The 144,179-nt window shown below is 35.7% G+C and overlaps 2 protein-coding genes across 5 annotated transcripts; one reads left to right on the top strand and one right to left on the bottom strand.

Annotated features, from left to right (window-relative positions):
* Nucleotides 1-64,331: 64,331 nt before the first annotated feature.
* On the top strand, nt 64,332-98,305 carry HSF2 (heat shock transcription factor 2). Of its 4 annotated transcripts, none has more exons than XM_057489305.1 (13): nt 64,333-64,548; nt 79,444-79,552; nt 79,713-79,840; nt 80,665-80,789; nt 82,769-82,844; nt 85,852-85,913; nt 86,822-86,909; nt 88,506-88,654; nt 89,000-89,233; nt 89,839-89,944; nt 94,057-94,110; nt 96,779-96,863; nt 97,314-98,305. In XM_057489305.1, the coding sequence occupies exons 1-13, from the start codon at nt 64,456-64,458 to the stop codon at nt 97,604-97,606; spliced, it is 1,602 nt and encodes a 533-aa protein (XP_057345288.1). In that variant the 5' UTR covers nt 64,333-64,455; the 3' UTR covers nt 97,607-98,305. The 4 variants fall into 4 exon arrangements, with proteins under 4 accessions (XP_057345289.1, XP_036759822.2, XP_057345288.1 ...); XM_036903926.2 differs by having other exon boundaries at nt 88,994-89,233; XM_057489306.1 differs by lacking the exon at nt 94,057-94,110 and having other exon boundaries at nt 64,332-64,548.
* A 4,503-nt stretch (nt 98,306-102,808) lies between these two features.
* SERINC1 (serine incorporator 1) lies at nt 102,809-142,341 on the bottom strand. Its single transcript, XM_036903925.2, has 10 exons — nt 142,182-142,341; nt 128,843-129,004; nt 119,651-119,820; nt 110,497-110,576; nt 110,148-110,285; nt 108,300-108,469; nt 108,109-108,199; nt 106,595-106,739; nt 106,255-106,485; nt 102,809-104,376 (listed from the first exon to the last, which is right to left on the bottom strand). Exons 1-10 carry the CDS (start codon nt 142,218-142,220, stop codon nt 104,241-104,243), a joined length of 1,362 nt encoding a protein of 453 aa, XP_036759820.1. The 5' UTR covers nt 142,221-142,341; the 3' UTR covers nt 102,809-104,240.
* Nucleotides 142,342-144,179: the final 1,838 nt, after the last annotated feature.

Raw genomic sequence — 144,179 nt, 5'->3', positions numbered from 1 at the left:
AAAGGGGTCAGTCCAACAAGAGGATATAATAATTATAAATATCCATGCACCCAACATGGAAACACCTACATATATAAAGCATATACTAACAGGCCTAAAAGGAGAAATAGACAGCAACACAATAATATTAGGTGATTTTAACACACCAATTACATCAGTGGATAGATCAAACAGACAGAAAAAAAAAAAAATAAGGAAACAGTGGCACTGAATGACACATTAAGCCAGATGAACTTAACAGATATATACGGAATATTCCACCCAAAAGCAGCAGAATACACATTTTTATCAAGTATACATGGAACATTCTCCACAATAGATCACATATTAATTAGGACACAAAAAAAGCTTCAATAGATTTTTAAAAAACTGAAATTGTATAAAGGATCTTTTCATACCACAGTGGTATGAAACTAGAAATTAATTACATGAGTAAAAAAATCACAAACACATGGGGATTAAACAACATGTTTCTAAATAACCAATAGCTCAATAAACAAATAAAAGAGGAAATCAAACAATATATGGAGACAAATGAAAATAGCAACACAAAAATTCAAAATATGTGAGATACAACAAAAGTGGTTCTAAAAAGGAAATGCATAGCAATACAGGCCTACCTCAGAAATGTGAATAATCCTAAATAAACAGTCTAAGTTGACAACTAAACAAATTTTAAAAATAATAACAAACAAATCCCAAAGTTAGTGGAAGGAAGGCTGTAATAAAGCTCAGAACAGAAATTTAAAAAATAGAGAAAAAGAAAATAATAGAAAAAAATGAAACCAAAAGCTGATTCTTTGAGAAGATAAACAAAATAGATAAAGCACTAACCAGACTTATCAAGAAAAAAAGAGAACAGAAATAAGCAAAATCAGAAATATAAAAGAAGTTACAACTAATACCACAAAAATTCAAATAATTATAAGAGAATTCTGTAAAAAATTATATGCCAATAAACTGGACAACTTAGAAGAAATGGATAAATTCCTAGTAAATCTGAGACTGACCCAGGAAGAAACAGAAAATCTGAACAGACCAATTACCAGTAATGAAATTGAATTGGTAATCAAAAAACTCACAAGAAACAAAAGTCCAGGACCAGAAAGCTTCACAGGTAAATCCTACTAAATATTTAAAGATGAGCTAGCACCCATCCTTCTTAAAGTATTCTAAAAAGGAAAAGAGAATACTTCCAAACTCAGTCAATGAAGCCAACATCACTTTAATACCAAAGCCAGAAAAAGACAATAGAAAGAGAAAGAAAATGACAGAGTAATAACCCTGATGACAGAGATGTAAAAATCTTCAACAAAATATTAGCAAACTGAATTCAAAAATACATCAAAAGGATCATTAATCATGACCAAGTGAGATTTACTCCAGAGATGCAAGGATGGTGCAATATTCATTAATCAATCAATATGATACATCACATTAACAAAAGGAAGGATAAAAACCATATGATCATCTCAATAGATGCCAAAAGAGCATTTGACAAAATTCAATATCATTCATGATAAAAACTCTCAACAAAATGGATATAGAGGGAACATAGCTCAATGTAATAAAGGCCATATATTACAAACCTACTAATATCATACTCAATGATGAAATGCTAAAAGCTTTTCCTCTAAGCTCAGGAACAAGACAAGGATGCTCATTCTCACAACTTTTATTCAACATAGCATTGGAAGTCCTAGCCAGGGCAACCCAGACAAAAAAAAAAAAAAAAAGAAATAAAAGGCAACCAAATTGGTAAGGAAGAAGTTAAACTGTCACTATTTGTAGATGACATGGTATTATATGTAGAAAACCCTAAAGACTCCACCAAAAAACTATTAGAGTAACTGGATTCAGCAAAGTTACAAGATACAAAATCAATATACAAAAGTTTGTTGCATTAGTATATACCAAAAATGAACTAGCAGAAAGAGAAATCAAGAAAACAATACCATTTTCAGTTGCACCAAAAAGGATAAAATACCTAAGAATGAACCTAACCAAGGAGGTGAAAGACCTGTACTCTGAAAATTATAAGACCCTGATGAACGAAATTGAAGACACAAATAAATGGAAATATATCCCATGCTTATAGCTAGGAAGAATTACTATTGTAAAAAATGGCCATCCCACCCAAAGCATGACAGATTCAATGCAATCTCTATTGAAACACCAATAGCATTTCTCAATGAACTAGAGCAATGAATCCTAAAATTTATGTGGTACCACAAAAAAACATGAATAGCCCAAATAATCTTGAGAAAGAACAAAGCCTGGAGTCTCATGCTCCCTGACATCAAGCTACATTATGAAGCTACACTAAGCAAAACAGTATGGTACTGATACAAGAACAGACACATAGATCAGTGGAGCAGAAGAGAAACCCCAGATATAAACCCATGCATATATGGTCATTTGGAATATGACAAAGAAGGCGAAAATATACAATGGGGAAAAGGCAGTCTCTTCAGTAAATGATGCTGGAAAACTGGACAGCTACATGCAAGAGAATGAAACTGGATTACTGTCTAACTCCATACATAAAAGTTAGCTCAAAGTGAACCAAAGACCTAAATGTAAGACATGAAACTATAAAACTCTTAGAAGAAAAAATAGGCAAAAATCTCTTGAACATAAGCAGGAGCAATATTTTTCTGGATAGATCTCCCTAGATAAGGGAAACAAAGGCAAAAACAAACAAGTGGGACTATATCAAACTAAAAAGCTTAGGTACAACAAAGAAAACTATCAAGAAAACAAAAAGTCAAACTGTAGTATGGGAGAATATATTTGTAAATGATTTATCTGATAAGTGGTAGCATCCAAAATATATAAACTACACATACAACTCAATATCAAAAAAATAAATAACTGAATTGTAAAATGAGCAGAGGACTTGAATAGACATTTTTCCAAAGACATACAGATGGCCAACAAGTACATGAAAGGATGCTCCAAATCATTAGTTGAATGTGTTTTTCATGCAAATCAAAACCACAATGAGATATCAGCTCATAACAGTCAGAATGGCAACTATTCAAAAGACAAAAAATAACAAGTGTTGGTAAGGATGTGGAGAAAATGGAATCCTCCCACTGTTGGTGGGAATGTAAATTGGTACAGCCACTGTGGAAAGCAATATGGAATTTCCTCAGAAACCTAAAAATATAAATACCATATGAACAACTAATTTCACTTCTAGGAACTTACCTGAAGAAAACAAAATCTCTGATTTGAAAAGATATATCCACCCCTATGTTTATTGCCACATTACTTACAATAGCCAAGATACATAAGTGACCAAAGTGTCCATCAATGGATGAATCGATAAAGAAGATGTATATATACATATATACAAAGGAATATTATTCAACCATAGAAAGAAAGGAATCCTACCATTTGCAGCAACATGGATGGACCTAGAACGTTTTATTCTAAGTGAAATAAATCAGGTGGAGAAAGACAGATACCATATAATATGATTTCACTTATATGTGGAATGTAAAAAACAAAACCACAAAAGGCTCTTGACACTTAGAAGTGACTGGTAGCTACCATGGTGGGAGGGGTTAGAGTGGATGGATGAAATATGTGAAGGGGATAGAGGCACAAAATCTCAATCATAATAGAAATTAGTCACAGGAATGAAAGTACAGCATAGAGAATATAGTCAATAATTCTATAACATCTTTCTATGTTGACATATAGTAACTACACTAGTTGTGGTGAGCATTTAATAATATAGATAACTGATGAATCACTATGTTGTATAATTGAAACAAAAAAAGTTAACCCTTATTCAAATTGTCAGAAGGATGAAAGCAACATACAGAATTAATCAAGTGCTGTTTATTCAGCCCTTACTCTAGTAAAAGTCAGCTAGTTGTGGTAGATGGGAAGAGGGTTGAAAGGAGATTGGATTTTATAGAGTGAAAGGAGAAAATCTTAAAGTCTTTGATTGGTCACTGTTCTGTTAAGGTAGCATTTTCTACTAGGGTGAGGTTTTTGGGAAGTAGTATGCAGGAGACTTCTGATTGGCTTTTGGCAGCCTTAGATTGGTTTACTTTCTACTGGTGCATAACTTAAAGCTTTCCAGGCTAGCTAAGGTGATATGAGCTTTCCCATTTTGATAAAAGACTATTTGGTCCTCTGCTTTATGGTTTAAGTTTTGAAAACAGTTGATGAACATAAGTAATTTTTTCAATAAAAACACTTTTAATGATTTTTCATTTACCTTTATTGTCTAATACAGCCCATATCACACAAGCTTTTATAAAAATAGAGGTTCTTTCCATTGTACAGAAACTCCTAGTCAAGCACTTTATAGAAAGTTTGCATACAAAGTGCCACAAAATAAATGCACAATTTTTTAAGTGCAATAAAATAATAGCTTTTGGTTTCATTGTATTATAGATGAATAAAGCCACACTAATGTTATAAAAAACATTTTTATAAGACCTTCATAAAAGATTTTTTTTAATCTGTTTCAGACCATGGAAACACAAAAGACCTCAAATAGCCAAAGCAATCCTGAGAAGGAAGAATTAAGCTGGGGGGATTAGTCTTCCCAACTTCAAACTCTACAACAAAGCTACAGTAAACAAGACAACTTGGTACTAGCACAAGAACAGAACAATAGACCAATGGAACAAACTAGAGAGCCCACATATAAACCCAACCATATATGGTCAATCAATATGATAAAGGAGCCATGGACATACAATGGGGAAAAGACAGCCTCTTCAACAACTGGTGTTGGCAAAACTGGACAGCTACATGCAAGAGAATGAAACTGAGTTCTTGTTTAACCCCATACACAAAACTAAACTCAACATGGATCAAAGACCTGAATGTAAGTCATGAAACCATAAAACTCTTAGAAGACAACATAGGCAAAAATCTCCTGAATATAAACACGAACAACTTCTTCCTGAATGCATCTCCTCAAGCAAGGAAAACAAAAGCAAAAATGAACAAGTGGGACTATATCAAACTAAAAACTTCTGTATAGCAAAGAACACTATCAGTAGAACAAAAAGGCATCCTACAGTATGGTAAATATATTCATAAATGACACACCTAATAATGGGTTGACATCCAAAATATACGAAGAGCTCACACACCTCAACAAACAAAAAGCAAATAACTGAATTTAAAAATGGGCAGAGGATCTGAACAGACACTTCTCCAAAGAAAAAATTTAGATGGCTAACAGACACATGAAGAGAAGTACAAATTAAAACCACAATGAGATATCACCTCTCACCAGTAAGGATCACCACCATCCAAAAGACAAACAACAACAAATGTTGGTGAAGATGTGGAGAAAGGGGAACCCTCCTACACTGCAGGTGATAATGTAAATTAGTTCAACCATTGTGGAAAGCAGTATGGAAGTTCCTTAAAAAATTCAAAATAGAAATACCATTTGACCCAGGAATTCCACTTCTAAGAATGCAAGAGCCCAGTTTGAAAAAAACATATGCACCCCTATGTTTATTACAGCACTATTTACAATAGCCAAGAAATGGAAGCAACCTAAGTGTCCATCAGTAGATGAATGGATAAAGAAGATGTGCTACATATACACAATGGAATATTATTCAGCCATAAGAAGAAAACAAATCCTACCATTTGCAACAGCATGAATGGAGCTAGAGGGTATTATGCTCAGTGAAATAAGCCAGGCGGAGAAAGACAAGTATCAAATGATTTCTCTCATCTGTGGAGTATAAGAACAAAGAAAAAACTGAAGGAACAAAACCAGCAGACTCACAGAACCCAAGAATGGACTGATAGTTATGGAAGGAAAAGGGACTGGGGAGGATGGGTGGGAAGGGAGGGATAAGAGGAAAAAAGGGTATTATGATTAGCACACATAACGTAGTGGGGCAGAGCACAGGAAAGGCAGTATAGCACAGAAAGACAAGTAGTGAGTCTGCAAAATCTTACTATGCTGATGGACAGTGACTGTAATGGGGTATGTGGTGGGGACTTGATAATGGGGGGAATCTAGTAACCACAATATTGCTCATGTAATTGTATATTAATGATACCAAAATAAAATAAAATAAAAATAATAAAATAAATAAATAAATAAGTAAATAATAAGTCAACTTGAAATGGATCAAAGACCTGAATGTAAGTCATGAAACCATAAAGCTCTTAGAAGACAACAGAGGTAAAAATCTCCTGAATATGAACATGAGCAACTTCTTCCTGAATACATCTCCTCAAGCAAGGGAAACAAAAGCAAAAATGAACACATGGGACTACATCAAACTAAAAAACTTCTCTACAGCAAGACACCATCAACAGAACAAAAAGGAATCCTACAGTATGGGAGAATATATTTGGAAATGACATATCCAACAAGGGGTTAACATCCAAAATTATAAGAACTTACATGCCTCAACACCCAAAAAGCAAATAACCTAATTAAAAAATGGGCAGAGAATATGAAGAGACAATTCTCCAAAGAAGAAATTCAGATGGCCAACAGACACATGAAAAGGTGCTCCACATCACTAATCATCAGGGAAATGCAAATTAAAACCACAATGAGATATCACCTCTCACCAGTAAGGATCACCACCATCCAAAAGACTAAGAGCAACAAATGCTGGTGAGGATGCAGAGAAAGGGGAACCCTCCTACACTGCTGGTGGGAATGTAAAATAGTTCAACCATTGTGGAAAGCAATATGGAGGTTCCTCAAAAAACTTAAAATAGAAATACCATTTGACCCAGAATCCCACTCCTTATAATTTACCCAAAGAATGCAATTTCTCATATTTAAAAAGACATATGCACCCTTATGTTTATCACAGCACTATTTACAGTAGGTAAGATATAGAAGCAACATAAGTGTCCATCAGTAGATGAATGGATAAAGGAGATGTGGTACATATACACAATGGAATACTATTCAGCCAAAAGAAAGAAACAAATCCTACCATTTGCAACAACATGGATGTAGCTGGAGGATATTATGCTCAGTGAAATAAGCCAGGTGGAGAAAGACAAGTGCCAAATGATTTCCCTCATTTCTGGAGTATAACAACAAAGCAAAACTGAAGGAACAAAAGAGTAGCAGACTCACAGACTCCAAGAAGGGACTAGGGGTTACCATAGGGGAGGGGTGGGGGAGGGTGGGTGGGGAGGAAGGGAGAAGGGAATTGAGGGGCATTATGTTTAGTACACATCATGTGAGAGGTCACGGGGAAGACAGTGTAGCGCAGAGAAGGCAAATAGTGAATCTGTAGCCTCTTACTACACTGATGGACAGTGACTGCAATGGGGTATGGATGGGGACTTGATAATATGGGTAAATGTAGTAACCACATTGTTTTTCCATCTGAAACTTTCATAAGAGTGTATATCAATAATACCTTAATAAAAAATATATATTTCAGACCAAATGCATGTCATTTGAAAAATAATAATCCCTGGATCTGGATATCTGTGATCCGATGATCTCTTGTCTTTACCAAGTCCTTAATAATTGGTTGTTTCTTTGCTCCTTAGAGACAAAGTTCCCTGATTATTTTTTTCATTTATCAACAAAGAACAAGGAAACAGCTTTTCTTTTTTTTTTGCTCTTGTAGAAATGGTGTTTTAGTAACTTTTTAAAATTAGTGCTCCTTTCAACATGTCAGGATGACCAGTAGATTTCCCTGCCATTAATTAAGAAGACTGCTGCCATCTCCCTTTCCTGTCTTTGGCTGCATCAGATATTCTAATTGTCTCAGTCTGCATTTTGGTCATCAATGTCATCTCTATGCCCTTCAGCTATATCTCTTCCCATGACCACTAAACCGTTTAACTTTTTATAGTTCTAATTGCTGAATTTTTCCTGCCTTTCATCATAGACAACTCCTCCTAGACTCCTCAATTATCCCCAGACTCCTACTTTGAACATTTCCCAATATGGCACAAAAGTAATAAAGTTGGTCCAGATTTGCTTGTTAATACTAACAAAGACACCCACTTAGTATGTCTGTTCCCCCGATGAGGCCCTTTGCTTAGTACTTCCCATGCATCTTCTCATCCAATCATCCCAGTAATTCTATGAGGTACAAACTTACTAATAAAGAAACTAAGACTTGGTAACTTGGAACTAGGAACTTTCACATGATGACATGACAGTGACTACAGAACCAGTACCTCGTCAATCTGATCCAAAGCTGACCACCCAGAAATACAGGCTCCTGAGCCTGTGCTAGACCTTTGAATTAGTATCTCTGAGGAAAACAAAGAGAAAGATACATTTTTAGTAAGCTCCCAAAAAGATCCTTAGGCACACTAAAGTCTTAGAATCACTAAATCGCAAGCCCACATTTACGTCTTGTTCTCTGTGTCTCCATCGCCAAGCACCGCATCTGGCTAAAGAATAGTGCTTGGTGAACTGAAATCAACCAAGCCTACCCTAAGGTATTGATACAGTGCCTTTGGCTCTTTAGAAAAAGGTTCCATAAAAACACTGGAGGAATTTGGTATTTTTACATCAAAGTTGCACTCTTAACCCTGGAATTGTGCCAACTTTATGAGAGCCACCCACATTTGGCACAAAGCATAATAATGGGGAGCATAGTTGGAAGACTGATAGACTATCTCGAGACTATGATTTGAGATGATGTAAGCCTCAGATTTTAGAAAATTCTCTCATTAGAGCTATCCTGTTATATTTAATGATAATGGTTGCTTAAAACTAACATCCAGCAACCTGTAGTAAACCTGGTAAGGTGTGGACTCCATGGTATTGGGCACTTTGCCGCTGTTCCTCTTTAACTTTCTGACTTATGTGGAAACAAGAAGTCCTAAATCAACTGCCAAGATAATGGTAAAATCTTTTCTAGGCAATTAGTATTGCTAGAAAAAGTCAAAGCAATGGAACTCTCAAAATTCCAGCTCTGTTTATTCACTCAGTATCCTGCTGTCTAGGATTTCGAGATGGGTGGGAAATTGGGAGATATATATCGATCATCTTTCCACTGCCTTTTTCCTACATTAGGGCAAAGATAGGAGATGACAGAGACAGAGCTAAAGGAGGTTTCATACTCAGGGTAATGACCTTTGGGTAAGAAGCAGCCTCAGTAAAAGCAGGACTTACTCAGCCTCTTCCGGGGAAATCACAGTCTTAGTCCTCAAGTTAAAGGCCGTCTATTAGGCAGCCACCGATAATCAGTGTTACTCCCTCCAAAGGAATTTCTTCCTTTAGATGTTATTCTGTGCCAGTTAAGCTTCTACACCTCCTTACTTGTGCATGTAGGGACAACAAAGCGTTGAGCCCTCTCTCTTTACCTCCTTTTTATGAGCAGAGTATATCAGATGATCATTTATGCAAGTCTCATTCCAAATTATTACCCAAAATGCAATTCTACCTGGAATTGAAATGGTCTAACTTTTCATCTCACATCTAAATTGACCACAATAATCATATAACTTGCTAAATAACTCTCAGAGTTTATACTGCATTAAAGGTTTAGAGAGCTCTGACTTATCTGAAGCCCTCTTAATCAGTGAAGACAATTATACTCATTCACTTGAATTTTCATAAGTTTCATGCTCACAGAACTCTTAAGGTTTCTGTGGATGCTGCCCCATTGTCTCTACTTCCTATGTTAGTCATAAGCCATAAGTGGTTCTAAGAGTTCTTTTCCCCATTACTTCCTCACAGATGGCTCAGAGGCTGCGAGTAATTCTTGCCTACTCCTCTGAGCCTGTCTCTGGTTTCCTCTTTTTGTGCTATAATCACAAGCAGCTGCTTGCTGATTCCTTTCTTTATTTTAATAGCCAAGAATTCTCTAGGTCCTAATGCTTGACCATAGTATTACTGGTATTAGTGTTTTTAGAAAGTTGTATAAAATATTTCAGACATGCATACATAATTTTATGAATAAAAATGTAAAGGACAAACATCAAACACACTAGATTTATTGAGTATGTGGGGATAGGAGAAGAGCATAGAAATAAAAGAGAATGAATACACTACAAAAATAAACTGTTCTAATAAAGGCATAAAGAAAGTGGCTTTCTTCAACCATTAGCAAGTATATCCCAGGCTTGATTGAGGCAAACTAAATTGTAATTTTAAGCCTGTTTGTATGTTTGGGTTCCACTGTTTACTTTTGGAAGGTTAATATCTACTTTTTTAAAGTTAAGTTTGTAAACTTTACATAATGAAACAAAAGACAATGCCATACTCCATTTATAGATTTCCAGACTGGTTTCTGCCACAAAATTTTCATCTCCTCCTACCTCTATAGTTAATTTTAAGCCACAGTTGATCTGCTTATGGTATTCAGCCTAATAGATCCACCTCAAAAGAATTACCAAAAACTTACCTAAAATGCTGTTATTATTTTTATACAGATTTGTTTTTATACATATTTAAATCTTACAGTTTACCAACTCTAAATGTTCATATAATTGTCACTACATTTAACCTGAGGGACATCTGTACCTATGGGAATTATTTCAGAATATTACAGGTTAATTGGTCTGTATAGATAGCATAGAAACAAAAATGAAGGAAAATAAGCATCATTTCATTTTAAGAGGAGCACTGTCTCTCTTATTGCTTTCTTCCTAGGGATAAGTACCTCAGAATGTCCCCAGCTTACAGAAGAATGAATAATGCCTACCTGGCAAGTTATAAAAGGTTCTAGCAGTTTTGTTTAACAATCACAACTTTAAAGTTACACATTTGATGGTAGAATAAACATAAGATCATGATAATGCCCTTTGAAAAAGTTTAAAATTCATCAGATCTAAACATGTGTCTGTGTTCCAGGATTTACAATTCTCTTTTATCTTTATTAATATTACTTTTCCTCCCTGAGCCAAAACTCCCTAGAAAGGAGTCTCATGAAAAAACAGTATCATAAAACTATGCCATAAAGAAGTACTGAGAGAAATAGGACATTTTGAATGTCAGTCAGCCTACTGCCTTACTTCTCAATCATCCCACACTTCATTTGGACCCTGGATCATCATACTAATCTTCACAGTCTTTCCAAAAACATGTTTGACTATGTAAACTAAGAGTCCAAATCAGTGAACATTGAACTGCAGAGTTTGATAGGAATCTGTGTTGTACACAAATTAGGAAAGTAGCTGATCATGTTTGACATTCAAACAATACAAAAGTTAAAAATAAAGCAATAAACTATTTAGAAACTGAATACTATTTTACAGTAGTACTAAATTTATCCAGAATAATTTATGCCAGGTAAGAAGTAAAGAATATTGATTTTATTCTTTTTTTCCCCAGGATAATATGGTCTGGTTAATTAGTATTTGTTGAAAAAACTATCTTAGAGATTGTCTTAGATACTGCTTTTTGATACCACATGCTATTTTACTATCATTTTCTCCATGAAAAAAAATATTTCCGGGACTTACATATATGTCTTTTCTCTTTTGTCCATTTAGCTTCAGCGAATACCTTCTAAATATAATCCCTTTTGTGTAAATCAAACTAAGAAAATACTTTTTTAATCATTTAGCTGCTCTCTGTTGTCTACAGGATAAAGTCCAAGTTATTTCACTCTTCCATTTAAGGTTCTGCACTTCACTTTCTTCTGTTTTTCTACATATCTTTTCACTCATGTAAAATGTCTCACTCATTAGACTTTCCATCCTACTCACATTCAGATCTGGTTCATCTTCCAATAGGAAATTATGGCAGCAGTCCAAGTGTACACTGATGAAATGAAAGGTAGGAATAAAACAGGACAAAAAGGTCATTCTGAAGGTAGAAAGTAGTCAAGTTTCTTCTTGAGAAAAGCTAAGTAATAGAGACAAAGAATATGAGGAAAGGAGAAGGAAAACTGAAAAACGATAATTAGCTGTCTTACACTATTTGAATGCTATTCAGTATTATATATATTGTATTATTTGAATGCTTCAGTATTATATATATTGTAATTCCCTTAGAATGAGAACATTTTTTATACTTTTCTTTATATGCTTACATACTTGTCATAGTTATAGACACCCAGAAGGCGTTCAATAAGTGTTTGATGAATGAATAAACAACATCAGTTTTTCCTGATTGCCATTTTATTACTATATCCTTTGGTTTAAAAATTGTCTATGAATGTTCACATTTACATTAAAATATTTTACTTATGACAACTTGAGAAGCAAGTGTTGGAGAGGATTAGGGTCAACTATAACACTATATAATATAAAGAAAGGACAAATTGGAAAAAGCATGTGCATATCCTGTAACAGAATTTCTACTTCTAGAGAAATTCTTACATGTACTCTAGAGAAACTCTTGTACATGACGACTCACAGTAGCAATATTTTTAATAATAAAATAGAGAAAAAGCCAAGTGGTCTTCTAAAAGGAAATAGTTGAATAAATTATGCTGTGTTCATACATGGAATAATACAACAATATAAATGAGTGAACTACAACTTGTAACAACATCGATGTCTCTTACACATCAAATTAGATAGAAAAAGCAAGCATCAGAGGGATACTTAGAGTGTGACACAAATTTTGTAGTGCAAAAATAAGCAAAAGTAATACTATATTATTTAGGCATATATATACTTATTTTTTTTACTTAAGGCAAGAAATCTCTGTTGCTTCTCAGGATAAAGGAGGAAATCAGAGGATAAGAGAATAAGTGATCATCCAGTTTAGATGTAAAATATTGCTAACATTTTTTAATACAGTGATGGCTTCCTTTGTGAGCATTATATAATTATACTTTAGAACTTACATAAATGTTACATAATTCTTGTTCTGTAGCAGGAAATATATGTTTAACTGATAATAAAGGGAAAATGTTCAAAAAATGGAAGACTGGAAAAATCTCTTCTCAGAAAAAAAATGGGCATAGTCATATATGAACATGACATCTAAGTCTTATCCTAGAGAAATGCCAATGTAATAACTAATAGCAACATATGACAGTGGAAGATTCAGGATTATAATGAGTATACTGGAATCATTACTTGTTTTTACTTCATTAACTTGTTTGCCCCATCAAAGTACTCTAAACAATAAACTTAGTTTGTCCAACATATGGGAAGAATTAGACAGAAAATCTTTTATTTCACATTGTCATGACCGAAACAATCTCTTTGTTTAACTGGCTTTGTCCTCAAATTTACCAGGGACAAGTAGGAGGGGGAAAATTATGACAAACACCAATTCAAGTGTTTTTCTTTAATTTTTCTATGTATTTTTGCCCCAATTTCTTCACAGAGAGCTATCCCAGAGCCGCATGTTGTCTGATTATAAAATAAGACCTTTACTCTTTCATTTAATGTGAAGGTCATTAGCGACTGTAACGAACTTAGAAAATCTTGAGGCTGTTATTTCCCATGTCCTTCCAATAGATTGTATCACTATTTCCCTCATTCCTTGGGTATACTACCATACTACCATCATACCTGCCAATGTCTGTCTGAGGCAACATGTATCCCTTAGGAAATCATTCTATTCCAGATGTAATGTTTGCACTATTATGTCACATCAAAAGTAAAGCATGTCTTGAATAACAATACAATACTTGTAATGACAGTGATCCTTACGTCTATGAATGTTAAACATCCATTTTTCCATTACAAGGGTAAATTTTGTGTCTCATGTTTTGAGGGATATCTCTTAAGTTTTTTCTACTCCTAAAGTGATATGAGTGAATAGTTGAACAAAATGTTTTCCAGAAAATCAAATCTATGATGATTACTATGAGTTAAAGGAAACCCATAGAAAAGTCTGCTCCATTAGCATCTCTAAATTTTTTATTTATTCATTGGAGGAGAGAAATCAATAAGAAAATTGTGTAGAAATTTAGCAACTAGGAGTTAACTAGAAATTCTTGAGTATCTTAAATGACTCAAGATACCGTCCTCACATGTTTTTCACTGGATAGCTAAAGAGCCAACTTTAATAGTCTAAATGATATCATGGCTTTCACTTAAAAAGAATAGAAAATATTTGAGTGAAGGTTTTTCCCTGAGCTACTTCATTTTCAAGCTATGTGTTGTATAGACGTTTCAAGGGGTGTCTATGTAGAAGTCCATGATTCTGAATATGACAATATAGTAAACTTTACATTACTAACTCAGCAACTGGATATAAAAAAACACTCAATTGTTTTGCTGGTTAAGAACAAGATTTACTACTCAAACTAATCGCCTAGAGTCTGGCTTTAAATGTGACATTTTGTTGTTTTATAGTGTTCAAAAATGTATCACCATTCCTGCTTAAAACAATAATTGACCTATAATAACCCATAAAATGATGTTTTTGTTAGTATTTTCTTCCTCATGGTATTTAAAGAGAGCTTTGTCACATTTACCACCAAATAAGCTTAAATGTCAGCGTAATAACTTCTCCATAATTCTAAATTAGTTAGAGTTTTGGTTGGAAAGAATCCGTACAAGTACTGAAATTGAAAGCATCAGGAATTAGGCTTCTTACATGAATTTTTAACTTCCCAGAGATTTGGGGGTGATAGCGGAGGTGTGGGAGATGGAGAACAGCAGTAAAATTCAAGCATTCGGGTATTGCATATGCCTAAACAAATGAAGTTGCACCATGCTGCAGTTCAACAAAGGAAATTACCTAAGCATGGATGCACACCCTATTTGGGGTAAAATCTCTCCTTAGCAAGCATTGAAATAGCTGCAGAATGTGATTGAAACATCACAAAACCTGGATGACCTTCATCTATTCAGATATAGTGGCTTCTTTCTTATGCATTAATCAGTGACCTAAGTGCACGAGCAGGTTACTTCCAGGGGCCAGCAGTTACAAAGCCCCGTTGTCTCATGCTTCACATTGGTTTAGAACAAGATTTACTACTCAAACTAATTGCCTAGAGTCTGGCTTTAAATGTTCTCAATGTGAAGCATGAGACAACCGGGCTTGTAACACTGTCTGCTCCCACCTCCCACTGGGAATGGAGATCAGAGGAAACAAGCACATGGGGAGATCAGGGTAAGAAGAGCATCAAGGGAGGCCTTAAAGCAAAAGAAAATCAGGGAAGGGCTCCAGGATAGGAATAAAATAGATAGCATGGTGTGGGGCACTCATCAGACCAGTCTGTAATTTCAAACAACATAAACCAATCAAACAACATAAACTGACTGCGATTTTGGTAAAAAGAGAGTCTATTGAAAAGTGAAAGGGTTGCTTACAATCTCTAAGTCGGAGCACAGATGGGAATGAAGGCAAGGAACCATGGCCAACCCGTTCTATGAAATCAGTCCAGAAAAGTCTATACAACACATAGCTGCTTCTGGCACTGGACATGAAAAGCCATTGCTGGTCCCAGAAGCTTGGTCTTACCGCCACCACCCTCACCAGCATGGGTTGTCTCTAGTGCCTGCTTTTTTGAATCAGTAACTTTTTTACTTCTTTTTTTTATTGAAGTATCATTGATATAGAATCTTATGTTGGTTTCAGATGTACAACATAGTGGTTCAACAGTTACCCATATTATTAAATCCTCACCCCCTCTAGTGTGATTACTATCTGTCAATGTAGGGAATCAATAACTTCTTATTCAAAGGTGGAGAAGGGTACTTTCATCTGGTTGGTGGAACATAGGTCATGTGCTCACATCCTACATGAGAGGAACCCTGGGATAGCCAATACCAGGCATTCTCAGCCTTTATATTCCATAAGGTGGACTCTGCCTCTCACAAGACTGACTACACTGGGGATTCCAAGAATATAAGAAGGGACTTCAGATGTCAGTCAGCCCTTCAACCCCTCAAAAGAAAAAAAAAAAGGCAAATGTCCATTACAAGCAACTTGAACTGACTGAAAGGGAGAATGGAATTCAGTGGGTGTCCATGCCATTCAACCCTGAAGTCTTTTAGAATAGCAGAAGCCAGAAAGACTCTTTCTACTTTCCCACTGACTACCTCTGAGTCACTACTGCTACTCGGTTCAAGAACATCAGTGATACCAGTGGGTCAACCCCAGAGATAAGTCTGTAAAAAGTATAATAAAATGTAATATCAAAATATACTATCAAATGTGGGCTTTCTAAAAATTGGCATCAAAAATATTTTTTTCATGCACAAATTAAAATTAAATAAATAGCTTTCTGGTAAGAAATAATAAAAATAGATTATTGATTAATTATAACACTATCTTAACCATTCAGTCTTGCTTCATTAATTCTCTTCGTTTAACAATGTATATGAATATATCTAACCAGAACTGAACTCTTACTATGTGCCAAGCACTGTGCTAATTACTTACAAAACTGTTCTATTCCATCTCTATATCCAATGTTCTGAAGAGAGAGGCTGTGATGATTCCATTTTAAAGGTGAATTAACTGAAACTTGCTGCAGCAACAGATTTGCCAAGGTTCACAAAAAATAGCAGAGCTAAGGTTCCATCCCACTTATGTGTTCCTGTCAAGTTCCAACTCTAAGTACAAAGCCCAACTCTGATTTGAAAGTACTGTGGAGGAAGTTCAGCAAAGTCTACCTTTCCCATTTTTTGTTTGATTCATCATCCTCTTTTCAGTGTCAAAACGAACCATATCAAACTTCAGCAACAAATCTGAAATTGCAATTAAAAGTACTTAACACAACAGGGGACTGCTCTAGGGTGTGTGCGGCTCTGGGAAAAATATTTTTGCAAAGCATTTATGAAAAATATTTTTGCAAAGCATCTGTCTATATGGTCAAATTGATTTAAAATACATTACAACTAGCCTGGGCCCTTGTGAAGATGATTTAAGTTATTGAAGATTTAGAACAATTGGCAGAAAAGAGGTACTTATTTGTTTACTGTCCAATCAATTTTGTGAAGATTCTTCATAATATCCAGATGCCATCTTTTCCTATCCAGATTTAGAAACCATCTCTTTGTGTTCTTTATTGTCAAATATGTTAATATCATACCTCCCACTGTGAGACTATTATGACAATGCCATAGTTCTTTAGAGCCCATTTGTACTTAAGCAACATATATCTGTTTGCCTGTGCAGTTCCCTAACAACATTTACTTAATGCTAGTTATATCATTACGTATAAGGCCAAATTATCTCTCATGCTGCCTGTGGATACTGGCTTCCAATGATTCTCTCAAAGCTTACTGATCTTCTCAAAGACTGATGATGATGATCATGAATGGACTCTAATCCAGAGTAGGCAGGAAATGTGAACAACAATTTCTTAGTTATGGTAAATGTAGTATTCAGCATTTTATAGCAAAATACAGAACACACCTCACAATGATGTTGCTTAAACTCCTGCTTTCTACTCACTGCCTCATCGAGAAGGCAAAAGAGCCATGTGCAAAGCAAGAATGTTCCCATTTCTAAAAAGCATGTGCATCCCTTATTTGCATGGCTCCTTGAGAACACATGATAAGGAGCCTGTGAGGAGTTGGGGTGGCCACCTGGGTGCCAGCACATGGGATGGGAAGGCACACAGAGCAAAGGATGCCTGCAATCCCACTCTGTACAAGCCTCCAGCTGCACTATATGCAACATGCTTGATTTCTTAGATGTTTTGCTTTTTGTTACCTAATTCATTATCCCTGACTTAAAATAAATTCTCTGGAGAGAATTATATGTGTCAGGAGTCCTAGAAATCACAAATTCTCTATTATAATAAATCTATTTGAATTTTTGTTAATTTGAGGATATCACATCAACATATTTCATCAGTTCTCTTCATCCCCAGTTTAAATATCCTGCTTCTCCTCCTAAATTGTGTTTAAGATAGTAGTTGACTAATATCTTACAGTGGTCAATATTTTGACAAAGGCCTGTATGACGCTGCCTCAACAGTAAATTATTAGTTAAACAAATAACTGAATCAAAAGCAAAAATCAAGAAAAACAATCTATTAAGTATTTGCTGAGTAATCTTGCCTGTGGCTGGACAAATACATATGCCAGATGACATCTGCTTAACTCTATCCTCCTAGATGTAAATTAGTAGCTTTGACCTCATATTTTTGTGCTGCTAGTAACTGTAATCAAAACATCCTATAACAAATTGTACCAGCTCGTTGGAGAAAATGATGTCTGATGGAGACTAGTTATATCAAGTCATGGAGGGGAAAGTCCTATTTATTTTGAGTGTAAATTTGTGATATTGAAGGGTTTTTACATTCCTGAGTTCATTACATCTACAGCAAAAACAATATATGTTAAACACAATATACTGAATTTTGTTATTTTTTATTATTTTATGTTGCCTTTTTTCCTACAGAACAAAACAGTTAATGCTTTGTCAGAAATTAATCATTAGTCTTTTCAACATGTGATTTAATTTTTTCCTCCTTAAATAACAGAATTTTAACTAGCCAAGTGTCATCTCTACTTCAACAATGAAAATAATAAGAAAAATATAGCAGGATTCACTTAACAAAAAGTTGGACAGCAAAGTTTTCTATTCCATTAAGGGAAGAGTGTGTAAATGGCTCTGTGTAGCTTAAACTGTAAGATACCTTCTCTAGTTAAGTAAATGTTTATTTATACACCATGTACAGAAAACTGAAGCATGTGAAGAAAGAATTAGAAGTACTCCCAACAGAAATTCCTTTAATTTTTGATACAGTCCAAGTTATTCAACTTTGAAAAATAGTTTATATAGAGAAGTGTCCTAAATTCTTCTAACAGTGCACTTCCTAGCTGCTCCAAGTAATACATCTTGTTCTTGTACGTGAGAAAGTGTTTAGTAAAACCAGATGGCCAACTGTTTTCCTGTCCTGAAGCACTTAAAACTGGCAAGATATATTTAAGGTCAAAAACTTTACAGATCCCAATAACATGAACAGACACTTGAAAACTCTAGTTCATCCATAATTAGATTATTTCAGTTATTCTCCACCCAACTCTTGCTAAGTCACAGTTTGTTATCTGAAAAATATTATTCTAACACACATAGAACTCAAATCTCCTCCATCCCTACTTTTATGAAAGTCTGTCCAAGATCTATGTTGTCATTTAAAGCACTAAGGAACCAAGGGGAAACAAAACTGAATTTCAACCCAGCATCTAGTCAAACCCTTCTTTATTACTGGATATTCTGACTGTCACCCCTGAATACTCAACTCATAGAGATACACTCATGCACCAGGACCCAGTTCAACCATGGAGATCACCTAGTGCTTAGGAGTTCAGAGAAGAGTAATTAGTCAAGGAGACTAGGGTAGGGAAGCTTTATGGGAAATGTGAGAGATAAATTCTAAAAGTTGTATAGAGATTAGGTAGGTGAATGATGTAGGAATTATATTCCAAGAAAAGAGAATTAACATAAGCAAATGTGCAAGGGTAGAAATGTTTAAGCATAGGAGATGAGGAGGTCAGTGAATACACTTATTAGAGAGATGAGCAGAGTTCATATGAAGTTCCTGAATGCCAAACTAAAAAAGAATTTAGTTCTGTTTATAGGTGGTGGAAGGCACTGAGGTTACAGGGGGGGTGACATGACTAGGATGATGCCACTTCCCACTTTGACTGGAACAGTTCCAGTCTATACCTCATTATCCATGCATGATTGTAATAATTATCAATATGCTCCTTTTCACTGTTCAAAGTGATCTCAGCTTGAACAATAAATTATATAATTATATAGTTTTTCTAGACATAATGGAATTAGTATTTCACTCAAGTGCATTAGAACAGTGGTGTGCAGCCTGTGGCCCCAGGATGCATGGTCCACAAATGGAGGATTATAGAGGACGCTGAAAAAGCATATTTGCTTCCTGTGGTTATGCCAGTCATTACATGTGGATCAAATTTTACTGTAATTACATATGATATATCTTGGATTTATAGAATAAGTATAATATAATAAGTACCATGCCAGCTTATAACTGCAGTTAATTTTATCATTAGAACTTTTCCAAACATAAATTTCAGAGTGAGAAAATAATAAAGGAATGTGTGGAAGTGGGCAGTGAATTGGAATATGAACAATAAGTTAAGAAGGCAATGGCAGCCTGGGCAGTATGGGTAAGGAGTTGATCAGGATGGCAACAGACATGAAAACACAAGTTAGATTTTAAATGGAGAACATTTTAGATGGAGAATCAACAAGCACAGAAACTATCTGGTTACACAAGGCCATAGAGATGAAAAGGTAAAGGATGATTTGTGAGTTTCAAGCTTGGATGCCTGAAAGAAATAAGAGACACAAGAGGGACTGTAGAGTAGGAGAGAGGGGAGTTCAGAAGATGCATTGATGGCATAATCTTCAAGTGGATATATCCAGTGGGTATTTCAACTTACCTTTTTGTATAGGAATTGCATCCTTCCCTTTCATTTTTCATTTGTAATAGTCATATCTATATTGTCTATTATCTCATTTAACTTTACACTCAAAGAAAGGAAAACCCTATAGAAATTAATCCTTCTATATTTGTGGCAATGCCAGATTTCTAGTTTATTTTCCCAGTTTCAGAGATGTGGAGGTTCAGAACATGTATGGGATTAACTTGACAGTGCTGATTAAAAATTAAGTTCCTCATCATCACCAAGAAAATGATCAATTTAAGTTATGGCTCACACTTTGTGACCTCAACTATCAAGCCATGCTCAAATTCAACTTATAAGAAAGCAATGTTCATTAAAAATCATAAGTGAAAGAAAAGACCTGTTTGATTTACCTATGTAAGGATTAGTCTGCCTTCTTGTTTACCTAGTTCCAGTTTACATGAGTGATATATTCCTGCTTTACTTTATCTTCTTTCAATTCCTAAGTCGGACATAAATGGGGCTTGTTACTGGCTCAACAGGAAGTGTATAAGGGATTGGGGGAGACAAAGAGTTACTGCAAATATTTAAGTTTTCTTGGAGCTAGTGCCTTAAATCTGCCTTTCTGTTCACTTGCCCTATGCTATGGCTCTGGTCAGTCTCCTAAGTGCAGACAGCTCAGCCTTTAATCCTCTGGCCTACCTTGTCCTTGGTCAGGACTTGTCCTGAGTCGTTCTAGGGTATCTAACTTCCATATTCAAGTAAACCCTGACTCTTTTTTCCCATTGTAGTCTCTAATAGCATTTCAAACTAAATCTTTTGTCCTACAGGTACTCCTGGGCTCCTTATAACCAGGTAGTTTGATGATATTTATATCCAACCCAAATCATAATGTTAAAGTAGGAAAAAAATCCTATGGAGCGCTCAGTAACTTTACAGATGAGGAAACCGAACCGAGATAAGATTAATTAGAATCATATAGCAAATTTGTGACCAACTTAAGACTAGAAGCTAAATGTTATGTCTTCTAGTTCAAGGCTTTGTTCACAGGTTTCCTTATTCCTTAGCTGCAGAGACCAGATTTAACAGTAATTGCATTTTGATTTTTAGTATATACATCATCCATCATTTATATCCTTTCACTAATCATTTTATCCTATTACTAAGCTCATTTATAAGACACAGGCAATTCGTTTTCACCTGTAAAACTGAGATACTCCTAGGGAGAAATACAATAGCTACTGAAGCAGTTCACTAAAAACCAAATTAAATTCAAGCAACAAAAAAAACATATTACCAATTTGAAAGGACATGGGGAATCTAAATGATGCTGAGTAACTATCAAAACGAAAAAGTAATATGGCTCAAATACATTGTCACCTTAGTAATGATCATCAAGGAGAATTTTCAGGGGGTTTTTATAAGAAGTGAGAATTTAAATTTCCCAGGAGCACAGAACTAATTAGGTTGTAAAGTACTGATTCAGTACTATTTCTAAATTATAATTCCACATCCTAAATCACCAGCATTGAAGCTCTAACAAGTTGAAGATTCATTTGCATAAAGACTTCAATTCTTTTTGAAGACAAATTAAACAAACAACAACACAAATGCAGTTCCCAACCCTGACAGTTGCTGCAAAAAAATGAAAAAAAAAAGGATAAAAATCATAGCAGAATTACAGAGTTTCAAATGTACATCTTGTTCCAGCAATAACCCACATGAATTTTGTCCTTCCCCACTGAAAACCAAAACACTAATTTAAGTGCTTCAGAGCTAGAATGGTTTTTGTGCAAACACTTATTGGATGCTTGACGTGGAAATAAATCAAGAGATGGTGAAAAAAAATGTTCTGCACGAAAGAATGAGGATTCAGAATCCAGGCCAATGTATTCTTTTCCTCTCCTTTTTCTGTTTTCCATAGCAAGTCCCAGAGGAGAAGACAGGCACAAAGAATGAGACAGAAAAATAAAAATTGAAACATGTAACTTCTTAATCCCTCATTTGAAATGTATCAATAGAAAGGAAAGATAAAAGCTGAGGCTTGCTTGGTCTCTCAGATACACTGAGTGGGTACTCCTTTTTGCTTAAATCTCTATTGTATGTGCATCTTTAAACAAAGTAAATAGTGATTTTAAAAAAACAGTTTCTTACAAAATGTCTTTAGAAAATTCACAGATGGGATTTCTAATCAGAAGACTTCATAGTTTGTTTTACTTTGAGAAAAGTAGATACAGATTTCTGAACTAATGAAAGGTAAGAAAATATTTCACATTTATGTTCAGCATTAACATTAGAAATTACTATGTCTCTGTCAGATGTTTTCTCCATCAGTAAGTAATAGTGGGACAGCTGATCTTTTTTCTTAGTTTTAATCTCACATTTCTTACAATTTAATCTCAAATGTTCATGGTAATGGCAAAAAGCCCAGTCATAGGTTGAACCCTATTGCTACACTTCTGAAAACGCAGGAGGAAAAGTAACCCAATTCACTGAGCTACTGTGTTCCTGTTTTGATGCGGAGGGCATTAAATACCTTTACAAACCTTAGGAAGTAGATATTATTGACCTTTTTAACAGAGGAGACTATCATAGCTCAGACAGGGAGCAAATGGGGGAATGGGAATTTACACCTAAATTTTTCAGATTCCACACCCATTTTCTCTCCATAGCACTGTGCTGTCTCTATTAACTGCAGGTGATCAACCAAATGTGGGAACTAGACAATGATTTACTGTGTTTATTAAATAAACTATATAAGCTTCATGTAACTGCATTTACTGATAGCTAGAGAGAAAATACTTGGATAATTATTTGAAGAGTTAGGCTATCCTGTGAAAAACACTGTGATTATTTTTTTATTAAAACATCAGTGATGCACATATAACTAATATGCTCCTCTAAGTAATTTAGAAAAATCCCCAAACTATTCAGTGTATCTTATTTCTCAATATGTATTTAATTGCGTTATTTTCCCCTGCATTTCTACTAGAAGGGAGAGTTAGTGATAAGATGGTTTCACATATGAAATTCAAAAAAACTGTTGCAAGATGAAACCTCAGATGGATTTCTATTAATACATGTGTTTCCTCCAAACTTCAGTCTAGAACAAGTGTAAAAGGAATGACTAACCAGAGTTGAATACAGCCTATGGCCAAGGAACAGTGTGTGTTTCTGTATAACACTAACTAGCACATAGAGAGAGCTAAGTGATATTGACCTCATCGAAATCAATCTGTCATAAAGTGAACTATCTCTGGCTTGAATAATCTATGGACTTCTGATGGCTCTTCCAAAAACCCAAGAGTTAGCTTTATATATTAGTAACTAATATAGTCATATACTCAGTCACACATGAAATGTTAGGAAAAGCCTTCAAATCGACTTTAAATCCAGAATACTTTCTGATATACATATAGTAAGAAAATGCAAGTGTTGATTGCTTTATCATACTGAGACAGCAATAATCCACACAACAGTCAATGATCAGAAGAAGCCTCTTAAAATGAAATATTCACTCTTTTAAGACTCTAAACTTTGCTTTACTTTGGAAAGAAGTATTTAGTATTTGGTTCATCTCCCTCAAAGCCACCTTACTGCTGAGTGAAATAACAAAACTAGCTTGTTTAAGCATAGCAGCACTCTAGGAAGCACATTTTTGAGTGGTTATCATAGACCATACCTTAGGTGACTGTTGTAAGGCCCCAGGCCACAAACAAAGTGATTCACAAGAACTGCGTAAAACAACTGGAAATGATTTTGTTTGGATTTCATATTACTATTAGGAAATGGAATTAATATAGACTAATTAAAAAAATCTGCTACATACTAAACTCTAACTGTACCTTCCGTTCATGTTCACAACAGCCTTTGGTTTCAAATGTGCCGTAGGATAACAACCATATATAAAATTCTTTGACTTTAAACAGAAATGCTGGAGCTTGTCCTGGTTTCTGGCTACTCTACCAAGTAAATCATCTATGGATGCCAAGAACATTGTCAGAGTCACCCACCCAACAAGGCAAAAAGACTATGTGTACAGTGGGGTACAGAAAGGGAAAGTTTGTTTTATACATTCAGAAGAAAAATGTCAGCCTCAGGGAACTTTTAGAGAAGGTTAATAACCAATTTTCAACAGGTAATTTTGAGTTATTTGTTTGGATAGCTCAAGAGAAGATTTAATTAGTGTCATATAACTGTACATGTCACCAAGGACTTCAGCTTTCTGCCCACTCTACCTGGAATTTAGTAAACTTCAAAAAAAGAAAAAAAGCTTAGTTACAGACCAAAAAGAAAATAAATAATAATAGCTACCATTTAATGAGTACATATTATGTGCCAGGAATTTAGCATTCATTACCTCATTAAGTCACAGTGTTGCCAGGCAGCCACAACTGGGGAGGTCTGCCTTGAGCACTAGGTGAAACCTCAGACAGGACAAGGGAGGGCTTTTAACTCTAATCCCGATAGAATTTGCAATCAGGTCAAACAAATGCCAGCAAGAAAGGAATTCATTAAAGCAAGAGTAGTAGTGAATGTCAGCAGCCATGCAAGCAGTAGAGAGCAGGGAAGAACAAGGGAAAAAAGGAAGTTCATTGAGCTCCCCATCACCGAAGGGCAAATCTCATGCCAGCTCCTGTAGCCAGGGTCACCTGGCAGCCAACGTCTACTTGATCTGCACAGTGCTGGAATTATATCCCTACCACCCCAGAATTTGGGGAAGCTGTGGAGCATTGGAGAGAGTGAGATTATGTTCTGAGAATTTTCACTTCTCTACTGTCTGAAATAAAACACAGAAAGGAAAAAAAGGATTGCATGTAAGACTAGAAAGCTGAATGAAATAGCAAAGTGGCAAAGACACTTTCGCTAAAGGTGGAGACCATCGAGTTCTTGTCTTTATTATGAAAAAGAGTTCAGAGATGAAGTACAATAAGCTTATGCAGCAAGAACTTTTATTTGATAAGACAGTACATACTCAGATGGGAGTCCAGGCAACCTCAGAGAGGAGGCTTGCTTAAGGGTTTAGGGTTTAGACTTTTATATGGCCTTTTGGATTGGAGTAAGTGTAAGGCATGATGTATACAGGTGATTAATTATTCCTTTGAAGTTTTATCTTAAGAACAGGATGATTCAGGGGCGGAGCCAACATGGCAGTGTGAGTAGGACAGTGGGAATCTCCTCCCAAAAACATGTATACTTCTGAAAATACAACAAACACAACTAGCCCTAAAAGAGAGACCAGAAGACACAGGACAGTGGCCAGACTACAGCTACACCAGCGAGAACCCAGCGACTGGTGAAAGGGGTAAGATACAAGCCCCGGCCCGGCGGGACCCGAGCGCCCCTCCCCCCAGCTCCCGGCGGGAGAAGAATAGGCAGAGCGGGAGGGAGACGGAGCCCAGGACTGCTGAACACCCAGCCCCAGCCACCCGCAACAGAGCACAGACACAGTGCGTGGGTGGGGGGCCCTGGATACTGGGGAAACAGGGCAACAAGACCTCTGAGCAGGTGCCAAAGCTGATGCCCCTGTGACAAAGAAAAGCGGGGGCTTTTTGAAAGTCTTAAAGGGACAGGGACTTAACAGCTTGATGGAAACAACACAGGTCATAGTCCAGCAGCTGGAAATTACAGGGAAAACCGGGCGCACTAACCCCCTGGGCAAAAGCTCTTAGACCCCTCATGGAGGTAAACAGCCAAACAGCCCCCCCATCCATTACCCCTCCGGGCGCTGCGAAAGCAGAGAAGCAGCCTGAGACAAACTCCGCCCACGGAAAGGGAAATTCCTCCCTTCCGGCCAGGCAAGACACAAAGACCCAGTCTACACGCAATTACCCAACAGAAGCCACTAGGGGTCGCAGTTGTCCCAGTAAAGAAAGGCCAGTAGCAAGTGAAAATTTTGGCCCTCCCAGCTGACAGTCAATAGCACCTGTCAACATGAAAAGGCAAAAAAATATGATCCAGACAAGACTAACCCAGACAGCTTCAGCATCTGCTACATCTTCCCCTGAGAAGGAACCTGGGAAGATAGATTTAGCCAGTCTTCCTGAAAAAGAATTCAAAACAAAAGTCATAACCTTGCTGATGGACTTGCAGAGAAATATGCAAGAACTAAGGAAGGAGAATACAGAAATAAAACAAGCTCCAGAAGGACTTCAAAACAGAATGGACGAGATGCAAGAGACCATTAATGGACTAGAAAACAGAGAACAGGAACGCAGAGAAGCTGATGCAGAGAGAGAGAAAAGGATCTCCAGGAATGAAAGAATTTTAAGAGAGCTGAGTGACCAATTAAAAAGGAACAATATACGAATTATAGATATACCAGAAGAAGTAGAGAGAGAGTAAAAGGGATAGAAAATGTCTTTGAAGAAATAATTGCCGAAAACTTCCCCAAACCAGGGGAAGAAATGGCCTCTCAGACCACAGAGGTACACAGAACTCCCATGACAAGGGATCCAAGGAGGGCAACACCAAGACACATAATAATTAAAATGGCAAAGATCAAAGACAAGGACAAAGTATTAAAGGCAGCCAGAGAGAAAAAAAGTTACCTACAAAGGAAAACCCATCAGGCTATCATCAGACTTCTCAACAGAAACCCTACAGGCCAGAAGAGAATGGCATGATATACTTAATGCAATGAAACAGAAGGGCCTCGAAACAAGACTACTGTATCCAGCACGAATATCATCTAAATATGAAGGAGGTATTAAACAATTCCCAGATAAGCAAAAGTTGAGGGAATTTGCCTCCCACAACCACCTCTACAGGGCATCCTACAGGGACTGCTCTAGATGGGAGCACTCCTAAAAAGAGCACATAACAAAACACCCAACATATGAAGAAGGGAGGAGGAGGAATAAGAAGGGAGAGAAATAAAGAATCCTCAGACCGCGTTTATAATAGCTCAACAAGTAAGTTAAGTTAGACAGTAAGATAGTAAAGAAGCTAACCCTAAACCTTTGGTAACCACAAACTTAAAGCCTGCAATGGCAATAAATTCATACCTTTCAATAATCACCCTAAATGTAAATGGACTGAATGAACCAATCAAAAGACACAGAGTAATAGAATGGATAAAAAAGCAAGATCCATCCATATGCTGCTTACAAGAGACTCACCTCAAACCCAAAGACATGCACAGACTTAAAGTCAAGGGATGGAAAAAGATATTTCAAGCAAACAACAGAGAGAAGAAAGGAGGTGTTGCAATTCTGGTATCAGACAAAACAGACTTCAAAATAAAGAAAGTAACAAAAGACAAAGAAGGACATTACATAATGATAAAGGGCTCAGTCCATCAAGAGGATATAACCATCATAAATATATATGCACCCAATGCAGGAGCACCAACATACCTGAAACAAATATTAACAGAATTAAAGGAGGAAATAGAATGCAATGCATTCATTCTAGGAGACTTCAACACAATACTCACTCCAAAGGACAGATCCACCAGACAGAAAATAAGTAAGGACACAGAGGCACTGAACAACACACTAGAACAGATGGACCTAATAGACATCTACAGAACTCTACACCCAAAAGCAACAGGATACACATTCTTCTCAAGTGCACATGAAACATTCTCCAGAATAGACTACATACTAGGCCACAAAAAGAGCCTCAGTAAATTCCAAAAGATTGAAATCCTACCAACCAACTTTTCAGACCACAAAGGCATTAAACTAGAAATAAACTGTTCAAAGAAAGCAAAGAGGCTCACAAACACATGGAGGCTTAACAACACACTCCTAAATAATCAATGGATCAATGACCAAATCAAAATGGAGATCCAGCAATATATGGAAACAAATGACAACAACAACACTAAGCCCCAACTTCTGTGGGACACAGCAAAAGCAGTCTTAAGAGGAAAGTATATAGCAATCCAAGCATATTTTAAAAAGGAAGAACAAACCCAAATGAACGGTCTAATGTCACAATTATCGAAATTGGAAAAAGAAGAACAAATGAGGCCTAAGGTGAGCAGAAGAAGGGACATAATAAAGATCAGAGAAGAAATAAATAAAATTGAGAAGAATAAAACAATAGCAAAAATCAATGAAACCAAGAGCTGGTTCTTCGAGAAAATAAAGAAAATAGATAAGCCTCTAGCCAGACTTATTAAGAGGAAAAGAGAGTCAACACAAATCAACAGTATCAGAAACGAGAAAGGAAAAATCACGACGGACTCCGCAGAAATACAAAGAATTATTAGAGAATACTATGAAAACCTTTATGCTAACAAGCTGGGAAACCTAGGAGAAATGGACAACTTCCTAGAAAAATACAACCTTCCAAGACTGACCCAAAAAGAAACAGAAAATTTAAACAAACCAATTACCAGCAACGAAATTCAAGCGGTAATCAAAAAACTACCAAAGAACAAAACCTCCGGGCCAGATGGATTTACCTCGGAATTTTATCAGACATACAGGGAAGACATAATACCCATTCTCCTTAAAGTTTTCAAAAAAATGGAAGAGGAGGGGATACTCCCAAACTCATTCTATGAAACTAACATCAACATAATACCAAAACCAGGCAAAGACACCACCAAAAAAGAAAACTACAGACCAATATCCCTGATGAACGTAGACGCAAAAATACTCAACAAAATTTTAGCAAACCGAATTCAAAAATACATCAAAAGGATCGTACACCATGACAAAGTAGGATTCATCCCAGGGATGCAAGGATGGCACAACATTCAAAAGTCCAACAAAATCATCCACCACATCAACAAAAAGAAAGACAAAAACCACATGATCATCTCCATAGATGCTGAAAAAGCATTTGACAAAGTTCAACATTCATTCATGATAAAAACTCTCAGCAAAATGGGAATAGAGGGCAAGTACCTCAGCATAATAAAGGCCATCTATAAAAAACCCACAGCCAACATTATATTGAACAGCGAGAAGCTGAAAGCATTTCTGCTGAGATCAGGAACTAGACAGGGATGCCCACTCTCCCCACTGTTATTTAACATAGTACTGGAGGTCCTAGCCACGGCAATCAGACAAAACAAAGAAATACAAGGAATCCAGATTGGTAAAGAAGAAGTTAAACTGTCACTATTTGCAGATGACATGATACTGTAATTAAAACCCTAAAGACTCCACCCCAGAACTACTAGAACTGATATCGGAATACAGCAAAGTTGCAGGATACAATATCAACACACAGAAACCTGTCACTTTCCTATACACCAACAATGAACCACCAGAAAGAGAAATCAGGAAAACAACTCCATTCACAATTGCATCAAAAAAAATAAAATACCTAGGAATAAACCTAACCAAAGAAGTGAAAGACTTATACTCTGAAAACTACAAGTCACTCTTAAAAGAAATTAAAGGGGACACTAACAGATGGAAATGCATCCCATGCTCATGGCTAGGAAGAAATAATATCGTCAAAATGGCCATCCTGCCCAAAGCAATATACAGATTTGATGCAATCCCTATGAAACTACCAGCAACATTCTTCAATGAACTGGAACAAATAATTCAAAAATTCATATGGAACCACCAAAGACCACGAATAGCCAAAGCAATCCTGAGAAAGAAGAATAAAGTAGGGGGGATCTCACTCCCCAACTTCAAGCTCTACTATAAAGCCATAGAAATCAACACAATTTGGTACTGGCACAAGAACAGAGCCACAGACCAATGGAACAGACTAGACAATCCAGACATTAACCCAGACATATATGGTCAATTAATATTTGATAAAGGAGCCATGGACATACAATGGCGAAATGACAGTCTCTTCAACAGATGGTGCTGGCAAAACTGGACAGCTACATGTAGGAGAATGAAACTGGACCATTTTCTAACCCCATATGCAAAAGTAAACTCAAAATGGATCAAAGATCTGAATGCAAGTCACGAAACCATAAAACTCTTGGAAGAAAACATAGGCAAAAATCTCTTAGACATAAACATGAGTGACCTCTTCTTGAACATATCTCCCCGGGCAAGGAAAACAACAGCAAAAATGAACAAGTGGGACTATATTAAGCTGAAAAGCTTCTGTACAGCAAAAGACACCATCAATAGAACAAAAATGAACCCTACAGTATGGGAGAATATATTTGAAAATGACACATCCGATAAAGGCTTGACGTCTGGAATATATAAAGAGCTCACATGCCTCAACAAACAAAAAATCAAATAACCCAATTAAAAAATGGGTAGAGGAACTGAACAGACGGTTCTCCAAAAAAGGAATACAGATGGCCAACAGACACATGAAAAGATGCTCCACATCGCTAATTATCAGAGAAATGCAAATTAAAACTATAATGAGGTATCACCTCACACCAGTAAGGATGGCTGCCATCCAAAAGACAAACAACAACAAATTTTGGCGAGGCTGTGGAGAAAGGGGAACCCTCCTACACTGCTGGTGGGAATGTAAATTAGTTCAACCATTGTGGAAAGCAGTATGGAGGTACGTCAAAATGCTCAAAACAGACCTACCATTTGACCCAGGAATTGCACTCCTAGGAATTTACCCTAAGAATGCAGCAATCAAGTATGAGAAAGACCAATGTACCCCTATGTGTATCGCAGCACTATTTACAATAGCCAAGAATTGGAAGCAACCTAAATGTCCATCTATAGATGAATGGATAAAGAAGATGTGGTACATATACACAATGGAATACTACTCAGCCATAAGAAAAGGGCAAATCCTACCATTTGCAGCAACATGGATGGAGCTGGAGGGTATTATGCTCAGTGAAACAAGCCAAGCGGAGAAAGAGAAATACCAAATGATTTCACTCATCTGTGGAGTATAAGAACAAAGGAAAAACTGAAGGAACAAAACAGCAGCAGAATCACAAAACTCAAGAATGGACTAATAGGTACCGAAGGGAAAGGGACTGGGGAGGATGGGTGGGTAGGGAGGGATAAGCGGGGGGAGAAAAGGGGGGGTATTAAGATTAGCATGCATGGGGGGATGGGAGAAAGAGGAGGGCTGTACAACACAGAGAAGACAAGTAGTGATTCTACAACATTTTGCTACGCTGTTGGACAGTGACTGTAAAGGAGTATACAGGGGGGACCTGGTATAGGGGAGAGCCTAGTAAACAAAGTATTCGTCATGTAAGTGTAGATTAATGATAAAAAAAAAAAAAGCAGTTCCTGTATGGTGACCCCCAGTGAGTTCTACACAATGATATAAAGGGCATATAAAAGTGTAGGCAAAGGGTCTGTTTGTGTTTATACAGAGGATCAAAGCCTAATTGGGATACCCCGAAAATGAACTAAGATACGATATGAAAAAGAACTTCCAACATCAGCACTCTCGGGAAGACTCATGCCAGAAGATGATCAGCAAAGAAAACACCAACAAAGATCCACGCACTGCCACAGGTGTAGATGCACTCTTCCCACCAATTCCTGGACTTGCCATGGGAATGAAGGAGATATCTAAGCTGGCCTGTGCATACAGTAAAACAACAAATTTGACTGGATCTATACTGTTGGAACTCAACCAAGAATTAGGAGAAGTGCAAATTGTAGCACTCCAAAATCTTACAACCACAGACTATTTACTGTTAAAAGAACATATGGGATGTGAACAGTCCCCAGGAATGGGTTGTTTTAATTTATCTGAATTCTCTCAGACTGTTCAAGTTCAGTTGGACAATATCCACCATATCATAGATAAGTTTTCACAAATGCCTAAGGTGCCTAACTGGTTTTCTTGGTTTCACTGGAGATGGATGGTAATTACAGGTATGCTTTGGTTACATAACTGTACTCCTATTATGTTAATGTGTGCGCACAATTTAATTAGTAGTTTAAAACCTATCCATGCTGAAGTTACTCTACAAGAAGATATGTCAAAGAAATAATCAATCTTCCCAGGTTTTCTTCCACCTGCTACTTCTGTAGCTTTTCTTCTTCCTACCTAATTTCAACCCTTAAATAGAATTCGTGCCACATGTCGAATTTACCAAGTATCATAATTCTTCCAAGTGGTAAAGACACCTCAAGACAAATGCTGGGCATAGAAGCCGCAGGGCATAAATATGCAAAGAAGTAAAAAGCTAACCTTTTCAAACAATAAGGCTTCTCTCTCACTTACCAACTTAACATTTCCCTGTATGGCCCCGGAAGATGACTGGTTAGCCAGAGACGGGTAAGATTCCTCAAGGGAGGAACAACCTAAGACAGGCACAGTCGCAGGGGGGCCATCAGGTGAGAAAATGGGGATAAGCAGAGGTGAGGCTTAGAACCTCCCCCCTCCTGTTCTGAGAGAAATCTTCTGCATACGTGGATGTTTTATTGCCCTTGTCTAGCTCGGATTAACACATAGTCTACAGGCACACACCTGATCATCTACATTTGCTCTCTTACAACACTAAACTATGTTTTCTACCTTTATCTTGTATCTACCTACCACTTCAGCATTTTATTAAAAATAATAATAATAAAGAGAGAAATGTGGTATCCACATATAAATCAAGTATAAAAATCAAATGAATATTCATATTTGAACTGACTGTTTAAAGTTCATAATGCATGAACAAAACCAAAAGCTTCTGTGATGACTGCCCTTGTAATGTTCACCATGTAACTTATTCACTATGTAAGAATTTGTACTCCATGTAAGAACTTGTTCATTATGCATCAGAAGATTGGAGACTGACGAAAATTAGGCTTGGGGTGGATTAATGATTGTGCATGGAGTATTGACCCCCCTATACAGAATTTTATTGTTGTTAACAACCTTTTGATCAATAAATATGACAGATGCCCTCACAAAAAAAAAAATATATATATATACACATATAGATATATATATATATATATATATATATATAAACACACTTCCAATTGTAAAATAAATAAGTAACCGGGATGTAATGTATAGCATATGGAATATAGTCAAAATATTGTAACAACTTGGTATGGTGATAGCTGGTACCTAGAATTATCATGTATATAAATGTTGAATCACTGTGTTGTACACCTGAAACTAATGTAATACTGTGTGTTAACTACCCTTCAATAAAAAATAATTATCCAGGAAAAGAAAAAAAAAAAAAAAGAACAGGATGATTCAGGTGATGGTGTCAATCTGGATCTCAGCATTCTTTATCTGCAAAGGTGCATTTGCTCTCTGGAGGTCTGTCGTTTATCCTGGGTACAAAGTTACTTAAGTGATTACGGGTCTGAAAGAAAAGGAAGAACAGAATATAGATTAATTTAGAGAATAAGCTGGGCCTTTTTCACAGGTTAAGTAGATTTTACAATGCCATGACTCTTGTTTCATTTCTCTGCTTTATCTCAACAATACTCCTATTTTAGGAAAATTCCATTTTGGAGATAAGGGAACTAGAGTTCAGAGATTAAATAATGTCTTCATCCACTTGAATATTATTTCCAGCAGGGCAGTCTTAGTACAATTCACTAATGTAGCCTCAGTTCCTAAAACAGTGCAAGGCATACAGTAGATTGTTAGTAATTGTTAGTGGATGGTTTGAACAATTCCAAAGTTGAAAACACTTCTCCCTGTGCCATGTTACTTCTCCAGAGATGTGGGGAAGACATGTTAAAATGGAAAGAAGGAAGGAAGGAAGAGGGAAAGGAGAAAAAAAGAAAAGGAAAGGAAAGTATTATTTTCTTAGAAGAAAAATATCTTCTCTATTTTTGAGGGCTTAAAACCAATGGGCAATCATTTGAATTCAACAACTTAGATGAAAAGGATAAATTCGTTGAAAAAATATAAACCTCCAGAGCTCACTCAAGAAGTAATTGATAACCTGATTAACACTTTATCTATTAAAAAAATCAAAATTAACATTTCCACAAAGAAAAATGGATTCCATTGTTACTATCTTCCTCCCCTCATATCTAAGCAATAACCCATGCTTACCAGTTTTTCTTTAATATCTCTCCTGTGTCAATCCCTGTTGTCCACTACCATCTGGCCAAAAGCCTTTTATAACTTTTTCCTGAATTAGTGTAACAGGTTATAAACTGTTGCTGCTTTCTTTCTTTCCTGGTAAAATCTCTATATTATTTAAAGCACTTCTTTTATTCACTGCTTAAAACAATTTTATGATGCCCCTTTGTCTACAGAGGCAAGCTCAACTCTGTTGGGAGTCAGTTTTCCACAGGTCTATCACATTTCACTCATCCTTTGAAAGAAAGCACTGGTTATCCTTTGAAAGAAAGCACTGGTTATCCTTTGTTTCAGATTGTCTTCTCAAGGATGTTTATACAGAAGATAGAGATGTGGCTCCCCCTTGGAGCAAAGATAGGCATGCTACTTTCCAGTATAAATATTCAAGACCGCTAAACTCATGTATCATCTCTTATAACAAAACCTATGTCATCTGTTACTTAGCCTTCGTATCACCCTGAGGGAATTAAGGCTCAAGGAATCAGCACAAAAGATGCTGATACTCTGGCTACTGATATTCCTGTGAGTAATAAACTGGCCTTCATCTCTGACTAAGGGATTTCATGTTTTTATACCAGCATCCTTGAAACTGCGGTAGACTAACTTTTTAGCTAACAAGTAAAGCCCCTTCCCAGTTCTTGGTAGTTAGTCCCCTTGGAGACATTTTAAAGCACCGGTGTCCAGTCCCTGCCATATCAATTAACTCAGAAGCTCTGGAAGTAAGCCCTAGGCATTGTTTTTTTTTAAGCTCCCCACATAATTCTAGTATGCAACCCTATTACTGCAATCTATAGGATAGAGTTTACATTCAAGGTTCTTTAAAATCTAACTCAAATTTGCCTTTTCAAACTCATTTTCCAGGTAGATAAACATACACAAATAAAGGAGACTAATCTGAAGGAAGAGAGACATCTTCACAAGAGAAAACTGAAATATAGAAAAAAGGGTAGACAAATACAATTGATAAAATGAGATTCTGAAGGTCAGAATAAAAACACAGAAAAAAGGAAAAAGAGATGCATCTAATTGTTTGGTATTAAAGAAGGCATTAGAAAAGGAAGAGACATCTAATAGCCAGGACCCAATAACGTCTAAGAAAGGAGAAACAGATAATATCTCAGAAAACAGAAAGGAATGATCCTCCCAAGGAGGCCAGGTTCCTGGAAATTATTAAAAGGTGGCTTAAGATGCAAATATAGAGTCCATTGTAAAAGTAGTTGGGGACCAACTCAAGTTTGGGACAGGAATACTAAGTTGTTAAAGATGATAAAAATCTGCATACATTTGAGGGGAGAGAGTCAAGATCATTATACTAAAACACTCCAAAAATTACTAGATGAGTTTCAGAACAATACAGTGCCCTGAAAGTACATGCCAGATATGTGGGTGAAATGAGGACTGTAAGGGGACAAAAAGGGATGGCAAAACAAGTATGTGGCTATTAGCATAGAGTCAGGCAGGACTAAAGCAGATGAAGTTTGAGGTAGGTGTTGGTATGATGTAAGAATATCTCCTGGTAGGATTATCCAACTCAAAACATATTAATTGGTTAAGATACACTTGACAAGCAAAGGTCTGACATCCCAGAATCATAATCTCCCAATATCAGCATCTACACATAATCTGGAGGAACAGGGTACAGATACAAAGAATAAATGAAAGGAAAAAAACAGAAGAAAGAAAACCATTAGACCAAGCAAACAGTGCTAGAGAAGAAAAGGAAACAATTTAAGAACCTGATTAAAAATTCAATTGAGTTTCTCTGAAGAGGCAATAGAACAGTAGGGAGAAGAGAAACTAAAAGCAAATACCCTACAGCTACAGAAAAAAGATGAGGAAGAAAATGTTACTCAGACCTGGAACATTTAAAAGCTAAATGCAGTGTTTTAGACAGCAGGCCCTGCAGGGGTACAAGTTTCAGAATTATAAAAAAGGAACTTCAGTTCAGAATTATATTTGGAGTGATTTTACCTTAAGCAATAGGGGAAAACTTCACTAGCCTCACATTCTGGGAGTTAGGCAATTCACACTGAAAGGAAAGAACAGTACAGAGCTGATACCTGCTCACAAGATAATGGATGACTTTATCTCTAGACAGAGTCCACCCTCATTAAGTTCTAGAGTTCCAGGAGCACAAGATTCAAAGGAAAAAGTGAACATTGAAAGGGTTTAAATATGCAGAAGGAAAAGAAAAATATCTCACAGGAAACCATGGGACAAAGTTGCGACCATCATAATTTCTAAACTTGGGGGAAGAAATACAGAACACTTGGATAGTTCTCTTCCCCAATTCTGGTCATTGGCTAGTGCCAAAATTAACTCGTTCTAGAAGAGATCTCGGGTTTTCAAGTTCCCTGGACATGGATTTGAAGGATCTGTAATCATGGACAGAAATCAAAGCAAGTCTAAACGGAGAAAAATGTCTGCACCGAACTTCCTCTCTCAAATACCCCTCAGAGTGCAAGGTCACAGGAGCACACCTCTGATAGGGATCACTGCTCTACGAGACAGGAATTGGCCCTTTTTCTAAATGGGGGGAGTATGGGCTTGGTGAACAGATTATTTTTTGTTCTATTAACTTTTTGGACACCTGTTTTTTTAAAAGCAAAGATATGAAAGATTTAAGTGATGTAACTGAAGGAACTTACTGTATTTTTGTGAAAAACTCTGGCCACAGGTTAAAAAAAGCTTGACTTTACCCAGGCATGGGAAAGAATTAGAAATTGTAGAAGACTTTGATCTAAGTCCGTTGATTTAAATTTAATTTAAGTGACATAATTTTATTTGAGACTTTAAATTGTTGCATGCTCCCTGGAAATGTTTAATTACGAGGCATTTATATTCAAATTCGGGATATCTCCGTGTTGAGGGCAGTTTAATATCAGAATATCTTAATGTTTGCATTCAGTCTTACTGCCGAACTCTGACAAGAGATTTGGGGCACTGTGATCGGCTTGGTTACTAGATGTTAGTTTAATTGGTACACTGCTCTGACTTATTTCCGTGCCTTCTGGGTGCTAAATCTACACTGACAACTGGTGGCGGTAGAAGGCTCAGAATTGCTAGGAGGGGAGTAGCCTCACGAAGAGGGAAGCTGTCTCAGCAAGTCCACCTCTTCCCCAAAAAGGGGACGCCACACTCCTGACTGGCCACAGGCATCGTGGTTAAACCCAATGGGTTAAAAAACAAAAACAATAACTCCCTGGAATGTTGCAAGTAGTGGTAGCAGGAAACTCAGTTGTATTCAGTAACAAATTTGGGAACAGTAACCACAGAAGCTCTGCTGAGACCCTTCCCCACTCCACCCTTTGTGAGAATTTGCCAGCAAAGAATACATACTATCCCCTATCTTTAACACAACTGAAACGTTACAACTCTGCCCTGGGGGAGGAGACCTGCCAGGACCCAGACAGAGCTGTGGGTGGAAAAGTCTGTCTACATACGGGATTCAGTGTTCATTTATGAGCTCAGTATGTTTGCCACATACCCAAGATGAGTGTCCCGAACAGATCGGGCAATAACAAAACCAATGTTTAGATCTTCCCCAGCTAGATTTCTTTGTCTATCTCAACTGAATTAGAATTGAGGAAAGATTCAGATTAACATTATGTACCGCTCCTCTCCAAACCCCAAATCTTTCTAGTTCTAAAAGCCCAACCAACTGTATTGCCCCCTGCTGGACAGCTCTGTTATGCACCTGACCCAAGGAGATACTTGAATGTGACCCCGGGAACAGCGTAATCATAGCTGGAGTAAAGGAAAGTTCATTGAGTAAGCATGGATGGGATTGGGTGAGAGATCAGTTCCAGACTGGTAAAAGGAGGAAACCTCATGGATGATACCAAACATTTCTTTTTGAAGGATGACGGAAGAACCTGAAAAATGGTGACACTGCTGTTAAAAGAAACGATAAAGCAGAGCTCAGCCTGATGTCACCACTCTCAGGTTCTACAAACATTTGCTTAGTACCTACTATGTGCCAGGCACTATGTTATGAGTTAATGGGACACAGATGACGGGCATAGAGGAAGCTCTTTGCCAATTGTCTCGCTGCCTCCTGCCTGGTTGCGTAAACAGCACCAGTAGCACATGACACAAAGCAGAATCTCAGCTTCCTGACCCAAATCCTTTACTCACGTTCATCAAGGAACATGAAAAGGAAAGTCAAGTGCATGGTCCACAATAACAAAGAAGAATCCCTTTCTTCTCAATTCTCTTGCTCCCTCCAGGTTTACAGAAACAATCAGACAACAAACCAAACAACCCCCAGGTTCTTAATCCAGAGATATTTTTTGCTGCCTCATCTTGCTCCTGGTTCTTCTCTCACCATTTTCCTTGGCTCCTGATGTTCCTGAACCTTCCTCATGGAACATGACTTCCTGAGGGAGTTCTCTGCAATGTCCATGACTTCTCTCCCTACGAATCAGCCCACTGACTTTATCTTTTCCATATCTCCAGCCTGTTCTCCTCACTCGGCATCACAAACAAACTAATATACTTTCTGGAATCCTCTTCAGGGAAAATTAGAGGGGTAGGACTGAAAACATGCATACAACTTGGTCTGATCATAATTTTAGTAAGAAACATAATAATTAAAATATTGTGTGTTTACTACATGCAAGGACCTATGCTGAGCATTCTTACAGGAACTGTTTCATTTGATGCACCAGTTATTAGAGATAACTATAATTATTATTTCTGTTTTAGACAGAAGGGTGCTCTTGCTTAGGAGTTACACATTGCCCAAGGTCACAAAGCTAGAAAAAAGAGATGTCAGAGTTAGAGCCTGGGCCTGCCTTACTTGGGTCCCCTTAACTTTCTAATATCTTGTTTAATCCATGACAACCAGTCTTATCCTTTTCTTATCATCACCCTCCCAAATAATTTCAAGCATTTTCAACATTTTTTAGTGCAAAATACCAGGAGTCATAGAGTACTTAGAGCATCACGGTATAGAAAAGCATGTATACAGTGCCAGCACATTGTCAGAGCTCAAGTAAAATTTGTTCATTTGATTTATAATAGCGAAAAAAATTTCTCCACCCATTCCTCTGCATCCATATTAGTTTCTCCAAGTTTTCTTTCTTTTATAAAGTATATCATTTCACACACACACACACACACACACACACACACACACACACAGCTCATGACCTCAATCTATAGTCTAGTTACTGTCTTTCACAGAATCTGTTCAGTCAGTATCTCCTGTTGATTCTTTTTTAAAAATGTCCCTCTCATCAGTCTTTCTAGGACTACTCGCAGGCCTGGCCTAGGACCTCATCATTTTAGACCTTGAAGCACCACAGTAACATCTTAAGTGAATTCCTATCTGTAGTTTACCAATGACAAGAAGACTTGACACATTCATATTAAATTCACGCAAACCCTTCAACCGTTCACCACTGTCTTTAGACTACATTCCACATTCTTTTGTCACAGTCTGACCCCTACATCTCTAGTCTCCAGGTCAGAGACTCAGCTCCAGATGAACATCATATAAGTGACATACCAACAACCAATAATATATAAAGGTGGGGTCATCCTCATTTACAATTAACATTAATTCAAAGAATGAAACACAATTTTTAATTCAGCAAATAAGCAAAGCCCAAATTTAAAGACTGATAACATTCAGTGTTAATAAGCATGTGGGAAAATAGATACTCTAATTCCCTGACGACAAAAATTACTTCAGTGTTTGGAGGGCTATTTCTACAAAAAATTCAAAAGGTATCCTTTCTAATTCTAAGAACTTGTGCTCTAGAGACTTCAACACAAGAAGGCGTATATATATATACAAATTTATTTTTTAAACATTGTGCTATTAAAAATAATACCTAGGAACAGCTCAAATGTCAAAAAACAAATAAGTAACCATATAAATAAATTATGATGCATCCAAACAGTGGCATACTGTGTTTTTGTAAATATGTGTGTGTGTGTGTGTTTGTGTATGTATATGTGTGTGTGTGTGTGTGTGTGTATATATATGTATGTATGTATGTATGATTGATCTATATTACTAACAGAAAGGTATTTATGATATTGTAAGTGCAAAGAATAAATTGCTGCAATAACTTCAATAAATCTCAAGGGAATTTTTTTTATTAAGGTATTTTTTGTATAGACTCTTATGAAGGTTTCACATGAATAAAACAATGTGGTTACTACATTTACCCATATTATCAATTCCCCACCCTTACCCCACTTCAGTCACTATCAGTCAGTTTAGTAAGATGCCACAGATTCACTATTTGCATTCTCTGTGCTACACTGTCTTCCCCATAACCCCTCACACCAAGCACACTAAACATAATGCCCCTCAATCCCCTTCTCCCTCCCTCCCAACTACCCTCTCACATCCCTCCCGTTTGGTAACCTCTAGTCCCTTCTTGGAGTCTGTGAGTCTACAGCTGCTTTGTTCCTTCAGTTTTGCTTCACTGTTATACTCCACCAATGAGGGAAATCATTTGGCACTTGTCTTTCTTGGTCTGGCTTATTTCACTGAACATAATATCCTCCAGCTCCATCCATGTTGTTGCAAATGGTAGGATTTGTTTCTTTCTTTTGGCTGAATAGTATTCCATTGTGTATATGTACCACATCTCCTTTATCCATTCATCTACTGATGGACACTTACATTGCTTCTATATCTTACCTACTGTAAATAGTGCTGCGATAAACATAGGGGTGCATATGTCTTTTTGAATCTGAGAACTTGTATTCTTTGGGTAAATTCGAAGAAGAGGGATTCCCCAGTCAAATGGTACTTCTATTTTTAGTTTTTTGAGGAACCTCCATACTGCTTTCCACAATGGTTGAACTAGCTTACATTCCCACCAGCAGCGTAGGAGGGTTCCCCTTTCTCCACATCCTCACCAGCAGTTGTTGTTTTTAGTCTTTTCAATTCTGGTCATCCTTACTGGTGTGAGCTGATATCTCATTGTAGTTTTAATTTGCATTTCCCTGATGATTAATGATGTGGAGCATCTTTTTATGTGTCTATTGGCCATCTGAATTTCTTCTTTGAAGAATTGTCTCTTCATATGCTCTGCCCATTTTTTAATAGGGTTATTTGCTTTTCGGGTGTTGAGGCATGTGAGTTCTTTATATATTTTGGATGTTAACTCCTTGTCAGATATGTCATTTACAATTATATTCTTCCATACTGTAGGATGCCTTTTTGTTCTGCTGATGGTGTCCTTTGCTGTACAGAAGCTTTTCAGTTTGATGTAGTTCCATGTGTTCATTTTTACTTTTGTTTCCTTTGTGTTCAGGAGATGCATTCAGGAAGAAGTTGCCAATGTTTATATTCAGGAGATTTTTGCCTATGTTGTCTTCTAAGAGTTTCATGGTTTCATGATTTACATTCAGGTCTTTGATCCATTTCAGATTTACTTTTGTGTATGGGCTTAAACAATAATCCAGTTTCATTCTCTTGCATGTAGCTGTCCAGTTTTGCCAACACCTGTTGTTGAAGAGGCTGTCATTTCCCCTTTGTATGTCCATGGTTCCTTTATCATACATTAATTGATCATATATGGTTGGGTTTATGTCTGGGCTCTCTAGTCTGTTCCATTAGTCTATTTTTCTGTTCTTGTGCCAGTACCAAATTGTCTTGATTACTGTGGCTTTGTAGTAGAGCTTGAAGTTGGGGAGAGTAATTCCCCCAGCTTTATTCTTCCTTCTCAGCATTGCTTTGGCTATTCAGGGTCTTTGGGGTTCATATGAATTTTAGAACAATTTGTTCTAGTTCGTTGAAGAATGCTATTGGTATTTTGATAGGAATTGCATTGAATCTGTTGATTGCTTTAGGCAGGATGGACATTTTAACAATATTAATCCTTCCTATCCATGAGTATGGGATGTGTTTCCATTTATAGGTATCTTCTTTAAATTCTTTCATGAGTGTCTTGAATTTTTGAGAGTATTAGGTCTTTCATTTCCTTTGTTATGTTTATTCCTAGATATTTTATTCTTTTTGGTGCAATTATGAATAGAATTGTTTTTCTGATTTCTCTTTCTGCTAGTTCATCATTAGTGTGTAGGAATGCCACAAATTTCTGTGTATTAATTTTGTATCCTGCAACTTTGCTGAATTCAGATATTAGATCCAGTAGTTTTGGAGTGGATTCTTTAGTGTTTTTTATGTACAATATCATGTCATCTGCAAACAGGGACAGTTTATCTTCTTCCTTACCAATCTGGATGCCCTTTATTTCTTTGTGTTGTCTAATTGCTTTGATGAGGACCTCCAGAACTATGTTGAATAAAAGTGTGAAGAGTGGGCATCCTAGTCTTGTTCCCAATCTTAAAGGAAAGGCTGTTAGCTTCTTGCTGTTATGTATGATGTTGTCTGTGGGTTTGTCATATATGGCCTTTATTATGTTAAGGTACTTGCCCTCTATACCCATTTTGTTGAGAGTTTCTATCATGAATGGATGTTGAATTTTGTCAAATGTTTTTTGGCATCTATGGACATGATCATGTGGTTTTTATCCTTCTTTTTGTTGATGTGGTGGATGATGTTGATGGATTTTTGGATTTTGTACCATCCTGGCATCCCTGGCATAAATCCTACTTGATCATGATGAATGATCTTTTTCATGTATCTTTGAATTCAGTTTGCTAATATTTGGTTGAGTACTTTTGCATCTGTGTTCATCAGGGATATTTGTCTGTAATTTTCTTTGTTTGTAGAGTCTTTGCCTGGTTTTGGTATTAGAGTGATGCTGGCCTCATAGAATGAGTTTGGAAGTATTCCCCTCTTCTACATTTTTGAAAACTTTAAGGAGGATGGGTATTAGGTATTCACTAACTGTTTGATAATATTCAGTGGTGAAGTCATCTAGTCCAGAGGTTTTGTTCTGAGGTAAGTTTTTGATTACCAATTCAATTTCCTTGCTGGTATTTGGTCTGTTTAGATTTTCTGTTTCTTTTTGGGTCAGCCTTGGAAGGTTGTACTTTTCTAGAAAGTTGTCCATTTCTTCTATGTTATCCAGTTTGTTAGCATACAATTTTTCATAGTATTCTCTAATAATTAATTCTTATTTATTTCTGTGGTGTTCATAGTGACTTTTCTGTTCTCATTTCTGATTCTGTTTATGTGTGTAGACTCTTTTTTTTATTGATAAGTCTGGCTAGGGGTTTATCTATTTTTTTTTCTTGATGAACTGCTCTTTCTTTCATTGATTTCTTCTATTGTTTTATTCTTCTCGATTTTATTTATTTATGCTCTAATCTTTATTATGTCTCTCCTTCTACTTACTTTGGGTCTCATTTGTTCTTCTTTTCCTAGTTCCATTAATTGTGAGTTTAGAGTGTTCATATGGGATTGTTCTTCTTCCCTGAGTTTGGCCTGTACTGCAGCATACTTTCCTCTTAGCACAGCCTTCACTGCATCCCACAGATTTTGCAGTGTTGAATTATTCTTGTCATTTGTCTCCATATATTGCCTGATCTCTGTTTTTGTTTGGTCATTGACCCATTAGTTATTTAGGAGCATGTTGTGAAGCCTCCATGTGTTTGTAGGATTTTTCATTTTCTTTGCTTAACTTATTTCTAGTTTCATACCTTTGTAGTCTGAGAAATTGGTTGGTACAATTTCAATCTTTTTGAATTTACCAAGGCTCATTTTGTGGCCTAGTATATGATCTATTCTTGAAAATGTTCCAGGTGCATTTGGGAATGTGTATCTGCTGCTTTTGGGTGTAGAGTGCTGTAGATGTCTGTTAGGTCCTTCTGTTCTAATGTGTTGTTCATTGCCTCTGTCTCCTTACTTATTTTCTGTCTGAAATCTCAAGGGAATTATCCTGAGTTGTAAAAAGGCAATTTTAATGTATCATTCCATTATACAGCATTATGAAATCAAAAAGTTATAGATATGAAGAACAGGTTAGTGATTTCTAGGAGTTAAGAATTGAGGGTGCAGCTGTAAAGGGGAAGCACAAGGGAGCCCTGTGGTCATGACATAGTGCCATATCCTATGTGTGGTACCTACTGGAAGCTACACATGTGATAAATTGCACTGAAGTACACACATACACACACTCACCTGTATGCACAAATGGCTGCTTATATATATATATATATATATATATATATATATATATATATATGTTAAAATCTGAATAAGATCTGTGGATTACCAATGTCAGTCTCCTGGGTTTGATATTGTGCTATAGATATGAACAGTGGGGAGGGACATGTGAAGGGTGCATGGGACCTCCCTGTACATATCTTTGCCACTTTCTGTGAATACATAATTATTTCAAAATAAAAAGTGTTCTACAGGTACTCTTTCTGTTCACAGGAAAAACAGTAGTGAATGTAGAGACTGTGCATGTGTTACTAAAATAAAAGACTAAATATTGTAAGTACTTTAAGATGGGTGCAGATGTTGTATCAAGAGGATTAGAATTGTTAAAATAAGATTATCTTATAATCTTTTTTTCTTATTTAGGAAATAGGTCATTGCAAATGTAATTAAGGGTCTTGAGATCTTGAGAAATCTTCTTGGATTATTGTGGTGGGCCCTAAATCCAGTGACAACTGTCCTTAAGAAGCAGAAACAGACAAGACACAGGGAGAAGAGGAGAAGGCCATGCGAAGACAGAGACAGAGGCTGGTGGGAAGCAGCCCCAGGGAATGATGGGAGTCAACAGAATCTGGCAAACACAAGGAAAGACTTCCTCAGAGCCCCCAGAGCTCTTAAGAAATCTTTTTTTAAACAGTAAAAAAAAATTAAAGAACAAGCTGCAGAATAGATATATGGTTATATTATGTTGGTGTAAAGTATATAAATACTTCTGGATTGAAATATCTGTATGTCTACACCTAATTGTTATTAATGGCTACATTCTGGGGAATTGTATTATGGGGAGCTGAGGACAAAGAGGGGGGATTTTATTTTTTACATTATATGTTTTTGAATTTTTATCTTTTCTTTTGTATTAACATGTATTTCTTTATAATATAAATTTAATCAGGAGAATACTAAGGAGGAAAAAACTGAAGGGGAAAAGAAAGGAAAAGATGGAATTTCCTTCTGAGCCTTTGCTCATCCCATTCCTTCAAGGCCCATTTTAAGCCTTTCTTTCCTACAGGTCTCAACAGACTTTAAACTACAAAGGGATTTTACTAATTATCTACACTATGAATTTTGGGAGTTAGCAAAGTTTTCATGAGACCATAGCAGGAGTCTCAAGAAACGTTTATCATGGTGGTACTAATACTTTGTATTTGTTAAAAATGGATTGTTTATAAAATATTTACACATGATCTATCATTACAAAGAGAAGAATAAGATGCTAATTTGAGAAATATAGACCTTAATTAAGTAGCATAGTCCTAAACTTCTGGGTCAATTATTTAGAAGAAAAAGAATGCAATCATAAATAATTATTCAGATTTTTATAAAGAAGACTTTAGGATTATTTGAACATAGCTATTTCTCTTTTAAAAGTAACCTAGGTCTTAAAAATTATTAAAACTCTTATTAACATCTAAAAAGTGATTCTGTCCAGCCCTGCCAGTCCAGTGATCATCAACCCACTACCATACCATTGCCTGCAAAGAGCCTGCCCTGCACCCTGTGGCAGCTTCTGTCTTATGCAACAAACATAGGATAAAGATAATTCAAACTGCGTATGATACTGCACTCAGATTTCCTGTCTCTCTCTTTATTATTATAAATATTTTTAATATTCATACTCTGTTATTTTTAATATTATCTTATTTTATTTTATTTTTTATTTCCTGTCTCTTTTATTAATGGTAGGGAAGAGATAGTACTTTTTAATGTCCATGATGGCATGGCAGTGGTATACAGCTTCAAGATCTAACCTGAAGTACTTGAACGTAGACTCATTTTCCGTTTTACACAGAGTGGTGTAGTCAGTGATGGTCTTGGATTTTGAATATTTATCATTCACTTGAAACAACTAAAATAAATGGATATGATATGCCAAAATTTTCTTCATTGAGGGCTAAAATTTAATTTTATAATAATACCAAGAAAAATTATACCTGCATTTTTCTATACTTAAAATTTACATATTACTAAAATTTAAGTAATTTTGCATACATGCTAGTATCGCAAAACTATGACGTGATGTCATCTCAACTATCAAATCACAGTAGATAGATAGAAGAGATTTGGTTTTATTCAAATGCAGAGTAAACTACAGAAAGGCTTTAAGGGATTGCCTGTTGATTTTCCAACATAACTGTGCCTTGCGCACCACCTAGAGGAAAAACGTAAAATTTGCATTGAACAGAGGCATTTGTACAGGTTGAACAATCTTATTGTGAGAGCTGTAAAACAGAAACTGTTTTCATCTGCCTGAGGTGATTTTCGTGTAGTCCCACTGGAATATGACCGTCCAATCTTATCTAAATGAAGTCAGATACCAATTGGAATCTAGCATGAATGCTTGCAACTCCTTAAAAGTTATCTTGAATAAAATTGAAACTCTAATTTCCCTTAGTAAATTAGAAAGCCTACAGCTAGATTTTCTTTTAACATTAAGCCAAAGTCTACTTATTTGAAATTCAAAGTAACACTTGTGTTACTAACAAATAATTTAAACAATAAGGAAAAAACTCTCTTTTTTCTGCATACAAAAAGAAAATGTTTTTTTCCTGTCCTGTATTACACACAGGAAAAATGAATGCAGATTATAACAACTTTTAATCCTAAATATTTTATTACCAAAAAACAGAAGGGAAAGAATTGAACTTTATCACCAGACATTTTTACTAAATATCTTTCTGAGTCTCCTAACATTTGTGTAGCAAAGTGGTTTAAATTAATCGTTTTACTACCTTCTATGAGTAAATATTTTTCATATGTAATTCTGTATTTATGGCTTATAGTTAACCTATTTTCTAAAATTAATTATAACTATTAGTTAAAACCACAATTTTTTAAAAATGAGAAGTTCCTTGCTCTTGTTAGGTTGTATTAAAAGCATTTAATTAGGACTAGAACTCTATGCCTTCATTTCTTCTGACTATTGATGTCTCTTCCAAATTAGTTTCACTCCAAAATAAAGTCTCATTGATAATTATATGCCATTGACTTCAAGTAATATCTATAATACTGATCTCAGGTCGATATATTCAGAAGCCAATTTGGCATCTCTATCTGTATGTCTCAAGTGCATTTCAACTTAACATGTATTTTCCCCCGAAACTTGCCTCTCTTGTAGCTCTCTTTGTTCAGGCTATTACAAAACTTGAAAATCATCCTTGAAAACAGCCTCTCCCACTCTTTACAAATCTAATCCATCATCCAGATGACTGATTCAGCTTCTGAATGAAGAGTCAAATCTGCTCCCTCCTGTCTGTCTCTGCTTCTGCCACCCTAATTCAAATAGCCATTTGTCACCGCTTTCATACTCATTTCCCTTCCTCAATAATGCCTATGCTCAGTTCGTCGTTTTTAAACTGCTCCCACCCCCGGGTCCTCTTATAATCCGTCATTGGCTTCCCCGTGCTTCTAGAGATCAACGCTGTAGTCCTGAATCTACCTAAGAAGGCCCCGTTTTACCAGCTCATCTAGCCAGCGAGGAGCCTCCTTCACCAGTCTCAGGTCACATTGCTCTTCCCTTTGTCCTCCTGGGTGTAGCCATCAGAATTCTTTCAGTTCCTATAAACTCTATTCTCTTTTTTCAAGCCTGGGATTTTGTTGTGTCCAAGAACACTCTTCTTCCCACCCCATTTTAATCTAGTTTTCTCGTTCTCAGTTATCCCTTAGATATCAATTCAGGTTCACTTTCTCAGGGAAACTGCATCGCTTTAGCATCACCGTGAGCATAGAAACACTCTGTTTTTGCTTATCACTATATTTTTAGCATATGACATACAGTTGGTAAGCACTTAATAAATACTGCTTTCATGAACCAATAACTATATGAATGACAATGGTCATTTTTTACTTCACTCAAAGAAAAAAATTAAAATGAAAAACAAAGTTACTATATTCATCTCCCCTCTTTCCACACACTCAGTGAAAATGATAGTAGAGAATACACAAAAATATAAACCAACAATGAGAAAAAGAACAGACAGCAGAACAATCAGCAAATGTGGGGAAGACTTAGAGCAGATGATGAGCTAGTAAAGTAAGGTAAAGGAGGACGCTATAAAACACACACACAAAGGATTGCGGTAGGAAACTAATCTGCCCATTGGAATCCAGAACTCCGAGAACTCTGGGAAGTCAACTACAGTGAAGACTGGAAGTGAGGCATGGGCTGAAAATGGAGGGATTCATTGAAAGATTTCAGACAGAATGTTATCTCCCCCACACCCATCTCTCTCACCCAACATCATGCTCAGAATGTTTGACCATCCTAGCGTTTATCTTCATCCTTCATTGCATTTAACCTCCTACGTTAAAGAAAGAAAGAAACAGAAAAAGAGAGCAAGAGTGTGGGGAGAAAAGGAAAGCGGGGCGGGGGTGTGGGGAGGAGGGAGAAAGAAAGGAAGCAAAAAATAAAGAAAGTAAGTAAGGAAAGAAGGGAGGGATGGAGAAAGGGCTGCCATTCTGCTCTATAAAGACTGAATACACTGTTTGGGAAGTAGGACAGTTGTGTGGAAATTGGAATTCTGACATCTAGTGATCCCAAATTATAATGTTCAGCTCTCCACCCACACACCCTAAAACAGAGCTTGAGAGTGCAATAATTACCTTTGACAGAAATTCACTCAACTTTTCTATCACCTCTTTATTAAATATAAATAGACAAGCAAGGACCACCAAAAATCTGAGTAAAAAAAAAGCCTGCAATATGAATGAGAAAGATCAAATATGCAAAAATGACTAAGAAAAACAGAGGTGATACATCAAATAAGGGACCTTAAAAAAATACTTCTTATTGCATCCTCAGAGATATTCATGAAGACACTACATCTATTGATGCTATTAAAATTAAGAATCAGAAATCAAATGTGTTAAATTAAAATATGTGCCAAATAAAAAATGAATACTAAAAGTCTTTCAGAATAACAACTAAAAAATAAGGAAAAAATATGTGAGAAAAGGGAGACATGGAAAACTACTCTTAAGATATCCAAAATTAGAAAAAGAGAGCAGAAATATAAAAGGGAAGTGATAATAATAATTACCATAGAAGAAATCTACTGCTGAAATACTTCAGTGAAAGTCTACAGAATGAAAAAGCCTGTGATGTGTCTGGCTCAGTGAATAAAAGAAAGATACACTGGGCTATATCATTGTAAAACCTCTAAACAATAAATAAAGAGAACATCTTTAAATTTTCCAGTATGGAAATAAAAACAAATTCTTTAAAAAGGAGCAAAATGCAGACTATCATCTTCATTAGCAGCAGTTCTAGGTGATAGAAAACAGTGGAAGAATGTTTTCAAAATTCTGAGGGAAAATGATTTTCCACCTGGAAATCTGTACACAGCAAAACCACCCATCCACTGTGAGGGCAGAAAAAAAGAAATATTCTCAGACACTCTGCTACCTCAGAAAGCTTTGCTACCATGGTGCTTTCTGATGAAATTCCTTTAGGATATATTCCAGCAAAAAGAAGAAATAAGCCAAAAAAGAGGAGAGTGCCAGGAAACAGCTCACTGTACTCAGAAATGTGGTGGGAATGAGTCCCAGGATGAGAACAGAGAGTCAGACAGAATAGCAGGAGGAAGGACAGCTCCAAGCGGGAGAACTTGGCAGGGAAAAGGTCCATCATGAGTGTATGATAGAAAGTTTGAACAAAATGGAACACATAATAGATGATGCAAGAGAAAAAGAAACTAATCACAAAATCTACAAGAAACAAGCAACTCTAAAAGAAAGGAAATATAAATAACATAAATATAATATTCTACTTGACTTTCTAGGGAACAATATTTACACTATCATAATAACATTAACAATATGATTGAATTTCATATTTTAGTATCAACTTACATACAAAGTATAAAAGTCTTGTGGTTATAGAGTAGAAGGTAAGTGGTGTGAACTTCAATGAAAGCAAAAGTAGAGCGACAAAGGTAACAGGTGGAAGGGAAAGTAGAATTAAAGAACGGGCAGGACTACTGCCTGTGTTTTACAAATTGAAGACAGAAAGTACTTTCTCTAGTTGGAGAAACAGGAACTCGTGATAGTAAAAAAATTATACTACCTAAACTAAATTAGAGCTATAGCACAGAAGATGAAATTTTTGAATAAAAATATATTGGGAGTCAGGAGAATGTTGATAAGTATGGTAAAAATGAGTTAAATCCTCATCTCTCAAAGCAAGAAGTCAATAAAGAATATCTAAAACTGATCAATCTAGAATCGATTATAAGCACAAAAGATTAGTATGAGTGCAACTAAGCCAAATTCTGGTCCTTCTTTGATCTTCCAGGAAAAAAATGTGTGGCGCTCTACTCTTTGCTATATATACTGATTGTTCTTTTTTTCTCTCCTTCACTTTCTTTCATTCCTCACCCCTTCCCATCCCTTTTTCTCCTTCGTTGTTTTCTCCCCCTATGTACCAGTTGCCCTGACTAAGCTTTAGGAAGTTAGTGGCCTGTCTAACAATGCTTGCTTACCCCTGTTGGGGATATTTAACACTCAGTGGATTGGTGGCCATGGAAATAGATATTTCAAAAATTAAAATGTATTGCTCTCTATTACATAGTCATTATTTTAATACATATAATAAATGCAAGTTATTCAATATTATAAATATATTATAATGCTGGAATGATTTCCTAAGATCTCAGAAATGACCACACTTTTTAAATTTAGAAAAATAACTTAAAAAATATGTTTAAATAAGTATGAACCATATTTTAAGAGTTTTCCAAAACTCTATTGTCCTAATGAATCATTGAAATAAATCAGAGAAAGTATGAGCCTTTAACTTTTTAAGAAAACCAGTCCTGCCAGTAGAAACACTTGCTCTGCATACATGTATTATAAATTAAAATAAAACTGATATTAATCAAGGAAAGAAAATCTGATCTCAGGGAATACAACTCTCTGAAGCATATTCAGCAATACAGTTTTGCTAAAAATGAGCAATTTTGATGCTGGGAGAGGGGAACTTAGGAAACTAATGATATTAAACACAATTTTGAGACTTCTTAAGGTGAGAGTCAAGTTTCTTTAATAACCATTTTTTTCTTGTAAGTGGTATTTTTCAGCTGTATTATTTTTAATTCAACAGCCAAAAATAACGCATGCCTTTACAGGTCGCAGCAGTAACACATCATGAACACCAGAGGGAGCTAGAGGCACAGGCCAGACGTTGAATATCAATGAGGCTAGTATTTCACTACAGCTTCACCGCGATTGAACTGACAGGCATGCATATGCAAAACTACACACCATAAGGGCGTGCAAAGCATATTGATGGAAACAATTAGGAGATTTCTTTACTCCCAAAAGTAATATGCAATTGTAAAAATATTCTCAATGGAGTCCGTTCTTCCCTAATACTTTTTGAACAAATATAATTAGGATAATATTTTATTGCCAATTCATTTTAAAAATACTTTGGACATACCATTTCAACTTTCAGTACTTCTGTGATTCCTGTCATGAGTAACATCAGTCAGTGCAGAGTCTGAGTTTCTTATATGAAGACTCTCCTCCTTGGAGTGAAGGGTTAAGACAAAACAAATCTGGTTCATGTCTTCTGCTAAGAAGGACTTGCTAGGGCAGTGCAGGAAGAGATTTATTCCCACAAATGAAGCATTTTTTAATTCTTATTCACTAGTCCCTTCTCTGTTGTCTCATGTTTTTATCACTTTCTTTTTATGTATTTCCTTTCCTTTGTTTTTTACCATTTTTCCTTTTTTTTTTTGATTTCCAAAACTTTTTCTCCAAATTTATCTTATTCTTTTCTATTTTTATTTCACCTTTTTTCCAATCACATTTTACTTCAACCCCTGCTTTTCTATTGCTTTTAATGTCTTTTAAATAATTTCTCCCTTTTTCTCATGCATGTTTTTTCTTTCTTCTACCCATAAGTTTCCCTTTTTCTAGAATCTTAACTCTGATCTCAAAAATTTTCCTTTGCTCTTTCTTTTTTCACATTTACTGAAAAAGCTACTACTTTTCCACTTCTGTGAAGTGATAATAACATTATCTGCAGCTGTATTTTCTCATTAACTTATTTTATAAATGCTTAACGCATGCGTACAATATGTAAGGCACACACTAAGGCACCAGGTTGGGGGTAGCCATAATGAATGAGGAAGATAAAAATGAAAGACATGATTTCTTCCCTCTGTTGCTCATAATATAATAAAAAATAGTCACAAATAAATATCAAGGTGTATAATATCAGTACCATCAGAAAAATATAACATTTTTCTCTGGTGATATGGGATTAACATGAAAATCCTTCATAAGGAGACAGCCTCTGAGGGATGGAAGAAAATCAGTGAGTGTAAACAGACAGACCAAATGAGTAATAACATGAAGTGACCAGGGAACAGTTTAACCATGTTAAAGCATAGAGTACATGAGAAAAAATAACTTGGAATCTTGTATATTAGTTAATTACTTGTCAGACAATAAGGATGATCTTTCTGTAATAGTCATAATAAGGTGCCCTTTGGTACACCTCTCCCACCTTCTTGCAGACTTGGTGGGAGAGACCAAATATCACAACTACTAATCCTCATCCTTTATTTGCTTGCCTCTTTCCTCCTTTGTAAAATGGGATTAAAAAGTACTTAATTCACAGGGATTTTGTGAGAATTAAATGAGTTAATAAATGTAAAGTACTTGTAACTGTTCCTGGAACATATGAAGTGCTGTAAAAGTGTTTCCTATTGTTGGTGTTTTTATTATACTAAGGGTTAACTGAGGCCAATTCAAATACTCTATATGCTTTCCAGGAAGTTTTTCCTAGTCTCTCCAACTCACTCTGATCTTTCATTTCACTGTACTCCTAATTAGTGTTACCCAGTTAATAGTTAATTATTCTCTAATTATTTTGTGTATTTTCATTTTGTATCTTCATTAGATCATAAGACCTTTGACAGATACCACAAAATATTGTATACTTGCTTGATTTGCAGGCCTAATAAGATTGAGGACACCAGCTAGGCACTCAAAGAAATACTAGCTAAACTAATCAATGCATTCCATACCTTAGAAGTGAGTAAGTGACTAGTATAGAATGTAAGCCTGCACATTCATTAGTAGAAAGTAAAAATTATGAATAAGCTCAGAATACATCTGAGAAGAACTGCTCAAATAAATGAACAGTATTTTACTGTTTCAGAGTTATTTGACCTATCAGGGAACATTTATTGGACATTTACTACTATGTATCCATATATTCACAATAAATTCATTATTTAATTAAATTTTCACAGCAATGTTGTGAGATTCTGAAAATGAGTGAGGCTCAGAGAGGTCCACACTCACACTGTCATTCATAATGACAGAGCTAGGGTTCAAATCCATCTACCAAACTCCAAGTATGTGCTCTTTCTTTTATAACATCTTTGATTAATAGAGGTAAGACAAATTGGAGAAATGATTTTCATTTTTGGACTAAACAGGCATATTAAATAGGCAAACAATTATGGAAATATAAATAAAGTAAGAATAAAAAGTCAAAATTTGTATTTCTAGAGTTATACAAGGAAATCTAGAAAGAACTATCAAACATCAAAAATTAACTGATTTAAAAGGTTAGAATTTCTGAATATAAAGTCTCAAAACATCAATATTGAAAAATTTCAATGGTGAAACAAATGGGGTTTTTTTTACATGTGGTATGGAAAATCTTGGACACATATTTATTGATGGAACAAGGTTCGTAATAACAACAAAGAACTTTGATTTTTATTTCATATTTTTGAAGATCAGTCCAAATTCTTTCTTGACCCCCATAAGCAGGGGGGTCATTTCTTTGGCAATTTGGAGCAGAATTAAAGGCATCATTAAATAAAGCCTGCCCTTATGTCAAGTCCTTTAGCCAGCTCTGGTTATTAACTTAGTTGATAGAGTGTTACCTAAAAATCTGCTCTTCTCATACATTCACGTAGCCAGGCAATACTCTAGAATCTTAGGATACATCAGCGGAAAACAAAGGTCCCTCCCTTGCAGAAAATATAAAAAAGGATGAAGGGTATATGGAGGGGTTGTGGTGAGAATAGTTGCAATTTTAAATAGGTGGTCAGGATAAGCCTTAGAAAAGGTGGCATTTGAGCAAAGACTTAGAAGAGAAGGAGAATTAGCTCGAAGGATATCTAGGAAAAACGCATCCCAGGCAGAGGGAGCTGTTAGTGCAGAGGCTCAAAGGCAAAGTGTTCCTGACATATTTAAAGAACAATAAGGAGTCTAGTACATCTGGAAAGAAATGAGATTACGAGAGATGAGTTCAGAGATGACTGCTTTGTGGGTTTTCACTCAGAAGGAGACAGGAAGCCTTTGCAGAAGTTTGAGCACAGGAATGACATGTTTGGGCATATATTTACAGTTAAAATAAATAGCATAGCCTATGTAATGACTTACTAAAATATATTAAGTAGTGGGCTAGCAAAGGGGAAAAAATGATTTGACTATCCAAAATATTGATGGTCAACTTTTTTCTTGGCAAGTATCAAGTATTACATAATCATTAAAACTTTTTCTAGTTAATGACAAATATCACAGAGTAAACCTTAATTTTAATATAGAGAAGTAATTCTCTATTCACCTAGGCTTAGAATCATGCCCTAATATGTCATCATAAACTTTTGATTACTAAAATAAAATAAAAAATATAAATATAAATAACCATTCAAATATGTTTATCAGTTTATCCAGTCATTATAAATCAACTAAGTTGGTAAATATTTTTATTAAACTTACTTTAATATGCACAGTGGTTGGAGTTTTTGGTTGACCTGTGTGGTTCTGGTGTAATGGAAGGTCACAGACTTCCGGCAGAGCACCTTAACAGTCTCTGCTGCATGGCTTCCAGAAATGCCAGGGAACCAGGGAGGAAGGTTGAATAGGTAGAACCAGGGCAGGAGAGGGTGCCTGGCTGCAGGCCAGATGGCAGTGAATGGCTTGCATATCTGATTACAGTTTTCAATGCATACAGTGCACTTCCTCCCTACCTGGGCCAGTGCTGATGCCCATGTAGTGGAAGCCAAGGAATAGCTGGGCTGCTGCAATGCTCGCCGAGGGTATTCATTTGCTAAGGCTGCCATAACAAAATACCACAGATGAGGTGTCTTAAACAAGAGAAATTTATTTTCTCACAGTCCTGGAAGCTGTTGCACACACACCACAGAATAGCATGGAGTCCAAGATCAATGTGTGGGGAGGTGTGTTCCTTCTGAGGCCTCTCTCCTTTGGGTTGTAGACGACCACCTTCCTACTATGTCCCCAAATGCTCACCCTCCTTCTGTGTGTTGTCTGTGTCTTAATCTTCTCTTCTTATAAGGACACCAGTCATACTGGATTAGGGCCCATCCGTAGGATCTCATTCAGTACCTGTTTAAGGACCCTTTCTCCAGTCACATTCTGAATTACTAGGAGTTAGGATTTCAACATGAGAATTTGGTGGGGACCTGGGGAGTGGCACACAATCCAACCCACAACACCTAGCATCAAAATCTGAACAATCTATTTGGCTGAAGCAAGAGCAGGGTCAGAGCACCCATTACCTAATTAAGCCCTGGGCGAAGCAGGAGAACCAAGCATGTATAGCATGTATTTTTTGCATTTGTTTGTAGTTTTTGTTTATTGCAGATTTTTATATTTTCCAAAAGCATCAAAGCAGTCATCATGGAAAATGCAGAACTTTGTAACAATTTCTTACACTTATGATAGAGTCTTGTTAATCTGCTTCTAAAGGTCTTAGCCAGCCTGTGGCCACCCTGGCTGAGGGCTAAATGAGAAGCCCAGCCATGTAGGTGGCCATTCAAGGCGGGCGTCTGGACTTAGCATGGGAATTGGAGTGCAAATCACAAAACTGCCTGAATCCCAGTTCTAGGGTTCAGAGAAGTAAAGACAGTCAGTTATGAATTGGGAAGGTCAAGCACTCATTCCAGGCACAAGGCTTGGGATGTCTTGGGTTTGATTTTGATTCTTTTAGGGTCCTCAGAAGGTAGATCCTAAATAAAGTGATGGAAAAACAGAGGCTTTAAAATGGAAAAGTTCCAAATCAAAACACTAAACATGTATATCATACTGTGATCAAATCTCTCTGGGTCTCAACTTCAATAAATACTCCTGTAACACCAGTTCCTTTATTTTTATTATCTTTTCACACAACTGAGTAAGACTGGAGGAGATAATTATTGACAACTTTAAGTTGAATCCAGTGAAAAGTAAACCAGAGCTAAACAGGGCCAGAAGCCACTTGGGCTATATCTTCAGTCGTGAGTGTTAGCGTTATTCATAACAGCCAAAGGTGGAAGCATTTAAAATTTGAAATCTATTAATAATAATTTATATTTAATTATAAATGTTATTCCATAAATTCATAAATTCATTCACATGTATTAATATCTAGTTTCCTGGCTTTGCATTAATGTGTTATGAAAATACCACAAAATAAAGGTATCACCTTAAATTTTTAGTAGTTAAAACTCCCCTGAGCACCAAATATTAGATTCTTCTCTATCAAGCTTAAGCATTCGCTATTGCCTTAGAAGTGTGATGTTGACATTTCTGGTTGCTAGGAACATCATAGTGTTGGATACCTACACAATAGCATTCTGTCAGCTCAAATGTGGGGCTCTTTAATCAACAGGACTTTCTTTTCATATACTGGTATGACAATGGAAAGTGTGGATTTACCATGCAAATTTCATGTGAAAATCTGAATTCACTAATCTGTAGAAATAAAAGCAGCAGTATTTAAGGACTTTAATGTTTAAGGATATTTTTTGCAGTATCTTTCAGAGAGAAAGAAAGAAAGAGAGAGAGAGAAAGAGGGAGGGAGGGAGGAAGAAAGAGAAGGAAGGAAGGAAGGAAGAAAGAAAGAAAGAAAGAAAGAAAGAAAGAAAGAAAGAAAGAAAGAAAGAAAGAAAGAAAGAAAGAAAGAAAGAAAGAAAGAAAGAAAGAAAGAAAGAAAGAAGAGAGAGAGAGAGAGAGAGAGAGAGAGAGAGAGAGAGAGAGAGAGAGAGGAAGGAAGGAAGGAAGGAAGGAACGAACGAACGAACGAACGAACGAACGAACGAAGGAAGGAAGGAAGGAAAAGAATGATGCCTTGAAATAAAGCAGATGCCCACCAGTAAGTAGCAGAATGGCTGAATATATTGTGTTGTAAAAAAAAAAACACCCACACCACAGAATAGCACGGAGCCTTAAAAGAAGTAAATTATAGCTATGCCAGTTGACTTGAAACAATTTCCACCATGTGTTCTCAAGCAAGAAAAGCCAAGTCCATAAAATTACCTCTATACAACAATGTGCATAACAGCATTATTCACAACAGCCAAAAGGTGGAAGCATTTAAAATTTGTAATGTATTAATTATAATTAATATTTAATTTTAAAATTTATTCCACAATTCTTAATGTTTTGTGACTTAAAAAGATAATATAACTTTAATTTTTCAATGTTTTATTTTTATTTTAAACAAGATTTCACAAAATATATTCAAATTTGGGCTTTAAATACATTTGTGCTTTGACTGCAATTACATTTTTAATACTTTGATCATTACCATCAATAGAACACAAGCTATGGAAAATCTTGATGATGATTTAACTAATTACTGAAATACAGACAAAAAACAATTTTATAGAATACACATAAAATGATTTATGAATTACATGTCCTTACTTTTTAAGTTTTCTTAAACACCACTTCCCAATCAACGGAGCACCAGACAATAATAATTAAACGTGGTCTTCTGGATATTTTGCTGACTTAATGTCTTATAAAATTATAGCTTTACACATACCTTTCAAATTTGGTATGATGAAGATATGCTTGTGAAGGCAGAAGTAGAACATATTTTATTTAGCAGTTTGTTAATTTGATTTATGGTCTTTCAATATTCTAAAATATGTATGTGGGCCTCCATTTTCAATTTGACCAGGACTAGGGTGTCTCCTGGACTGGCGTGGAAAGAGCTCTCTGAATACAGGACTGTTGAGAATCCTAAGGTTAGGGCACTACAGAAAGGCATAGGCTGCTGGCTCCAGGTATCTCTAAACCCGGGTTAGTCATGAGTGAAGAAAGCCAATACACTGCTTCTAGTCAATACACATATCCTGAACTTCATTCATTTCACCCAGGAAAAATCTTTTCCACATTCATTATCCTAGTTAACAAAACTTTTGGTGTTGATTTAAAAAATAATAAAGTTAAAATAAAGTTTTCGGAAAGCAGGCTTTTGATTAGCCTTTCAAGTGCTAACTAACCACCACTGGAGTATGCATTCTTAATTAGGGTATTTCAGATGTTAACTAACCGCCACTAGGGTGTAAATTACAATGAACTATCACACAATAGACCACTGTTTAAATAGCAGTATTTTAAAGTAAATTATAGCAAATGTAATAATCACCATATATAAGGGCTTTATAAATCAAGAGTTCTGCCATGCATTAGCATTTCTTTAAATGTGTTCTTACAAGTCCTTGATTACAAACTTTTCTCTGAAAATCTGTAAGTCATTCAATTCTATTCTAACAGCACTGTGAGTGCACCGGCTTCAGGCCATCTTTTCCAGCTTGGTCATTTGTTGCTGACAGTACCCGGCTAAACTTCAAAGACGTTAGACGTGTTTCATTAATTGACACCTCTCTCCCTACTCACCTTTCAACAATGGCACACGTCTACAACAGTGGCTACCTCCTCACAAAGCTGGTTTCTCGCATTTAGTCTTGTGTTCAAGGCATGGGTAGATTTCTGTACTAAAGCCATATAACCCAAGTGATTTAATCTTTGAGGGAGTTCAGATCTTCATCATCAAATGATTTGAATGAAATGATCATTTAAACCCCACTACCTAGAAAGACAAAGCCCAAACACCTTCTGTCTTGGTCACCACCTCCACTTGGAGCAAGACCAGTCAGGGGGGGAATGGAAACTGGAGCCCTAGCATGACGCTAGTCTAGTGAAAATGATGGGAGACTCATATCACAGTCTATGTTGCTAATCTACTACATTTTTCTAATGCTTCCAGTCCTTTTAAATTTTGTGGCCCTGAGGTTTTGTTTTTGTTTTTTTTTTTCTTGTCTACATCTCTGCCTGGGTTTGGGCCTCCAACAGGATATTGATTTGTGGGGTACACAGATTCCTTCTGTTTATCAGCTAGTGGTTGGGATGCCTGTGAAAAAGTACCTCTAACCTGCTTCCAGAAAAACTAAGAACTACATCAAAATTTTAGATTCCTCAGCTGCATTTGTTGCTGTAAGAGTTACTTGGCTTAACTTGATGAGTCCCTGCTTCCTGTCCAACATCAATAAGTGGAAGGGCTAGAGTCAGGATAATATATCATTCTGGTTTGCCTGGGTCTGGGACATAAGACTTTCAGTACTAAAAAGGGAAAGTACTGTGCAAATCTGGGCTTGTTTGTCATCCTTGTTTGGTGACTAGTTAGATTGTAGCAAATGCTACATTAAATGAAAATTCCATGTAGAGCAGGCCCAGCTCTGGGATAAGTGGTACTAATACATTTCCTACTTAAAAAGCTCCTTTAGCATGTGCTTTTGGCACCCAGGTCACAGACTTAGTAAAAAGAAAATTCTTTGACCATCTTGACATTTTTAAGAAATTAACTTCCACAATCTTCTAGTTCTCTACTTATTCAAAAGACAGCTAGAGGATCTTTAAGCATTTTGCCACTATCACCAGAGCTGTTTCAAAGACAAATGACCTCAAACCTGGGACTCTATGGCATTCCATTAACATCTGATATTTCCAGGACTTTGATATTTCCCCTACTAATAGCTCCTCAATCATATGCATCTCAGTTGAGTTATGACTAAACTCTCATTTTCTTCTTTTATAAACTAAAAAGTTTATACGGATTGAGGCTTAATAAGTTACAAGGAGTTTCCTTCTTAATAGGCAGAGTATATTTTATCTAAAGGGTTTCAAAAACTAAAATTGTTCATTCAACAAGTATTTATTGAGCAGTTCCTAAATTATGAGCAGTGTGTTTACTGTTTAGGATACAAGAGTAAGCAAAGCAAGCTCAGTCTGCCAGGCCAGTGAGGGTTGATGTGAAGTACATGAGCAATAATAATGTGGTAAATACCAAGAAAGTCAAGTTCCACACACTGTGGGGCCCATCTGGGAAGAACAACTAATCTAAGTTTGGGGGTCATAGAAGAGTAAATGGTTAGCATTCATCTGTTTCTGTATTCATTAATTAATTCAACAAAGATTTATTGAGTAATTTGTACCAAGCACTGTGATAGATATTGGAGATCAGAATGAATGTAAAGAGGACAGAGTCCTTACTGAAAGAGTTTCATAGTCTAGTATGAAAAAAGTAAATAATTATTATAAAATGATATAATAAGTGCTATAATAAAGGTCTCTAGGGAGAGTTTCATAAAAGTGGTGCCTTCTCAATGGACTTGTGCTTGACCTTGAAGGTTAAGGAGGAACTTGAGGGATGATGGGGAAGAGGAAGGGCTCTCTACTCAGAGGCAGCATCTTGTGGAAATACATCGAGGTCTGAGAGAACATGGCCAGGGAAGGTAACCTCAAGCAATTGGATGTGGCTAAGGGTAAGGTGCTGTGAAGAGTGGCAGACAATAATTGGGATAATTGGAATTGGGGCATCAGGTCACAGAAGGTCTCATGCCATCTTAAAGGGTTTGGATTTATTCTGAAAATTATGGGAAGCCACTGAGTGGCTGTTAAATCAAGAAGTGACCTTTCCAGATTTGTGTCTTAGAAAGATATCTGTAAAGATTGTGAGGGTGGACTGAAGGAAGAATCAATTTATCTGATCCTCAAAACCACTTGGTGAAGTAAGTATAACAGGTATTTTCACTCACATTTTGTATATTCTGGGACTTGGAGGTGTCAAGTAATTCGCCTAAGGCCTCCAGGTCGTTCTAAAACTGAAGAAAATCAACACTTTTTCCAGATAGGAATGTAGATGGAAACCTCTGTGTAGTTGACCTTTGGATTTGGTCATGCTGTCCTTGAAAATAATCTTTAAAAGCTAGTTCTGGTTGAACTGCTGATTCCATCTGGTTTTGTGTAGTTGATTAGATATAATTTGTATAATCTGAATCAGATTCTTTGAAACATCAAAGTGCTCCACAATATGCTTTTCTATGTCTTAGGCAAAGGCCTGGGTCACTCAGTTTCTAAGTGTTATTTTAAATCTTATAATTTGACACTCTAGGTTGCAAATGAACTATGAAAAAATGCCAACTTTTTAAATTTGTAGTCAACAGGAGACAGTTAACTTTAAGCAAGTGACATTTTTTCCTCATATTGTAAACATTTCTAAGTTGTTGACATTGACTCAGATCTTTGTGGGATATTGTAGGTGGCAAATAATTGTGAATTAGCTTGATTTGTTTTTTTCCCTTCTTCAGTTCTATAAATAAGTACAAAAAAGTCAATAATGCTTTTCTCTTCCCCAAAGTGTCTCCAGTCAGTACTTAAAGTTTTCAAAAGTTTATTAATTACAATAAATATTAAAGCTTAAGTTAATAGAAAAAGAAAGCACCGTGGTTTAAATTATTCCTGACATGTCTGGATTTTAAGAGGTGAAGGGTGAGTAACAAGTCTGTACATGTTAGCAAGGGAAGGTCAGATATTAATTTTTCGGTTTAACAGAAGTTCTCAAAATGTAGCCCCAGGGCTAGCAAGCATCTGCATCACCTGGGAACTTGTTAGAAATACAAATTCTTAGCCTGAACCCCAGACCTACTGAGGGGAGGATGGTGGGAGAAGCAGCAAGCAGTGTTTTTTCAGGAGCTCTTCAGGCGATTCTGAAGTAGGCTAAAGTTTGAGGCACACTGGTATAAAGGAAAAAAAGCATGTCAGGCTACAAAAAACACCGTTGCAATTCCACCAACAGCTTTGTGACTTCAGACATTTCATTTACTTCCTCACCAGGTTACCTAGTTCATAACTTAGTCCCTTAGCTGGCTTCATGAGTATTATAAATATTGTCTGGCAAGGGTTACTTGTTCACTTGTTAGATGTGATAGCAGTTTCCCTCCTCCAAGTGATTTGGATGCATGGTTAAATTTAAGAAACACTGGTCTATAAAATGTGATATATTGGAAGCAGATCAGCTACATAATTTGGGGAGCCCAATGAAAAATGAAAATGCAGGGTCCCTTGCATTTTGAAAATGCAAAAGTAAAGAATTACAAGATGGCAACAGCACAGTGTAAACCAACTACAGCTCTCTACTAGGCACAGGCCTATGACTGCACAGGTGAATTGCTGAAGAGGAGTTTCTGGTGGTCTCTAACCACACCTTTTTTTTTTCTTAGAAGGAAATAATACGACTAATCTTACCTTTTGAGTTGTCAGTCTCCAAAGATAGACCATGCTCCTTAGCCTCCTGACGTTGCTTACTGTTCTCTTCCTCTTAGTACCTATCCAAATGCATTTGTACTTCAAGACCCAATTTAAGATACTCATCCTCCATGAAGTCTTCCCTTACTACTTTCACTCAGCTCTGTCCTTCTAACCTTTTCTAGAACTTGTTCTATGCTGTGAACTTAGCTCTTATTAATGTGAAAGATTGCATATCATTATGTTCATCTTGTTTCTTGAATTAGAGTATAAGCATCTTACCCATTGAGATTATACCATCATCATAACATGGGCACAGGCTTTTGAGTTCAATAAAGCCTATGTCCAAATATCTTTTCTCATTTACTAGCTGTGATATGTTAAGTTACTTCACTTTTTAAGCCTCAGAATCTTCATTGGAAAAATGGGATAGTAAGACCCCATTTTATTGGATTGTTGTGAGGATTAAATGAGGTAGTATTTTTAGAGCCCTGGACAAACGTTAAGTAATCATCACATTAGTTCCTTTATCAGGTGTATCCTACCATACATCTGATTTTGCTTCAGCAAACAGATGAGTGCTTAACACAGTCAGTATTCAATATATATTTGCTCGTTGGAGAGTTTTTTGTTTTAAAGTATCATTTTGGATGTATATAGGAAGTAAACCAATCATATGTTGAAGTTTGTATGAAGTGTTATTACCTGACTTGCTTGTAAATTCTTATATCCACATTCTGACTTTTGCAAAAGAAGTTTAATTTTGTACACTTTCTTTCAAACCATTTTCACATTTATGATGTTATTAATGTTATCTACTGGGTGAAGAGAAACATTCTTAATGCGAGATAGGGAAGACTGGCATTGACAGGGTAATTGATTACTCTAATTTATACAGAACCCATGTAATTTAATATCCACTAAACTGTCATTGAAGCTAGGGAGGGCTAAACTCAGAAAAGGTGACTCGTTATCCAGTATTTTTTCCTACTCTACCAAACTATCTCTGGCAAACAGGAATATATGCGTAAAGTAACGCAGGAGCAATTTTATTTAACTGACTAAAATGGTGTTAAATGAGACTATTTTTATGCTGGCCTTATAGTAGGCATTCAATGTTTGAATTAAAAACAGCATGTAAGGTGCCTATTACAGTTACCGGTTCACAGTAGTACATGCTTACTAAAGAGTGAGTTATTACTTAAATTCCTCTTTTTTATGAGCCTATTTTAAAGGCACCGTTTTCTCCTAATGAAAATTTAAGGACAAGGTTCATTATTTTTAAGACAGTTTCAATTTGGGGCCTAGCATGTCACGTTTGAAAGCCTTTTTTCTATGTGAATTATTATTCACCTTCCTCCTTACTGGCGCAAACCACACACACTTTGCCTGCCAAACCTATGACTCAAAAGCTACTGAGGACTCCTTGCAAGTCTCCCAGCCACAGCCCACGAACCCAAATCCGTCTCCACGTGAAAGAAGCAAACACGGCTCCCTACGCCGGAGATCCACTACAGCAAGGGCTGCCGTATAAAAGCCGAAGAAGAAGGCGGTGCCCCCTTCTGCTCCCACCCACTCCAGGTCCGCAGCACCCAATCATTTTTCTGTGTCGTGCGGTCGGCGCCTGGGATTGGTTGGAAACAGGACCGGTGCGGCCCCCCTGCGTACCGGCCGAGCGCGGAGACTTGTCCGTCACGTGCGGCCGCCGGCCTCCCAGTTCGCTGCTCACTTGGCGGGGCCGGGGGGCGGGGCCGGGGGGCTGCTGCGCCTGCGTTGTGGGAGTTCTCGGGGAGCAGCTACCACCGCCGCTGCCGCAGCCGCCGTTACCGCCGCGTTCGGGTGTAGAATTTGGGAGTCCCTGCGCTTCGTTAACAATGAAGCAGAGTTCGAATGTGCCGGCTTTCCTTAGCAAGCTGTGGACGCTGGTGGAGGAAACCCACACCAACGAATTCATCACCTGGAGCCAGGTACGGGTGAGGGCAGGGCGGCCTCCAAACCCCCTGCCCAACCGCTGCCTCTCTCTCTCTCCCGCGGGGTTGCTTCTCGCGGCCTGCGGCTCGACGCCCTCTGCGAGGCAGGCGACGCGGGGTGGCTTGAGCCACGGGCGCGGGCCTCGGCGTTTAGCCTCGCGACGGACCCCTTGTATTGTTCGCGCGGGGAGCCGCGGGGGTCCCGGCCGGCGCCGGGGACACAGGCCGCGGTGGGGGAGGGGCGGCCCGCACTGACCGCCGCGACCCCGGACGCCCCGTAACGGTCCGGCCGGGTCGGCGCTCGGACCCGGCCCGGCAGCGCCAGGGCGGCGCGCGAGCCGCGGGCGCGGGAGCACGTTAGTGCACACTCATTCCGCGTCCGCCGCGCGTCGCGGGCTCCGATGGCTGAGGGCGCGCGCAGCCCGCGCCGGGATCGTCAGCGCGGGGGTTTATACGAGGAAATCTTCACCTCAGCGACCTGATTCTCTCCCCCCCCCCCCCAAAAAAAAAAACGCTGCTTGGCATCTGGGATCTTTATGAGGAGAGCAGTCAGGGAAGTAGGCAAATGTTCAAACGCAGGTTACTGCATAGCGGTAGGTTTTAAAATATAGAAAATGGTACGTTATATTTTGGAGATTCTGAGCCATGCTTATAAACGCATTTTTGTGATTATTTAAATAAAAATGCTTAGAGGTGTTAGGTAACTTAGGAGCTAATGTGAATTACTAAATTTCTTAAAAGAGTTGCTGGCAGAATGGTATGTGGATGTCTTGAAGATCGGTTTGATCTCTATTCTGCCACTGAACAGGGATGACCTTAGCTAATCTCCTTGTCTGGCCTGAGTTTCATGTCTCTAAGATGAATGGGTTGCCTTGGTGATCCAAAGATTCCCCTTCTAGGTCCAAATACTAAGATTCTAAGCAGAATGATTATTACATAAACACTGCGCTAGCGTTAGAATCCATTCTTAGTCTTTTGGAATCATTTAGGGACAGTAGTGGATTTCTCTTGTAAATTATCATTTGTTGGGGATATTTTCTTGTTTAGAGGTTTTAAGAAGTCTAAGTGAAACTACCTGCACAGTGCCTGACACCTGCTAAGTTCTAGGTAAATGTTATCCCCTTTCTTTCTCCATTTCTTTTCTGTTCCTTTCCTATTATAAGAACTCTTGAGTTTTACTTTTATCTTAAGAGGGAGCATTATGTGGAGTACATGAAATTTTGACGACTGTTACACCATATTCTGTCTTGTATTACTATGATTGTTCATTTTTATATCTCCCTTCTAGAACTTAATTTTCTTGAATGTTAGTTTCAGCTGGGTTGTGTGTATTAAGCATTTGATGAGTTTGTTCAATTGTATAGGGAAAGGGGAAAATAAGGAAGCCAGCCGCCAGCATACACTTAAAAATAAATACGTCTCATGCTTTTCATCAGTCAGAAGGATTAAAAGTTGACAGGGATAGATCAGCACAGACTGCTGTTAACTCAGCCTTAGGTTCATGTCAGAGATTGGGCTGAGTTTTCCCCTACACCCAAGCTGACTTTTATCTACCTTTTGGCTATTTTTATTTATCCTTTTATTAAGTCTAAGCTTATGTCTTATTACTCATTTTCTAATATGTAATGGGACAACTGAAGTATAAATTCAGTGAGGCCAGGCACAACTTCTGTGCTAGGGACACAGAAGGTAATTAGTGTCTGATGAATCAGTGAAGTCCTTGGAATAAGTAATGAAAGTGGTAGGAACGGTGAAGATAGAATTATGCCTGAAAAGAATTTCGGAAAATCCTTATCATTATATAGATAAGGATTTGAGGCTTAGGTTATATTATCCATAATTACAAAGCTAGCCTTGATTGGAGGTGGGATACTAACATAGGTTTCCGACCTCCCAGATCCATCTTGAATCAGCAACACTAATACAGGTTGCACAGTATTTAGTTTCACATCAAAATGCTACCCTCCGCAAGTTGGTGTGGACAATTCTGCATTAATACTGCCTGGAGCTAAGTTTAGTTGCAAAAGTGTCTCTCTTACTCCCACAGATTTTTCCAAGTGCAGTGTTACAATAAAAAGCACAACTTAAATATGTTAGATGGAAAAGCCAAAGTAAGTTGCGCTCAGATTTTTAAAGTTACTGTTTATAGTTGTCTCTGGTTTCTTTCAAACTTGTTTTGTTAAACTTCTGTTGAGATAATTTAGCATTTATACTATCTGAGTGAAAATCATATTAAGACCTTTTAGAAGCAGCAGGTGTTTTGAAAACCAGGCAATCTTTTGTGCTGTTTTTTTTTCACTTGTGGGAAATAATTTACTATTCTAGCTTGAGTGTGAAAAGCAAGGGAAAAAAACCTCTTACCAGTGGCAGTTTGAAAAGCTTGGCTTAATATTCCTGAAGATACATACTTTTATTTTTCCTTGAAACTTATGACAAAAATGAAAAATGAGTAATACCTCCATTCTCATCACTAATTATAAAAATACAATATTCTGAGCAATCAAAATTATACTAAATGTGCTATTGAGTCACATAATAGAAGTCTTTAAATCCAGAGTGCCTTTAAAATATATTGTACATATTGTATATTTTCCCATATTCCTTCCTTAGAAATTTCTTTTTCCTTTTTTTTTTTTTTCAGAGTTCTTTTAACTTCAGAATTATATATAGCTGTTTTAGCTTTGATAGGCAGTCTATTGCCAGAATCAAGGTCAGAGATAGTGCTGTTGGACAATCTAAAGCTGTTCTAAGTGCAAAAGTCCTAAACAGAGATTGCAGGTTTAACTTGGAAGCAACTGGGGAAACTTGATATGCAGGGACAAGAGGCTGTGGCAGTTGAATGTAAGTTCTTCCCATTGGTAGCAGGGAACAGCCTTTACTGTTACTGAAATTTGATGCTTGATGTATGTTAAAGTGAAGCAGTATAAAAGAATGAAAGAACTGGAAAGTCATTGTTTTGCCAGTGTTACTCCCTTTGTCTCTGATCTTCAGACTACTTGAGGAGACCAAGTGATTTCCACTAAAGATATCATACGCATCTGTTCCACCTTTCTGTGCCCTTTGGCATTTTCTACTTCCCTATCCCTCTCAAATCAGACGAATCAGGAAATAGAAGGGAAAGGTAGTATAACAGAGTTTGTCCAGTGTTTTCTGTTGTGGATGAATTTGAGCAGCAAGTCCTTTGACTACCCAATGTTCTGGTATCTTTTTAACTTCCCAGTAACCATTGCATTGTTACAGTGCTCCCAAGTGAAAACAGGAAAGATCACAGTGTGGCAGAATAAGAGGAAAATCCACCTTAGATGGGCCTACAGAAAAGTTGAAAGATTCATTGGCAAGTGTTTTTTATTTGTGTAAGTTAAGAGAGAGTGAACTAGAGACTCAGAAGGAATTGGGGAACATTAAGAAGTTACAGATTGTTAAAAAGGAAAAAGTGTTACAAATTTCTGTTCTGAAAAGTACTTTAAAGTAATAGGGCTGAAGTAAATTGTTAAGAATATTTTAGATGTTTTTAATCAAGAGTACCAATTGAGCAGTAACAACTGTTAACTACTCTTTGGATGCTTGCCAACATTTATGGGTAAGGCCTAAAAAAAAACTACCCAACTCTCCCAGTCCACTCAGTAGCAGCTTTTTGCCCCTTGTAAAATGTGTAGGGAGAGTTCTGTGTTATATTACTTGAATCTAACAAGTTTAAATGGCAGTAAGGTAGAATTTTGTACTCAGGTTATTAATGAATTTTAGAGTGGAGACTAAAGAAATATCATAAGCAGAGACGCAGCCTGTGAGTTAATGAGGGTTGTGTGACAGAGAAGGACAGATCTAAGCAGGAGGCATTCATCTCTTCATTTGGTATAATTTGAGAGTTGAAATTTTAAAAATATAATTTATAATTTGGTCCACTGTGGCCAATGATTCATTTATTCAGTCACTCACAAATATTTGTTGTGAATCTGTTAGGACCCAGCAGTATGCTAGGTACTGAGAATTTATTCAGTAATGAACAAAATAGCTATTTTCATAGAGCTTACTTGCAGTGCAGAATACTAATAATTACTAATAATTGAAAAGCAAACACAAATAATGTATCAGCTAATAAGTACCATAAAGAAAATAAAGCAGGGTAAAGAGAGAATCAGTTACTGTCAATTAGGAGACAGAAGTCAGTATTCTGAACAGAGAAAGTTTAATTGAATTACTATTTCAGGGAAATTGGAGTAAAGAAAATTCTAAAGAATATAGCAATAGCTGTTGAAAAGAAGCACCTCATTGCTAAAGATAAGATAGATAGAGTGCTGAGGTAAGAACTCTTTCTCGCAAGTCTAAGATACTGACCTTGTTGAAGAGCTCAGGACCATGACTCAATGGCAAAGAAGTCACTGGTGCCACACGGGTGGAACTTACTGGAAATCATCCTTCACTACTTGCTGGAAAGTATGCCCTCTGGGGCAGGGGTTGGCAGACTGACCCATGGGCCAGCCACCTGTTTTGTAAAAAAGGTTTTATCAGAACATAGCCATGCTCAATCTGTTTACATATTGTCTATAGCTGCATCCTTGCTACAAAGGCAGTGTTAATGACCATACTATCTACAAGTCTAAAATATTTAATGTCTAGCCTTTAAAAAAAGTCTTTATCAGTTCTTGCTCTAGAATATCTTAGAAAGCTGTTCATGGGGGAGATGTCTTGCCAGATTTACTCTAGTTTACTTCAAAGAGAGAGGGAAGTTGCTCACCTTGGGGTGCTGCTGACCTCCATGCACTGTAAGTGCTAGTTGCTGGAGAACCTTCCTGGACTGCAGGAACCTGCCAGTGCTGAACCGGGAACCAGGAAAGAGAACCTCTTCCTTTTGTAAAACCTTTCTAGTATCTATTGACAAAAGTTAACACCATACCAGGTAGAAAGGAAAGATATTTAAGGGACCCAGGTTCATGTTTTCAGAGCAGATAATGAAGAATGAATTTGGAGCAAAGAATTGGTAACTAGCATGGAAAATGACTGGGATTTGTGGGTATTTTGGGTAGAGTGATGAGGAAAGCCTCTCTGAATAGGTGACCTGAGCTATTAGAAAGGATGGGCCAGACAAAGGGAATGTCAAATGTAAAGGCCTTGAAATGGCATGTTCATGGATTGGAGAAGGCCCGTGTAGTGTATTTTTAAGAGAGAGAATATGAGTGTGAGGTCAGGAAAGTAGGCAGCAGCAAATAGTATAGGGCCTTACAACTATAAGGAGATTGGAAATGAAGGAACTAGTTATAAGACTATCACAGTTTTCCACTATGGTATTGAAAATAGTGTGGCTGAAAGTAGGGTGGTAGCAATGGAGGTGATGAGAAGATGTTGAATTAGATACCTACTTTGAAGACAAAGCCACAGGCAGAACTTACTGATAAATTGGCTGCAGTGGGAGGAGGGACAGAGAAGAATTAAGAATGACTCATAGATTTGGCCTGAGTAACAGGATGAATAATGGTACCATTTACTGAGATGGGGGAAAACCCAGAGAAATGCAAATGGGGATGCTGGTTGGCCATATTAACTTTGAGACTACAAATGGATCACTAGTATTGAAAATTGTTTCATTTGGCTTGCATTTCATAGAACACACTTAGTCATGTGGTCATACTTAATTTTAAAGGAGGTGTGGGAGAAGTTTAGTGCAAGGAAGGAGAACCAGAATATTTTTGAACAGCCTGGATAACTACTACACTCCAAGACTTGCAAGTAGAAATATTGAATAGGATGTTTGAACATAAGACTGGCGTTCAGGGTGCAGTTTGCAGCTTGTGAGTGGTAAAGCGTGGGACTCATTGAGATCCTCCAGGGAGACAACTGACGACAGAAGAACTGAAAGATAGGGTATCCCCACTTTCAGAGAGTATGAAGAGTATGAAGACATGAAAAAGCCAGCAAAGGAGATTGAGAAGAAAGAGTGTGGAAAGAGGAAAAACAAGGGAATGAGGTCATAGAAATTAATGGAAGAAAATGGTTCTAGAAAGAAAAGATCAACGGTGTCAAATGCTGTTGTGAATATTCTTAAATATCTTTCCTGGTGTATATAAGAAAAAATGTAAGGCGCACACACACACACACACACTCACTCACTCACTCACTCACTCACTTACATTGAAGAGTAGAATTGCTGGAAAATAAGAAAAGAAATGTTCAACCTTAAAATAGTTCAGACTTTTCCAGAGAGATCAGTCCAGCCTGTGCTCCTGTTAGGCATTCATGAGATTTTCCATTAATCTGTATCATCTATAAAACTTGGTATTATTCTTAATTTTTACCAATCTAGTGAATGTAAAGTGTTACCTTAATGAGATCTTATATTTTATATGTTATATATATTATATATATGTTATAAATACGTATATTTTCCTGATTACTAATGAGTTAACACCTTTTCATGTTTATTGGCCACTTGTGTTTACTATTCTACAAACCTAGTAAAATTTGTGTTTACTATTCTATACTCTTCTATAAACCAACTATTGGGTAATTTATCTTTTATTATTTATAGGAATTCCTTGTTTTGTGTATTTTTTTGGGTATATGTGTTGCTTCTACCTTCTCCCAGTTTGTGGCTTATTTTTTTACTTTCTTTTGATGAGTAGAAATTCTTAATTTTAGTATAATTTATCAGTCTTTTTTATGGTTCATGCTTTTTGTTTCTTCAGAATGTTTCCCCTTGCCCAGAGAGAAAACACTTTTCCATCTCTTCTTTTCTTCTGAAAGTTTTAAAGGTTCTCCTTTTATATCTGAGTCTTCAATTCACTTGGAATTAATTTTTGTGTGTGGGTCTGAGGGATCCAGTTTTATTGTTTTCCATGTAAATATTTAGTTGTCTTAGGTCTTTTATTGAATAGTTCCTTCTTTCCCCAGTGATAGGAATTACTACCTCTGTCTTACAGCATAATTATGTTGTTTTGTTTCTATGTTCTCTATTCTTGTTCCACTGGACAGTTTATCCTTGTGCCCATATCACATGCCTTAATTAATGCAGCTTTATAAAAAGTCCTGCTTTTGGGAGGGCAACTTATTTTTCTGGAGTGCCTTGGCTATTTTTGGTTTTTGCTCTACCACGTATATTTTAAAACCAAGTGTCATTTAAAAAAAATAAAACAACCTATTGGAATTTTTGTTGGAATTGCATTGAAACTGTAAATCAGATTTGAGAAAATGGACATTACAAATTGAGTATTCCCATAAACTAGGCATGTTTGTAAATCATTTTGTTGTTTCAATAAAGTTTTGGTTTGGAATTAGGTCTTGCAGATTTGTTAGATTTCTTCCTAGGTATCTTACAGATGTTGTAAGGGGTATCATTTAGTTAAAAATACACTTCTAGCTGTTGCTGCTAATTAGAAATAAAAGGAACATTTATATATTGATAAAAAACCAAGGTGCTAATCATTTTACTGATTAGGGTTCTCAAGTGTACATTCATACATCTGTGAATGACAGTTTTGTTCTTCCTTTCAGAACCTTATACCTTCAGTTGTTTTCTTTTTTGCAATGGCTAAGACCTCGGGGTATCAAGTAGAAGCAGTTGGAATCCATTTTTCTTATTTTTAAGGGGAATGTTTTTAATATTTCTTTAACTACTAGCTGTTAAATGGGGAGTTCTTATTTTTGTTTTTGTTGTCAAACTGAATTGGATAACTTAGATAGGAGTGGGGTGTCCAGGATGGAGGACAGGAAAAAGTTAACTTTGGGGGAGTAGGAGGATCGATTTGAAATAGATAATAGCTTGAGATCATAGTAAAATCGAAAATTCAAGTGTGATATCTGGGATGATTAGGAGCAGAGGTGTAGATATGATAATTATCGTATATAAAGTCAGTAATTAGATACACAGGTATGGATGAGATTGCCTAAGGAAAGAGTGTAAAAGGTGTCAGTGATCAAGGCTGGAATCCTTAAAAGCACACTACGTCTTCATAGGTAGAAGACAACTGAAAGGAAATATGAGAGATAAGAGACCCAATAGTGTATGATTTCAAAGCCAAAAGAGTAGAGCATTTAAGGAGGGGATTGGCAGTAGTGCCAAATGAAGTGCCACAGAGAGGTATGTATAGGAAGGTAGGGAATGAAAAGGGCACTGAATTTGGCATTTGACATTTTAGGAAGACAGTTTCAGTAGAGGGAAACTGAGACCAATTTTTAGCAAGAATAAGTAGATGGTCCTGAATTAGAGAAAGTGGCTCTGAAGTACTTGTTAAATTTGCAGTGAAGGAAAAGACAAATGGGGCAGGTAGATTAAGAGGGAAGTAGGTTAGAGGGAAGACCCTTTTATGATAGGAAAAAATCTATGCATTTTTAATTTTAATAGTTATCGAATAACCAATACTGATTAATGCCCAACTTTAAGTTTTGCCAATCTGATAAGTGAAAATCATTATTTGTTTTGCTCTACATTTAATTATGATTGAGATCAGGCCTCTTCTAAATTTCACATTGGTTTTTCATCTTAATTGATAAGTTATAAATTTATGCAGTTAACACTTTGCCATAAATGTTTAACATATTTTCAGTATAAATCTTTCAACTTTATTAAATTTTTTAATAATTCTGTTACCTGGTTTTCGTTCAGACAGAAGTAATAGAAATCCAGACAACAATGGCTTAAACAAAACAGAAAACTTTCTTTTATGTCTGAAGATAGCCAGTCACCTTTTGATCTTTTTAGCCATACTTAGTTCTTCTACCTCAGTGGTAGAGCTGGAGCTCTAGCCATTAGCTCCAAGTTCCAAGCAGGGATAGGGGATGTAGTGGATATGACACTTTGAATCTGTCTCTTTTTAGAAACTTACGGAAGCCCCCTCAATACATTCTGCTTGTTTCTTATTTGACACCTGTGTTATTTGGCCACCTCTGTTTGTAAGGGTGACTGAGAAATGTAGTTCCAGCATCAAACAAAATTGTGATTCTGTTAATAAAATAGAGGATCGTCCATGTTGTTGGAAATGGAGGATCTATGTTTTAAGGCTGAATAATATTGCCCTGTATATACATACACGTATATGTGTGTGTGTATATATGTATATTACAGTTTCTTTATTCTGTCATAGAAAATTAGATTGTTTCCATAGCTTGGCTGTTGTGAATCATGCTGCAATGAACACAGGAGTGCAGACATCTTTTCGATATACAGATTTCATTTCCCTTGGTTATATACCCAGATGAGGGTAGCTGGATCATATTGTAGTTCTATTTATAAGTTTTCGAGGAACCTTCATTCAGTTTCCAGTAATGGCTGTACCCGTTTACATTTCCACAAACACTATACAAGGGTTCCCTTTTTCCACATCCTTACCAATACTTACCTTTTGTGTTTTTGATAATGGTCATCCAAACATATATGAGGTGATTTGTATTTCTTTAATGATTAGTGATATGGATCACTTCTCATGTACTTGTTGGCCATTTAGCTTCTCTGGAAAAGTATCTATTCAGGTCCTTTGCTCACTTTTTAAATTGGTTTGTGTTTTTTTTGCTGTTGAATGTAGGAGTTGCTTACATACTTCAGATATTAACCCCTTATCAGTTGTATTGTTTACAAATATTTTCTCTCATTTCATTAGGTTGTCTTTTCATTTTGTTGATTGCTTCCTTTGCTGTGCATAAGCTTTTTAGTTTGATGTAGATGATATGTTAATTAGTTTGACTGTGGTAGCCATTTCACTGTGTGTGTGTATAACAAATCATCATGTATGCCTTAAATATATACAATTATAGTTTTAAAAATTAAGAAAGGAATTTGGGAGATAGTGTAGGCAGATAGCATTCTCCATGAATAAATTTATTATTTTTACCTGTATGGCTTTTGGGTTTATATCATGCTTCTAAAAGTTGGGTTATAAAGAGTGCGATAACACTGAATTAGCATTGAATTTTTGTTTCTTCCTTCAAAATGAAAAGTTTATTAAATAATCCTTTTCCCTCCTTTTCCCCACCATTTAAATATACCCTTACTTATTAACTATTAAATTCTCAAATAGATTGCTGCTTTTTGTGTAGATTCCTTTATTGTCTGTCCATTCATCTATTTGACTACCCCATTTTTGGTCCCAAACTCTTAGAAACACCATAATTGTATCACCTGTTAGGATTAGGATTAGGATAGGTTTATACCCCCCTCCCCACTGTTTTCAATATTTTCTTATCTATTGTTACATATAGGCATACCCCAGGGGTGGTATTTGTTCAGCTCCAGACCACTGCAGTAACATGATTATGACAATAAAGTAAGTCAGATGAATTTTTTGGTTTCTCAGGTGCATATAGAAGTTGTGTTTAATCTATAGTCAAGTGTACAATAGCATTATGTATACAGACACAGTATACATGCCTTAATTAACTCTTTATTGCTAAAAAATGCTAATCATTATCTGCACTTTCAGTAATCTTTTTGGTGGTGAAGGGCCTTGCCTCAGAGTTGGTAGATGCTGACTGATCAGGGTGGTTGTTGCTGAAGGTTGGGGTGGCTGTGACAACTTTTTAAAATAAGACAACAGTGAAGTTTGCCACATTAATTGACTCTTCCTTTCATGAACTATTTCTCTATAGCGTACCATGCTGTTTGATATCATTTTACCCACAATACAACTTCTATCAATATTGAAGTCAGCCCTCTCAAACCTTGCTGCTGCTTTCTCAACTGAGTTGATGTAATATTCTAAAACTGTTGTTTTCATTTCAACAATCTTTGTACTATCTTCACCATGAGTAGATTCCTTCTCAAGAAACTATTTTCTTTGCTCATCTGTAAGAAGCAACTCCTCTTTGGTTCAAGTTTTTATCATGAGATTGCAGCAGTTGAGTCACATCTTCTGGCTTTGCTTCTAATTCTAGTTCTTGAGCTGTTTTCTCAACATCTTCAGTTAACTTCCTCCACTTAAGTCGTCCGTGAGGGTTGGAGTCAACTTCCAAACTCCTGGTAATAATGATATTTTGACCACTTCCCATGAATCACAAATGTTCTAGAATGGTGAATCCTTTCCAGAATGCCTTACCAAATGTATTTCTTAAATTATAAGACTTGAAAGGTTAAATGACTCCTTGATCCAAGAGCCTAAGGATGGATGTTGTGTCAACAAGAAAACAGCATGACTCTCATTGTACATTTCCATTGGGACTCTTGGGTGACCAGGTGCATTGTCAATGAGCAGTAGTATTTTGAAAGGAGTCTCTTTTTCTCTGAGCATTAGATCTCAACAGTGGGTTTAAAACATTTGGTAAACCTGTTGTCAACAAATGTGCCGCCATCCAGGCTCTGTTTATAGAGCACAGACATAATGCTTAAGGGTCCTAGGATTTTTGGAATAGTAAATGAGCATTAGCTTCAACTTAAAGTTATCAGCTGCATTAACCCTTAACGAGAGTCAGCCTGTCTTTTTGAAGCTTTGAAGGCAAGACTTCTCTCTAACTATGAAAGTCCCAGATGGCATCTTCTTCCAATATAAAGCTTCTTGATCTACATTGGAAATCTGTGTTCAGTATAGCTACCTTCATGATTTATCTTAGCTAGATTTCCTGGATAATTTGATATAGCTTCTACATTAGTACTTGCTACTTCACCTTGCACTTTTATGTTATAGAGATGGCTTCTTTCCTTAAACCTCATGATTCAACCTCTGCTACCTTCAGATGTCTCCCTGGCAGCTTCCTTAATCTCTCTAGCCTTTGTAGAATTGAAGAGTTAGGGCCTTGTTCCGGATTAGGCTTTGTCTTAAGGGAATGTTGTGGCTTGTTTGATCTATCCAGACCACCAAAATTTTCTCCATATCAGCAGTAAGGCTCTTCTGCTTTCTTATCATTCATGTGTTCACTGTAGTAACACTTCTAACTTCCTTCAAGACCTTTCCTTTTGCATTTACAACTTCACTGGTTTTTGGTGCAAGATGCCTACCTTTCAGTCTCTCTTAGCTTTTGACATGACTTTCTTACTAAGCTTAATCATATCTAGCTTTTGATTTAAACAGACATGAGACACACTCTTTCACTTGAATACGAAGAAGCCATTTTAAGGTTATTATTGGCCTAATTTCAATATTGTTGTGTCTCAGACAATAGTGAGGTCTGAGGAGAAGAAGAGAGATGGGGAACAGCCAGTCAGTGGAGCTTTCAGAACATAGTATTGATTAGGTTCATCGTATTATATGGGCATAGATTGTGCTGCCCCAAAACAATTACAGTAGTAACATCAAATATTGCTGATCACAGTTTACTATAACAAATAGAATAATAATGAAAAGTTTGAAATATTGTGAGAATTAGTAAAATGTCAGAGACACAAAGTGAACAAATGCTATTGGAAAAATGGCACCAATAGTCTTGCTCGACACAGGGTTACCACAAACTCATTTGTAGAAAATGCAGTATCTGCAAAGTACAATAAGGCAAAGTGCAGTAAAATGAAATTTGCCTGTAATTATTTTTACAGATGCATTTTAGTAGCTAATACTTGGTTGTGTTAGCATCTGTTCACCTCATCTCCAAAAACATTTTTTTCCCTAAGTAAAAGAATTTAATGTATTGGTTAATTTAGGGAGAACTGATAGCTTTATAACACTGTTCCTCTGGGAGTTTAATATTTTCTTAAAGATCTTGTATATTTTAAAAATATTTCTAGATAGTTGACATTTTGTAATCATTGGAATCTTATATCCCATTAGTTTTAAATTTTTGTTTTGGTAAAATACACATAACACCAAATTAACTGCTTTAACTATTTTTAACTGTACAGTTAGTGGCATTAGGTACATTCACATTCTTGTGCAACCATCATCTCCAGAATGTTTTTCATCTTCCTAAGCTGAAGCTCATTAAACAATAACTTCCAGTTCCTTCCTCCTATCTCCTGGTAACCATTATACTTCCTATCTCCATGAATATGACTGTAGTCATATTCATGGAGATAGGAAGTATAATGATACTCATATAAGATACCCATATAAGTAGAATCATATAGTATTTGTTGTTTTGCAACTGGTTTACTTTACTTAGCATAAGCATAATGTTTCCAAGGTTCATCCATGTAGCGGTGTCAGAATTTCCTTTTTTAAATATTTCACTGTATGTATATACCACATATTGTTTATTCATCTGTTAGTGCATATTTTGGTTGCTTTCACTTCTTACTGTTGTAAATAATGTTACTAAAAAATGGGTGTACAAATATCTGTTCAAATCCCTGCTTTCAGTTCTTCTGGGTATATACAGTTGATCCTTGAACAACAGAGGTTTGACCTGTGTGTGTCCACTTATATTTTTTTCAATAAATATACTGGATTTTTTTCAGTAAATATATTGGAAAAGTTTTTGGAGATTTGCAACAATTCAAAGAAACATTTTTTCCTCTAGCTTCTTTATTGTAAGAATACAGTATATAATACATACAACATACAAAATTGTGTTAAGTGACTGTTTATGTTATCAGTAAGGCTTCCAAGCAGCAGTAGTCTATAATAGTTGAGTATTTGGGGAGTCAAAAATTATATATGAATTTTCTACTGCACAGGGAGTCAACACCTCTACCCCTGCATGGTTCAGTGGTAAAAAGTAGAACTGTGGGATCATGTAATTGTTTCATTCTTTTTAGAAGCCACCATACTGTTTTCCATAGCAACTGCACTATTTTACATTTCCACTGGCAGTGATCAAAGGTTCTAGTTTCTCTGCATCTTTGCCAACACTTTTCTGTTTGTTTTTTTTAAATAATTGCCATCCAGATGGGTGTGAAGTGGTATCTCATTGTGGTTTTTGTTTTTGTTTCCCTAATGATTAGGGAATGTTGCTAAGCATCTTTTCATGTATTTAATAGCCATTTATATATCTTCTTTGGAAAAATGTCTATTCAAGTCCTTTGCCCATTTCTAATTAGGTTGTTTGTTGTGGAGTTGTAAGAATTCTTTATATATTATGGATATTAACACTTTATCAGATGTACAATTTGCAAATATTTTCTCTAATACCATGGATTGCCTTTCACTCTATTGATAGTGTTCTTTGCACATACATGTTTAAGTTTGAGGTAGGTCCATTTGCCTATTTTTGGTTTCATTGTTTTTAGTGTTACCAAGAAGTCATCCCCAAATCCAATGTTATGAAGATTTTACCCCTTGTGTGTTCTTCTAAGATTTTTATACTTTTAGCTTTTTAATTTTGGGTCTTTGATCCATCTTGAGTTAACTTTTGCATCTAACATAAGGGGTCGAAACTCATTCTTATGCATATGAGTATCTAGTTTTTCCATGATTTCTTGAAATGTCCTTTTCCCAATGAGTATTTGGCATCCTTATAAAAAATCCTTGGACCTTATATGTCAGGGTTATTTCTAGATCCTCTGTTGCATTCCATTAGCCTGTCTTTATGTTAGTAACTTGCTGTTTTGATTACTGTATTTTGGGAGTGAATTTCAAATTGTTTATTTTTATATATACTAGTGATATCATTAATTAGTAGCCAGATATCTTACTGAATTCTCTTCAGTTTTTTAATTATACAAGGATAAATCACTTCTATTGGAAATGATAAAATACTGCTGCTCAAATTTTACTGTCTAATTACATTGGCTTTAAAACATTGTTAAATAATTATGTTGGTTACATACTGTATTTCTTTTATCTTGTTTAATGGAAATTCTAATACTTCACCATAAAGTATAATACAGCTTTTGGTTTAAGACATACTCCTAAACTTTTTTGAGGTTGACATCAAAAACTTAATTGTAGTTTGGCACTAATTGCAGTTTGTTCCCTTCCTGCTTTAACAGAAGAAGTAGAATATTGGTCTGAAGGTATCATGGAAGGGCTGCCTAGTTTTGGAGTTCATATGTATCACCTACTGTCAAAGGACTGTAAATAACTGACTTTTTCTCTTTTTCAGAATGGCCAAAGTTTTTTGGTTTTGGATGAGCAAAGATTTGCAAAAGAAATTCTTCCCAAATACTTCAAGCACAATAACATGGCAAGTTTTGTGAGGCAACTGAATATGTGTAAGTAATGAACAGCAGTTTACGTGGAGTACTGTCATCAGCCACTGATCAAACCATTTTTTTCCCCATTAGGTTGATAAAGGAAAGTGCATTCCATAGAACTACCATTAATTGTTTACTTTTATCTGTTTCAGTCATGTGAATTTTTAATCTTTTTCAGATGGTTTCCGTAAAGTAGTCCATATTGACTCTGGAATTGTAAAGCAGGAACGAGATGGTCCTGTTGAATTTCAGCATCCTTATTTCAAACAAGGCCAGGATGACTTATTGGAGAACATTAAAAGGAAGGTGAGTTAATGTTAAAATAATTTAATTTGGGTGTTCTTACATTTTAGCTGTGGAGATTAAGGATGTACAGAAATACACAGGTGTTCCTTGTTGGGATGACTTAGACTAGTAAAGCTTTAATATTTGCCCTCTATTTCATATTTTTTCCCCTGTACTCAACTCTCTTGAGGACTCAAGTCTTCAAACACCTTTTAGAGGGGAGAAAAATATTTACATTCTGACTGAAAGTAAGTAGTAATCCATATTGGAATGGCTCACTTCTAATTCAGCCTAAAAATATAAACTCCTGCTAGAATGTCAGCTCCATGGAGGGTTTTTCTGTAGTTCGCTGCTAATAATCAATGCCCAGAAAAAGTCCCTTGCATATAGCAGGTATTTAATAATACATTTTTGAAGGAATGGTATCTTTTGCTGAAATAGATATTTTTCCTAAATCCACCAAAGGGGATATAAAAGGGTAGTGGACTATGAAAGTAAATGGCCTACCATGCAGCTGTTACTGCATAAATTTAATTAAATGTGGAATGTGATAAGAGGCTTGGGGAAATTACAGTGAGTTTGGCAGAAGGAAATGAAAAAAAAAAAAAGCCTCTAATATTTTCCTGCTTGTGGAAATTTCTCTACATTAAAAAAAAATTGATTATTCCTTATTCTCCCTCTTTGGCAGTGAATTTTTTTCTTTTTCTAGAATCCTATCCTGGGCTTTTTAGAACTAGATTCCATTTCCTGAACAGGCTATAAAAATAGAAATGCTAATAATAGGAAAACTTTGAATTACAGTCATGGTGTTTAATATTTGATTTCCTAAATTTTCTTTTTGAAAGGTTTCATCTTCAAAACCAGAAGAAAATAAAATTCGTCAGGAAGATTTAACAAAAATTATAAGTAGTGCTCAGAAGGTTCAAATAAAACAAGAGACTATTGAGTCCAGGCTTTCTGAATTAAAAAGGTTAAGTATTATTTTCAAATACAATCCTATGGGGAGTGTGTGTGTGTGTGTGTGCGTGCGTGCGTGCGTGCGTGTGTGTGTTTTAGGGGTTGAGGTTGTTGCTTTAAGTACTTATATCAAGTTGGTGAAACCAAGATTAAAGGTTATTTTTCTGTAAGTACTTGTTCCCTCTTATTTTTGATTTATGGCCATAGGCTTTAACCCAATATTATATTTTCTAGAAGGTGATTGAAAGAATATATAAACCAGGGTAATAAAAACAATTTGATTTACAAGTCTTACTGATGAAACAGTAGATCTTTAAGTTGGTGTAGGAAGTATTATTCTACTTAGGTTTGCTTTCATATGATGTTCACACATATAAGGGCAGACAAAGCATTAAAAAATGCTACATGTGTTACTCATTCTTTTATGGTGGTTTCTTAACACTTCTCTTTGTAGACTATCTCTGAGGGAAAAAAAGGACCCCAAAAACAGGGAGAAAAGGGCACCTGAGATTTGCTCTACTTGAAACTTACTTTACATAGATGTGAGAAAGTGTTATTCAAACCTTTTATCTAAAGAAAGATGCTTTATTTTGTTTTACTACAGTTCTTGGGACCATTATCCTACCTTGCCTAAGTAAGAGCTTGTATAGAGAGTAGATATGTACTTTTCCTTGCTAGTAGTTCAGATTTTCTCTTATCCTAATAGGTGCTAAGGTATTGAGAGTAGTTATTTTATGTGTTCTCTCTTCCATTTCAAATGTGGGACATAAGTTTGGCTATCTTAACTCAAGTATCTTCATTAAAAGAGTAGCCTTGGACTTTTATTTTCTTTTTGAATAAAACAATTTTAAGCTTTCCAGGTTTACATATTTCATTTAACCTTTTTACTGGCTTACTCTGTGTACCTTGTATCTTACTAAGGTACCCTTTGATCCAAATCCTTGAGTCTCTGGTTTAGCCCTAAAGGAATAGGATCCCAAATTGATTCTATAAGTCTCAGAGGTAACTGTTTTCCTACTTATCTTTAGTAGACAGATGACAGTATTATAAAATACCTGCGTCAGAAAACTACCATAGTTATTCAGTAAGTATTAAAGTCTCATTTTCAATATCCTTTATTCACAAATCCAATCCCTTTTGTAATAGGTTAGATTGAGGAACTTCAATTTTTGTGGAAGTTAACTAAAGAACAAAAAATTAAGCACTTAATAGGTGGATTATCTTTCATGTTGTCAGCATTATCATTACTGCTAACATTTAATAACAGTGCAATTTTAGTAAAGAATAGTGAATGTGGGAAAAGAAACATTACTGGGAAAGTTTGCAGTTTATCATATGTTTAGATATGCTTAAAACATTTTTTTGTATTTTCATATGCTTGTGTTTGAGATAGATCTTAAGATTGACAGTTCTCAAGTTTGATGGACTTTAGTGCAACAGTGCAACTTCAGTACTTGCCAAATGATCCCGGGCAAGTCCTCTCAATTCTTTATTTTAGTGGCATCATCTGTAAAGATGATAATTCTTTCTTGACGGTTTTTAGAGAAGTTTAAATAAGTAATTCATAAAATACTTACTATAGTGCCTGGAGCATAGCAAGTGCTGGATAAACATCACTTCCCTTCAAGAATTGCTTCCTAAGCACAAGTCCTGAATTCACTTGGTAGCCACAGTTGAAGGGTTAGGTTATTTTTTGAACAAGAAAATATGAGCCAGATTGTCAGAGTAAATTTCACTGTATGGATGTAGATGTGAGTCTTAAATTTTTGTGTATATATTGCCATAAATAGAAAATACTTTAATTAAGAAGGAATGATTCTGGAGTTGTGTCTAGATAGTTACATTTCTTGTCATTGTACCAAAGTTTTTCTAATCTCATAAAAATCTGTAGTAAAACTAGTTAAGTTCTTTGGTATTCTTAATTAAAAACACTGAGGTCTGGCTTCCTGACTGAGTTTTTTTGGTTTTATTTTTTCATAAATATTAACATAGTGAGAATGAGTCCCTTTGGAAGGAAGTGTCAGAATTACGAGCAAAACATGCACAACAGCAACAAGTTATTCGAAAGGTAAGCTTTTTTCCCCATGCCCATAATCTGCGTTTGTTTAATGAGGACCATTTCTGAACCAAAAAAGTCTCTCTTTGAATAGTCAGTGATTGAACTTAACATCTTACATATTGGGTGCACAGACAGAGCAAAACTATGAATTCAAATTAAGCCAAATGTTATATATCCTTGTAATAAAAAAAACATTTCTCTTTAGCTAAATACAGTCATTCCATACTCCCAGCTTTTCATAAATGTTCTTTTGTCTGATAAACCAACTTTAAAGATTCTTTATTAAGAATATAATGAATACATTACCAATTTCTTAACTGTTTTTACTGTGAAAGATATAACCTTACTCTGGGGGGATTTTTGTTGTTGTTTTTACAGTTTACTCTAGAAGGCATAGATACCAGTTTAAGAAGAATGACTAATATTTTCAAATCAGTAGACCACATTATTAGTTCAAAAAGATGAGTTGTCAGTGTATGGCATTACTCGTCTGTGCAGAAAAGCAGTTAATGTAGTGTTGTAAAATAAATCCTAGATTGTAGTATCTGAACTGATAATCTGAGATTCTCAGTGAGGGCATTGAAAATCTCTGTTGCATTGTGTTCTTGTGATTTAATCTTTTCATATCAGCTTTCATATATTAATAAGAGGTGAGACATAAAAGTAATTCAGGCAGCTATTTTTTGCCCATGAGTAAACTGGACTCTAAGCAACAGGTTTTTTTAGGGAGGGAGGATGAGAGAGCTTCGGCTTGTTAATAAGTTCAGAGGACTTTAGCTAAAAATAGGGTTATGCCTGACAGGATCTGGGCCTAGTGAAGTAGGCTTAGAACAACAGATGAATGGTAGTTGTAACCTTTGGCCTATGGTCAAATAGATGTCTTTTCAAAATCAGTATGCAAGTGAAGGTTGAATGTATAATTCAGTTCTAAGGGTTTCATCCAAGCACATATATTTTCACAAGTTCCATAGCCGAGTCCAACATGGAGAACTATTAAGAATATCTGATTTAAAATGATAATTGTACCTTAACCTGTACTTTATTTTAAAATCTCTCAGTCTTTTTCAGGGAACAATATTTTTCTAGGAAATAATGTTTTTATATATGTATATTAACTTATAATACTACATAATTTGTTGGGTATGTTTTTCCTAAAAGAGGGTTGGTAAAATACTTAATGTAATGTAACATTTCAGTTTTTTCTTGAAAGCTAACATTAAGTCTGCTCAAATTTTAGTTTGAATCTATGTGTTTTGGTGAGTTTAAGGACTTTACATAATACATGAGGATAGCTGATAATTTTTTCTCTATTCCTAGAATTGGTTCCTAACTGCCATTTACTCTTTGGCCTTGGACTAATTGGAATAGTATATGTGAGGTACCTGTTGTGGGACTTGTCAGGTATAGAAGTTAGATGGTGTAAACATTAGATTCCTTATCTTCTCCTTCAGGAAACAAGTTTTCTACAACGTGATGCAAAAGTGTCAAAAGAGAACTGAGATGTAGAACAATTTCAGGAGAAATTTAGCCAGTGATTCATGATCTTATAAACTCAATCAATAATGTTTTCAGAACTTTGCCCTAACACTTTTTAATAAATTAACAAAAATAATTGAAGTTGAATTACATATCTTTAAGCTTAAATGTTGTCTTTTTATCAGCTGTCAGCAGTTTCATTTGAATAAGCAATTTAGTGGCTACCCTATCATATACTTTCATCCTAATTCTTCAATTAAAATGTCTATATTTTTCTCCATGGAAAAGTTCATACAGATCTGTCAGGCAAACTATTTAGTAGTCTCTTTTGGGGAAGAACATTCAGTAGAAAGTTATATGGTATGTATTTTTAGTTGACAGTTCTCTGTTTTAATTACATAGATTTCACAAGCCTTAAAGAAAATTCTTCTGCAGAGTCTAAATAGTCCTCCAATCACTTCTGACCTTTATTCATATCCTTTCAGTGATAACACTGCTTTTCATAGTTCATCATGTGATCCTCACTGTTTTAACTCCTTTAGGAAGTTCACAGTAAATTTCAAAGCATACCCTACGCCACTAGTTCTCACTCACTTCAGTATCCCCTGGAGGTCCTGCTATAAATACACATATTACTGGATCCCCATCCCCAGAATTTCAACTTCAGCACTTCTAGAATGGGGCTGAGATTTTGGACATCTAACAAGTTCCTGGGCCAGTGCTGCTGGTTCATGGACCACTTTAAGAAACAGTGTTATAAAATATGAAGGATTGTTTTCATATATTGATCTATTTAATAGGTTTTCCCCTAAATTTAATCAGACTTTGAAGATTAAACCAGCTTCTCTTGATGGTCACAGAATGTGTATCACAGATGTTTAAGAGGAAACAATCTGAAGAAATTCTTTATTTGAAAACATGTATATTCCAACTTCAAAATTGTGATTTATTTTTAGATAACGTCCAACTACTTTTGGGCAATTTCTCTTGCTGCATAATTAGCTACTTCATGGCAATATCTTTCATTAAACAATTCTAGAATTATCCAGTAAACTTTCTCTAACTTGAACATTGTATGATCTATTCTGAGAGAAATCACAGTTTGTTTCCTTCCAATTGTATTAACTGGTATGAGAAAAATGTTGCTTGTCAAACATGCTTTTTTGTATCATGATTTTGAAAGAATCTTAAGTAAAAAGTTCATATCTATATCCAGGCATGCTTGGTACTTATCAACAAAGGACATAACCGATTATTGGATAGATAAATGGATGGGTGGATGGATGGATGGATGTCTTAGACTCTTAGACATTTCTATGTCCTAAGTAGCCAGCAACTTTATCATAGGTTGTTATTCTGCCTAGAAGCTGGTATGTTTGTTTAGATAGGAGTTTTAAGATGCATCCAAATTTTGGATATGTTAAATGTGATACATTATGTAACTTAGAATAGAGGACACATAGTACCTAAATTAATTTTATAGGTTTGTAATGTGAAATAAATAATTTTAAGTGTATGATGGAAACTTTTTTCTTTTTAGATTGTCCAGTTTATTGTTACATTGGTTCAGAATAACCAGCTTGTAAGTTTAAAGCGTAAAAGGTAAGTTTTTTATGATAAAATATTTTGACCTATTCATAGACAACCAGACATTTTAGCGTTTAACCACGAATGGCTTATATTTCCTGGATGTGTGTCTGTTGTCCCAAATGAATGGTTCCTACCCTGTTAAATTAAACTTTCAACATTTAAAGGTTGTTTTTATTTTTGAGCTGTCATCCTGCTGATGTTTTTGAGAAATAAGGATAGCCTAAATGGTCACTTTACAGATATACATGGAGTTAATAAAGAATCCCTTTTCATTCAGATTACAGTTTAGTGTGGTATTAGAATATCTGAGTGAAGGAAAATCTAAAAGAGAGGACTTATGTTGGAAAAAAACATGAAATTTTTTTTTTACTTGATCTTGTTTAATCCATTCATAAGGGTCTTAAAAACCTGTATATCACAGGTTGTGATATCTATATATGTCGGTAACTACAGTTGTCATAACTAAACCATAAGAAGAAAAGTAGTGGACAAAGGAATAGTTGGAAGAGAAAAAAATTACCTTGTGATGCTCACAGCTTATACTGTGACTTGACTCTAGTTCCACTAACTAGTTTTTATGATACTACCTATTTAAGTTTCCTATGTAAGTAGAGTTCATAAAGAGTTACATAGTCAGCAACAAAATATTTCTGGAGAGAGTAATTTGTTATATGTAGTATAACAAAAATAGTACAGCAGAATGGAGAAATAAAAGTTCCAGAAACACTCATCCCCCAGTTTTTATTCCCAAGATATAATTATTTTTAAGAATTCCTTGTGTATTTTTAGTGAAATTTTTTATTCATTATTACAGTCAGTGTGTTTGTGTATGGGTAAATTATTAGCAGTTTAAGTTCCTTGTATGTTTGCTTCATGAATATATTCTTCATGAACTTCATGAATTATCTAATGATTTTTAGGCCTCTACTTCTGAACACAAATGGAGCCCAAAAGAAGAACCTGTTTCAGCACATAGTCAAAGAACCAGCTGATAATCACCATCATAAAGTAATTTTTTAAATTCTATTTTGTATTTATTATCTCAGACTAAATGTTATAGCATTATTTAATGCATTCATAGTTTAGCAAATAATAATCTTAAGTGCTCATCCTCTAGATTTCTTAAATCATGACTTTTTTCATTATTTACTTCAAATTATTTTAAGAAATATAAACTATTGCAAGTATAGTTGTCTCAATTGCCTATTCCCAAGTTCATTTCTCTCCCTCTCACCAGTCTCCTCTGATATAGAAATAATCACTATCTTGAATTAGTATTTATCATTCTCATGCCATTTTATATGTGTGAGTCCATGAACAATATTTGTTCAATATTTGAACAGTATCTGTTTCAGCATCATCAAAAAACCAACTGAAAATCATCATAAAGTAATTTATGAATAATATCTTGTATTCATATATCTGAACACAGAAATAACATTTTGTACATATTTCACATTGTGGTTTTTTTCACTTGTTCTCTCTTTTGAAATTCATTAAACAGACTTAGCTCATCTCATATATTAGGTGCTGTTAGTTGAGTATTATGATAATATAAATGTGCATTCATCTATTGGTTATTTTGTTTCCAACTTACAAATATGCATAGACTAGACTGTTCTTTACTGTAATGATTTCAAAACATATTTTGTTTGCCTTCGCTTTTATCATAGGCTTTCTGGATAATTTGTCAAGCTTACACCCACTGGCAAATTAGTCCATCCCAGAGTCTAAACTTTTTTTAATACCTGATTATTATTGTTACTTTCAAATCTTAGAATTCTAAATACTGTTTCAGATTTATTAAAGTTTTGAGATTTTTGTTTTTAGGCAAATCAGAGTTAACCTAACATCTGGTTCCACTTTCCACCACTCTTTTCTAAATAATCAAGCATACCTAAACTATTTTGTTTTTAAAATTAAAGACTCAGTTTAGATGAATGAAAATTTTTAATTTAACTGAATTTATGTTTAAAGTACTTTGTAACTTTTGTCTCTGTATTATCCAGTGTTGAGATTTAGATTTTTGCATTACAGTATTGACTTTGCTTTAGAGAATTGAATTTTTTAAATTAATGTACCTATGGTCTGAATATATCTGTAGTTGAATACAAAAAATTCATTGCTAAAAGACATTTAACTATGAAATATTTGAAATGTTTTTTTCCTCTAGTATTGAAAGCATTTAATGAGTAAGAATAAAATGGATGAAATAATCTCCATCAGCACAGGACCCATCTAGTTATGCTTGAAATTTCTGGTGAAGTCTTAATGTTTTTACCCTTTGGGTATAAAAAATACTTCAAAATTTACAGAATTTTCTGTAGAAACAGTCTGAGGCATGTCATATTTATACAAGGCCCCTTATAATAGAAGAAATAGAATGCAGATAAAACACTTCATACCTCTATAAAGTGGCAATACTAATGCCAGAAAGCATGTAATTACCATAAGGGCAGAGAACATACCTGGTTTGCTTGCCCTTGTGTCCCTAACATTTAGTAAATAAATAGTAGGTGCCCATTTAGCATTTTTTTGATGGCATATTATTTGGTAGTCAGTATAATTTCAGTTTTTTGAATATTTTCTCCCCTTACTTTTTAGGTTCCACACAGTAGGACTGAAGGTTTAAAGCCAAGGGAGAGGATTTCAGATGATATCATTATTTATGACGTTACTGATGATAATACAGATGAAGAAAGTATCCCAGTTATTCCAGAAACTAATGAAGATGTTATATCTGATCCCTCCAAGTAAGGAGATTGTGAAACAAAATTTATGAAATATTGGTTACTTTTCTTATCAAAGAGCTGAATTCAAAGCCACTTTATTTTGTGATAAATTAATAACTAACTCATATTTAGATTATTAAACTGGAAAACTAAGACAATTCTAATTTTTTAATTTTGAAGTTAAACACGTTTTGTGGTCTCATATTACATGAAATACCAATATTTGTAATTAGGCTACTCACCCAAGAAATTTAAGCCTTTTGATACATGGTTTCAAGAGAGTTTTCATGGAGAAAATGGACAGAATGAATTCATTGAATTGGTCTGAAAGTGTAATTGATTCTTATATTGCTGATGTACCTGTAGCCAGTACCCTGATATTGTCATTGTTGAAGATGACAATGAAGATGAGTATGCACCTGTCATTCAGAGTGGAGATCAGAACGAACCAGCCATAGAATCCCCAAGTTCAGCTAGCGATGGCAGCAGCCCTCTCATGTCTAGTGCCGTCCAGCTAAATGGCTCGTCTAGTCTGACCACAGAAGATCCCGTGACCATGATGGATTCCATTCTAAATGATAACATCAATCTTTTGGGAAAGTGAGTGCTCATCTAGATGTCTAAATGTATTTGCTTTCTTTGTTTATTTCACAGACTGTTTATCTTAGGAGAGTGATCTTCCTTTCAGATTAAGAACTCTTGTAGTATACCTTTCTCTGTTTTGGTCAGGACTGAGCTCTGTAAATGGTGTTCTGAGAAGGCTTTAATCATTCTAAGAGCAGCCTTGTGGTTTTCCTGGTAATTCCTTAGATTTCTTCAATAACATACGTGTTTTGAATGTCCATGCAGTGTGTCTGATTGTATGTATTTTTTTATCAGGACTGTGGAATAACATAATCTCTATTAAGGCACTTACTAAACAGCATAAGAAAACCAGAAATTAGTAGCAATAGCCAAGAATAAATGGTTAAATATTTTATAATTTATAGAATAGAGGAAAAAGATAAATCTGTTGTTGCAGAACATTTTTTCTATAAATACTAAAGTTTTGTGTAAAGGCTGTGAGTTCTCAGTTAAACAAATATCTAGGAATCCCAAATACTGCATAGGATTTATTAAAATTAAGAATTTTGCACTGTGATTTTTTAAACATTAAAAGCAATAAAACCTAATATTTAATTTTTTAAAAAATCTTCTTTCCTTAGGGTTGAGCTGTTGGATTATCTTGACAGTATCGACTGCAGTTTAGAGGACTTCCAAGCCATGCTGTCAGGAAGACAGTTTAGCATAGACCCAGATCTCCTGGTTGATGTAAGTACTTTGAATAATCTTTGCTGTACTGGCAGTTTGTGTATTTGTTTATATTATTTACAAATCAATACACCATTTTGTTGTATTCTACACTGTTTTTGCCTTTTTTTTTTTTTTAATGAATGGTTTTGTTTATCAGAAAGAATGAACACATGGGTTCAAGACAGTGAATGAGGGTGATCACTACCCATATCTCAGTAGAAGTTCAGTTAATCCCTCTGTTAACAATATAACCAGCTCTGTTCAACAGTGCTCTGCTGTGTTATGTTTTGCTTTAGAACAAATTGTCACTAAATAGAAATTGGTGGAAATAAACAATAGAGATACTTAGCCAGGAAACAATATGGTGGCACTTCCTAATACTTTGGGACTTATTAATGTTTCCCACTCAAATATGTATTTTATTATACTTGGTATATATATATATTTTTAAATTATGTCCTGAGTCCTGTGGTTCCTCTGCTCCAGTCCCTACCACCACCTGTGCAAACTTGGCTCCAATGTTGTCTGGACTATGAATTCTAATTTACCATTTCTGGCACTAACCACCTTTCTCACTCTCTCTTCTCTCTTCTCTCTTGTTCCTGCTACTTCTTCCTCCCTTACCTAAAGGTTCCTACTGCCCTGAGTCCATCCACCTGAATCTTTTCTCCCTATTTCTGTTTCTGTTGTGAACATGTTTCTTTATCCTGAAAAGTTTTGTTGCTTCTTTTTTGCGTTTCTTTACTTAAAAAGCAGCTTCTGTCACACCAAAGTAGTCTATAGTCTTGCCTTCTCAGTGAAGCTTAAAGGAATTAATGCTTTCTTCCTCTTCAATCCTAATAATTTACTACCTTACTTCCCTGCTTCTCATCAGTCTTTGTCAATGCCACATGACTTTATCATCCTTCCCAAAGCATCAGTGCTTTATAGGATGGATTTCACTTTCTTTGAATATTTCCTTTCCATGCTGACTTATGTTACCATCTTAAGTGAATTATGTTCACGTTAATGATGTACTTCAGCTTACAGTAAGTAACTTGACAGCCCTTCTTGATTCTATCAGTTCTTTGTCTGTACTATGAATCATGGATCATGGGCCTTTTAGAATACCTGTCCCTTATATCACTAAGACAGAAATATTCTGATTGTCTACAAATGCTTGCAGTCTTGAACTAGATCATTTTAATTCAACTTTGGAACATTTTTGACACAAGACTTCAGCCAGCCAGCTCTTCCTATTCACAGAGGGTAAGTCATCATGCTCTGGTCGTCTCATAAGCTGTGGAATCTCATGTTTTTCCTTCATAGTGGAAGTACTTACTTCCTCTGTAAAGCCACTTTGTACACCTGCCCCTTTGCCTGTTTTTCTCTATCTTGATCTTTCCCACCTGCCTTCATAGGTACAGATTTTCCCCATATTAGAAAACATTTTGATGTGTTGTTCTGATCATTTATCATTCTACTTCTCTAATTCTTTAACTACAAACCTTTGGAAATCAGTGGCTATATTTGTACTTTGTTTTTACTCTGTATTTCTTTTGAAGCCCCATACTGTCTTATTTATTCAAGGCCTGTGCTGTCTTGGCTTATCCATAGTAAGTTGGCTGCATTTTTTTTTTCCCATATTAGGCCACTGGGCTAGTAGAAGGAGGTTTGTTTTGAATCAGATTTGGGTTCCATTTTGAATGGCTTATCTTATTAGGTATGTCATTAACCTTGACAAAGTTAACTTCTCTTGCCGAATTTCCCCATCTCTGAAGTGTGGCTAATGTCTAACATGAAGGGTTGTTCTAAGAATTACAGATAATTAACACTGTTATTATTAACACTTCATTTTCTATAGCAGAACTTTCTCTCTTGATTTTAGAGGCACTGGACTTCTTTTTTTCCCTTCCTGTCTCCTTAACCATTCTCTATTTCTGCTACTTGTGGGTGTTCCCCAGAATACCCATTCTTGTATCCTCTTTTGTTTTTCCTACCTCTCTTTTTTTTTAATCCTCCTTCTGTGAAGGGCTTATGGCTTGCTTGTAGGATTGCCCTCAGATGTGTATTTCCAGCTCTTAATATTTCTTAAAGGAAACTTTGCTTGTGTTCTAATTCAATGTCTTGGGATCATCAGTTTCATCTTGCATTGATTATTTGTGTTTAACACCAAACTTTTCTTTATTTGCTAAAGAGCTACCCTTTTCACTGTCTTATTTTCTATTGTGGTATCAGACTTATTCTCTTTACTTAGGGTAGTACTAACAGCAAGTCATCTTGCCTTATCTTTATCTCTTCATTTACCAAAGCTGTGTATTTTCCAAAATCACTTTCACAAGATGTCCTCACTTTTTGTTTCCACTTTTGCCTTCTCACCCAGGACCTTCATTATTTCACCCTTGACGTAAGTTGCCTTGTTCTCTGAATTGGCAAAGATGGTAAGGACATAAATAGGAATGCTGAAGAGTTCATAGGTTTTCTCTTCAGAGCTCAGTACTCAGTGACCCAGTGTGGAGTCAGCAGGAGAGGCCTGGCCTTAGAATTCAACCAACTTGTTAGCTCCTTTTATGAACCTACATTTGTCTACTTTAACACCATGTGTCTGCTGGGAATACAGGAGGTATCCTGAGTCAGGAGAGGGGAAGTGGGGGCAAAGGAGGAGTGAGGAGCTTACACTGCTGGCCCTCCTGAGAAACCACTCTCAGTAGGACAAAATCTGGTTGGCCTCTGAGGCAGTGACAAGTCGCACTGGCAGAGATTGGCAGTCTCATGTTCATGAATAACTACTCTTAAGGAACTGAGATTTTTTCTCTTCACGGATCAGTTATGTGAAAAGGTGAAACATTAATAAAAGGAAAGGAAGAGTTGGGGATATACTTAGTGCTTCTGTGAATATCTTACTTTAAGGAGAGGTACCACTGTCTAGAGAGGGTGGAGAAGATTTAACTGCCTCTCTGCATTTAGTCTTATCTGTGAATGATTTGGTGTGTTTATTCTCCTAAAATGCTTTAATCACTATATTTCATTGCTCAGGCCATTCCCAAGGCTCTTACTGCTGACAGAATGTGGACTTGTCCACTGACTGGCCTTGCTCTGCTTTTGAACATGACATGTACAACTTACTGTTCAACTCAAAACTTCTACATCATTTAAAATGGTCATCTTACAGTTTCTAGAACTTACCCTACAAACATTCCTTTTCTGTTGTTGCTATTGCTATAACAATACACTTTTTCTCCATCCTCTCCTGTGCAAGTCCTGCTATTCTCTAGGGACTGATACATGTTGTATAGCTTCATGAAGACTTTTTTTCATCCTTCATGTGTGTAAGTGTATGTGTGTGTCTGTGTTCCTCTCTCAATTCTCTTAACTCCTTAGTACTTTTGATCCCCACCATCCGTCATTATAATACGGGGTTATATTTGATCATATGTTGCTGTTTGATGATGTTCTTCTCTATTTAGATTGTAAGCTCCTGGAGAGCAGGAATTCTGTCTTCATCTTGTTTTATTCATGTCAGTTATTTCTTAGATGTTTAATAAATCCCTGTGAAACGAATGACTTTGAAGCCTATGGCTTAAACAAAAATTACCTCTGTAAACTAGCTGGCCTGAGGAATGCAGTGAGCAGTGGTCTTAGCATTTATGGTTTTTCTTATGAGGTGAGGTGAAAGAATCCCCCAGGAGGCATGCCGTTTGGTCCAAGGGCTCCATCCGAGGTGTGACTGAGGGGCTGTCACAGAAGAGATCCTGTCAATGTATCACGTAGTGAGCAGGAAGTCAGTGAACGCTTAATGTCATGGCAGGAAACAGCCCTGCATGCCATTTAGAGCTAAAGCCATTTAGGGAGAAAAAAAAGAAATGAAGGAGAGGGGAAGTGGGGAAAACTGCTAATTGTCTCAAGTGATTTACCCCACCGTTTTATAGAAAAGTTATTATAATATATAATGCATGGGCTAGCTTGCTCTGCCTTTTTTTTTTTCCTTTCTGCTTTCTAGCCTTTCTCTTCCAAACTTGTTTTACTGTATGAAAACTTCTAGTGCAGCTGCTACATCTCTTCACCCAACATGGCTGTATAAAAATTTTGAACACACAGTTAATTTTTAAAATATTTTTTAAACTTATCATCTTTCTTGTTTGGTCTTTCAGCTTTTCACTAGTTCTGTGCAGATGAATCCCACAGATTACATCAATAATACAAAAGTAAGTTTTAATTCATCTTGCTCAGGACCCATAGCTGTAAGAATCTGAATAAAGCCCTACTAAGTAGAGAGCAATATCACACCCAGTTGCAAAAAGCATTTTATATTCTTACCTAATGTGTGTGATCAAGGTAGTAAAATTCTGGATGAAAAAATAGCTTTTGGTTATGGGGTGAATCATTGTCCAATTCTGTTGGCACTTCTACAATTAATTACTGGGAGATCATCTGACTAAACTTGGCATTTTTGGGTATATCACTGAAATAAATTATTAAAATATGATTCCTTCATGTTTTATGTGCATCATTTTATTCTTATTTATCCCTTCTATAAATAACTTCTCAGCATTTTTATTGAAAATTTACTAATACCCATTAGTATTAGTAAAATTTACTAATACCCATTAGTAATACGAATGTAAGTAAGTTTCTTCATTTTATTAGCATACAGTAAAAGGGACTTGTACTAATTTAAGGTGAGGTGAGTTGAAACAGTGTATGGATTTTGGAATTCTTTTTTTAAGTATGGTTTTTGTTATTTTCTTAAATGTATGGGAATTCCAGTTGGGAATATTGACAAGAGATTCTTGAGAAGTGGTTTTTAATGAGTAATAAGGATGATTTGAAGTTGTTAGAGCAGACATTTAGAGATTGTTCTGTTACTTTGTACAGTGTTTTGTCTTGAATAGGTATATACTCTGTTTATCTTGTATTTATACCAAATTGTTTAGTAATCCTTGTTTTTCATCAAATACAAAAATAAATTAAGTCCTGACATTCTGTACAAACTCTGGATGAGTGGAATCAAAATTTTATTTTGATTCTTGGTCTTAGTAGTCTCAAATAACAAACACATATCAAATAAATATGAGTGACTAGAGTTGGGGGTGAGGGGTGGTATAGTTTTCTGACTAATGTCATGTGTCAGGATAGCCTGACCAGATTTTCTGCATTTTCAGTTATGGCTTGGGTAACTTATAGTCAAAAGAATTTGTGAATTTTTGAACTAGAAAGTTGATTATATATTCAGTATTTGGATGATTTATATCAGGGTGGCATACTGTAATGGCCAGTTAATATTTTCAGTTTTGTAGGCCATATGTTCTCTGTCACAACTACTCAGCTCTGCAGTTGTAGTGCAAAAGCAGCCACAAACAGTGCATAGGAGAATGAGTGTGGCTGTGCTCTAGTAAAACCTTATTTACAAAAGCAGGTAGGCAGCATGCTGAATTTGGCATGTGACCCATAGTTTGCCTGGATTTTTATTATAATATTACATGGACCATCTCAACACTGTTTTTCAGTAAATACAGTATTATTCAATGTTAGACCTCAAGTTGAATGAATCAGTACCACAATGTTCATTTACTGAATGTGCTGTATGTACTGTTTATTGCTTAACATTGAGTCTTATTCCAAAAGTCAATAGTTTAAATATTTTCCAGAAATAAGTTAACCAGCAATCGCATATTGCTCTATAGTACTATAGGAAATTTATAGAGTGATTTTTCATTATAATTCTTTAATCTAATGTTTTCAGATAGTTGGCTCATCAGCTGTCATTCCCTTGCTCATGATACGTATTACAGTTCTTTGCTAATAAATCAGGATGTCTTTAAACTCTTCAGTACAGCGATCTGGGTGGCCACTACTAATGAACAAGAATTTGCATGGGAGATGAAACCCATTTGTCATCCTGGTTCTCATAGGCTGTTTTAGAAAAACAGCAGTGGCATTCTTGGAAAATATTTATTTTAGGAAGTATAAAAATAAAGTTGGTGTTACTGCTATAGCAGTAATGTTTATTGTGAATTTTAAGTGAGAAATGTAAATTGTGGGGAAGGTTTATACTTTATCATATCTTGGAGCCATTATTCTCTCTGAATCCTGGAAGCCAGTACTTCTTCATTTTATGAGTATCAGGGAAATTAGTATGTTTGTTACACCATATATACTTAACTAGTATGTGGATATCTGGGAGTTAAAGCTATTCAGGAAAAATTGTGACCTCTGCACCACAGTTTGAACATCATTGAAAAAAGCACTGAAGAACTTAACCCCCTTACAGTCAGATGAAAGGAGAGAAGACAGTGGTTGAAAGAAGCAATTTAAATGACAGAAAAGAACTGAAAGAGTCACAGGAAATGAAGAACCATCAGCTCAACTTTAAGGCTTACAGATATAGGGATAAATAGCTTTAAGGATGTCAGCGTGTCATCCTGAGCTACTCTAAGTATGTTCACTTATACTAAATACTGAGTGAAGAGAAATGTGTAGTACATTTTAATCAAAACTGTTTAAAATGAGTTTAAAGAATTATCTCCTTTAACTAGCAGTTTAAAATGAGCCATTTTTGCTTCATTACTATCTTTTACCCTTGACAAATTCCATCTATTCTGTTGAAAATACCCCTTCTTTTCATACTTCTTATCATCCTAGTTTTCAGGTTGTTTCATCTACTTGATGACAGCAGTAGTTTCTTTACCCAGTCTTATTACCTCTACTCATTTCTTTTTCTCTCTCTAGTCCATCTTGCCTGATGTTCCCCCTTCCCAGGTATTTTAGATAATATACCATTATTCACATACTGTATGAGTTATTTGTTTTTTCTGTTTTTAGAAACATACAAAATATGAAACTAATATTTTTATATTGTTTGTTCTCTTTTAGTCTGAGAATAAAGGATTAGAAACTACCAAGAACAATGTAGTTCAGCCAGTTTCAGAAGAGGGAAGAAAATCTAAACCCAAAACAGGTAGGTACAAATGTGATGTTAGTGTCCATCATAAAAGAGTTTTTTAATTGAGTCCTACCTACATGGAAACTGATGCAAGCCAAGAAGAGTATTGCTATACGTTAAGAATTGGACCAGAATGTTACCGGTTCTGTGCATAATGTATCAAGGTTCCGGCACATACAAAAAATTGAGCTGGTGAGGTAATTCTTCTTAAAGCTTAAGTCATGTTTATTTGTTTTCCCTTTTTAATTTTGGGAGAACTGAAAGGATCCTCATCTTAATTGTTGAGTAAAAGAGTAACTTTTTTGACTTGCACATTTTAAAGTTACTGACATAAAGTGTGATATTGCTTGCTTGACTGTGCAAGGGTAATGATTACATATATGCCTATCTGTTTCGTTTTTTTTCTACCTTTGGCTTACACAAAGAGCTAGTGATAAAAGAGCATTTTTCTGATCTTTATAACAGATAAGCAGCTTGTCCAGTACACGGCCTTTCCTCTTCTTGCATTCCTCGATGGAAACCCTGCTTCAGCTGTTGAGCAGGGAGACACAGCATCATCAGAAGTTATGTCTTCTGTAGATAAACCCATAGAGGTTGATGAGCTTCTGGACAGCAGCCTGGACCCAGAACCAACCCAAAGCAAGCTTGTTCGCCTGGAGCCACTGACTGAAGCTGAAGCTAGTGAAGCCACACTGTTTTATTTATGTGAACTTGCTCCTGCACCTCTGGATAGTGATATGCCACTTTTAGATAGCTAAATCCCCAAGAAGTGGACTCTAAATGTATATATTCATCAAAATGATGAACTATTTATTTTAAAGTATCATTTGGTACTTTTTTTTGTAAATGTTTTGTTTAATCCGATATTATGGAATCAAAAGCACCTTTTTGCTTTTCTCACTAACCACACACTCTTAACAAAGCTTTCAGATGTTACTCAGCTACGTAGGTACACAAGATTTAATGCACATTATTGGCATATCTTTAAGTTGGACTCATGGCCATTTTTCTCCAGTTGTAGTAAATTGGATTTCTTTTTTACATATTATGCCCATTAACCCCAGTTAAACTTCTGTTTTACTTGTTTGACGCTGTCTGTTTGCATTCAGTGTGTAAGTCACTAGAACTAATCGTAGAACTCCTAAAGCTTTCTCTGTTTCAGTTACTTTTATTATTTTTCACTTGGCTCATTTTTAGAACTGGAAACATAAAGTGCCTGTATCTTGTAAAACTTCACTTGTCTCTTTCGGTTCAGAGAAGTTCATTCATGTTCAACAAGAAAGGCAAAGTATACGCGAACGCTTGCTGATTCGGTTCCAGCTCCATGTAAGTAGACGGGGATGGGGGTGGTGCCAGCCCTATCTACTTGTTGGACTAGTTTTAAGTAAAAGTTTTCTGGCTTGTTTGTGTTCATTTGAACCATACTATTTAGTAAAATAAATAGTGAATGTTGTGTACTAGTGTCTGTTAAGTGTCTTCTTTGGAGGTGACACCCATGTGTAACAGTTTCTCCTTTTCAAAGGAAGTGGATGAGAGTTCAACTAAACTGCCTCTCTCCACTAGGCTTAACTTGAGTTTACACCAAGATTTTGGTGTCTTCTCACAGAAGGTAGACTGTGTAATGGAACAAGGAAGAAATACAATGCCTTTAAATTCAATGTGTTTTAAAGTTTTTTATTTAAAAAATTATACTGCCTAGTTTTCTGTTTGTAATAACAAAGAACTGAGAGATGTATGCCTCTCATGGTCCCAAATGATGTAAGATTATCACTTGATGCCACCAAAAGGGTTTGCAGTGTTTGCCCTCGAGAGAAGAATGAGAGAAACAGTTCTATCACTTCCTCCCTTTGGAACACTTGCTCAGGAGTATTACACAGACTTAAAGCAAGGCTAGGGGACTTCTTTTATCAACTTGAAGAACTCCACCTTCAGGTCCAGAGGGCGGAAGCAGTGCAGTTAATATCTGAATGTTTTATTAGGGCTACTTGATGAGGCATCACGATTGCTTTTCCTATTGGCCATATTCTTTGGATATCTTGGAATTTGTTACAATGATGTAAAAATTCAAAGTACAAAGGGATAGGAAACCCTAAACAGATCCTTAGCAGATCCAGAAACACTTGGCTCTGACAATTGGATCTTGCTGTGAAGACTCCAGAACAGTTCTGTGCATATGCTGTAGAACTCACTTTCCTAGAGGTTAGGAGTTGAGAAACCGAGAAAAGAACTTGAGACTTTTTCACTTGCCTTTCTCCCTCGGGGGTATGATTAGATTTCTCCCTGGGGACATTTTGCTCCTCTAGAAGTATTCTAAAAATAATTTTGAAAAACTTGGGACCCCTTAGTATTTTCTGTTTGACATTTAAAACTTCTCATTTTAAGTTTAAATAGTTGGAAGGAAATTAGGACATTAATACTAATGTTTAAAATAGTTGTTACATGCTTCTCTTAAATACCTAAAACTAAATGCCATAGTGATTTGATACTTGATGCCCATCATCTATTCCACTTGCCTCAAATAATTTTATCCCACTTTCATTATGCTTGAAAGTCATACATTGAAGGTAGTAGCATCATACTTCTCTGGTATTAATTTGAAATTGTTCCCTGTAACTTTAAAATTCTAAGCATTGTTTATCTAATTAGAAATATGCAATTGATCAAAACCATGAATGTGGCATAAATTAGCTGATTGCCAAACATTTCTTGTCATGCAGTTAGATTTTCACCTTTGTAAACAAGGTAGCCATATAACTGAGTTCTAATAAATCCCAAATTTATGTACAGAACTTTCAAGTCTGGGTTTATGAAAACTCCCCTGTGCAATCCTCACCCTTTAGCCCTCTGCTAGACTGACACAGAGCAGTATGGCCTTTTGAGTACACACTCAAGGAAGAAATGTGGCTTCCTAAGTCACTGCTTAGAGGAAAGCCACCCATCAATTCAGGACAGCCTTCTAGGCTAGGCTTTAGATGAGGGATGAGCAGAGCATTTTTTTTTTTTTTAGTTGAACTGTTAAGTTTTCAGCATAGTAAAATGTAATACAAATTCAGTAATACAATGTAGTCCAAATATTGAACTGATTGAACATAAAAAGTAAAATCTTGTCATAAATATACCTACTGGGATGATCAGGTCTTGGGGATTTTTCTCTTTTTGTATCTGGGGGTAAATATTGTCAGTATAATGAGTTAGCCTCAATTTTATTCCTATTTGTTTTTATAGATGTAAAGTCCTAAGAAACTGTTTATAATACAAAAAAATAAATGAGAATGGACAGAATTTTGTTGCAGTGTCATTCAATTCTTTGAATTCCTTCAGAATTATATACCAGAGCTCACTGTTTTAATTTTTTTATGATTAAAACAAAAAGCTGGTGACTTAATTAGATCATCCTTCAATTTCACTGAAAGCAGAAAAACCACAGGAATTGCAAAAGAATTTTTTACCCAGTGTCATTTTCTCTCACCAATATTAAAATAGTCTCTACCGGGTGTTTAGAGACCCTTGGTAAGATTCAGAATGGATTAAGAGGTGTAACTGTTTTGTCAAATGTGAAAATAGTAAATTAAGAGTCATCTTTTCAGGCAAATCAACTTTAGGAAATAGCACACTTGGAAATTGAAGATCCTTTAAAAATAATCTAGCTCATATTTACTGGAGGAAGTGTCTGTACTATCTGAAAATTAAGTATTATGGTATGAAAACAGTTTATTTAAAGCACCCCCTATCCTCATCCACCACCAACTTTCTTTGCCTCAGGGAGAGAAGAAGGGCCATAGGTAGGAATTGCCTGTAACTTGCAGAGCTAAATGTTCTTTTAGGTTGTATCACTATGTGTTTCACAGGAATGGTATACTCAGGAATTTAGAGGCTTAAGTGTGAGAACAAAGGGTCTGCAGACTGGGAAAATGACCAAATGACACTCGTGCTGAACATAGAAGAATGCTACATTTAAGAATCGGAGCCTGGGCTTTGAAGTATACATGATAAAGATAATTGGTTTCATATTAGGACATAAAGCAAATCAACAAATTTCAAGGAATTGGTACCGAACAGTCTAACTACCATACAAATAAGCTAGATCTTGACAATTTCAGTTAACTTAGACCTAGTAGATCGCATTGTTAAAAGGAACTCCTGTGAGCCCAAAGGTCCTGTATTTCCCAACTACCCAAGCAGTCCAGGCATCACTGCCTACACGCATGTCTACGTTTGTCTATTGGTGCAAAACATATTTTCAACTTGTCAACCTCATAATCAGCCAATTACTTAAAATAATTTTCTATATATACACATATCCTACTGAATCCTTATACACTCATTAAAAAGGGAACAGAAGTTCTCTGCATTCTCTATCTTAAAACCACAGAAAATCAAGGGTGTAGGAACAGAAGTTCTTTGGCCCAATAAATGGGGATGGTTTCAGAGCTGTCACGGGATGGGTGGTATTAAAAAGGGTAAAGCTCACCAAAATGAAAAATCAAACCAAAGGACAAGAAGTCAAATAAACATATAAGGCCTTTTAAAAACTGATAAACTGATACTAATCAAAATGAAACAACTTTTGTTCTGTAAAAGACCTTGTTAAGAGGATGTGAAAGGATACAGGATATGAGAAAATATTTGCCAATTACATACCTGATAAAGGACATGTATCAGGAATATATGAAGAACTCTCAAAAGCCAACAGTAAAAAAAGATAAAATAAATCCAAGAAAATGACCAGAAGGCAGACATTTCACCGAAGACAACACAAATGGCAAATAAGCACGTGAAAAAAATCACTATTTGGAAAAAGTAAATTCAACCACGAGTATCATTCTTATCAGAATGGCTAAAATTAAAAATAGTGACATCAAGTGCTGGTGAGGACACAAAGAAACAGTTGTCCTGCATGGATGGTGTGAATGTGAAATGGCACCATTGCTCTGGAAGTTTCTTAGAAAACTAATATTCAACCCACCCACAAAGATCCCTCTCCTTCCAATTCCAGGCAGCTACTATCTTCTCCATTTCTATAATTGTATTACTGCAAGCATGTTATAATTAGAATGACACTCTGACCTTTGGGATTGGCTTTTTAACCCAGCAAATTCTTTCAAGTTGTTGTGTGGACCACCAGTTTAGTACTCCGTGATATGGATGTGCTACTGTGTTTAAACATTCACCCATTAAAGGACATTTGCGTTGTTTCCAGTTTGGTCTACTATAAATAAAGCTGCTATAAACATTCATTTTGTATGGATGTATATTTATTTCTCCGGATAAATGTCCAAGAGTTTTATGGATATTGTTTTGCCTATAATAATGAATTCATTTGACATATTACTGAAATAATCTGTACCAAAATTACTCATGGGATAGGGGATTTTATTACAACTATATTCCTTTTTTTTGGTAAAGGACTTTAAGTGTCAGAGAAGGAAACAACTGGCAACTTTGAAAAAATGTCTACAGAACACAGCACTGTAGAATATCTACCAGATGAATAAAACTATTCTCCAAATAGCCTAGGTCCACCCATAGGCGAGCCAACAGCCCCACTTAACTCCTGGCCAGCAGCCAGGCCCAACTTGTAGACGTGTGAATGAGGCCTGTTTGTACCTTCCAACCATTGCCATACCCTGTAGTACCACAGCAGAAGAAACCCCACATCAACCCAGAACTGTGAAGGATAATAAACAGTTGGATTAAAAAACAAAACAAAACTGTCTACCTACTCAGAGTTCTTTAGGAGAGCATCCCTTTTAATTACTTTTGAGCTTACTAACAGAGAACAAACAGAAATACTAACAGAGGACCAAAGGGTGAACATCACCTTTAAAACAATTCAGTTTTTCAGACACAAAATTAACATTTACCCTTCAGTGCCAGGTTTTTTTATTCACAGAAGGACAGTAGGTCCGAGTATTATAGCCACCTAGATTTGAGCTGCTAAATGGAATTAATACACCACACACTTTCTCTGAATTCATTTATTTATAGATAGAATACAGCCATTCAAAATCATGGAATACAATACCAAGACACAACAAAGTTGGGGGATTAAGTTGAATTGTTATATTTCACTTACATTAATAAATATCTGAAAAGCAAATGTAGACTAAGATTCTTTAAAACAAAGACACATACACACAACTAAGAGTATCTAAGTGAGTTATACTGCTTGATTTTTAGGTTGAAAGATTGTAACATATTACAATTAGATGGCAACAAACACAAAAGCATTTTAAACATCTTTTGAACTGTATAGTGTACTATAAGCAGGAGTCTACAGCATTTTATCATTCTCCTGGCCTCAGTTTATGGGTAGAAAGCATGCTGGACACCAGCAATCCACATCACACAAATCATCCACCACTAATGAAGTGTAAAATGTATTTTGAATAGAAATTATTTTTGAATGCCAGAAAAAATGCTTGCTATTCTTGGCAGACTTGGGATTTCCCAACTCTGCCAGTGAGTAGCTATCTGAGCTGTTTTAAGTCCATGCTTCAGTTTCTTCATTTTTAAAGTGAGGACTGGATTAGATTTACCTAAGTATCTATTGAAGCTTACAGTATTTTGCAGTTTATTCCCGTCCTGTCAAAAGTTTACCACCTGGGTTTTCAAAACAAACTTCTAAATGTTTTCAACAACTTCCTTCCAACCCATGATTATGCTTTCCAAAATCTTTGTCTAAATCCTTCAGAATTCCTAACATCTGTACTGAACCCATACTTTTGCACATGTTTACAATGACCAAAACAAATTCACTATGTTGGCATGGAGGGTGATCTAGCCTATACAGGGAAGATTACAACCTAACTGGGTATTCAGTTTAGTACCCACCACCACTCATCTGACTTTTGTTTACCAAACACTCCCTACCTATATATAAAAAGGTCCTTATTTTTGTATCAAGGGAAAAACCTGAAAAGACTTTTTCAAACAACTGGCATTTAAGTGGCTTGTTCATACAATTTCAGAATAGCCACATTCTTTGTAGTCTCCTGTAGGACAAGACATCAAATAGTTTAAAAGGAAGCCATACATTTCCTTTTATGCTTTCTAAAACAGCTTAAGTTTTAACAATTAAAAAATAAAACTGTCAAGCAATTTTGTTTTTACTCTTATTTTCACAGGTATAGAGCAAAGATAAACCTAACAATATCTACTTTTCCTAACTCACCATCATACCATAAAAATCTCCCTTTCTGATTCATTCTACATACATATCAATGCACTTGGCAAGAATATAATAAAATGGCAAGCAGTAAAATCTAATTCATGCCAGAACACTGGATAAGTTACATGGGAAGCACATACATACACTTTACAGAAGTTGGGAATACTGTTGATTTCAAATAAGCAATGATAAAAGTGGGACTTTCATGCCAGAAGTTCCATTCAGTCAAAATCACGATTTGTGAGAACAAGTGGGGCCACCAGTGTCCAAACGTACAGTACGATGCCAATCCAACTAGAAGAGATTTTCACCCAGACAGCTGTCCACTGACTTCTCATCTCACGAGAAGGCTCATACCTAAATTTTAGGGCAAACAAAAGGCAAGGGGTTGGATTACCAGGCATTAAGCTAGCCAGCTTCCTTACTTTACAAGTGTTCTTTGTATCCAATTTGTGTTAAATATATAGTTGCTGGACTGTTCTGTTGCCTCACTTGCATACTGCTTCAATAGCTAATGTGAAGGTAAAAATCAATAATTTTCTTTAAAGGAGTAAAGGACAAAGGCCCCTGAAGTAGCTCGTTTACATAATACTCAGAGGTTCTTTATGTACAGTTATTCATTCCCTGGTTTCCAAAATTTCCCATTTGGCCATTTCACTTTTATGAAAGACCTACATTTGTGCTTGTTTATAGAAACAAAGAAACCTAAAGAGGATTTTTGCTTTTACTAAAAAAAACTATTACCTTAGTAATGTAGGTCTTTTGTAAAAGCAAAGTACATAACTCAAACTTTCAGAAAGCAGGGTATATACTCTTCAGTTGAATCAACATTTTGGCTTACGAAAGGTTTCACAGGAATGATCTACTTTTGCACAGTACAGGAAACCTGTATTTTTAGTACTTATGAGATAACAGAGGACCATTTTTCTGTTAAGTTAGATGTTATTGTAACATAAAAGATTTATCATCCTATCCAGTAAAAAGAATATAAGCTCCCCACCCCTCTGCCTTCTCAGATTTAAGAGACGCAGAAGGAAATAGATCCCAAATTTAGCTGATTTTTTGTGTTAATCAAATACATCAAGAATATTTTTGATCTAAAGTCAAAAACAGTCTTTCTTGTGTTTGTCTTGTCTGTCTTGACCTGACAGCCAAAACTGAATTACTGAGAACACTTTGGATTCTTATAGCTACTACAGCAGTGCAGGCATTTATAAAAAGTTTTTATTTTTCGGGAACAAATGCCAAGAAAGGCTGCTCTCAAAGAAACAACATTTAAAGAATAATCTTTTTTCTACATATTTTGCTGGTATTTAAAGTTGTCTTACAAGTTGTTGAGGGTGTAATGCATTAAAAGTCATTAAAAATTGCCCAAACCATATAGTTCAACTTTAATCTTAAATTGAATCTTTTAGTAATCACTTGGGCAGTTAGAATTTTAATAAGTAAAATAGTAATGGCTACCTTTTTCTTTACCACAAAGAGATGCATTGTTTATTTCAGAAGTGATTTAAAAAAAAGTGTAAATTAGTTTCAAAAGCTCTAAGGATTCATCCACACTAACATATTTGCACCTCAACTCTGAAACCCTTAGTGTCTTTTTAACAACAAAGTTTGAATAGAACAGAAGAGCTGTCTTTTATTGCACTATGTTGTCACTTGGTTACAGTATTAGAAAAATAAAAAATTACCATTGGATCAATCATCAACATATATTTCTGTAAAAAATGGGTGGTGTCACAAAACTTTATATTTTAATCTCCTCAAGATCTAAAAATCTTGCAATGTTTTTTACTGCTAAAGCAAGGAACATCAATTTCTGCTTTCCATACACTGATCTCACTATACACTTAGCTATCAATTTAGAAATACATTAAAGGATAAGAAGTACTCAGTATCATTTCACTTACATGTGGAATCTAGACAACACAGCAAACACACAAAACAGAAAAAAGACTCACAGACAGAACATTCTGGCAGTTATCACAGAGGGGGGCAGCAGATGGGTAAAACAGGTAAAGGGGGTAAAGAAAATTTGAATGTTCGTTACCTTGATCTGGATGACAGTTATACGAACATATACCCATGTCAAAATTCACTGAGCTGAATGCTAAGATTTGAGCATTTTATTGTATGTACCTCAATTTTAAAAAGTACTCAAACCACATTTTGCAATGGAATCATGAAGAAGCCAACGGAATTTACATATGCAGAGTTCTCATGAAATGTAAGTACCTGTACCAGTTGGTGAGGGTCATCATGATATAAAGTGAAGCCAGGAAAAGCATAAAGTGAAAGAAGGAATAACTATAAGTCACACCATCCCTTTCATTATCCACAGCCCGGTGGATGTCATCTCCATCTTCTAATGAACCATCACTTCTGGCTCCACCATCTTCTATTAATGTTGACTCATCACTTGTTAGAGTCAGTTTATTGACCTGACTATTGTTTGAAGTACGGATGCTGCATAAAAGACAATTTAGGAAGAGAAGGAAAAAAAAAGAGTACTTAAAAACTATGATTCATAAATAGCAAGATTTCTTGTCAAAAAAAAATATGTAATTTCTCTTACCTTGAATAAAACACACACAATAAAAAGAAAATTAGTCCTATAATTCCTTGAGCATGCCACCACTGGACAGACTGCCCCTCCTTTGGGATAGTGCTTGTTGTATTGAACCCAATTATGCTTAGTAGACTTGGGTTGCAATTTGTTTCTGTAATGTAAATTAAGGTCAAATTAAAATGTCACAATAGTATAAAAAATAATTTATTTTCTAGGGTGTAATTACAGTTCTTTTGTAATTTTTATACCTTTGCAAATTCAAAAAGTTTTGCTAGGAAAGTGAAGTATAATAAAAAATACTTTAAGACAACTTGTATTTACTAATAATGAGACCTTTTAAATTTTAGTGTGCTAATTTTATAGAAGTGAATGGAAAATTTCATTTCATTTTGAACCTAATGCAGGAGCTAATAGTATTAAGCTTTTACCTAACAATCACGTGAAATTTAGATGACCTCTCTAAAGTATAATAAAACTCTCAGAATTAGGAGTAAAATTCAGATCTCTAAACCACAACACACTAGCTTTCCTACTATATAATGCAAGGCAACAACAGTGACTTTGTTTATCAATTGTCACAGTACACTGTTACATGGCAAGAGAGTTTATCTGTAAAACCAGTTACTAGAATTTTAGCAAATGCTTTGTAGAAATGACCATGTAAGTTATTAATAGCCTAATGCTTATTCAGTATCTTAACTTTTGTTAAGAATTAAAATAGGTTCACTAAAGTATCTCAAATAGCTTTTTCCTCCCACAGGGAGATATGTCCATACCATGTTATTAATGAAAATGATTCATATCTTAAAGCTATTCAGATATGGATAACTTCTAAAGGACATTACTATTAATTATTAATAATCACTTTCCTGGACAAAACTAATAAGGAATCTTTCTATAATATCCTAAGAAAAAAAACCCTTTCTCTAACTAGTGAGAAACTACCTACAGAGTTTGTAAACTCAATGAAATGAAATTCGGGTAACATATTTTATAACTTCTTTTTTAAGGAAAAGAGGCCATTTTCTTCCTTTCCAAAAAATAGTAATTTCTCACTAATTTGTTTCACCCCAAGTGACACATACTTGCTTCTATTCCCATGGAATGCAGCAATTACCATATAAAGAGACTTATTAGAAAGCCTAGTTATATTCACTTACAAGGTAGTCACAGACAAATTTCAGTAAGTGGGAAAAAGTATATGGTTTACACTGAATCAAGAAGCATTTGATAGCTTTTCTTTCTTTCTATATATACTGTATCATATGCACTGTGCAAATTAGGTATTATTTCTTACAATTTTCATGTTAAGTTTTTATAACTTTCTATATTATAATTTTGTTAGTGAAAGAAGAAATTAAATGGAAGTAATGCAGCAATGTATCATAAAGATGAAAATAGATTTCAATGTTCTCTATTCTGCTAGGAGCTTAATTTCACAAAATACCATCTTTGAAAAAAAAGAAAAGTCATAGGCAGAACTCATTAAAAAGAAACAAACCCTAGCAAACACCACATACCTGGTTCATTGGTCATAGCAGACCATGTCAGATACATTGTGTAGACTGTAATCACTGATGACTGTAACAAACCAGATCTTGGTTGTGACTCCTATAATATAAAGTTAAGCAACACAGAAATAGTCTGACATCATTCAATATTTAAGAAAACTTAGAAAAATAGAAGTTTCATAAAAAATGAAAGAGCATACTTGGATTTTTGGCAGTATAGACATTACAGAGGCACCAAGGCAGAGAAGCATGTTGACACTGATGAACACTTTATTTTCTGTACAACTGGCTGGATGAGTGTAGTAAACAAAGAATATAACAATAGCAACTAAAGACAGTAGATAATTCAGAGCTGTAGCTGATAACAGAGCTGTGGAAGAAATATAATTAGATAGTTAGATTTTATTAAATACTAGGAATTAGATGCAGGGTTCATTTTAAAAACAATCTTATTTTATTCAAAGACAGATTTTAAGCAAGTAACATTGACAGAATTATGTACTATGCTTTTAGCAGGGAAGAATATTCTGAACTTTATCACGTAAGTATTTTATAGTCTTTATACATAGCTCGCTATCATGGTCTATTTCCAAGGAAAACAAGTTATTAACATATTAATATGATTTATTAATAGTGATATCTATATTACAGTTTACAAAACACATATACTTGCCACTGATTTCAAAATACAGAAAAATAATAAGGGTAGTATTACTTAAGGTTTTTAAAGAACCATAACCATTAAGTTGTAACCAAGGGCATTAATAAACAAAATTATTTTTATTATTAGTGCTAAACCCACAAAACAATGGTACTGAAATCTTTAAAAAAATTTTTATTATGTAAGAGTGAGTCATTATTATTTAACAAGGCAACCAAAATTTCTTCTATGGAAATTTCAACACGAACAGTGGGTTAGTTTTTCAGTTTTTAGTTTTTTTGTCATATTAGTTTGATATACATTTATTTATTATGTAGGCATGCCTCACTGACAGAGGATTCATCCAACAAATATTTATTTAATGCCTATAAAACTCCAGGCCCTGGAGATAGAGCAGAGAAAAAAACAGAAACTCTTATACTAGACTTTGCATTAAAGTATGAGGTAGTCTTTTAAGTGAATTTTCCAAATGACTAAAGCTTTACTTGAAATCAAATACCACAAACTTAGTTGTGTAAGAGAACTTAACAGTTCTCTTAGGTTTAGGTGAGCAGATATACTGGATTTAACTTTCACTCTAGTGACAGTATTTTTTGAGCTGAAACTCAGATATTTCACATAAAAAATCTAGATTTATGGCTTTGGGAAGAAAATCAAAAACTGAGAAACACTGGGTTCACATTTCCCCAAGGCAACCAGTGGATGGAACTGAGGAGTAGCTACACACTTTAGATGGGCCTTCATGCTCTCTACTTCATCACAGTCCCTACTATTTGCACAAGTACATATTTGAATATGTACTTAAACCTGGTTCTCTCCCCTAATCTGTCACCTTTTGTAAACATCTGTTTTATACTATAACCATAGGACTCAAGCTCATCATTATAAACAAACATTAATTACACTACTATTAGAATTCCCTTAGGTATTACTTATACATATAAAGGTATCTTTGTACTTTATAAATGTTCCAGAGCTGCTTTTTATTTTTTTCCACTTGCTAATGTTTATTAATTATGCTACTGTTTATCTATTTCCAGCAGTCCTAGCCTCTTTAGTATTTTACTTTTAACATGCTGCACAGTAGGAAATTAAGCTGTAAAAAGCATATCCCTCCAGTAACAGGCTTTGGACCATGCATTTTAGCCATTTAGGGTATTCTGGATTGTTTCCCGGTTGTTTGGTATGTTCCTAATTCATTTACCAAATCTTCTCTCAACAAGTCAAGTGGCTGATACAATGTAATATGATGCCACTCACAAACTTCAAGGTAAAACTTCCTCAAAAAAAATTGTGCATAAAAATCATGATTTCCCAAGTTTACATATCTGTTCTTTCCTCTTCAAAGTTCAATTACCTGAAAATAATGTGTAAGAAAACAGCTTACCTGCATACCAACATCTTGAGTTTCCTTCTTCCATTTTTTCAACCCATGACTCATTCCATGAATGGGCAAAATCAATAAGTAAGACTAGCTGTATGAGGATGAAGCAAAAGGCACCTGCCATGCCTACGTAAAACCACACTGGAAAAAAACATACATACACACACACACACAAATGAGTATTATTACATTTTTACAATCACAAAGGGAAAACAGAATTTAACATAAACACCCTGATATTGTCAGCTGGAAAAAAATTTTAAAAAACAAGTAGTTACAGTTTCCAGCAACAATTATTTCAGTTTCATTATAAAATAACACCATCACACACCTAAAAAAAAAAATTTCTCACCAGTTGTAAAAGTTCCTTCTGGAATGAAGAAAGCCCCAATAATAATTGCAATAGCTGCAGCAAATTTAAAGAACCAGAACCTAAAACAAAAGGGAATATAATTTTTATTAGTAAACATTCATTCAGCAGTTTCATATATGAAATCTTTTAAGAGCATCTTAAAAGAACAGCTACACTTAATGTGACTGTTCTGAGGATATCCTGAAAATGAGATGTAAAGACTATTATGAAAACTGTTTTAGGACAGTTTTAATAAAGATATATTTGTCATTAATTCATTATGATAAAATGAGAATATTAGCTCCTTTTCACAGGTTTATTTTACATGAGTGGGATAATATGTGAAAGGGTAATAAGCAATAAGGTACACTGTACAAATGAGTAGGTTTTAAAAACGTGATAAATGCCTTGTCCAAAACTCTGATAACTTAAAACAACCAGCTTTTAAGACTCAGCATCATGGTGGCATAAGACATCCTTAATTCTTGCCCCCCTATTTTTAACAACTAATTAGGAATTCATCCATAACAAAAATGCTCCTGTGGTAGTTGCAGTACCCAGAAATATATGCCAAGAGATCCCAGAGGAATCTCCTGCACCTGTGCATTTGGTAGTAGGCAAACAGACCTTGGTATGGACTATGGAAACAACAAACCTGACCCAACCCTCCTGGCCATCATTGGGGAAAATCTGGAAAGTGCTAATATGGGCAAATAACAGCAGACAAGAAAGAATTTGCATAAGTCTAACCCTCCTGAGAGGACATTCTAGCACTCCATATGAAAAAAAAACAAAAAAACAAGTTTTCAGTGCAACAGAGATGGGAAGAGAAATTTTATCAGCACTGCCCCTCAACCAAGGTGACAAAGCATGAACACTATCTGGTGGGAACCTTTCCAACTGGGGAAAAGGAGAGCTGTAAGCCATCACTGGCCCTCTAGTTCTCACAGAACAATTCTGGAGAAACCTTTCTCTCCAGCAGCACCCAGAATACCGAGGCAGGACCTCCACGGCTAAGGAGGGTGAGGAGATGGGGAAAAAAGGCAGAACTCTGAGTGCTAAAAATCTGCAGCCAGCCTCTTGGGTATACTCCCGAGTGTGGTCTGGAAAGCAGATCCAGTAATAGGCATGCTCTGAGAAAAATAGACCACGGTCTGTGGCAAGAGAGAAATCACAAAATTTGAACTGTAGTGCCACCTTCTGGAACACAGAAAAGATTTCCAGTAGCTAGCCTGGTGAGTTTTAAGAACCAGCAAGACACAAATGCTTAAAAAATTCAGCCACAAAAGGAGCAAGAAGTGTGGGACAGGCATGCAAATATGAGGTTGGAGAGGACCCCAGGAATAACAGGACCAATGAACAGTATACCCCATGTGAAGGCAAAAACTGAGGATCTGCAGGGTCTGCTACTTCAAATGTAAAAGCAGCAACACAAAGCTACGAGGAACATGAAGAATCAAGAACACATTTCACCACCACAAGGTTAACAACAATCCTCCAATAACTGAGCTCAAACACATGGAATCTAGCAATCTAGCAGATGAAGAACTCAAAATAACTGTTTTGAGGAAACTTAATGAGCTTTAAGAAAATACAGAAAGATAGTACAATGAAATCGGAAAAAAAAAACCTGAACAAAACAAGAAATTCAGCAGAGTAAGAAATCATTAAAAAGAACTAAATTCTGGAGCTGAAAAATTAACAGAAGAAATGAAAAATGCAATTGAGAATATCTGCAGCAGGGAAGTTTAAATGAAAGACAGAACAAGTGACCAAGAAGACATGAATTTTGAAATAAGCCAATCAGGTGAACAGAGGAAAAAGAATGGAAAAGAGCAAAGAAAGCCCATGTTATCTGCAGGATTCAAATATTAGAATAATTAGGGTTCCAGAGGAAAGGAGAGGGGGATGGGGGCAACAGAAAGTTTATTTAAAGAAATACCTGATACTTTCCCAAAAAGTATTAGCCATCCAAGTTTACAAAACTAATGGATCATACTATTACCTCAATGCAAAAAGACCTTCTCTAAGACACATTATATAATAAAACTGTCAAAAAAGAAAAATAAAGAATCCTAAAAGCAATCAGAGAAAAAAAAGATTGTAATCTACAAAGGGATCTTCCACGAGGCTATCAGTGAATTTCTTAGCAGAAATGCTATGGGCCAGGAAAGAGTGGAAGGACATACTTGAAATGTTGAAGAATAAAATCTGCCAGCCAAGAATACTCTATGTGGCAAACTTATCCTTCATGAGAAATAGCCTTTCCCAGACAAACAAAAGCAAGCTGAGGTTTACCACTACTAGATACCTGCCTTTCACAAACTGGTGAAAGCAGTTCCTCAAACTGAAATGAAAAGATGTTCACCAGTGATATGAGAACACATGGAAGCATACAGCAGCACACTAGCAAAGATAAATACACAGAAAACTCTAATTCTGTAACAGTATAATATATTAACTATAAAAGTTAAAACAAAAAGACATTAAAGAAACTCTTAAGTGTTAATGAGTACACAATACAAAGAGTTGTGACATCAAAAATATAAAAGGGGAGGAGTAAATCAGTTGAGCTTTGGTATACAATTGGAATTAAGTTGCTATCAACTTAAAATGAACTGTTTTATCTCTAAGATGTTTCATGCAAGCCTCATAGTAATCACAAAGCAAAAAACTAGAGTAGATTCACAAAAGAAAAATAAATGAAAAAATAGAATGCTACCACAGAAAACCACGAATTTACAAAGGTGGGCAGAAATGGAGGGGGGGAAAAAAGGAAATACAAACCAACCAAAGAGCAATGAATAAAATGACATTAGTAACACCTTAAATATGAATCATTACCCTAAATGTCTATGTACTGAACTCACCATCAAAAGGAACATAGTTGCTGGACAGATAAAAACAAGACCCCAAAAGAGTCTTGCATATTCTGCACACAAGACTCATTTCAAATTTAAGGATACATACACAAAGATGGTAAAAGATATTCCATGCAAATGGCTAGCATACATCTATGAGACAAAATAGACTTTAAGCTAAAAGCATTGACAAAAGACAAAGGAGGACATCATATAATGATAAAGGGGTCAATTCACAGAGAAGATACAACTATTGTAAATATATACCTACCCATCTCAGAGTACCCAAATGTATTAAGCAAATATAAACAGATCTGATGGGTGAAATGGACAAGACAGTAACAACAGAGAACTTCAATATCGGGTTATCAGCAAATGGGTAAGTCATCCAGATAATCAACAAGGAAACACTGGACTTGAACCATACATTAGACCAAATAGGCCTAGCAGACATTTACAGAACATTCCATCCAACAGCATACACATTCTTCTCAAATGTCCATGGAATTCTCCAGGACAGATCATACACAGGACACAAAACAAGTTTAAACAAGTTTAAGAACACTGAAATAATACAAAGTATCTTTTCTGACCATAAAAGAATGAAACTAGAAACCAGTCAGAGAAAAGATGAAAATTTATAAGCAATGTAGAAACAACCCACTCTTGAAAAACTGAGGAAATCAGAAACCAAAAGGGAAATTTAAGAAAATCTCAAAACAAACAAAAACGGAAACAACATATATAACAAAACTTAGGATAGATACTGTAAAAGCAGATTATAACAACTAATATATCTATAAATAGAAAGATCTCAAATGAGCAACTTAATTTTCACCTCAAAGACTAGAAAAAAGAACCAAGTCTGAAGTTAGCAGAGTGAGGAAATAAACGCCAGAGTGTAAACAAATAAAACAGAGATGAGAAAAATAGAAAAGATCAAAGAAATTAGAGCTGATATTTTGAAAAGATAAAATTTAAAACTTTTAGCTAGACTAAAAAAAAAAAGCCTGAAGACTAAAAATCGTAAATGAAAGTAGAGACTTTACAACTAATACTATAGAAAAACACAGGATCATAGAGAGTGCTATGAACAATTATATGTCAACAAATTAGATAACCTAAAAAAAAAAAGGATAAATTCTTAGAAACAATCTTATCAAAACTAAATCAAGAATAGAAAATTTGAACAGACCAACAAGGAAGAAGACCGAATCAATAATCCAAACCCTCCCAACATAGAAAAATCCAAAACCAGAGGACTTACTGGTGAATTTTATCAAACATTTAAAGTAATGCCGATCCTTTTCAAACTCTTCCAAAAAAATGAAGAGGAGGGTCACTTCCATATTAATTTTACCAGGGCAGTATTAACTTGATGCCAAAGTCAGAAAAAGGATACTACAAGAAAACTATAGAACAATTTTCCTGATGAAAACTGATTCAAAAGTTTTCAAAATATTAGTAAACCAAATTCAACAACACACTAGGATTATAGAACCACAACCAAGTGGGATTTGTCCTTGGGATGCAAGGATGGTTCAAAATATGCAAAGTAATAAGTGTGATAATTGAATGAAAGATAAAAATCACATGACCATCACAATAGATGCAGAAAAAGCATTTCACAAAATACATTTTTTCATGATAAAACCCCTCAACAAACTGGGTATAAAAGGAACATACCGCAATCTAATAAAGGCCATATACAACAAACCCACAGCTAATATCATACTTCAATTGAAAGGTTTTCCTCTACAATTAGAAACAATACAAAGGTACTGATTCGCACCACTTTTATTAGTACTTACCTGAAGTCCTAGCTATAGCAATTAGGTAAGACAAAAAAAATAAAAGGCTGAATTGTAAAGGAAAAAGTAAAATTGTCAGTATTTGCAGATGATATGATCTTATAAAGAGAAAGTCCTAAAGACTCAACTATTCAAACTAATGAACATATTGAACAAGTTACAGGATATTAAAACAACATAAAGAAGCTGCATTTCTATACACTAAGAAGGAAATACCTGAAAGAAAAAAGAAAACTATCCCACTCACAATAGCACCAGAAACAATAAAATACTAGAACATTTAGCCAATGAAGTGAAAGATCTGCACAATGAAAACTACAAGACTTTGAAGAAAGTGAAAAAGACACAAACAAATGGTAAGATACCCATGTTCATGAATATGAAGAATGCTGTTAAAATGTCCATAGTACTTCCCCAAATCCATCTACAGATTCAATGCAATCCCTATAATAGTTTCAATAGCACTTTTCACAGAAATATAAAAAACTATCCTAAAATTTGTATGAAACCACAAAAGACCCTAAATAGCCAAATGATGATAAAGAACCACAAAGCTGGAGGTACCACATTTAAACACTGGTTTCAAGCTATACTACAAAGCTACAGTAATCAAAATAGTTTGGTACTGGCCTAAAACTAGACACATAAGCCAATGGAACTGGACAGAGAGCATAGAAATAAACCCCTGCATTTCTGATCCACTAATCTTTGACAGAGGAGTCAGGAACACTCAATGGGGAAAGAACAATCTCTTTAACAGATAGTACAGGGTGAACTGGATAACCAAAAGCAGAAAAAAGAAATTGGGCTCCTATCTGACACCACTCACAAAAATTAACTCAAAATGGATTGAAGATTTTAACATTAAGACCAGATACAATAAAAGATAGTAGGAGGATACTGATACTAAGAAGAGAACAAAGAACAGACTCTTAACATTAGTTAGTTTTGATAATGAGTTTTTGTATGACACACTAAAAGCACAAACACAAAGATAAGAGGGCCACTACATCAAACTAAAAAGTTTCTGCATAGCAAAAGGAATACTCAACGAAATGAAAAGCAGCCTACAGAACAGGAGAAAATATTTGCAAAGCATGTACTGGTTAAGGGGTTAATATCCGATACATATAAAGAACTCATATAACTCAATAACCAGAAAAGCAATCAGATTAAAAAAGTAGCCAGAGTAACTAAAGTTACTTTTCCAAAGGAGACACACAAATAACCAAAAATGGGTATATGAAAAGGTGTTCAATATCACTAATGATTAGGGAAATGTAAATTTAAAAAACCATTATGAGGTATCATCTCACCCCTGTTACAATGGCTATCATCAAGAAGACAAAAAATAAAAATGTTAGCAAGGATGTGGTGAGAAGGGAACCCTTGTGCACTGCTGGTAGGAATGTAAACTACTTCAGCCACTATGGGAAACAGTATGAAGTTTCCTCAAGTAATTAAAAATAGAACTGATCCAGCATATGATCTAGCACATGATCCAGCCATTTTACTTCTAGGTATATATCCAAAGGAAATAAAAATTGGATACCAGAAAGATTTCTGCTCTTCCATGTTAACTGCAGCATCATCCAGAGTGGGCAAGATATGAAAACAATCTAAGTGTCTATCAATGGATAAATGGACAAAAAAACTGTGGTGTAAACACACACTGTAATATTATACAGCCACAAAAAGAAAAAGAAAAAAAAGAAAATCCTGGTACTTTCAACAACATGGTTGGACCTGGAGGACATTATGCTAAGTAAGATAGGCCAGAAAAAGACAAATACTGTATACTATCACTAATATGGAATCTGAAAAATTGTACTTGTAAAACCAGAGAACATGATGGTGGTTTCCAGTCTGTCAAGTGGGGGAACTGGGAGATGTTGTTAAGGGGACAAACTTGCAACTAGTAAATAAATACTGGAGAATAAATAAAAAGCAATACTGTACTTTAGACTTCAAAGGCACGAAGAGACTATAGTAACTGTTCTCACAACAAAAAAAGAAATAATAATTATGTGATGAGACAGAGGTATAAATCTAATGCTATGATGGCAATCATATTGCAATATAAAAGGTTATGAAATATATGATAAAGGAGCCATGAACATAAAATGGGGAAATGACAGCCTCTTCAAAAGCTGGTGATGACAAAACTGGACAGCTACATGGAAGAGAAAGAAACTGGATCACTGTCTAACTCCATACACAAAAGTAAATTCACAATGGATCAAAGACCTGAATGTAAGTCATGAAACCATAAAACTCTTAGAAAAAAACATAGGCAAAAATCTCTTGGACATAAACATGAGTGACTCTATGAACATATCTCCCTGGGCAAGGGAAACAAAAGCAAAAATGAACAAGTGGGACTATATCAAGCTGAAAAGCTTCTGTACAGCAAAGGACACCATCAATAGAACAAAAAGGCATCCTACAGTGTGGGAGAATATATTCATAAATGACAGATCCGATAAAGGGTTGACATCCAAAATATATAAAGAGCTCACGCACCTCAACAAACAAAAAGCAAATAATCCAATTAAAAAATGGGCAGAGGAGCTGAACAGACAGTTCTCCAAAGAAGAAATTTAGATAGCCAACAGACACAAGAAAAGATGCTCCACATTGCTAGTCATCAGCGAAATGCAAATTAAAACCACAATGAGGCATCGCCTCACACCAGTAAGGATGGCCACCATCCAAAAGACAAACAACAACAAATGTTGGTGAGGTTGTGAAGAAAGGGGAATCCTCCTACACTGCTGGTGGGAATGTAAACTAGTTCAACCATTGTGGAAAGCAGTATGAAGTTCCTTTAAAAGCTCAAAATAGAAATACTATTTGACCCAGGAATTCCACTTCTAGGAATTTACCCTAATACAGCAGCCCAGTTTCAAAAAGACATATGCACCCGTATGTTTATCGCAGCACTTTTTACAATAGCCAAGAAATGGAAGCAATCTAAGTGTCCATCAGGAGATGAATGGATAAAGAAGATGTGGTACATATACACAATGGAATATTATTCAGCCATAAGAAGAAAATAAATCCTACCATTTGCAACAACATGGATGGAGCTAGAGGGTATTATGCTCAGTGAAATAAGCCAGGCAGAGAAAGACAAATACCAAATGATTTCACTCATCTGTGGAGTATAAGAACAAAGAAAAAAACTGAAGGAACAAAACAACAGCAGAATCACAGAACCCAAGAATGGACTAACAGTTACCAAAGGGAAAGAGACTGGGAAGGATGGGTGGGAAGGGAGGGATAAGGGTGGGGAAGAAAGGGGGCATTACGATTAGCATGTATAATGTGGGGCGGGGGGGCACAGGGAGGGCTGTGCAACACAGAGAAGACAAGTAGTGATTCTACAGGTACTTTATAATAAAAGATAGTAGGAGGATACTGATACTAAGAAGAGAACAATGAAACAGACTCTTAACATTAGTTTTGTTGTTGGATCTTACTATGTTGATGAACAGTGACTATAATGGGGTTTTTTGGGGAGACTTGGTGATGGGGGGAGTCTAGTAAACATAATGTCCCTCATGTAATTGTAGATTAATGTACCAAAAAATAAAAAATTAAAAAATGGTTATGAAATCAACAATTAGTACACATTAAACCTACACAATGTTATATGTGAATTGTATCTCAATTTAAAAGAACATATAACAAAGATAGCTGTTAAGAGTGCTACACATCATGCTACTTTGAAAAGAGTGCCATCTTGGAGAATGGTTATGAAAGACATTCTGTAATGTATTTGAAAAATGTTTAAAAACACATTAAATAAAGTGGTTACAAGAATTTCTAAAGAAAATTGTAAAAAACCTAATGACTAAGGAAGGGGACAAAATAAAATAAAATCATGAATATTAATATTTCACTGGTTCGTTTTTCCTGTCTTTGATAGTATAAGTTAATAAATAAGCAATAGCAGATACTCAAAATCGTTTTTTTTAACTTATGGGAAAGAAAAGATAGAGATAAAATTTAAAAAATTCAAACTGAATAAGAGAAATAGTGCTCTAAAAGGGACCATGAGGTTTTTTTCTAGGTTACCTAGTATAACCAAACCATTTAGAAAATCCATCACACTGTTCAGGAATAAAGTTTTTCAATTTGCCTGTACTGTAGGTCTAAGGACCCGAGTTCAGTTTCAAGACTGGTCTTGACCAAAAGCTGTAAGGGGAGAAGGAGGAGTAAGCTCTGCATTGTTAGTTACAGATATAGAACACCTTTTTGTGATGAAAATATAAAACATTGTGTGTCAGGAATTATACCAAAAATGGCCCAAAACTTCTATTTTATATTTTTAAAAATCTGATATTCTCTAGCAGAGAGGATTTTATATCATTCATGAATAGAAAAATAATTCTAAAAACAATGTAAGTTTATTTAGTTTTTAACACATACTAAGAGGCTACCAGACTTTTTTATATTGAACTTTATTCAAAACCTTACCCATTGTGCACTGCAGCTCTAGGATCACTGCTGCTCTTCACTTTGATCATTAGTAGAGAGAGAAGAAGATAGAACATAGCCAAGCCAAAGCACAAACGGTATACAGCTTTATAGCCGACCAGAATATTACAAGGGACAACACCTTTCTCGTTCTCACAAAATCCAGGAATCTACAAAAACAAAAGTTAGTGACCTAGAATATTTTCAAGTAAAAATTAAAATTATGTATAGTAAGACAATCTAAGTAAAAGGTTTAGAAAGCTGAAGTTCATTTTATAGTTTGTGCTATGTAATGAAGTCTGGAACATACTCATCCAATAAAAGTTTAACTCATTTTTCACGTTATGTGAGCACACAATAACTACAAATGCCAATGCAACTCTGTGCTTTTGACTTGCAGATTTATTCTCAATGTTTAAAAACTTGCATTCCTCTATGATATAATGAATTACCTGTATTAAGAATGGAAAAAAGAATACAATCAATAAAAGCTGAAAAAATTAGAGTACCTAATCCATTCCTAAATGCTAAAGAGAACAATGATGGCTTTTCAAAGCCAATGCTACTTAAATTTATTTTGAGTTTGATCCTGTATTCTACAAGTGTTATTTCTGATAAAGAATGGATTTGGATTACCATTACAACAACTGAAAGCGATTTGTTTTTAAATTTAGAATCTTGAAAAAGATTTATGACCATTTTAGAAAGTCACATTAGAATCAGAATACAAAAAATACATATTTTTAAGTGAAGGAAATGGGAGTAGTCATCAGAAGTACATGCATTATTTGTATGTATGAGAAGGAATTATTTCCTCTAGAAAATGTTAAAGCAAACCAATATGCCAAAATATAACTGCTAATTTCTACCTTTAAAACCAAGAACTTGAAATTGTATTTAAGCATATGGAGGTGCTAACTTCCTTTTTGGTAGTTTCTACGATAGTCTATAAATCCTTTCTTGGTCTCACTTAAATCTTACCTTCCCAACCAGTTTAAACCTTATGTAAATATGTACTTACCCATATTCACTTGCAACATACACTAACCTTCAATCATTCCACTTTTTTGTATATGAGAACAGTATACCACCTGGCTAGTTCCTATCATTAAGTTAATAAAAGCATCTTCAGATGAAGCTCCTACTAAACAGCACTGGTTAAAACAGAAAAGGTAGATTTCTTGCTCATATAACATATTAATGTGTACGTAATTGGTCCTGAACAGTTTATCTGATCAGGAGGCCAGGCTGTTGGAGAAGCTACCATTTTGAATGATGTACAGGTTATGATAAAAAGAAAGGATATCTTGCATCACCAAGAGGATGATGTGTATCATTTCCATTCACAATTCTCTTATCAGTACTAAGGACACAACCATACGTATCACAAGCATCACAAGCACTCCTCTAGGTAATGCAAATCCTTGATGAACTTCAGAAAGCAGAGAAGGAGGTGATAAACTATTCATAACCATGGTCAACTGGATCCATGGAACTATATAAATGTCTCTTGCCATGTCTTTTGCTTATACTGAGGACTTCAATAACATTAATTCAGCACTCACATACGCCATGCACGATGCTAGCTACTTTCACAATCTTAATAACCTCACTTCCTAAACTTACTTTTCCTTACCCCAAGACCACCCCAAGCAGACAACTGTGCTTTAAAATGGAGGTCAACTGACACAAAAACTCTCTTAACCTCTTATTTTCTACTGTCATTCATCTTGCCTTGGAAGGAAGCTAACTTCTATACCTCCTATTGATCACCTACCCCACCTTTCAGAGATTAGATGCTTTTTTTATTAAGGTATCACTGATATACACTCTTATGAAGGTTTCACAAGAAAAACAATGTGGTTGATACATTCACTGATATTATAGAGTACCACACATACCCACTGCAGTCACTGTCCATCAGTGTAGTAAGATGCCACAAAGTCACTACTTGTCTTGTGTTCCCCATGGTCTCCCTACACACCATGTAAGGTAATCATAATACCCTCAATCCCCTTCTCCTGCCCTTTCCCAGCCCACCCCTTTGGTAACCACTAGTCCTTTCTTGGAGTCTGTGAGTATGCTGCTGTTTTGTTCCTTCAGTTCTGCTTTATTGTTATACTCTACAAAAGACAGAAATCATTTGGTATTTGTCTTTCTCTGCCTGACTTATTTCACTGAGCATAATACCCTCGAGCTCCACCCATGTTGTCGCAAATGGTAGGATTTGTTTCTTTCTTATGGCTGAATAGTGTTTCACTCTGCATATGTACCACCTCTTCTTTACACATTCATCTATGATGGACACTTAGGTTGCTTCCATATCTTGGCTATTGTAAATAGTGCTGCAAAATATATAGGGGTAAATATGTCTTTTTGAATCTGAGTAATTATATTCTTTGGGTAAATTACAAAAGTGGAATTCCAGGGTCCAATGGAATTTCTACTTTCAGTTTTTTGAGGAACCTCCATATTGCTTTCCACAATGGTTTAACTAGCTTACATTCCTACTCCCACCAGCAGTGTTAGGAGGGTTCCCCTTTCTCCGCATCCTTGCCAGCATTTGTTGTTCTTAGTCTTTGCGATACTGGCCATCCTAACTAGCGTGAAGTGATATCTCATTGTGGTTTTCATCTGCATTTTCCTGATAATTAGCGATGTGGAGCATCTTTTCATGTGCCTGTTGGCCATCTGAATTCCTTCCTTGGAAAAGTGTCTATTCATATCCTCCGCCCATTTTTAATAGGGTTATTTGCTTTCTGGGTCTTGAGGTATGTGAGTTCTTTATGTATTTCGGATGTTAACCCCGTCAGGTATGTCATTTACAAATATGTTCTCCCATACCGTATGATGCCTTTTTGTTCTGCTGATGGTGTCCTTTGCTGTACAGAAAGCTTTTTAGCATGATGTAGTCCCATTTGTTCATTTTACCTTTGTTTCCCTTGCCTGAGGAGATGCATTCAGGAAAAAGTTGCTCATGTTTATATTCAAGACATTTTTGCCTATGTTGTCTTCTACAAGTTTTTTGGTTTCATGACTTACATTCAGGTCTTTGATTCATTTTGAGTTTACATTTGCATATGGGGTTAGATAATAATCCAGTTTCATTGTCTTGCATGTAGCTATCCAGTTTTGCTAACACCAGTTGTTGAAGAGGCTGTCATTTCCCCATTGTATGTCCATGGCTCCTTTATCACATATTAATTGATGATACATGCTTAGGTTTATATCAGGGCTCTCTAGTCTGTTCCATTGGTCTATGGTTCTGTCCTGTGCCAGTACCAAATTGTCTTGATTACTGTGGCTTTGTAGTAGAGCTTGAAGTTGGGGAGCATAAATAATCCCTCCAGCTTTATTCTTCCTTCTCAGGATTCATTTGGCTATTTGGGGGAGCTTTTGTGATTCCATATAAATTTTAGAACTATTTGTGCTAGTTTGTTGAAGAATGCTGTTGGTATTTTGATAGCGATTGCACTCAATTACTTTAGGCAGGTTGGCAATTTTAAGAATAATTCTTCCTATCCAGGAGCACGAGATGTGTTTCCATTGATTGGTATCTTCTTTAATTCCTCTCATGAGTGCCTTGTAGTTTTTAGAGTATAGGTCTTTCACTTACTTGGTTAGGTTTATTCCTAGGGATTTTATTCTTTTTGATGCAACTGTGAATGGAATTGTGTTTCTGATTTCTCTTTCTGCTAGTTCATAGTTAGTGTATAGGAATGCAATTTCTGTGTATTAATTTTGTATCCTGCAACTTTGCTGAATTCAGACATTAGATCTAATAGTTTTGGAGTGGATTCTTTCAGGTTTTTTATGTGCAATACCATGTCATCTGTAAACAGATCTTCTTCTTTACCAATCTGGATGCCTTATATTTCTTTGTGTTGTCTGCCATGGCTAGGACTACAGAACTATGTTGAATAAAAGTGGGGAGACTGGGCATCCTTTTCTTATTCCTCATCTTAGAGGAAAAGCTTTCAGCTTTTTACTGTTGAGTATGATGTTGTCTGTGGTTTCTCATATATGGCCTTTATTATGTTGAGGTACTTGCCCTCTATACACATTTTGTTGAAAGTTTTTATTAAAAATAGATGTTGAATTTTGTCTAGTGCTTTTTTAGCATCTATGGAGATGATCATGTGGTTTTTGTCCTTCTTTTTGTTCATATGGTAGATGTTGTTGATGGATTTTCCAATATTGTACCATCCCTGCATCCCTGGAATAAATCCTACTTGATCATGATGGATGACCTTTTTGATGAATTTTTTTGATTCAATTTACTTGTATTTTGTTGAGGATTTTTGCATCTATGTTCATCAGGGATATGGATAATTTTTTTGTGGTGTTATTGCCTGGTTTGGGTATCAGAGTGATGTTGACCTCAGAGAATGAGTTTGCGAGTATTCCCACCTCTTCTACTTTTTAAAACTAAGGAGGATGGGTATTAGGTCCTCACTTAAAGTTTAATAAAATTCAACGGTGAAGCCATCTGGTCCAGGGTTTTGTTCTTAGGTGGTCTTTTGATTACCAATTCAATTTCCTTGCTGATAAATGGTCTGTTCAGACTTTGTTTCTTACTGGGTCAGCCTTGGAATGTTGTAGTTTTCTGGAAACTTGTTCAGTTCTTCTAGGCTATCCAGTTTGTTAGTGTATAATTTTTCATAGTATTCTCTAATACTTCTTTATATTTCTATAGTGTCCATAGTGATTTTTACTTTCTCATTTCTCATTCTGTTTATGTGTGTAGACTCTCTTTTTTTCTTGATAAAGTCTGGCTAGGGGTTTCTCTATTTTGCTTATTTTCTCAAAGAACCAGCTTCTGCTTTCACTGATTCTTCCTATTGTTTTATTCTTCTCAATTTTATTTATTTCTGCTCTAATCTTTATTATGTCCCTCCTTCTACTAACTTTGGACCTCATTTGTTCTTCTTTTTCTAGTTTCATTAATTTTGAGTTTAGACTGTTCATTTGGGATTGTTCTTCTTTCCTATGGTAGGCCTGTATTGCAGTATACTTCTGTCTTAGCACAGCCTTCGCAACATCCCACAGATTTTGCGGTGTTGAATTATTGTTGTCTTTTGTCTGCACATATTGCTTGATCTCAGTTTTTATTTGGTCATTGACCCATGGATTATTTAGGAGCATGTTGTTAAGCCTCCATGTGTTTGTGAGCTTTTTGTTTTCTTTGTGTAATTTATTTCTAGTTTCTTACCTTTGTGCTTTGAGAAGCTGGTTGGTACAATTTCAACTTTTTGAATTTAGTGAGGCTCTTTTTGTGGCCTAATATATGATCAATTCTAAAAAATGTTCCATGTGCACTTGAGAAGAATGTGTATTCTGTTGCTTTTGGGTGGAGTGTTCTGTAGATGTCTGTTATGTCCAACTGTTCTAATGTGTTGTTCAGTACCTTTGTGTTCTTACGTATTTTCTGCCTGGCTGAGCTTTCCTTTGGAGTGAGTGGTGTGTTGAAATCTCCTAAAATGAATGCATTGCATTCTATTTTCCCCTTTATTTCTGTTAGTGTTTGTTTCACATATATAGGTGCTCCTGTGTTGGGTGCATAGATATTTATAATGGTTATATCCTCTTTTGGGATTGACCCCCTTTAACATTATGTAATGCCCTGCTTTTGTCTCTCGTGACTTTCTTTTGAAGTCTATTTTGTCTGAAACAAGTACTGCAATGCCTGCTTTTTTCTCTCTATTAAGTTGCATGAAATACCTTTTTCCATCCCTTTACTTTTAGTCTGTGTATGTGTTTGGGTTTAAAGTGAGTCTCTTGTAGGCAGCATATAGATGGGTCTTGTTTTTTTATCCAATCAGGGACTCTATGTCTTTTGATTGGTGCATTCAGGCCACTGACATTTAGGGTGATTTTCAATAGGTCTGTACTTATTGCCATTGCAGGCTTTAGATTTGTGGTTACCAAAGGTTCACAGGAAACTTCCTTACTAATAGTGTAATTTAACTCACTAGCTATCACAAACACAATCTAAAGGTTTTTTACTTTTTTCCCTTCTTTTTCTTCCTCTTCCATTCTTTATATATTAGGTATCACATTCGGTACTATTTGTCTATCCCTTGACTGACTTTGGGGTAGCTGATTTGATTTTGCATCTGCTTAGTAATGAATTGTTCTACTTTCTTTACTGTGTTTTTATTTCCCCTGGTGACAGCTATTTAGTCTAAGGAACACTTCCATATATAGCAGTCCCTCCAAAATACACTGTAGAGACAATTTGTGGGAGGTAAATTCTCTCAGTTTTTGATTATCTGGAAATTTTTTTATTCACTCCTTCAAATTTAAATGATAATCTTGCCAGATAGAGTATTCTTGGTTCGAGGCCCTTCTGCTTCATTGCATTAAATAATATCACGTCACTCCTTTCTGGCCTGTAAGGTTTCTTTTGAGAAGTCTGATGATAGCCTGATGCGTGTTCCTTTGTATGTGATCTTTTTTCTCTCTCTGGCTGCTTTTAATATTCTGTCCTTATCCTTGGTCTTTGCCATTTTAATTATTAAATGTTTTGGTGTTATCTGCCTTGATTCCCTTTTGTTGGGAGATCTATGCACCTCCATGGCCTGAGAGACTATCTCCTTCCCCAGATTGGGGATTTTTTCAGCAATTACCTCCTTAGAGACACTTTCTATCCCTTTTTCTCTTTTCTTCTTCTGGTACCCCTATAATGTGAATATTATTCTGTTTGGATTGGTCACACAGTTCTCTCAATATTCTTTCATTCCTAGAAATCCTTTTTTCTCTCTGTGCCTCAGCTTCTTTGTATTCCTGTTCTCTAATTTATATTCCATCTACATCTCTTCTACAACATCTAATGTGCTTTTTTAAATCACTCCATTCTATGTTTCATTTCAGAAATTGCATTCCTTACTGACAGAATCTCAGTCCGGAATTCTACCCTGAGTTCTTGAATATTTTTCTGTACCTCCATGAGCGTGTTTATTATTTTTAATTTGAAATCTCTTTCAGGAAGAGTGATGAGTTCAGTTCCACTTGGCTCTTTTTCTGGTGTTTGTGGGATTTTGGTTTTAACCAGGTTCCCTTGTCATTTCATTATTTGTATGTGGCGCCCTCTAGTGCCCAGAAGCTCTACTCTCTGGAGCTGCTCAGCCCCTGGAGTGATGTGTGGGGTCGCAGGGAGCAGCACTGGTGCCTTGGCTGGGTAAAGAGTTGTTTCCTGTGTCCGGGCTGCTGTGCCTGTATCCACCGCCAGAACAAGTGGGCTGAGTGCACAGGTGTAAGCCTCTGTGCTTTGATTTTGTAGCTGCCATAGGTGGGGGCCTCCCTCTGGTTGGCCTGATGCCAGGGCAGGGGCTGCCAGTTTTCAAGCCAGTGCCAGCTGGGAGGAAGGCAAAGCACGATACATATCACAGTGGGGTCCTTGGAGCTGCATAGCCAGCCAGGGGGATGGAGTGTCTGAAGCTCCTAAAAGTTCCCAACCTGCAGGGCAGAGCGCATCTGGACAATTTTGTCCACCTGTCATTTCTCCTGGGCAGTAAGCTCTGTGCAGTCCTTTCCCCTTTAGCAGCCCTCTCACTGTTAAGAAGTCTCTCAGACTGCCTGCCTTTCTTTTTGTCCCAGAGCAACCAGATGTGGATCCCTGTTTTCCACAAGCGGCTGGAATCTCAGTCTCTCCAAGTAGTCCGCCTGTCTTAGCTTTCCAACCCCACTAATCTCCAGAGCACCATGCAATGTACGTTCATGCTCCCAGAGCATATCTCCAGGGCTTGGTGCTCAGCACTTCTAGGCTTCTAAGCCCTCCCACTCCATTTCTCTTCCTCCCACCAGTGAGCTGGGGTGGAGGAAGGGCTTGGGTCCTGCTGGATCATTACCTTGGTATGTTACCCTGTTCCGTGAGGCCTCTTCTTTTCTCTAGGTATATGCAGTCTGGCGCAGCCTTTTTTCCTGTTACTTTTTTAGGATTAGCTGTATTAATTATATTTTCATACTATATGTGGTTCTGGGAGGAGGCCTCTGTCTCACCTCTCATGCTGCCATCTTTTTGGGGATCACAGATTAGATCTCTTATCTTTGACTACTCTCATAAATGATTAAATCTTCCCATCCTAAAAATCCTTTTCTTAACTCAGCTTCCCTCTGAACACCATCTTCATTACAAAACTCCTTAAATCAGCAGTTTATATCCACTGGATACATTTCCTCACGGCCATCTGATTTCTTCTCTCACTACCTGGTCCCAGCACTCTTAAGGAAACTACATGTTTTAAGACACTGATAATGTACTAGCTGCCAAACATTCTGTTCTTGAGGCCTGCACAAGAGTACATCCTCATGGTTCTTCCTTTTTCATTGTTCTTTCAACAATTCCCCTTTTTCACCAATCCCCTTCAGTTAAGAGTTTTTCTACACTAGCTTTGCTAACTTTGAACTCTTTTTCAGTATATGATCTCATGTTTTCAATTTTCATCTCTACCCCAAACACCTCCTGCTCTTATTTTTTTTTAGCTACACACCCATGTTTTCTTTCTGCTGCATACACACACACACACACACACACACACACACACACACACACAGAGTGCACTACCCCCAAATCAATGTTGTAAACTGTTTTCCACATCTTTTACAACCTGCCTCCCTGAAAAATTTTAAAAATAAAACACCTCACATTTTTTTCTGAGTTAACAGCAAGTTTCCTCCCTGTTGTCTAAGAGCTGAACCTATTATTATTCTATTATTGCTGATATTTAAATGCAGATTCAGTCCATTTGTTTCAGGGCCTATACACACTTTTTGCTTATACCTTAGGAACAGCCTCCACATTAACTGCTTTATTTATTTCCTAATAATCAGATCAATCTCCCTAAAGCATATATATTCTGCTTAAAAAGCTCTTTATGCTCATTCTGCTTCCTATTTTTCAATCTTTGCATACCAAAGTTTTACTTATTCTTTACATGTCACTTTTTCCATGCGATCCACTGACACATACCTTGGCTAGAATTATTTATTTCCTTTTAATACCACTGCACATTTTCTGTACTACCACCACAGAAATTTAATAAGCTGCTTTACATTGTCTGCCTTTTCTAAAAAGATTATGAGCCACTAAAACTAGGATACGTTATTATCCTACTTCATGTTTCCAATGCACAAACATCAGTTTTATGCACACACATACTACAGGTTCAGTTATTTTAAAAAAAGACTAACCTTATTCAGTTGTTCTTCCATTCCTGGTATCAACATTACACAAGCTACACACACTCCAACAAGTAAGAAAAATGCATAGATAAGCCTAGTTACAGTGGAGTTGTTTCCACTAGGACAGCATCGGCACAGCAAACATGGGGCACTGCCACACAAACACGGTATCTGGAAAAAAGAATATTAAAAATCAGTACAGTTTAAAATGATACAGTGTAAATTTACATTTTGTTCATTCAAAAAGGAAAAGGATGAAGTTGAAGTTACCAAGAGACCCAAAGTATTTATTTGGTTTACAAACATTATATATAAACTATAAAGCAGTAAGTGCTGGGTAAAAATGGGTTAAAGTAAACATTTAAGTGCCTGCCCTCCATTATCAAGCAATATGAATAAAATCAGTTAAAACAACAAAGGGGGAAAATCAGCAACAACCAAGGATTAGCTAAAAAAAAACAAACACAAAAAAAGGAACAGTCATGATTACAATCTCCTCCCTAGCTCCTGTCCTTTATTCCTCCAGAATTCATACTGGTAAGTTCACAAAATTCTGAGAATTCTCAAACACCCCAGAGGAGAAAAAGAAGTGAATTGGTGGTATTCTTATCTTTTCCCTCTTGTGACTTAGTGACAGTGCTAACAATGAAAATTACTATCAGAAAATTACTATCAGAATTAGGCAAAGTAGAATAAGTGAGCAACTGGGGCTTCTAGCTAACTTTCTCCAGTGGAAGTCTGTGCTATGCCAGTAGTATACACCAGGGGAACAGGATATTCCTCTGACCAGGAGAGTCGACTGCTGCAAAGTTGATTCCAGTCCTTTAACTATAGCTCTTGGGTAAAAGAGTCTCAGGTACCACAGGAAGGAGGTATTGTAGAAACCAGAAACACTACAGCAACCAATATAAGGTAGCAGCAGACCTGTTTATAGTCAGTTTCAATAAGATAGAAATAAATATGATATGCAAGTATGCACATATATTCCAGTAAATAAATAAAAATAAGCACACCCCCTCACACTAAATAAATAGGAAAGAAGAATCCAGTCTGAAACAAAACACAGTAAGAATAGGAAAATCTGTACAACTCCTTCACCTGAGCTATACAAAAATAACAAAAAGCAAATAAAAAGGAGAGTTCAAAAATGAAATGGAAAAACAACAGAACAAGATGGAAAGGTGATTGTAGGGCTAAGGAAAGAAATGAGAAGGGTAAAAACAAACAACTAATAATTAATTATCAAGAAACAGACACAGCTGAAAATAAACACACTAATGGGAAAAAGCTTGGGATAATTACCATAAGTTCAGGCTGAGATGGAGTTAACAGTGACCAGACATACCCTACTGCCTTAGTCAATGGAAAACAAACAAACAAACAATGATTTTTCAGACAACCAGCAAAAGATAATGCAGCATAGCAATTTGTGTGTGGGAGAAAACTGTGTGAGCTCTATGACTGGCCCAACTTTATGCTGGGGAGTTTCCAGTGCAGGGAGGGGAATCCAGGCAAAGGCAGCAGCCTATGAGTTGAAGAGACAGACAGCTGAGAGAGGGTTGGGAGTTCAGGGAAGTGACAGCAGCTAGAGTTGACAGGGCAGAATTCTAGAATGGAGAAAGCTTCACAGATGAGCTCTTAATATCTGAGGCTTCAACCTGAGTCTAAAGTAGATTGTTCAGTGCATTTGAATAAATTACCCAAGGACGGGGAGGAGGTAGCGTTCCCAGCAGCCAGAGGGGAAAAACTTTGTAATTACTAGGCACTGACTGGGGTAAAAAAATCAGCTGTAAGACTTAAAGCTGCCCCAGTTTCACTTAGAGCCTAAAAGCAAACATTTAAAAGATGAAATTCTCTTCAAGTAACCTCCTATATTCAAGAACAAGAACAAGAATATTAAACCAAGCAAACAAGTATATCCAGTATTTACCTATCAAAGTCAAATTTACAAAGTCTGTCATCTAATAAAAAATTGGTATTCATGCAAAGCAGCAGAAAAATATAATGTATAATGAGAAGAAAAACCAATCAATTAAAACCAACCTGGAAATAACAGATGATTGAATTTAATTATAAATAATGGCAATGTACTATTATTTATATCTCAAATACTCAAAGACATAAAGGAAACATGAGCATAATTTAAAAGATCCATCTCAAACTTGGATGAAAAGTAAAACACCTAAATCCAAAATATACTGATAAGAGACTGCAGAAAAAAATTAACAAATGTGAAGACACAAAAGAAACGAGACAAAGACTGGACAAAAATGAACAGAGATCCGTGTTGTTAGGTAACTTCAAGCAGCCTGACATAAATAAAATTGGAGTTCAAGATGGAAAGAGACAAGACAGTTCTTTTGAGTAAATAACTGCCAAAATACTCCCAAACTTAATGAAAATTATAACTTCACAGATCCAGAAGCTCAACAAAGCCCCTATAAAATAAGCACTAGGAAAACTAAACCAAGTCACAGCATAATCAAACTGCTTAAAAATAATGATAAACAGACAAATCTTAAAAAGAGGGCAGAAAAATAAAGACATATTATACACAAATGAACAGAGGAAGAAAGATCAGACTTCTAGTAAGAAAAGCTGAAAGCCAAAAGTCAGTCCTGGGGAAAAAACTGTAAACATAGAATTTTATGCTCAGTGAAAGTATCTTTCAAAAATCATGGCAAAATAAAGGTATTTGCAGACATAGAAAAGGCAAAAGAATCCAAACTAACAGACTTAAACTATTAGAAATGTTGAGGAAATCCTTCAAGCAGAAGAAGTTATACCAAACAGAAATCTGGATCTATACAAAAGGAATACAGAACAATAGGAAGGGTAAATGTAACTTTTTTTTCTTATATAAAGAGAGTTACTTTAAAAAATATATGTCCTTTCAAAGGAAAAATACTAGCAATGTACTGTGGGGATCTGTAGTAAAAGTGGAGGTAAAATGTATGAGAACAGCAAATAGTCTGCAAGAGATACTCTACTATTATAAGGTTCTTAAAGAATGAGGTAGTATGATATGACATGACAGTAGACTGTAGTAAGTTAAAGATGAATACTATAAGCCCTAAAATAACTAAAAAAAGCAAAACAAATAAGTATAGCTAGTAAGCCAAAGATAAAACAGAATACTAAGAAATAAAAAACTAGAAAAAAGTAACACACAAACACACAAGCAGGACCAAAAAAAACCCTGACAGATGGCTGATTTAAGCCCAAACACAATCAATTATCACATTAAATGTAAATGTCTAAATGCTCCCAATGAAAAAGCAGAGACTGGGGCTCTCTAGTCCCCTCCTGGCGTGAGCCAGAAGCTCTGTCCTATCACTGTATCTCTCAATAAAAGCCTCTCCCCTAGCTCTCCTAAAAAAAAAAAAAAGCAAAAGCGGAGACTGTCACAATGAATAAAAGAGTAAGAGCCAACTCTAAACCCAGTTAAATATAAAGCCACAAGGAGATTAAAAGCAAAAGAATGGAAAAACATATACCAAGCTTTAGTAGTATCAGAATAGATTTCAAAGCAAAGAATCTTACCAGGAGTAAGGAGGGTCATTTCACAATGAAAAGGGGACATATATGGAGATACAGGAGTCATGGAACAGACATACCTTCTTAAATGCTTTCACATCTTATATGAGGACTTCAAAAATCCATGAAGGAAAAATTAATAAAACTGAAAATAACAAATCCACATTTATGTTTCTCATTAACTGTAATAGCAAACAAAAATCAGTAAGGATATGGAACATATGACCAACACTGTCTACCAACTCCACCTAACTGACATTTAGGGAACACTCCATCTAACCAGATGAGGGTAAAAATTATTTTCAAGCTATACAGAACACTTAGCCAAAATAGATCATATTATGGGCCACAAAGTAAATTTCAAATATCAATAAATATAAAATGATTCAAATTATGCAACATGTATTCCTGACCCAGTCAAATTAAGTTAGAAATCAGTAATAGAAACATATCTGGAAACTAAATATTATATGTCTAATTAACCTGCAGGAAGAAAATCAAAAAGGAAATTAAAAAGAAAGAAAACAACACATTACATTCATGGAATGCACCTAAAGCATAAGGAAACTTACAGTATTAAATGGCTATATTAGGCAAGAATAAAGGTTTCAAATCAATGATCTGAACTCCTACCTTAAAAAATTAAATGAACAAATTGATGGCAGAATAAAGAGAAGAAATCAATGAAACAAAAAATGGAAATACAAGAAAATCAGTGAAACCAGTTTTAGAAGCCCATTACAATTGAGAAATCTAGTCAGACTGATCAGGATAAAAAGAATAGGAGAGCAAGAGTGAATACACAAATCATCAATACTGGAAATGAAAGAAAATACATTACTACAGATCCCACAACTATTAATTATAGGGAAAGTATAAGCAATTTTATTCAATAGCTTAGGTAAAATGGACAAACTACGTAAAAATCCAAACTATTATAGATCACTGAGACATATTTAAGATGAATGACTCTATCAAAGAAATTTAATCTGTAGTAAAAAAAAATTCCAGGCTCAGACAGATTCACTAGTGAATTCTACTAAACATTTAAGGACTAAATCATCCCAATTCTACACCAACTCTTCAAGAAAACTGAAGTGGCACATACACTTCACAACTCTTTACTGGGCCAGAATTACTCTGATAGTAAATCCAAAGACATTATAAGAATACAAAAAACCAATATCCTTCATGAATTAAAACAACAAAATTCTTAATATCTCGTCAAGTCAAAATCAACAATATAAAAAGTATATAAAGACATCTAATTTCTGCTTCTCTATGTAGGAAGCTTGAAAGTTGTCACTCCATCCTAATAAGTAAAACACTGAACAAACTAAAGTATCAACAACTCTTCTGGGATCCATAAAAGAGGTGAGGATACAGGGTAAACCACTGCTCCCAAGATTGGAGAGAAAGAGAGGCAAATATAATTAAGTCACTGCTCACCAGAGAAGGAAATCACAAGTAGAAGCCAACTACAGTCCGGGTAGAAAAACCTGAATTGTAACTGAAGAATTTCTGGAGGATCACTATGGACATGTCTGAGAATTTAAAACTCTACACAGTAAAAAAAAGTTCCTACAATTTTGTGAACTTTACCTCCAAGGGTTCAACCAGGCTCTCAAAGTAAACATGAAAGAAAAATTTTCTCATGCTTCCTGCAGCACAGGCAAAAAGGAAACATTTTAAAATCAGAACCTAAATTACCTAGTGAAGGGAAATACTCAACTCCAGCTCACTCTAGCAATCCTCTACAACCTAAAGGAGGAGGTGGGAGGGAGAGAAAAACAGAAGCATTTGTGAAGTTTACAGTCTAGAATCATAGGCTCACTAAAAGACTAAGACCCAATCATAGAACTATGAACACTTGCCCCCCCCCATCATCTTACTGCAACATGACCAATAGCCTATTTATAGCAATACCTGGTATATCTTGTCCAGTGGATTATCCAGAAAAAAAATCACAAAGGCATATCAAATGGCAAAAACATAATTTGAAGATAGAGAGCAAGCATCAAAACCAGACATGGCAGGGATGTAGGAATTATGACACTGGATATTTAAATTAACTATCATTACTATGTTAAGAGCTCTAATGGATAAAGTAAACAATATGCAAGAATACATAGGCAATAGAAGCAGAGGGATGGAAATTCCAAGTAAGAACCAAGAACTAAATGCTAACTTCAAAAATACTGTAACAGAAATGAAGAATGCCTTTTATGTGCTTATTAGTAGAACAGACATGGCTGAGGAAATAATCTCTGAGCTTGAGAATATCTCAATAGAAATCTCCAAAATGAAAGCAAAGGCAGCAAAGACGGGGGGGAAAAAGAAAAAACACACAAGATAATATCCAAGGGCTGTGGGACAACTATAAAAAGTGTAAAATAATGGGAATATCAGAACGAGAAGAAAGAAAAGAATATTTGAAAAAATGAATTTTCTCAAATTAATGTCATCGGATACATATACAAAAAAATACACATAGGCATATCACTTTCATATTACTTCAAAATAAAAAATTAAAATCCTGGAAGAGCCAGAGGAAAAACACTTTAGGTACAAAGGAATAAAAAGAATTTTATCCAACTTTTCAGCAAGTGATGGAAGCAAGGAGAGAGTACAGTTGACCCTTGAACAGCACAGGTTTGAATTGCATGTGTCCACTTACATTATTTTTTTTCTCAATAAATACATTGAAAAACTTTGGAGATTTGCAACAATTTGGAAGTATTTTCTTTTCTCTAGCTTATTGGAAGAATACAGTATATAATACATCTAACATACAAAATTGTTTTTATCTACTCAGTGCTATCAGTAAGGCTTCCAGTCATCAGTAGGCTACTAGGAGTTAAATTTTGGGGAAGTCAAAAGTTATATGCAGACATTCAACTGTACAGGAGGTCAGCACTCCTAGCCTCCACACTGTTTAAGAGTTCAATATTTAAAGTGCTGAGACAGAGAAAAAAAATCCACCAACCTATCCTTCAAAACTGAAGGAAAAACAACAATTTCCCAAAAAAAAAATTGAGGGAAATTTGTTGCCAAATTACAGACCTGCCTTGCAAGAAATGGTCAAAGAACTTCTACAGAGACTTATAATAGGTAAAAGATATAGGTCAGAAACAGATGTACATAAAAAAAAGAGCATAAAGATAGAATAAATGAATGTAAAACAAAAACTTCTTTTTCTTATTCCAAATTGATCTAACAGATAAATTTCTTCAAAACCATAAGAATAAAAATGTAATTATGTATGCATATAAAAATTTTTTATTTGCACACACACACCCACACACACATACATATGCTTATAAACAAAATGAATGACAATAATAATAGAGGGATAGGAGGGAGGAATTAGGGTGATTTTATTATAAGGTACTCACACTACCCATGAAGTAGTATAGTGTTATTGTGAAGTGTTAGGGTCTTCTCAATTTTTCTGTGAACTTAAAGCTACTCTAAAAAATTAGTCTAAAAAAGTACATAAAAGGAAAACACATTATGACCAAGTGGGGTTTGGCTAGGGAAAGCAACGTTAAGCTTTTGAAAATCAATCAATGTAATGCACCTTATTAACAGACTAAAAGAAACAAAAACAAAAAACACATTATAGTCATCTCAGTGGGTAAATGTGACAAAATTCAATAACCATTCATGATTAAAAAAAAAAACTTTCTGCAAACAAGAAACAGAATATTCTGAACTTGATAAAAGATCATTTAGAAAAAAATCTATAGCTGCCACCTATACCTCATGGCGTAAATCTGAATAATTTCTCCTAAGATCTAAAACAAAGAAGGATATCTGCTCTCAGCACTTGTATTCAGTTTCACACCAGAGGTCCTAGCCAATATAACCAAGAAAAAGAAAAGGTACATACATTGGAAAGAAGAAATAAAACTGCCTCCATTGACACCTAATTGTCCACATGGAAAATGACAACTTTCAAAATGCTTCTAAAAGTTTAATAAGGTCACAGGATACAAAGTCAATATAAAAAGATCAATCACTGGCAAAGAACAACTGGAAATTGAAATTAAATTAAAAGAAATACTTAGGTGTAAATTCAACAAAATACATACAAGATCCCAAATGATGAAAGTTAGAAAATACTGATGAAAGTAATCAAAGACCTAAAGAGATGACAAGATTAACTGCACTTTCGGATTGAAAGACTCAGTATTTTTAATACGTCAACTCTTTACAAAGTTGACCTTTCAATTCAGTCCAATTATAATCATAATCCCAGCAGGAGGTTGGTGAAAATAAACTGATAGCTTCTAAACTTAATATGGAAAGGCAAAGCAACTACAATAGTCCAAAGAATTTTGAAAAAGTACAGTTGGAAGACTCATACTTCCTAATTTCAAGACTAAGCTTAAAGCCACAGTAATCAAAATTGGGCAGTTTATGTCAAAGTATGGACACATAAATAAATGGAACCAACTACAGTTCATAAATAGACAACACAAATAAAAGGATTTTTTCATAAAAATTTTTTTTCATAAAAAATTTCAAAAAAATTTTTCATAAAAGTGCTAAAATAAATCAATACAGAAAGGATTATCTTTTTAACAAACCAGTGCTGAAAAAACTGCATATCTGTATTTTAAAAAGTCATAATCAAACTATACATCAAAATTAAGATTTCTTATATACCATATGAAAAGTGTGAGTCACAAAACAAAGAAAATTGATAAACTGGACCTTATTAAAATTAAGAACTTCTGCTCTTTGAATGACAGTTAAAATGAAGACAAGCCACAGAGTTTAAGGACAGTATCTGCAAATCAGGTATATGATACATCATTTATAACCAGAATATATATGTAATTTTTAACAACAAGAAAGCCAAAATAAAAAAAATATTTGAACACTTTAAAAAGGAAAAAGCATGGATGGCAAATAAGTACAGGCTCAATATCATTAGTTATTAGGGAAATGTAAATTGAAACCATAATGAGATAGCACTACACATATATTAGAATGGCTAAAATCAAATGAACTGATAATACCAAGTACTGACAAGAATTCAGAGCAACTAGAACTCTTTTTCTGGTGGGAATGAAAATCTTAAAACAACCAGTTTGTCAGTCTAAGTCAAATGCTCATTTACCATATGATTAGCAATTCCACTGCTAGATATTTACCTAACCAAAGGAAGAACTTAAGTCACACAGAAACCTTTATGGGGATGCTTATAACTACTTTATCACCAAAGTCTGGAAATGCCATTCAACTGGTGAATGGATGGATAAACTGTGCTTTGTCCAAGCAACGGAATACTATGCAACAAAAAAAAGAAACAAACTACTAATACACTTAACAATAGGAATGCATCCCAAATGAATTTACTCTAAGTAAAAGAAGCCAGACTCAAAAGGCTATATGCTGCATGACTATTTGTATGACATTCTGGAAATGCAGAACTCTGAAGACAGAAAAAATAGGGTTGCTAAGTGGGGAAGGCAGAATTTTTTAAGGTGGTAACTGTTCTGTAGTGATTACACACCTACACAGTTTGTCAAAACTGTACATTATAAAGCATGAATTTTAAATATATAGTATAAACTAAAAAATGACAAAAATATAGGAAATAGAAGAAAAACAAAGACAATGTAACATGAAGGTAACTGGTATCCTTAACAAAGACTCCTCTAAATTAAAAAAAAAAAGGACATTGAAAGATGTAATACAAAACTTCCTTAGATGAAGAAATGAATCTTTTCCAAAAGAACACTATTTTTCATAAGAAAAAAATGACAAAAGATTTAAATTCAGACATATTTGGTTAATTAATTTAAAGGGCAAGTAAAAACTCTTCAGATACAACGTAGAGCAAATAAGTAAATTGCACCTATGAAGAGACATGCTGGAAGAGGGTGGATAGATACCATGGCACTGTAAGACAGAATTCAATTCATAAAACCAAATACAAAGTTCTGAAGGTAACAGGTACACAATTACACCAGTCCACGTCTCTCAAGAATTTAACAGACATTTTTAAATATTAAATAATTTAGGGATTTTAGCACCCAAGAATCCTTTTGAAAAAAATCTACTAGACATCAGAATTTAGTTAATTAGGAGATGACATTAAGATTTTTAAAAATTGAGGAAAAGCCATGGTAAAAAGGAATGCTTTGTGCTTTGAATTCACTTAAGAGTAGAACAGAGGTTCTCAAATTAGCATGTATTGGAATCACCAAGACTGCTTAGTAAAACAGAATGCTAGCCCTTAGTCAGTGTTTCTGATAAGTCTGGTGTATTAATGCTACTGGGTCCAGGAAACACAGTTTAAAAATGACTACCTTAGTTCTAGACTAAAAAACTGTGGGAATTATGGTTGTAAAACATAGTGACCACATATAATACTAAGGATTTTTTTTCAGTTAAAGGTGTTAAATATATGAATTTACTCATGCTCCCTTTAGAAACAACAATAAAATTAAAATAATGGGATTTTTAAAAGAAGGAATAAACTTAAAATGTCAGAAAGCACAGAATAAATCAGGAAGATATAAAATAGTATCTGACTTAACAGGCAAAGTTGAATTTTAAGTCATCAAGGGAAAATTTTAAGCAATACAATTGTAAAGCAGAATCCTCAAACATATCAGGAATTGGTGGCACCAGGTACCTCTACGAAACAAAAGGTAGAAGTGAAAGTAGGACTGGATAAGTGTCTTTAAAAAAAAAAGTTATATCTGATTTCATTCCATTTTTTGCTCAACCCAACTAAACAGTTTGAAGCAGGATTTTTCAACCCTGGCTCTACTGACATTTGGGCTGAATAATTCTTTGTTGATGGGGCTGTTTTGTGTATTGTAGAATGTTCAGCAGTTTCCCTAGCCTCTACCCACTAGTTTAGCACTCCTTACTCCAAGTCGTGACAATGAAAAAAAATGTCTGCAGACATTGCCAAATGGCCCTTGTGGGGCAAAACAATGCCCAGTTGAGAGGCACTGCTATAGAAACACTCCTTAGAGGAATCTTTTTAACTCTCCTAATGAAATGTTTATTTTACTAACATTCAGTAATTCCTTTACTTTTATTTTTTTGTTAAATTCAAGAAAAATTAGATTCAACGCTTGGTTTAAAAAGCGTTAGCAAAAAATATTTAGCAGTCCTACCATTCCAAAAAAGTACTTTTGTCCATTTATTCATCCATTTGTATCTATGCATTGAGTGAGAAGGAATGTTGGTGGTGGGATTTTTTTGTGACATTTTACTTTGTGTTCTGCATTGTTTGACTATTCATAGCAACTATGAACCATTTCTTCAAAAAACAAGTCGTTGTAAATAATAAAAATCTAGCAAAGGCTGGCACAAAACAGGCAGTAATCACTAAGCTCTTTCTTCTTAACTACTGAACTGCACTAAGTATCTTGGGCAAAAAATAATAGTTATTGTATACAAGGTCCTCTCATTCAAAAAATCAATTCTAGTCACAATATCATCATTGAGATTGGGGTGGGGAAAAGCACTTAGGAAGGCATACATTGCTGGTAATGCAGCTGCAGAATTAGCTGGGAGGTCCACAGATGCTTATGATAGTGTTTAATCAGAGAGACAGCCATGCATGAACCAAGGAAATGATCAATCTAATAATTCTAGGCCACTTAGCCAAAAAAGCCAAAATACAATACAAAGTTTAATACTCCAATCTCTACACAATAATATTACACGCTCTTTTTCTTTTATACCTTTTTCATAGTTCAGGAATTTTCTAGTTGGTTTATAAATTAGAAAAACTTTTACAAAAATTGATTAAGCCTGAAGAAACCTGAGCAAAGGAAGGCTGAAGTTTAATTCTGGCTTAACTGATATAATTTAATGACTTGAATACTTTTAAAAATTCGAATAAATCTAAAATTTGTCAAAACCTCTATGTAAATGAGCATATTGACTGTAAGACTGTGTTAGAATTAGATGTGTATATTACAAGGCAAATTCCCCTCCAATTGCTATCAAACTGCACTAACATTCAACAATTCAGGAACAGAGACAGAGGCATGGAGACAGGAAGGAATGGGAAAAAGATGACGAGAATTGCATACGATAGAATCAATTCCTAAACTGGCCACAATTCCTAGGCTAGAACCCTGAGAGCAACCCTAGCCACCTAGCTGTTCTCTCTGCCAGGTGTCTAATTACCTAAGGTAAGAATACTGACTTCTTGTTTTTCCAACATACCCTGAAATTAACATAGACTAAATGGCAGTGTCACTTTTATCACAATTTTCTAATCAATAAAGGTGAAGAATGAAATCGTACAAACATTAACAGGAATATAATTCTTCTCATATTGCTCTCTAAAGCTATTTGCTTTCTGATTTAAAATACATATATTTTTAAAAAATCCTGAAAACTTATTTTTTGTACTGTAACTGTCCTTGAGGCAAAAAATGTTGCTCATCATTGATCTGGAGATGAGAACAAAATGGAAAACATGTAGCCTTCCTTTAAAATCTTTACAACATATAAAGAACATGCCAACTAAATAAGTGGGACAAAATCAGACTTTACAAATAAAACTAGGCATCTCCCTGCCTCCCCCCAGAAAACAATGAAAACAATCTTATAATCATTTATTATACTGTAATACACTTTACTTACTACACTAAATATGCCTCTTCTGCATAAAAGTCATTCACTCAAGTAGGTTTTCTAAATTTCTTACTGAGATAAACGAGATTTCCATGTCCAACTACAGGAAGAAATATAATCAAGAAAATAATCTGAGTTAGAGTTAACAACCTCCACCTATTATTTTATTAAAATTTACACTTATAATTCAAACCACATCAAGAACTTTTTGAAAAAAAGGCAAGGTATGTAAAATAATCAAAATGCTGGCTAATGTACATAATTGAGTAATCTGGAAAGTCAGACAAGCAATTCTTAGAGGTGGAATTCATAAATCATGGAATAAAGAAATTATTTGAACCCAAGTATCTCACCCAAAATTACAAATATCTTTAAACTGTAATGTTAGTGTTTTGTCTGGGCTGAGGGGAAGATTATCTGAAACTGAAGTTTGTGCCCCGAATCAAGAAATCTCGCCACTTATAATGAAACATGGCTTCACTCTAACAACGCATCTAATCAAAATGCCACACCTGATTAAACATAAAACTTCAGATGCTTAACGTTAAAATACACAAGATTTTTTAGTATCAGAATTGACCAGCTTTTCTAGATGAATTATTATTTGAGAAATACAATTTCCTCATCCCATTTAGGTCGAAGACCCAGTCGCAGAGAAAGGGCTATTCATTCCAGAACGTTATTTCTAGGTCTCTCTACTGCCAGGCTGCCCCAAATAACGGGCACTTAATTGTAGTCTGCGCGACAAAACAAAGAGGTCGACAAGCCTCCAGGGATGACAGTGCTGCAGTCTGAGGTCGCTGGGAAGAAATGACAGGAAGAGATGCGGTATTCCACTGAAGGAAGAAGCCTAAGACCTTTGCAGAGATGGCCGGGCAAGACAAGAAAAAAACAAGGGCCTGGAAGAATGGGAAGCAACTTTCACGAAAAACGAGACAGGGAGGAAGACTACCAGTTCTTTCACTTCATCCCCACTACTCCGCACGGCCACCTCGGTCAGCTCTTCGTAAAACTCACGGCCCAAGGCCGAATCAGAGTGACCAGGGGAGACAGGGAGAAAATGCGGGCGGAAGGCACTCCCCGTTGGGTGGGGTACCACGTTCCCGCTGGGGCCTCAACAAGCTCGCTCGCGTCGCTTTTTCTTTCGCCTATTATGCAGCACCCCGAAAGCCGCCAAGGAACATCTTACCCAGCTTGCCATGGAGCACAGCCCCAAGACGCTCCCCATCTCCACAACGTCGTAAAGACAACGGACGCCGACAAAATGGAGACAACCACTCTCCTGCTTTTCAGGGCTTATTTACTTCTGGAGCCACTTCCGGTGCAGAGCCTTTCCCCGCCTTGCCAAGTGAGCTTTGCGTCACTTCCTTCGAGGCCCGGACCGGGTGGGACGAGGAGTACGTCACGCTGAGGTTGCGCAGGCGTAGCCCGGCAACGCGAGGAAGTGTCCTTGACCGCGGAGTCCTCGAATATCCTCGGCCCGGAAGCGTCCGGCTCCTGCTCGCTGAGCATAGTTTGGCACATTAAGAAAACGTTGTAAGGAAAAAAAACCTTGTAATTACTGTTTATTTAATTGGGACGGATAGACTTGTGGTTGATCTTTTGCCATCGTCCTTCAGAGGAACCTCTCAACTACTTTTGGACGATTGCTTTCTCTTTCTAGATGTACATCCGACCCATCTCCACTCACCTTTCGTTTTCTCCACTTTTGCATCTTTTTCCGCACTTACATTACAGTTTATTCCTGTGCCAGTCTGGATGCTTCCATTTCTTTGTATCAATTATGCTTGCCGTTGAAAAGCATTTAAATCTCTTGTTCTGTTAAAATGTTACAAGAAGCACATCCAAAGATTTTAAATTACGTAAGAAGATAGACTCATTATAAAAACGCAAACATACTATTTTTGTTGAACTTTACGAGCTGTTGAGACATTTGGAACCCTTGCTTATTAGGGGATAATGGACATCTGCAGGAATGTATTCGTATAGAAGTTCTAGTTCTTGTTTTTGTAGGGATTGGTCCTTGAAGATATTGTGGAAGAAGAGTGGTACACAGAAATAACTGGAACTTGAAATAATTGTTGTCATAACTAATAATAAGGTGTCACAGAATCTACAAAAATTAGATTGGTAAAGGCAAGGGAACACCTAAAAATCTGAGAGAACTGTAACTGTAGGTAGCAAAAAGCAAGGACTGGGACTGGATAAAAGACAATGGGTTTACTTTGGACATGTTGGCGGTGAAGTCTCTGAAATGCTACTCCCTCAGCACCTGAAAATGCCAGCTTGAAAGCCAAGCATTAATGAAGTACAAAATTTAAAATAATTTATATTGCAGTTGAAGATTTTACCTAAAAACAAGAAACCAGTTCATTCCTTTGGAAAGTGAAAGCTCACGATAATCTGTGCTTGCTGACTTCTTGAAATGCTGGCAGTTTGGCCCAGTTCAGAGATTCAGAAAACATGACATGAAAGTCAGTTCTTCTGAAATGGCTACTCTGGCTCCATTTTTAAAATGGCTCTACTTATGTCATTTTTCACAAAGATACAGGATTGAGGAATATAACCAAAGATAAATGTTGTAGAGTTACAAGTAGCCTTAATATGGAACCAAAAAATTTAACACTGAAAGACTTAACCAGGCAGAAAGAAGCTATTGTTAGTTGTTAACCTGACTTGGGTTGTTCATGTTATCTCCATACACCTTTCCTTCTAAGTTCTGCATTTTATATTCTTTAATAATTTGTGCAAATACCTTTAGTAAAATACTTCACAAAATTTCATTATCTCATTGTAGTATATCAACCCTAAAGAGCTGTATCATATTAGATTATGCAGTCTTATAAATGATAGCACCATGTATAGCAAGCATATTGAAGACAATCAATACAAACTGATTTCCTCCATTTTTTCATACCAAGACTAACTAGCATCTGTGGCTTGCCAACCTGGGACAGACAGACATAGTATATATCGGAAGAGCTACTTCAGTTTCTCAGATAATGTACCTAGGTTACCTAACATTTTCCAATCTGTATCCTTGGGATGGGTATCATATTGTGATCATATTGTGATATATCATGTATCATATTATATTTTGATAACATGGAAGCTTACTTCCCGGATTTCCTTAGTAATTTTATGGCTGTAGCCCAGATAGCTTTTAATCTTCATTGATTGTCAAGAG

Source organism: Manis pentadactyla, chromosome 12 (assembly GCF_030020395.1).
Source record: "Manis pentadactyla isolate mManPen7 chromosome 12, mManPen7.hap1, whole genome shotgun sequence".
Classification (NCBI taxonomy): domain Eukaryota; kingdom Metazoa; phylum Chordata; class Mammalia; order Pholidota; family Manidae; genus Manis; species Manis pentadactyla.
This window is presented reverse-complemented; position numbering and strand designations above follow the sequence as displayed.

Bases quoted from the DNA above. Each gene is read 5' to 3' on its own strand.
- HSF2 (XM_036903926.2), top strand. From the start codon at position 64,456: ATGAAGCAGAGTTCGAATGTGCCGGCTTTCCTTAGCAAGCTGTGGACG. The intron at 64,549-79,443 runs GTACGGGTGAGG...TCTCTTTTTCAG, and splicing joins AATTCATCACCTGGAGCCAG to AATGGCCAAAGTTTTTTGGT. The intron at 88,655-88,993 runs GTAAGGAGATTG...TTGCTGATGTAC, and splicing joins GTTATATCTGATCCCTCCAA to CTGTAGCCAGTACCCTGATA.
- SERINC1 (XM_036903925.2), bottom strand. From the start codon at position 142,220: ATGGGGAGCGTCTTGGGGCTGTGCTCCATGGCAAGCTGG. The intron at 108,470-110,147 runs GTAAGCTGTTTT...TTTCTTCCACAG, and splicing joins CTCAAGATGTTGGTATGCAG to CTCTGTTATCAGCTACAGCT. The intron at 104,377-106,254 runs GTACTTACATTT...CCTAAAATTTAG, and splicing joins ACCCTCACCAACTGGTACAG to GTATGAGCCTTCTCGTGAGA.